Genomic DNA, 103,675 nt, shown 5'->3' with positions numbered 1-103,675 from the left:
TAGGTATATTATTTTTTATATTAATAACTTATTACATATTAATATATTGTAAAGAAGGGGCAGGACCAGACCTTGGCTTCTTTGTCCCTTCTCAAACAAAACCATTTGTCTTGAGCTATGTTGACAATTGCTTCCATGTCTAGGAAGATATATTTGATTTATTTTTAGTTATTTGTTATTTAAAGTTTGTGTGTTTATGGTTGTTCGAGATAAATAAAGATCAAATCAAATCAAATATTAGAATAACGGTCCAAGTCTAGCAGTAGATCACTTGTTGCCTCAGCTCCGGCACCAAACAACAATGGAGAATACCGCCACGTGGCAGATCAATAACTTAATGACAGGAGCCGGATGAAACGAGTAGATGATTTATTCTTAATCAATAAAAGGTAAACACTTGTTTTTATTGAAAAATAAATTAAAAGGAAATAGCTTTTAAAAGGCAGACAAGAGAAAGTCTCCAAACCACTCATCACATTCCAGAAAAGTTCTGTCCTAAGATGGAATTTAACGTTTAGACTTGTGCGTCTTAACTTCCAACTTGAAAGTAGAGAACTAAATGAAAATCATAGCACGACATGTTCTAAACAAAAAGACAATTCAGGTCAATCAAAAGAAAAACAGCTCTGTCAACTATAAAATGTATACAAAGTTTATTTAAATATCTGATGTAATATACATGCTCTATTTGTAATATATACATATAAAATGAGACTTTACAAGACTGCTTTTGAGGCGAGACAGTTGTGGATGGAATTGGTACAATAGAGCTTAGATACAACTGATAATGCCATCTTGAATGAACACCCCGAGTTTTGCTACTCTGGAAGAAAATCCTACGCAAGTCACAAAAATGGAGTAGGTTTCTCTTCAACTCACGACTGAGCAAAGATGACCTTATTGCCTAAAAAGGTTTTCTTGGGGGAAACCCAGCATTGTACAGCATCAAAGACTTTCTGAATCTCAACAGTCCTCTTCCAGTGATTCCTCAAGATCCCTTTCCTGACTTCCTTGGAAGTATGATGCGTTAGATGAGAAGGAGCTGCTCCTCCGGTCGAGCCTTCCCCTCTGATGTGAGGGAGGAGGGAGCATGTGCAAGATGTTCCACTAAAGTCTACGTATGGGTGTTTACAGCCTTCGGGACAGGTTCAAACCTACTCTTAAGGGGGGGGGGGGGGGGGAACTAATCTCAGCCCACAACTACCCTTTTCTCATCTGCTAAACTGGCCCTTTCCAGAAAAGCAAAGTACCAGTTATATCAAATAACATGACCCCTATGGAAACACAACCACCATTTGGAATACCTCCAAGCTGGGTGTCCTTAAGGTAACCTAATCTTTTTTTGCGTACATTGTCAGAGTGCTAAAGATGCTTTGTTTTCTGGGAAAGCAGTGGAATAGAAGACAATAGAAAGGCCTGGGCCCTGAAGGTCCTAGCTAGCTTAATGCTACTGTCCCTCTGGCTACATGACTAGAAAGGCCTGGGCCCTGAAGGTCCGAGCTAGCTTAATGCTACCGTCCCTCTGGCTACATGACTAGAAAGGCCTGGGCCCTGAAGGTCCTGCTAGTTTAACACTATAGTACAGTACAGCAGCTCTTAACACCATGCAGAGGGCCAACACTGGTAGGTCCATCACTAGACACCCAAGGCTAGATGAAAGCATATTGGTTCTAAAAGAAAACAAGACAACTAATGAGCTGAGAGGCTCCAGGCTTCCTACAGTCCTCAGGTTTACAGTCGCATTAAAAAGAGGTCCTTTCTGGAGAGAATCCCCGTGGCCCAGACTTAAAGATGACACAGGTGGCAGAACGGTGCATATTCCTCCTAGTCGTTCAGAAGACAAAGCTAATGATCTACCTGCGATCCATCCTTCCCCCGTCCATGTCAGTTTACAGCTCGCCTGGTGAACGAACCCAGCATCCCCACAACACTCGGGCCCCTGGCAGCAAGTAGCCGAGCTAAGCTCGTGTGTGAGGTTGTGAAATGGCATCACACTTTAAAAAGTCAGGAAACTTGTTTTTCATTAAAAAAAGGACAATGCTGTATGTTTTACATTCAATTAATTTACATATAAAGCACCCAAGATTAGAAATACTTGATTCAATGGCGCCCCCTGTAGTTTATGAGTGGAATGCCACCTATTTTTAATAATTAATGTACTTCCTGCGCCCCTAGGACAGTGCAGTACGTGTGAACATGTGCCACTCTCTCTCCTGAAGCTAGACATCAGAGACAGAGCAGACTTTACGAGGCCATAAAATGTCTGAGTTCTTTGACTCCAAGTTTATTATTCTGGCATTGCTACACGGTCTTAACCATAGTTCAAAACATCATTTGCTCAAGAGCTTCACACAAACATGTCATGGCCTCGTAAAGTCAGAGCGTCGCTCATCGTCCAGGGAGCAGCCCCGGGTTTGACATCACTGATTGAAGGGTTCCCTCTTCAGGAGAGAGTGGCGAGTGTTCACAAATACTGACTGAATTGTCCCGATTTACAGGAGGAACATTTGTAAAATACTTCAAATTGGTGGCATTCCCCTTTAAAAAAACAAAACAAAAAACACCAGACATTATTGATTATCAGCTGAAGTGAAAAGTAAATTGAGACCAACTCTGGTGCATCTGGCCAATACGGTGAGGGGGAGGTTCAGACAAGAGACGACAAGTAAAACCAAGGAGAGAGACGAGTTTCAGTTTGCATCATTATTATTATTATTATTATTATTATTATTATTATACAGCTATTCAAGAGCTGCGTCAGATTATATCCCTGAATTACTGATGAAGCCTAAAGTGAGTGCAGTCAGCTCACCACTGGATGTCAAGACACTTCTGTAGAAACCGCCCTTCACACTTTACAACAACATGAAGGTCTACGCGTCTCCGTCAGTGATTTAATGGCTGCCTCTGCAGACGCATCGATCACAAAATGGCACATCAGAGGAGCAGACACTCCCTCGGGTCCTATTTTGGTAAAACACTGGCAACTCTGATCTCGACGCCGCAGAGCAACCTGCAGTTTGCCCTCCTGACCACCGGGGGGCAACATTGAGCAGAGCAGCCAGCGGGGGGGTCCCACTACAGCAGTCGAGAGTGAGGGCGGGGGAGAAACGGAGCACCATTCATCGGGCATTCCGGGGGGAAAGGGGTCAACTTTGGTTTTGAAACGGTTCCACAGTTGTATGATTTAGCGAGCAGATGAGTGGAGACGAGCGGGGGGGGGGGGGGGGGGGGGGGGGGGTCATTGTCTTTTTAACTTGGAGCGTTTCTGCGACGCCTGTTCCATCAGGCTGGCTCTGATCGAGTTAACTACCGTCTGTCTGACGCTGTCTTCCATATACTGCTCAGTTAGAGGCTTCAACACCTGCAGGAGAGGAGAGGGGGAGGACAGAGAGGAGGAGAGGGGGAGGACAGAGAGGAGGAAGGGTGGAGAGAGGAGAGGAGAGGGGGAGGACAGAGAGGAGGAGAGGGGGAGGACAGAGAGGAGGAGGAAGGGTGGAGAGAGGAGAGGAGAGGGGGAGGACAGAGAGGAGGAGGAAGGGTGGAGAGAGGAGAGGGGGAGGACGGAGAGGAGGAGGAAGGGTGGAGAGAGGAGAGGGGGAGGACAGAGAGGAGGAGGAAGGGTGGAGAGAGGAGAGGATTGTGGCGTGAGAACCAGTGAAACATACCCATCTTCACCTCCGTGAGTGTGAGTGAACTTAAAGGACAAGAGAACTGAAAGAAAGAAGGTTGTGATAAATAAATAAAGATTAAAGTGTAAAAGATAGAAAAAGGAGAATCTCCAACATGCCGACCAAAGACATTCATTCCTACAGTTTAGAACAAAAAGGAAAAACACAAAATGATTACCACATCACAGAAACAACTCAAACAACTTGCGCACCAATAACAAACGACTCACATCCTAGTAACCCAACGGACCCAGAGAGCACATCCATCATCGACAAAATCAAGTGTACATATATATACATATATATGTATATAAAGATGCTTTAACGACCGTTCGGGGGAGCTCCGGTGGTCCAGAGTCGAGCTCGGCGTGCCTGCTTTACATTCAGAGGAGTGTGGAGGGTGTCTGCCCACCTCTGAGCCGAGGGAACCGTACGCACTATCCCCCGGGGCGGGACCCGGCTCCGCTGGGCTGAGAACGCAACACTGAAAAAGAAGCCAGCAGCCCGGAAACCACGCAGCAGTGGAGACACAGACCTCTACAGCCAGAGTCTAGCGGTTTGGCTGTAGCCCGTCAGCTGGCCGGTCAGCCAGCCGACCGACCGACCGGCTGGGGAGGGAGGAGCTAGTTAGTCTTCTTGCGGTTGTTGTCGGGAGGGGGCGGGGCCGGGAGTCTGGGAGCTCCTCCTGGTTTAAGTGAAGGAGGGAGAAAGGCAGGCCAGGCCCCGTGCCTCCTGGCGAACTCCCACAGTCGGGTTAAGACCTGGAGAGACAGCGGGGAGGAGGAAGCAACAGCTTTAGACAGGAGGCCGCGAGGCAGGCAGCGGAGAGAGAGAGGGGAGGAGAGAAAGAGAGAAGGATGGGAGGAGATAGAGAAGGGAGGAGAGAAAGAGGGAAGGATGGGAGGAGATAGAAAAGGGAGGAGAGAAAGAGGGAAGGATGGGAGGAGATAGAAAAGGGAGGAGAGAAAGAGGGAAGGATGGGAGGAGATAGAGAAGGGAGGAGAGAGAGGGAAGGATGGGAGGAGATAGAAAAGGGAGGAGAAAGAGGGAAGGATGGGAGGAGATAAAGGGAGGAGAGAAAGGACGAAGGACGGGAGGAGATAGAGAAGGGAGGAGAGAAAGAGGGAAGGACGGGAGGAGATAGAGACGGGAGGAGAGAAAGAGGGAAGGACGGGAGGAGATAGAGACGGGAGGAGAGAAATGACGAAGGACGGGAGGAGATAGAGAAGGGAGGAGAGAAAGAGGGGAGGACGGGAGGAGATAGAGACGGGAGGAGAGAAAGGACGGAATATAGAGGAGACATGGGGGGAAAAAGACACCTCACCTTTCTGGGAGTCCTCTGTTAGGCAGGGGAGGAAGAGAGAGAGGAAGGAAGAGGGCGAGAGAGGTTACGTGAAGCAGGGAGGAAGGAGGGGTTAGGATACATGAGGGTCATGTTCACACCAACTACTTAACCCCATGTGCACCAGGAGTCACTCCATCCACACGTTTTTGAGACGGTGGAAGCGAGCGTTTGTTAGCAATGCTAGTAAGAGGAAGTCAATGGGAATTTCACAATTTCTCTGGAGAAAGAAATTAAACGAAACATTGAACTCTTTGTTTTTCAGTACTTGGTAGAAAACGTGAATAATTTTCTACTTTCCAACATCTCAAAAAGACAAGTGCTTTTCAGATTGACTGAGATGACAACCAAATCAGACGGGCTTCTTAAAACACTTTATATACTTCATCTAAATGTTGAGGATTGTTTCACCCTCTGGACATAATGAACAGCTTCACAAAGGTCGTCGGCTGATTGGTTGAATGGACAGGAAGAAAGGACAGGAAGAAAGAAAAAAGCAAGAGCGGATTGCAGAGCGGAGGGAAACTGGACGCTGGAAAATGATTGATGTTATGGTTTGAGTTGGAGAGAGAACATATAAAATCATAAAGACTATCAACTATCTATTAAATAGAATGGCCAAACGTGTGCATCATCGACAGTCTGAAAGAGAAACACCCAAGTTCCAAGACATCACATTTGACCATGAAAAGACGACAATTAAAACCACCTGTCCTTAGAAAAAAAGATCGACAGGACGAGTTCAATAAACACAGGTAGTCATTTTCTCGCACTCTCACACCAGCCGATCTCGCTTAAAATATGTAAAGAAAGTATCGACCACAGGAAAAAGGTACATATTGTACGTTATGTTATAGCCAAGTAATATATCAACGAATTTAAAAAAAAGAAAATATTACAATGTACATATGACAAATAAGTACATATATTACATATTAAAAAATATTTTAAAACGTTTTGAGAGGCGCCCCAGTGGCGAACCACATCGCGCGCTCAGCCGCGGCACGGCCGACCCGGGTTCGACTCCCGAACCCGTCGTTATTTGCCGAATGTCTTCCCCCCACTCTGTCTCCCATTCCTCCTCTGTCTCTCTACTGGACTGCCCGGTAGAAATAAAGCGATAAACGCTAAAAAATTTATCTTAAAAAATTAAACGCTTTGAGAAAACAAATGCGGGGCGCTCGCAGGTGCCTTTATCTCAAGACGACCTAAACATACTTTTTCTGATGCCTCCAACCCTAACCTCTTAAGCCCTAGCCATATTTTCAGAAAATTTGCATAAAAGTACATACCCAAGTAAATGGAAGATTGAAAAAAATAATATATATAAGCAAATGAATAAAGGGCATATGATTTACAGGGGTTTTGTAGATACAGTACTGAATTTTGCCGTCCGGACACATGCAATTTGAAATATGAATATAAGGCCTATAAATTACCTTATTATGGCCAAGTCATACATCATTCACAAGACCGTGAATGAAATCTACTGTAAGTACAGTTACTTTTGTATAATGTCCATAGCTCCGCCATTTATTTTTATTTATTATCTTTTCCCCCCTCCTTTTTCCGTTTTTCTCCCCTCCCAATGTTAGTCGTTATGCCAATTCCCAATCCCCTTCCTGGTCGTTGCGCACTCTACCCCCTACCGTCGGTCTGGGAGGGCGGAGACTATCACGTGCTTCCTCCGACACATGTGTACCCAGCCCACCACTTCTTTTCACCTGGCAGCGCGGACTCTCACTGGGGGAGTGTAACGTGTGGAAGGTCACACTACCTCCTCCAGATCCTTTCCTCGCTGTGCAGGCGCCCCGACCGAACTGTAGGAGTCGCTGTTTACAACGACCAGGACCCACCCCAGCGGCTTTCCCACTGCCACTGCCTATTGTGTCAGTATGGACGGCCGACCAAGCCGGAGGTACCGCAGCTGGATTCGATCCCACTGTCTCTGCGGTGGTAGACAAACGCTTAGTCCGCTGCGCTACCCGGCCACCCTACTCCGCCATTTTTCAACAGATTGTGACACTTTTTTTTGTAGACGTTCACAGAAAGGTAAAGAAACAATATACGTTATATTTTATGGCAATAACGTTCAGGTTTGTTCGACCTGTGAGATATAAATCATGAAAATAACATCAATATATTTTTTCCCACGTCAGCCAATTTAAACGTCCATCGAAAGCCCTGGGTCTCCTCTTTCTTAGGACTACAACGATTTCATGACGTCGTCATTTCCTCACGTCTAAATCATATGGTTTCCGATGCAATGAGCGGAGATCATATTTAGCTAATAACACTTAAAATCATTGGTAAACAAACGTAGTGCTAAAAATATACACTTTGACTGCCGTTTTGATAGGGTTAGGGTCTTTACTAGAGCCATATGAAATCCACGTTCACGGAATCGCGGACGGAATCGCGGAATTGACCAATAAAAATGGAATAAACTGTAAAACGTGGAATATTGCAGAATTTGGCCTAATCTGGACTGAAATTCCGTTTTCGGGAGATGGAACGTTTGGTGCAAAGCAAACATGACCGGGGACGCTACAGCGTGTTACACACAACACGCAGCAGTGTCCAGGCGTCTGGCTGCTTCGATGTTAACGTCGTCAAGAAGCTAAGAAATTGCGCACCAAGTCCTAAATTCAGAGCAGAGCAGTATCCTAATGACTTTTATGCCTCTGGCGATAAGGTGTTTTGCTAAATCTGTCAACGTACCGTGGACTGGACCCGCAAAAACGCGTGCGGAAGATCACTCTCCAAAAGCCATGTCAGGAACACGAAAAAAATTATTTGCTTCCCAAAACACACCAGCTCTCTAACGATGATCCCTGGTGATCGATACAGCTAGAGGGCGAGGCTAATCACTGACACTATTGTGATTAAATAGCTATGTAACGTTAGAGTACATAGGACTATAGATGGAAATGATAGCTTCTTGCTAAATCTGGTGCAGCAATCTATTTGTTTAATGCAAATGATTGTCAGTACACACTGTCCTTTATAAACGAAATAAACTAAAAGGTGCCTAAATTATGCATTACTATATTTCATCACAATATAATAGATATAGGGGGCGGTTAGGTGGTCGAGCGGAGATTGCGTTCGTCACCAGCCCCGGAGCTGTGAGCTTGGTTCGCCTGTTCGAATCCAGCTCACAGCTCCGGGGTTGTCACCAGCTTGGCTGGCCGTCTGCACTGATACAATTGGCTGTATCAGAGGGTGGGAGAAGCTGGCGGGGTGGGTCCGGGTCGTTGTAAACAGCGACTCCTACAGTTCGGTCGGGGCGCCTGCTAAGCGCGGATTGGACGTGAGGGGGATAGTGTGGTCCTCCCACACGCTACGCCCTCTCAATGAGAATCCGCGCTGCCAGGTGAAAAGAAGCGGTGATTGGCTGGACGTGTGTCGGAGGAAGCATGTGGTAGCCTCCACTCTCCCAAATGATCTGACTGTGGGGGGTAAAGCGCAGCGACCAGGAAGGGACTGGGAATTGGCATACGACTAACATTGGGATGGGAGAAAATCGGAGGAAAATGGAGGGGGAAAAAGACCAATAAAAAAAAAAAATATATAATAGATATAGCTAGTAGGGCTGCAACGATTAGTCGACATAATCGACGACGTCGATTATAAAAAATCGTTGACGAGAAATTGTTGCGTCGATTAGTCATTTAAAAAAAAAAAAAAAAAAAAAAAAAAACTTTATTTAATTTTTTTATTTTTTTTGTGTGCGCTACCTATCTTTGTGAGAGTGGCTTCTCAGGGTTCCAGACAACATCATAACATGATGATCCCATAGCAAATTTTGGACATTGAAAACATTGTTCCCCTGCAGGAGATGATGATCAGACTAGACACACAATACATTACACACGCACTCCTCTCACTCACACACAGCGATCAGAGTAAGACACACACATACACACTCCTCTCACTCACACACAGCGATCAGAGTAAGACACACACACATACACACTCCTCTCACTCACACACAGCGATCAGAGTAAGACACACACACATTCACACTCCTCTCTCTCACACAGCGATCAGAGTAAGACACACACACATTCACACTCCTCTCACTCACACACAGCGATCAGAGTAAGACACACACACATACACAAATTACACAGTACACACCTCTCACTCACACAGCGATCAGAGTAAGACACACACAAATTACACAGTACACACACTCCTCTCACTCACACAGCGATCAGAGTAAGACACACACACATACACACACACAAGGACTCCTCTCACACACAGCAAACAAAAGTTATTTAAAGTACACTTCCACTTTAATTTGTATTATTTAATTTATTTATCTTGTTATGAGTGATTGCTGTATTGTTCTTTAAATACATTTTCATTTAAAGTGGCTTAAAGATCCAAATTCAAATGTTTCATGAGTCATTATTTAAATTTGCTATGGGATCATCATGTTATGATGTTGTTGTTTGGTCCTGACAAGAGTCTCAAAGTCTGGGGTGATGGTAGACAAGCAACTCTGAAGTCGTGCTCAATGTCCAATCTGTTCCTCTGCTCCGTCTTCAGCTGGACCAGAGCTGAGAAGCCACTTTCACAAAGATAGGTAATAAAAAAAAAAAAAAAAAATTGTTTACATTGGTTTTCGATTAGCCGACTAATCGAAAAGATAATCGGCAGATTAGTCGACTACCAAATTAGTCATTAGTTGCAGCCCTAATAGCTAGGGCTAGGCTACTGACATTGTGATGTCAGTAGTAGCTAGCTGCATCTATTGTTTACACTTGAAATGTGTACTTTTATTTTGTGTGCATTTTTATTTTGTCACAATATTATTTGAAAGATAGTGTCAAATTGAACTGTATTTCTGAGTTGCAGCTTTTAAAAATATTAAATTGACTGTTATATCTTATTAAATTGTGGACATTATTCATTCCCACTTATTAGACACTATTTCTGAAGTTAAAATGAGCGTAAAAAGCTAAATACAGAATTCTGAAATATTAAAAACAGAAAAAACTAAATTTGGGAAAAAATCTAATGGAATTTGGAAAATAATAAAAGGGATTTCATATGGCTCTAGTCTTTACTCTTGGCTACATTTGAAAAATAAACGCAACATGAATTAAACAGACTGTATTGATCCATTTATGACTTGAAATAAATCTCAACCACGGTACCATTGGGCTTAACCACACTGTTACTTTAAAGGGGAGATGAAGCATTGAACAATATGAGCCTAGTTTGTTTGTTGTGTACCTTGGGTAAGACAGGGTCATATAATCAAATGTGAAATCCTGCTCATTTGTCTGAAAACTCAAATGTAATTTCCCTGTTTTCTCCATGGGCGCCGCCATTTTAGATGGTGACGTCACAGTGTTGGTTTGGTCTGGCTCCTGGTTTACACTGCTGGTTGGCTGCCTAGTAAACATGGAGTGTCTTGAAGGTCAGTCAGTAAATGCAACGTTGACTACCAAACAACGGGACCGCGGTGGTTCTTTTTGTATTGCTCCCGGCTGTTCAAACAAATTTTACCGCGTGAAAGAGAGGAAAGTTGGTTCATTTCCACAAACTACCAGTGAAAAAAACAATGTTGTTGCCATGTTGGCTGGCTGCACTCAAGCGGCGCGATCAGCCTGTTGGACAGGGAATGAAGATCTGCAGCGAACACTTCATTGCCTCGGATTATGTTGTTGATGGTGGGAGGTTTGTCCAGAAGACCACTAATCAGCTGAAGCCTGATACGGTTCCCTCGGTCTTCGACAGACAGACCGGCCCAGGCAGTTCAACCAGCGTCGCGGAGCATTTAGCCTGCTGGCTACCTAGCTCCACTTCAACCAGCGTCGCGGAGCATTTAGCCTGCTGGCTACCTAGCTCCACTTCAACCAGCGTCGCGGAGCATTTAGCCTGCTGGCTACCTAGCTACGGTTCAACCAGCGTCGCGGAGCATTTAGCCTGCTGGCTACCTAGCTACGGTTCAACCAGCGTCGCGGAGCATTACCTAAACTAACCATAACCGTTGAAACTAGGCTTAGCCTAGTGGTGAGAGCACTCACCTGCAACCACAATCATTGTTGGTTCGACTTCCGGTCACAAAGTTTTTTTCGGACCTTTGCCGATGCACAACGTAAATAAATATATTACTTATGGCTATAACATACATGAGATAAGGTACATTATGTACCTTTTTTCCTGTGGTGGATTTTATTTTACATTTTCTGACGAGACCGTGTTGCTCACCCCCCCCCCCCCCCCCCCCCCCACTACCAACCTGTTCCCAGAGAGCCTCTGCCACCAAGTCTATCAGGGTTCCGACCTCGCGGTATTCTCCAGAGTACTTGACGTACGCCCAGGCGCACAGCGAGAGCAGCGACAGGCCCATGGCCAGGTTGGCCAGCAGCGCGATGGTGCTCAGCCCCACGAAGCCCGTCAAGCCCGACACCACGTAGGTGACGAACATGACGGCGAAGAGCGTGGCGGGCGTTCGGGCGGCGTAGAAGATGTTCTTGCCCTCGTTGTGTTTGGAGAAGTTGCCGTAGGCCTCGTCCAGCTCCGCCTCCAGCTGGTTCTGGTAGCGCTGGCAGTACTCCTCGCCGCCCATCTTCTTCACGGAACGGAACTGGCTCACAGAGCATTCCCGGAACTCCTCGTGGCAGCGCTCCAGGTCGGACGGGGCGATGTAGGGCTTGTCTCCCCCGCACATCTACCAAGGGCAAAGGCACAGGGTTATAGATATATATATATTATTATGCTTTCTAATTTAAAATGCAGTTTGAAACCGTCTGTACACAGTAGGCTATGTGTGCTAGCAGAGCTAGACTCCAGTCATGAGTCACGGTGCACATGTGCGGTGGTTTGTCCACCAAAAAAGCGCCAAAAGATAGAAAATAAACTAGCAGAGCCAGAACTGTTCAACTCCCCTGGAGCCACAGCCAGCAGAGAAGCCGGTTTACTTTAGCTTTCAAACAAGCTGCAGCCTGAGAACTGGAGTGTGAGGGGATGCAACACTAAAGATGGCGGCAACGACAAAGAATTGCTGCAAAATAAATAAACATAGATCTGTTGTTTAAAAAAATATATATAATAATAATAATATTTTATACTTCGATAATATCGAATATCGAGTGATATATTGTTATCGATATCGTTATCGCGATATCATTTTTGGCCATATCGCCCAGCCCTAGCCGAACATCTCACTGAAACTAACTGTAGTCATAGCTGCTGCCTAACATCTCACTGAATGCATGCATGTGTTCTGTCACACATAATATAGGAGGCAATAGCAGATTATAAGACGGTGTGTGCGTGTGTGAAAACAGAGCGTGCGTGTCTATGTTCACGTGTGCGTGTGTGAAAACAGAGCGTGCGTGTCTATGTCCACGTGTGCGTGTGTGAAAACAGAGCGTGCGTGTCTATGTTCACGTGTGTGTGTGAGAACAGAGCGTGTGTGTCTATGTTCACGTGTGCGTGTGTGAGAACAGAGCGTGTGTGTCCATGTTCATGTGTGCGTGTGTGAAAACAGAGCGTGCGTGTCTATGTTCACGTGTGCGTGTGAAAACAGAGCGTGTGCGTGTCTATGTTCACGTGTGCGTGTGTGAAAACAGAGCGTGTGTGTCTATGTTCATGTGTGCGTGTGTGAAAACAGAGCGTGCGTGTCTATGTTCACGTGTGCGTGTGTGAAAACAGAGCGTGCGTGTCTATGTTCACGTGTGCGTGTGTGAAAACAGAGCGTGCGTGTCTATGTTCACGTGTGCGTGTGTGAAAACAGAGCGTGCGTGTCTATGTTCACGTGTGCGTGTGTGAAAACAGAGCGTGTGTGTCTATGTTCACGTGTGCGTGTGTGAAAACAGAGCGTGTGTGTCTATGTTCACGTGTGCGTGTGTGAAAACAGAGCGTGCGTGTCTATGTTCACGTGTGCGTGTGTGAAAACGTGCGTCTCCTCACCGTCTCCATGTTCTTGCCGTACAGGTCTTTGGCTCCGGCCACAGCAGTCAGGTTGTTGGCTTCTGCCGTTGCCTGAGAGTCGAGAGTGAGAGTGAGAGAGAGAGAGAGTGAGAGAGAGTGAGAGTCGAGAGTGAGAGAGTGAGAGAGTGAGAGTCGAGAGTGAGAGTGAGAGAGTCGAGAGTGAGAGTCGAGAGTGAGAGTGTGAGAGAGTGAGAGTCGAGAGTCGAGAGTGAGAGAGAGAGTCGAGAGTGAGAGAGAGTGAGAGTCGAGAGTGAGAGTGTGAGAGAGTGAGAGTCGAGAGTGAGAGTCGAGAGTGAGAGAGAGAGAGAGTCGAGAGTGAGTGTGAGAGTGAGTGAGAGAGTGAGAGTCGAGAAGGTTGTTTTTAACGACCAGCAGAGAAAGAAATGAGGGGATGACGGGTTAAGACTAGGGATGCTCGATATTGGCTTTTTTACCGATACCGATATTGTCCAACTCTTAATTTCCGATACCAATATCAACCGATACCGATATATGCAGGGTCGCCCCCCCCCACAAAAAACTGAATAATTCCAGGTAATTAACATTACATATCTCTTGTCATGGAATTAACACATTATGCATACTTTTGACAATAAATAAAATCAGAATCTGTTCTTACTTGCCTGGGTAAATAAAAGGTACAAATATTATTATAATTATTTTTTTTGAAAACAGATACCGATATTTTCCGATATCACATTATAATGCCAATATCGGCCGATAATATGAGACATCCCTAGTTAAGACCTAGAAAGTATCATTAAGACGCCGTATAGAGCACAGACCTGCAGCATGGACTTGGGGTGGGGCAGCTCCTCTCCTTGGTAGATCTTGATGTAGGCCTGGAAGGAGGCAAAACAGAGGACATTGGAAACCAACAACCAAACGTATATCAAGCCCCGCCCTCTTTTCTTGATCCTCCAATCACAACTGTCGCTTTCAGTCTTTATTTATCATCTTCCAAAACACTTTCAAGCCTGGAAAACACTACTGGATGTTTCATGAATGAACATTAGAAGGTAAATGGTGCATTTATACGACAGCTTTGATCCAAAGCGCTTTACAATTTGTTCCTCACATTCACCCATTCACTCACACACCCGACGGCAGAGGCGATAACACCACGCAAGGTGCCAACCTGCTCATCGGGAGCAATTAGGGGTTAAGTGTCTTGCTCAAGGACACATCGACACGCTACCGGGAATCGAACCGGGAACCTTTCCGATTATAGCTCATTTCAGTGAACCTTGGACCGCGCTCTACCTCCTGGGCCACTGTCGCCCCATTTAGCTCATTAATAATCACACAAATAGTTGCATCTATAGCCTTAACTCATTAACCATTCCACTGCCGCACTAACCAAAACGGGTTAACCCTTTCACTGCGACAACACACAGAAGGTTAACCCTTTCACTGCCACACGACAGCCGGTTAACCCTTTCACTGCGACAACACACAGAAGGTTAACCCTTTCACTGCCACACGACAGCCGGTTAACCCTTTCACTGCCACACGACAGAAGGTTAACCCTTTACTATCACACGACCGTCGGTCGTGTGATAGTAAAGGGTTAACCTTCTGTCGCGTGGCAGTGAAAGGGTCAATAACATGCGTGGTGTTCTCTACGGTAGAGTCGGACCTTGAAGTACTCCAGCAGGTCTCTGCAGGTCACTTTGTTGCCCCCGATCTCCTTCTCCACCAGCTTGTCGGGCGCCAGGAGGAGGGGCACGAGCGCAGCCAGCTCCCGCTTGAAGTCCACGTCGATGTCTGCAAACACACGCGTGTGGCAGAGTCAACCACACGTGTGCATGTAGTAGTAGTTATGCGTTTGTGTGTCAGTGTGCGTGTGTCGCTATTTGTCCCTGCATCTGTACCCCTCAACCCCGTCTCTCTCTCTCTCTCCTTGTCCTGCATCTGTACCCCTCAACCCCGTCTCTCTCTCTCTCTCTCTCTCTCCTTGTCCTGCATCTGTACCCCTCAACCCTGTCTCTCTCTCTCTCTCCTTGTCCTGCATCTGTACCCCTCAACCCCGTCTCTCTCTCTCTCTCTCTCTCTCCTTGTCCTGCATCTGTACCCCTCAACCCCGTCTCTCTCTCTCTCTCTCTCTCCTTGTCCTGCATCTGTACCCCTCAACCCCGTCTCTCTCTCTCTCTCTCTCTCCTTGTCCTGCATCTGTACCCCTCAACCCTGTGTGTGCGTCTATCTCTTTGTCCCAGCATCTGTACACACTCACTTTAAATAAACAACTTACTGTAGCACCCACTTCACCCACTTCACCAATAAATATAAAGTGTTTAAGAGATTTGCACTACAACTCAAATACCTCATTGCACCTTACCCTAAGTTGTACCTCATCCCATTTCTGCATTGTACTGTATATTGTAACTCAGTTACTTTTTCTCTACTCTGCATTGTATATTGAACACTTTTGTTAACACTCGTTTATGTACTTGACTTTCTATTTTTATACTTATCTATTTTTATCTAGCAGCACACTCTGGAGCAAAACAGAAAGAAGCATTTCATATAAAAGTATTGTGTATTTTTGTATAACTAAAAAAAAACCTTGAAAACTTGAAACTTACCTCTCAACCCTGTGTGTGTGCCTGTGTGTGTGTGTGTGTGTGTGCGCCTGTGTGCCTGTGTGTGTGAGTGTGTGTGTGTGTGTGCGTGTGTGTGTGTGTGTGTGTGTGTGTGTACCTCGGAGTCTGCCATCAAAGTAGGGGTTGGTAGCCACCTTGAGGCCGGGGTGGGGCAGCAGGAAGCAGCCGATGTTGGAGAAGCAGGAGTGGATGTGTTTCCTGACGTTCTGCAGCTCCTCGTGCTGATTCTGCTTCACCTGGAGCGAGAACACAAGAGCCACTTAGGAGCTTAGAACACAAGAGCCACTTAGAGGAGCTTAGAACACAAGAGCCACTTAGAGGAGCTTAGAACACAAGAGCCACTTAGGAGCTTAGAACACAAGAGCCACTTAGAGGAGCTTAGAACACAAGAGCCACTTAGATGAGCTTAGAACACAAGAGCCACTTAGAGGAGCTTAGAACACAAGAGCCACTTAGAGGAGCTTAGAACACAAGAGCCACTTAGAGGAGCTTAGAACACAAGAGCCACTTAGGAGCTTAGAACACAAGAGCCACTTAGATGAGCTTAGAACACAAGAGCCACTTAGAGGAGCTTAGAACACAAGAGCCACTTAGAGGAGCTTAGAACACAAGAGCCACTTAGATGAGCTTAGAACACAAGAGCCACTTAGATGAGCTTAGAACACAAGAGCCACTTAGATGAGTTTAGAACACAAGAGCCACTTAGAGGAGCTTAGAACACAAGAGCCACTTAGATGAGCTTAGAACACAAGAGCCACTTAGAGAAGCTTAGAACACAAGAGCCAAGTAGCAAGAGCCAGGCGGCGAGCCTAAAACAAACCCATATTAGAGAAAGATCAGAAAGCAGGATTGGTCAATGTTGGGAATCTGTTGCAAGCAACACCAAATATCACTCATAGATTGTTTAAGTCAACAGTACAGGGTTTCCAAAATCAAGCACTTCCAAGGACCTTGTGCGAACCCTGACAGTATCTGCAAGCACTGTGCTGTTTTTTTTTTATCCAAAGCGATTTACAAGTATGTAGAACAGGTCAGCAGGAAGGGTACAACTATTTCAGCTAAGTAACAATGTTCGTCAAACAGTGTTGAACTTGGGTGCTACAGATGTGAGTGCATAGTAGTGAAGACATATTAGCACAGTAGGTAGTAATATAGGCAAGGAAGATTATTTAGTAGTAGTATGAAGGTTACGTTTATTTTATTTTCTTATAACGAATCTCGTCTGTTGCTGTGGTAACCCCATTAGTCCAGTGGATGTCGACTGGCCAGAGACCTTGTTTCCAGGCAGAGAACCCACTAAAGCCCCCTGTATGTATGCAGTATATGAAGCTGCTGGGTCCACACACACCTGCAGCCGCCGGTCCAGGAAGCTGTTGCCTCCGGTCAGGCCGTAGTTGTGCTCGTAGGGATAGCTCCAGTCTCGGATCAGAAACATCAGGGACTGGAACAGACGACAACAAGCAGAGACATGATGACACACTCCTTTACATTCCCTCCAGGGTGTCACCTGCACCCAACGTGATTTATGCACCCAACATGATTTATGCACCCAACATGATTTATGCATGCTGAGCAGAGAGAACCTCGTTCATCCAAACCCCTCAGGAATGGAGGTCGTTCATTAAACTGAAACGTTCAGATCATCGGATATTCTTCAAATATTTAAGTACATTGGAAAGTTGTTTCCAAATGCAATGAGTCTGGTGTTAACCTCCATGATCCCCCCGACATGCAAACCAGGAGAAGGATGAGTGACTAGTAGGGCTGTAACGATGCATCGATTATAATGTGACGATTCAACTGCATCGATTTTTTAAATCTTAGAATCGATTATAATCGGGGGGAAAAAAAAGAAAAAAAATATACATATACCGTATATTTCTTTTTTTGTGTGTGTATTGTTTTTATTGACCTATAGTCCATTCATGCTGAGTGAATCACTTCCCCCAGCCACATTTGTGTATTCAAATTTTTTTGGGGAATTAACTGATAGAAAATTAATCGAATCGTGGTCAAATGAAGAGATTTCATGATGCATTGAATCGTTGCCGGAATAATCGTAATCAAAATTAATCGTTGCGAGGTCGCATCGTTACACCTCTAGTGACTAGACCCTGAAGGATGAGTGACTAGACCCTGGAGGATGAGTGACTAGACCCTGAAGGATGAGTGACTAGACCCTGAAGGATGAGTGACTAGACCCTGGAGGACTAGACCCTGAAGGATGAGTGACTAGACCCTGGAGGATGAGTGACTAGACCCTGGAGGATGAGTGACTAGACCCTGAAGGATGAGTGACTAGACCCTGAAGGATGAGTGACTAGACCCTGAAGGATGAGTGACTAGACCCTGAAGGATGAGTGACTAGACCCTGGAGGATGAGTGACTAGACCCTGGAGGATGAGTGACTAGACCCTGAAGGATGAGTGACTAGACCCTGAAGGATGAGTGACTAGACCCTGAAGGATGAGTGACTAGACCCTGAAGGATGAGTGACTAGACCCTGAAGGATGAGTGACTAGACCCTGGAGGACTAGACCCTGAAGGATGAGTGACTAGACCCTGGAGGATGAGTGACTAGACCCTGAAGGATGAGTGACTAGACCCTGAAGGATGAGTGACTAGACCCTGAAGGATGAGTGACTAGACCCTGAAGGATGAGTGACTAGACCCTGGAGGATGAGTGACTAGACCCTGAAGGATGAGTGACTAGACCCTGAAGGATGAGTGAGTAGACCCTGAAGGATGAGTGACTAGACCCTGAAGGATGAGTGACTAGACCCTGAAGGATGAGTGACTAGACCCTGAAGGATGAGTGACTAGACCCTGAAGGATGAGTGACTAGACCCTGGAGGACTAGACCCTGAAGGATGAGTGACTAGACCCTGGAGGATGAGTGACTAGACCCTGAAGGATGAGTGACTAGACCCTGGAGGATGAGTGACTAGACCCTGAAGGATGAGTGACTAGACCCTGGAGGATGAGTGACTAGACCCTGGAGGATGAGTGACTAGACCCTGACCTGTAGAAGGATGAGTGGTGATGCATGAATCTGAGATTTACTGAAGCCCCCCCTCCCCCCACACACACACGACGGAACCAGTCTCTACCTGGAAGGGCTTCAGGTAAATCTCCTCCATAGCCAGCCGACCATATTCTGTAAAGAGCTGGAGAAAGAAGACAGTGAGGTAAACAACAACAAGGTATTAATGATCTGTTACTTCAACATTAGGAGGAGGGGGGGGGGGGGGTGCTGCTGACCTGCAGATGCTGAAGGTCATCCTCCTGGATATTCTGAGTCAGGTTGTAGATCTGATGATAACGCACAGCAAACACGTTTTTATAAAACACATACAGGCACACAGATGGGTACATTTACACACGTACAGTGCGCTGCGTGTAGCATGTAGCGTGTTACCTGCATGGAGCTGGTCATGGTGCTCAGGGCAAACACAGTGGCACAGTCCTTTATGGTGGACTGGCTGTCAAACGCCCCCTGGGTGTCAACCAGCAGAACTGCAACCTGGTGGAAGACAACAGTGAGGCTCAAAGTGCAAAATACACACATACTGTATATGAAATACTAATCTATACTGTATATGAAATACTAATCTATACTGTATATGAAATACAAATCTATACTGTATATGAAATACTAATCTATACTGTATATGAAATACTAATCTATACTGTATATGAAATACAAATCTATACTGTATATGAAATACTAATCTATACTGTATATGAAATACTAATCTATACTGTATATGAAATACTAATCTATACTGTATATGAAATACTAATCTATACTGTATATGAAATACAAATCTATACTGTATATGGAATACTAATCTATACTGTATATGAAATACTAATCTATACTGTATATGAAATACAAATCTATACTGTATATGAAATCTAATCTATACTGTATATGAAATACTAATCTATACTGTATATGAAATACTAATCTATACTGTATATGGAATACAAATCTATACTGTATATGAAATACAAATCTATACTGTATATGAAATACTAATCTATACTGTATATGAAATACTAATCTATACTGTATATGAAATACAAATCTATACTGTATATGAAATACTAATCTATACTGTATATGAAATACAAATCTATACTGTACATGAAATACTAATCTATACTGTATATGGAATACAAATCTATACTGTATATGAAATACTAATCTATACTGTATATGAAATACAAATCTATATACTGTATATGAAATACAAATCTAATCTATACTGTATATGAAATACAAATCTAATATATACTGTATATGAAATACAAATCTATACTGTATATGAAATACAAATCTATACTGTATATGAAATACAAATCTATACTGTATATGGAATCTAATCTATACTGTATATGAAATACAAATCTAATCTATACTGTATATGAAATACAAATCTATACTGTATATGAAATACAAATCTATACTGTATATGAAATACTAATCTATACTGTATATGAAATACTAATCTATACTGTATATGAAATACAAATCTATACTGTATATGAAATACTAATCTATAGTGTATATGAAATACAAATCTATACTGTATATGAAATACAAATCTAATCTATACTGTATATGAAATACAAATCTAATCTATACTGTACATGAAATACTAATCTATACTGTATATGAAATACAAATCTATACTGTATATGAAATACTAATCTATACTGTATATGAAATACTAATCTATACTGTATATGAAATACAAATCTATACTGTATATGAAATACTAATCTATACTGTATATGAAATATAAATCTATACTGTATATGAAATACTAATCTATACTGTATATGAAATACAAATCTATACTGTATATGAAGGGACTAATGACCTCTGATGTCACGTCTGATAATGACCTCTGATGTCTGATAATGACCTCTAATGTCTGATAATGACCTCTGATGTCACGTCTGATAATGACCTCTGATGTCTGATAATGACCTCTAATGTCTGATAATGACCTCTAATGTCTGATAATGACCTCTAATGTCTGATAATGACCTCTGATGTCACGTCTGATAATGACCTCTGATGTCTGATAATGACCTCTAATGTCTGATAATGACCTCTAATGTCTGATAATGACCTCTGATGTCTGATAATGACCTCTAATGTCTGATAATGACCTCTAATGTCACGTCTGATAATGACCTCTGATGTCTGATAATGACCTCCGATGTCACGTCTGATAATGACCTCTGATGTCTGATAATGACCTCTGATGTCTGATAATGACCTCTGATGTCTGATAATGACCTCTGATGTCTGATAATGACCTCTGATGTCACGTCTGATAATGACCTCTGATGTCAGGTCTGATAATGACCTCTGACCTCTGATAATGACCTCCGACCTCTGACCCAGCAGCAACACCCACCTTGGTGCCGTCAGGCTTGTCCACCACGAACACTTCACTCCAGGCCTGGATGCCGGTGGTCTCCCGCTCACAGCCTCCCCTCCAGCTGAAGCCCGTCAGGGGCTCGTCGTCGCCGCCCATCCACGCCTCGCTGTCCTGCAGGGGGGGACGGGGGAGATGTGGGGGGTGAAGGTGTGAACATGACTGACAGAGAGGGTGAGAGAGAGGAAGAGTGAGAGAGAGGAAGAGTGAGAGGAGCACAACGCACAACAAACACTCTGCCCCACTGATAATCACTGATAATCACTCAAATTACATCAGTGACCGACGGGCCTGGAAGTTTAGTCGCCTGCTCTGGCCCGTGTCTGCCTCAACGGTGTCGGGACAGGGGTTTCAGTGCACGACAGCCCACCTGTAGGTCTCCACCTCAAGAGGTTATGATAGGAAGACCCAAAGGCTATACTATAAGATGTTACTATAGGAACACCCAAAGGCTCCACTCCACGGCTCCACTGCAGCACTACAAACATGGGAACTCTCTAACCCACTCGGTGCATCGAGGAAATCCCTCCGGCAGTAATATCTTGTTACGGGACTACAGACAAACACTCGAGTGCATTTGGATTGCTTTCAAAACGTAATAATCGATATGATTTCAGCGTTTATTGCGCCATACAAACCGGAAATGGATCTAGTCGATCGACATCAAATAATTGGGATCTTTTTCCTCCAGTCTCATCGGCGAACGGTAAGAGGACACTAACATTATTTTCAGCCCAATTGTCCATTTCTTTGTTTGCAATCAGTCTGATCAATATATCAACCCATACTAAATAAAGCCGTTACTGACGATCAAGGAATTATAAACGACCCCCCCCCCCCTTTCCTTCACACATGATGAAGCATAATGTATACCGATCATATACATTTGAATTTTTTTTATATAGCGTGTATAGGAAAGAAACGCCAATCGATAATCTATCATATGCGTCAGGGCCTATAACTACCGTTTTTGGAATTACAGCAGAAAAGCTTAAAAACATACTTATATTCTAGACGGAATGAAAAAATATAACGTTCCCACATCCGGAACGATAGATAATCGATGTTGAATGGGCCATAGTAATGCAAATATAGCAATAATATTAAAAAAATTATAGCCCTGCAAAGAAGGTAAACATCTCCATAGGCTTACAGCGCTGGCAGACTGGGTATAATGATGGGCAGAATGCCTGGCGCCCAATGTGTTAATAATAAACACTGTTGGGACTATCCAACTCTTAATAAACACTGTAACGACTATCAGACTCTTAATAATAAACACCGTTAGGACTATCTGACTCTTATGAAAAATGAAATATTGATCTCAATATAAGCATGGCAATATAAGCATGGCGGGCAATAACGTTTTAAAGCGTTTCCGGCGGTGGATGTGTTAATAATAAACACTGTTAGGACTCTGGCAGTGTGTTACTACAGTTTGGACCATGTATACCATCATCACTATTACTACTGTCTGATTGAATCCTGACACTCACTACTGTTCACTACTGTTATCACCATTATCATTATTAGCACTTTGTCCTATGTTCTATTATTATTACTACCTATCCTGTGTGTAGCCCCCCCCCCCCCCCCCCATGCTGCTATGACACTTGAATTAATAAAAGAAACTAGGAACACTCGACTTCAGCTTCTAGTATGCTGCATTTTGGAATGCATTTACAGATCTAGTCCACTGTGGGGCGATGCAGCACCACATTCAGATCCAGTAGGAAAAGCATCTTATTCTGATCACCACAATGAGATGTGTACCTCTTCATTCCAACATGTGCAGACGGATCAATCTGGCTACCAGTAACAGTAGCCATGGGCTTTATGACTTAAGGGCAGGTAATTACCAAAATGGATCTTAAAACAGCAGCTAAGGTACAGTAGCAGCTTGCTCCACTGAGACCAGACAAGACACTTTCAGCGACCGCGTCCCAAAGAGCTCGGCTCTTCATTTGAAAGGCAAAACAGTGGTAGTGCGATTCCTGCCCATTGGAACAGGCAGCGCTTTGCATCCCAACCCGACTCCGACCTACTGCACCTAATGCACACACACAACTAAAGCACGTGTGACTGGTGGAAATAATACATCACTTCTCGAGAAGAACATGCTTCTGCAGAACCTGGACGTTTGAATACACACAGAGAAGGCTCCACTGGAGACAGTCATCCGTAACTGGCGCATTTGCACGACGCACATAAATACAAGGAGGGACACAGTGTGAGCATTTGTGTTGTTCAAAGTAGATCTAAAGAGCTGAGGCTGCAGCTACATTGATCAGTCAATAAACAGAAGGTGATACTATCCGTTGGTTTATTTAAAAAATTAGAACCCAACGTCAACTCCGTCCAACAAATGGCTACTCATTGAAAATGTATGAAAAACAGACGTAGACGGACAGAGTGGATCGATGTAGACGCATTATGTTAAAGATCAAAGTAAAGGCGGCTGGGTGGCACAGCAAACAAGGCGCTCGTCACCGACGCAATAGACACTGGTATCGAATCCAGCTGTCAGCGCTGCTTCCGGCTTGGCCGGCCGTCATACTGGCTCGATTGGCAGAGTCAGCGGGAGGGAAGCCGGTGGGTGGGTCTGGGTCTTGTGGACAGCGACTCCTACAGTTCGGGGGAAGGATCTAAGAGAGGTAGTGTGACCTTCCACACGTTACACCCTCCCAGTGAGAGTCCGCGCTGCCAGGTGAAAAGAAGCGGTGGGCTGGGTACACATGTGTCGGAGGAAGCATGCGATAGTCTCCGCCCTCCCAGACCGACGGTAGGGGGTAGAGTGTGCAGCGACCAGGAAGGGGATTGGGAATTGGCATAACGACTAACATTGGGAGGGAGAAAAACGGAAAAAGAAGGGGGGGGGGGGGGGTAAAAGATAATAATAAAAAAAAAAAATCAAAGTAAACGCTCTACAGATATATTGAGCGTCATCTTGTAAAATGTCCAGTCATCGGTGTTGTCCATGGCAAACCGAGGAACTGCAAACACAGGTCTCCTCAACCTAGTGTTGTCAAAAATATCGATTTTTCTATACATATCGATTCTGAATATTTCAAACGGTTTCAATACTCATTTCCCGCAATATCGATATTTAATTATTCCTAAAAAAAATTTAATGTTGTATAAGGAAGTTGCATTGTTCATTTCAATACCTGTAATAGTACAGTAGTCCACACACACGTGCATTCAGTTAAGTTGGAATATGACTGTAATACAAACAGTTCAGTTTGTCAGGTACATGCAACACAGATTACAGTGTTGACATCTGTCTGCTTGAGAAAATACCATGTTCTGCAATAAAAATGATTGAAGTGAGATGAACAGACTGAACTTTATTTTATTAGATAAAACATGTTGACAAAGTTTTACTTGCAGTTGAAAAAAGGTAATACATTTAATTTGATAACTAATTTTTTTTTATGATGAATTGAATGATGTAAGACATGTAAGACAAGACAAAAGTCTTTCTCTGGTCTGCATCCCCTTAACAATTGTATGTATTGAGCTGTACTGTACCCATTCTGCAATCTGTTAATACAATTAGCAATCAATCAATCCGTTATGCTTAACACGCAGTACTATTAACTTTACTTAATTTATAAGATTATACCATTTAGTTATTTTTAAATGTGTGATCTAAAGATAAACAAAGGGTTTTAAAGGTGTTATATTTATCTTCTCTTATAGTACCAGAGAGAAGCTGAGGAGAATCAACCGGCAACAAAAGTAAAGTTTATAAAAAAATATATATATATTTATCTTTTTTTCTTTTTTACATTTTAACCTTTTTCCCTGTGGTATCGAATATCTAGTAGAAATTCTAGTATCGTGACGACACTACCTCAACCAGCACACATTCAAACACAGGTCTCCCTTTAACCCTTTACTAGCGCACTGCGGTAACCGTCGGTAGTGTGATAGTAAAGGGTTAACCTTCTGTAGTGTGGCAGTGAAAGGGTTAACCAGCACACATTCACACAAACAGCTGTGCGAGTCAACGGAATCAAGATTCCTCAGCCGTTTCACACTGTCCGTCTTGTTCTGTGCATGTCTGTGTGCGTGTGTGTGTCTCTCTCTCCGTCTGTGTGTGTATATATACATGCGTGTGTGTCTCCCTCTCTCTCTGTGTGTGTATATATACATGCGTGTGTGTGTGTGTGTGTGTGTGTGTGTCTCTCTCTCCGTCTTGTGTGTGTATATACATGCGTGTGTCTCCCTCTCTCTCTGTGTGTGTGTGTGTGTGTGTGTGTGTGTGTGTGTGTGTGTGTGTGTGTGTGTGTGTGTAATAATCCTTGTTGCTTCCATGTCCAGCTGCTGCTAGAAGGTCTGAGCAGCACGATGGCGGTGGATAAGTAGTTCAGTGTGTCCTGGTGAGTGAGAGGCCCAGGTCACAGCTGCATTACAGCCGGTTCAAATCTGCCAGCAGATGACATTCTTGCTCATGGTCAAAACTGAAGTGTGGATAAGTGACCATTTTTAACAAAGAAAGCATTCATTGATTTACTTGAGCGAGTAAAAGCAAAAACGCCTGGTCCTGTATTTGCAGAGCCCTTCAGAGTAGTGGTGGGGTCACTGACCAGTAGCAGAGTGTGTGTGGTGGGGTCACTGCTGACCAGTAGCAGTGTGTGTGTGGTGGGGTCACTGACCAGTAGCAGTGTGTGTGTGGTGGGGTCACTGACCAGTAGCAGTGTGTGTGGTGGTGGGGTCACTGACCAGTAGCAGTGTGTGTGTGGTGGGGTCACTGACCAGTAGCAGTGTGTGTGGTGGTGGGGTCACTGACCAGTAGCAGTGTGTGTGTGGTGGGGTCACTGACCAGTAGCAGTGTGTGTGTGGTGGGGTCACTGACCAGTAGCAGTGTGTGTGTGGTGGGGTCACTGCTGACCAGTAGCAGTGTGTGTGTGGTGGGGTCACTGACCAGTAGCAGTGTGTGTGGTGGGGTCACTGACCAGTAGCAGTGTGTGTAGTGGTGGGGTCACTGACCAGTAGCAGTGTGTGTAGTGGTGGGGTCACTGACCAGTAGCAGTGTGTGTGTGGTGGGGTCACTGACCAGTAGCAGTGTGTGTGTGGTGGGGTCACTGACCAGTAGCAGTGTGTGTGTGGTGGGGTCACTGACCAGTAGCAGTGTGTCGCTCTCATAATAACAACATGCCGTGTTGTAGCACTCGAGTCCAGGACTTAAATGACAGCGGTCACAGAGTTTATTTACTTTGTGACACAATAGCCAAACAAATGTGCTAGCCATCAATATCTTATGCCAAATGATTAGGGCCTATTACACACACGCACACACAAAAACGAGTTAACAAACCTGAGTCCTCGTCTGCACCTTCTGAGACTGAGGGCTAGATCCACAGAGAATGGATTGCACGGTGCTAATTGCACCCTTACTTACAATTCATTATGAATTGAAAATGGGGGACCCTGATGTAAACAAGACGAAAGTCTTTCTCTGGTCTGCATCCCCTTAACAATTGTGTGTATTGAACCGTACACATTTTCCTTCAATAAATCACTGCGCAGGTGATTGATTCATTGAATCAAAATTTTATTAACAGACTGGGGGTGAAGGTTCACCTTCCAACAGGACAACGACCCTACGCACACAGCCAGGATAACAAAGCAGTGGCTTCGGGACAAGTCTGTGAATGTCCTTGAGTGGCCCAGCCAGAGCCCAGACTTGAACCCGATTGCCCAAAGAGAGGTGTGCCAAGCTTGTAGCATCATACTCAAGAAGACTTGAGACTGTAATTGCTGCCAAAGGTGCTTCAACAAAGTATTGAATAAAGGGTGTGAATATTTATGTACTTATCCGTTTATTCTTTAATTTTTTTATTATAAATTTGCAAACAATTCTAAAAAACCCTTTTCACTTTGTCATTATTAAGTATTGTGTGTAGAATTTTGAGGGGGAAAAAAGATTTAATCAATTTTGGAATAAGGCTGTAACATAACAAAATGTGGAAAAAGTGAAGGGGTATGAATACTTTCCGGATGCACTGTACCCTTCTTATTTTCTCTTTTGTGTATTTAGTATTGCTCTTTAATAAAGCAAAAGTATTTATTAGCCAGTTACTTGATTAATCAACAGAATAATCGGTAATAATCGATAGCTGCAGCCCTAAAGCATTTGTCCTGGACTGCCAGACACTGTGCATGTAACACAGAATTACGTCCAGGATGAAATGTCTTTTTTGGTATCCAGGATGAAAGGCTTTCCTTTAGTTTATCTAGCACTACAGGATGTTTACCTCAACGACTTGTTTTATTGGGTTTAGCAGACGTTTAAAACCTTCCTATCTAGTTGTGAAAGTAGTGCAGCATTAACACATTCAGGGCCATTTAATTTCCCCATCTAGCTATAGCTGGGCCAGCTTTCCATCACATAGTTTCACTGTGCGTCACGTTGTTTGCATATTTTATATTATAGCCATGGATACAATACCATGGTCATTTTTGACAGTACTCATCTTCCGTTCAAGATGCAAAAAAGAAATGTTTCATGAATACGTTCACGCGTTATCCCGTGTTGAATATAAGTATAATTTCAGAATGATCCGGGCTAATTCCTGGGAGGCCGGCTACAGGGCGCAACGGCAACGTGAATTCTACTAAAACCATCAGCGTTTCGTAAATGCGGAGCTAATGATGCTAATGATGGAGCATCGCCGTCGGTTGTGTGATAGTAAAGGGCTAACCTTCTGTATTGTCACAGTGAACGGGTTAACCGGCTGTCGTGTGGCAGTGAAGGGGTTAAAGTGCTACCTCTAAGCACTGGGTTTATGATTGTGCTTTTTGAGGGAAAGTTGAGCTAGAGATTTCATTAGCTAGTTTACCATGTTAACTTGCTGTGGCGTGTGGCGCCCCCCTGTGGTCTCACCTGGCTGTGCATGTAGCGCAGCATGAAGTCCAGCAGGAAGGACTTGCCCTTGCGGAAGGCCCCGGCCACGGACACCACCACCACCGTCAGGTCCTTTACGTGGTCCTGCAGCAGGATCTTCTCCAGCGCCGCCTCGTCCAGCTCAAAGCAGTGCTCCTCCTCGTGGGCCAGGACGATCTGGATGGGCCGGGCCCCCTCCGGCCGGACCTCCTGCTCCTCTTCCACAGGCTGAGGAGGACGGGACAGGGAGCAGGCAGGGGTTAAGAAGACCTGTTTATTAGTTACCCCCCATAAAAGCTATGTCTGCTCAAATTAAGGCTGAGACCACTTATTGATTTATCGATAATGCATGTTTTTTTTTGCATGTGTATACAAAAATATATATATATTTTTTTTAAATACTTCATACTATACTAAAATACTAGGTCTTGTGGCATGTTTTAGTTAAAACATCCCCATTTCCTGTAAATTCAGTTGAATTGCAACTCTGCACTGTGCGTTCAACATGCAGTGCACTCCTCCATCACATCCAGAGACCAGACTGTAACATGAGAAGGATCACTGTGGTCGTTTTGAAGGGGAAATCTGTAACAACAAAGATGGCGGCAACAACAAAGAATTGCTGCAAAATAAACCTAAATTTGTTGTTTAAATTAAATAAAATAAGTTTTTTTATAAAATATCTATATTTATCGATAATTTTGTCCCGATTTATCGATTCTTCCAAATGGCATATAGTCTCAGCCTTAGCTAAAATGAATATTAAATTAATAAAAAAATAAATGATTTCAACTCCAACTTGGAGAGATCGTGTTTGAAGAACATTGCCAAAACCTTTAGACCATCACAAAGGGGAGTAGGCAATCCTAATATAATTTATACATCAACGTATGTAATTTATACACCGATTCATATCATTTATACACAGACTTATGTCATTTATATAGGCCTACCGACACTCTGGATTGTAAATACAGACGCCACTTTTTCACACCTGATACCAACTCAGTCATAAAGTAGCAGTTATGAATACTGATCCATTACGTTCACTGAACTATAAAAGACACATTAGTCTGCAGTCATTGGTTACAAATGGTTACAATACGTCAATATAGTCACTTTGCATTGCAGTCAAAATCAAGTTTTGCTTTGAATTCTGACATGGTGGTATTAGCAGTATTAGAAAATGCACCCATTTTACATTTAGTCATTTAGCTGACGCTTTTATCCAAAGCGACTTACAAGTTCTGTATGACAGGTCATCAGGAAGGGTACAACTCTTATCAGCTGAGTAACAATGTTCATAAAGTGTTGAGTGCTACAGTGTAGGTTAGTTTATTAGGACAAGACAGTAAGGTTAGTTAGGGTTAGACCATCCCCCCCCCCCCCCCCCCCCCCCCCAATACTCTCTCTCTCTACCAGCAGCCTGTTTTAGTCTCGGCCTGATATCCGATACCTGTACCGGTAGATTCCTAAAAGTAAAAAAGGCACAGAATAGATCCTAGGCCAGACGTGTCGAGGCCCAGCCTCCCTCTCCTGCCCTGCTGACGCTCGGACAGCATCTTTAGAAACAAGGCTGTGCTCCCTGCTGGACTCTGTCCACCTGGCTGTATCCCAAACCAACCACGGAGAATGTGCTTCGGACCACGGTCTCCATTTAGACCGGTGAGCACAGAGTGGGTAAAGTGCAGCGGGACCGAGAGACGGTCATGTACAGTACGTGTCCAAATTTAGGCCATATCACTCCTCGGCCTCCAGCAGGGCTCCCTCCTACATATAGCGACTGGGTACGAGTGAAAACTGAACAGGAAGTGCCCACCACCACACCTCTTCCTCATCGGAGTCTTCCTTCGGTGCCGGGGTCACGGCGGAGTCTGTGCCCGGGTGGTCTGTGGCAGGGCCCAGGGTCTTGGGTGGCGGGGTCGGCTTGTACACCACCGCTTCATCTTCCAGGTCCTCGGGCATGGCCAGGGGAGGCTTCTGCTGACGTCGGGAGATGGGCACATCCTCCACCCCGCTGACGCCTGAGGAGAGACCAGAGAAGAGGTCAGTATACATCAGAAGAACGCCAATACGTCAACCGCACTGAGGCCTGAGGAGAGACCAGAGAAGAGGTCAGTATACATCAGAGGAACGCCAATACGTCAACCGCACTGAGGCCTGAGGAGAGACCAGAGAAGAGGTCAGTATACATCAGAGGAACGCCAATACGTCAACCACACTGAGGCCTGAGGAGAGACCAGAGAAGAGGTCAGTATACATCAGAGGAACGCCAATACGTCAACCGCACTGACGCCTGAAGAGAGACCAGAGAAGAGGTCAGTATACATCAGAAGAACGCCAATACGTCAACCGCACTGAATGTTGATCGCCGCACCTCTATTCTGGGACATGCCACCCACCCCCCTCCCTTTTGAGGCAAACCAACTCACAGGATATAAACTGGGATTTAATTAAATGTATTACCTTTATTTAAACCTTAATTTACAGTCACGTCAAGTGTACAGAAATAAGCATTAAAATCACACAGCATATAAAATCATAACGATAAGACAACAAGGTGTCCGAGCAAAGGTAAGGATGACAAATCAATTAGAACACGTACAACTTGATCGACACAGGCTGGAGATCAAGGTTTTAAACTCTGCAACAGAGGTGAGCATCTCAAGCTTTAAGGACCGTTGGGAGTGGCATCATAGCTAAATGCAGATGTACCCTGTTCTGAGCAAACTCAGGGCCAGCCAGTCACTAGAACGGGTTCCATAGGTTCCAAAATTCCATTCCAATAATGATGTAGTATAAGGAGGTAGCTTAACAATAAGGGCCTTAACACTTTGGCTGCCAGGAGCCGTGTTAAAGCGTCATTCTCGGCCATGCTCAAGTTGCCGAGGACGCTTTACAGCGTCTTTAATATCAATATTTCAAAAATCTGGAATCGGATTAATATTTCCCCTCCGCTGGCCTGAGATCCACCAGGAGGACCCACTGAGCTCTCTGGCGGTTCAGGAGCGCCATCTGGTGGCCGATCGGCACAATCGCTTAACAGGAAGCGCAGTAGAGGTTTTGCTGGACGGCCGTATTACTTCCGGGCACTCGGTACATGTCCCGGGACTCTGGCTCGTCACACTACATGGCGATCGATTGCCAATTGCCAATAACTCGATAAACAACATGATTTGGACGTATATACCATTATACAAGCTGGAGATGGACCGGGTAAATCGCCATCCCATAATGATAAGATTTCTACTCTACGATGATCGCCCAACGGCGCGCGGAGACTGGGGTGAGTTTTAGCGTGTAACGTTACCGTCTTCGATACTAACTGCTATTATCAACATTTGACCCACATTAGATGATTGGTATAACGCTGCCCACGGAATTATAAACGCCCCCTCGCCCATCCGGTCAACATCAGATGACGTGTAGTAACTTCTAGAAGTACGTCTAGTTGGAATTTTTTATATCGCGCTGATTGCCATCAAACTGTATTTCATCATCAATATAATGCATTTGGGGCTATATATCACGTTCTGGAGAAAGCTGCAGAAAGAGATGAAAACATACTTATACATTAGACCTTACTTTACTATGAATATTAGGGGTGGGAATCACCAGTTTCATCATGATACGATACGATATCGATTCTTTGGACAACGATACGATATTTGCCGATATCACAAAGTCTCTCACGATACAATACGATACGATTAGATTCAGGTGCCTGCGATCGATATGAGATGATATCATATGCCCATTTAACACAATCCAGGGTTCGAAATTAACGGGGGCTTGGGGCATAATGCCCTTGAAAATGGACAAAATGCCCTTGAAAATCAGTTAAGGAGGGCACTTAATGCCCCCGACAGTTTACTAATTATATATATATATTTATCCGGTAATGGAGCGTCTGTGGGAGTACGGTTCAGATGACGCGCAAATAAAAAAAATTCATTTGGCGGAGCCGGTGTTCTGCACTGGCTGCAGGCAGCAGCAGCCAGCTGCCAGGTGCTAGTCAGTTTGTGTAAAAATGGCACGCACAATATAAATCAATCTTCATTACGACTTTAAAAACATAGCCATTAACATTACATATGCCTACACACATCTTGCCATAGCGTTAGGAGTTTGTAAACACAACGCACGTTTTAACTATGGTAGCCCGACGCAGCCCGCAAGCTAATACTGTAGTCAATGAAATGTCACCGTAGCTACTAGCTACTGTAGCAGAGGAGGAAATGGGAGTCTGAGAGGCGGGGTGTTTAAAGACAATGATAGGCGTTTATTCAACATCCAAGAAGGCTAACATACAACTGTGTTTTACTAACTCCAACCGGGACTATTGCCGCTTTTCCACTGCATGTTGATGTTAGAACGTCTCCTCCTAACGTTACCGGAGCTGATAACATTGTCTGGGCTGGTGTTCCGTGACGCTAAAATGTCCGTGGGGACCCGGCGCCAACCCATAGATAGTTCCAACTCACCGAATTACGTAATCCACCACAGTTGCACTCAATATTTAAATAATGTTAGTCTAAATAAATGTAGACGGAAACATAATAATTTCAAGCAGAAAACGAATCTTTCCATTAAGAACTGACGATCAGGGAATTTAAACATGGTTGACATTGTTTTTGTGTGTTTATATTAAAGAAAGAAAAGTCTAGTGCTGGCTGAGCATATTGTTTGTTTGCACTAAGTTAATACTTTGACAAATGTAGCCTATATTTTTCAGTCAGTTCGGTCTTTGTGTGCCAAACATTATTTAAGGCTGTAAACACTGTAAACCTTTTATTTTATTTTTAATAAATGAGAAGCATGTTTAGATTTGAGTGTTAAATTTTTTTTTAATAAAAATTAACATATATCGAACTGAAAACCGTGACACCAAAATCGTGATACGAACCAAACCGTCCCATTTTGTGAACCGTCCCACCCCTACCGTTTATCATAAAAATGCAGTGCCCCCGAAATACAAAAAAAAGCCCCCGAAAATCAATTAAGGGGGGCAAAAAAAGCCCTTGAAAAAAAATGTTAATTTCTAACCCTGACACAATCAGTAACATTTAGATCAACAAAAAAAAGGTAATGAAAATATCATTTGACATTTGTATTTTTGAGCTCTTCCAGACATTTAAAGGAAAATCAATCTATTGTTTTTAATACAAATAGACCTCCTGTTCACTGTAAAGTGCCACGTTTTTATATATTGAGCTTTAAACTTTAAGCTACATTTTTTGGAACTCAAAACTCACAACCTCCCTCTCCCAAACCGTTCCTACAACAATTTGTTGATGTTGCATGATCATGTATAGGCCTACATTTATTATGTATTATATTGTTTATGTTTAAATAACATTTAAACATCAAACTCCTCTGACCTCATCTGGTCTTTCCAAAGACGCGCGCACACACACACACACAGAAAGGGAGAATGCTATGCTGTAACATCTACACACACGGAGCTACTGCTGTTGTTCTTGGGCGGATATGAGACTCGCCACAGGATTTTCAAAATAAGAGTATCGATATGAATCGATCTTATTACATCGCATCGATCCGATTCGATTGTTGATAATTACATCGATGTATCGATCTGGATCGATGTATCGTCCCACCCCTAATGAATATGTGAATGAAAAAGTTTAACGTTGCTACACAATGAACAATACATATAGGACTTTGAATGGGCCCTAATAATGGCAATGTAGCAATAGAATTTAAAAAGTTATAGCCCTGCAAAGAAGGGGACTTTCTCCATAGACAAATAGAGCTGGCAATCTATGGTATATCATGAATTTAACCCATGGCAGCCAAAGTGTTAAAAATAAACAAATGCCAGTGTTGATGGCGTTTGTTGATAAATTACAACTTTAGGACAAAACGCAGGGATATAAATCACACACCAGAAATAGTCATCATCTCTTAGTTTTAAGTCACTTGGAGACGAGTTAATAATATTAAATGTCCAGGTAGGGAAATGAGGAAATGGGCCTGAAAACAGATAAACCTAACTTTTCACAGTGAACGCTCAACGGTGGCCAGTGTTGGAAAGTAAAATGCTCGACTTACCATGATGCACTAACAAAACAAACCTTTCAAACAATGTAAGCGTTCTGCCCACAGTTTTTACACAGGTCAAATACAATGCACGGTCAATAGGAGCTGCGTCAGTGTTAAAAAAAGCCAAAGTACCCGGCTGTGCCAGTCTGATGCGTGTCAGATGTCAACTATGCAGTATTTTTGTGGCAATGGACAAAAAGGCCTGGATATCGACTATGGAGTAACCAAAAGGTCACCAGTTAGATCCCCAGGACTGATATTTCATCTACGGTGCTGCTCACCACCACTGTATCAAAGTGCCATTGAGCAAAGCACTTAACCCCCGATACTGATCCAAGGGCGGTAAACTGCAGGCGACCTTGTGCTCCAACCTCTCTCTCGCTCTTTCCCCCTCTCCATCTGTGTGCGTGTGTAAACTGGAAGCAAAAGTAATCTTCTTATCTTATAACAGTGTGAAAAAGGAGAAAACAATAGACGGGAAGGAAGCAAACGGAGCGTGAAGAGAAAGATAGCGTAGGTTCCTAGAGGTGAGTTTACTCAGTGAAAGTGAGCTTGCTTGCTTAAGTAAACATGCGTCTTGTTCACACCAGGAGGAGTTTATCATGTAGTAACAAGCGTGGAAAGAAACGGGTCATTCTGTAGAGTGGGACTGTTTCAAAATGTTTCACATAGAAACACAATGACAGGGTTTTCCCTGCAGCACAAATATTTAAGACATCAGAACGAGAGTCCCAGTCATCTCTTCCTCGCTTCTAAACATGTTCCATTAGCCTCACCGATTGTTCTTCAAGTCGTCGTAGGCTCTTTACAATCCATCCCCTGCAACATTAACCCTCAAATCTCTTAATAGGTCAGGAAAAACCATGGAATTAAAATATATTAAAAAAAAAAAAAAAAAAAAAAATATGGAACCATCTCAAACCCCTTGTCTGTTTGTCCAAGGAAAGCAACTTTTATGATTGGAGGATCAAGAAAAGAGGGCAGGGTTTGAGATAGGTCAATTGAATCCCTATGGTGCTGCAATGCCGTTATCCTAACCACAGTGAGGTGTACCCATCTAGGTCAAGCTCTCAAATAGCTCCGCTTGGAAGTCACAAAAGGGGGAGAGGAGAGAGGGGATAGGATCTTATTTCTTGTGCCTTTTCAATCCTGCTGTGAAAAGGTGCTATGAAGAATGATGTCCCCTCCCTACATTCCCAGTTGGGCTACGTGGGAATTGTTCCCACAACCTCCTTTTTTTGTATTTGTATTTATTGGTTTAAAATACAGAGACAGTGCATATTAAGGAACATTTGACTGTAAATATGCCAGTTTAGCCAAGTTGGCTAATTTTCAACTGTAGTCTCTGGGGCAGGTGACATGAGCACAACAATAATTAAAACATAAACACAGTAGGAATCAGTATAGGTTACAATACACTAAAATACATACAAATAAATACATTAAAATACAACCCCTCAGTTAAAATGGTCGCACACTTGACCATCTCTCAACCATGATTTTAAGTTAGTTTTAAATTAAATGTAACTTTGATACTCCCTGAGCCATGTTGGCAGACTGTTCCAGGTGTGTGCTGCTCTCACGGAAAAGGCTGCCTGACTAAAAGCAGACCTCCTGTTTGGGACTACACAGTCCCCTCTGACTACAGACCTGGTATAACTGTCAGCAGATGCTTTCTGTTTTATGAAAGTACAGAGGGGGGGAGGAGCCAAGCCATGTAGGATTTTATAGGTAAGGCAGGCATCTTTGAATTTGACAAGATTGTCCCAGCTCAGTAGGTTCTGGTTTGTTATGCTATAACAATGGTTGTGGCTGTTTGTTTTCCTGTCCAGAACTTTCACAGCCTGATGGTAAACTACCTGTACAGATCGTAGTGTTGTACAGGAGGCTTGTGTCCAGCTAGTCACACAGTATGTTAAGTGCGACATAATAATGGCATTAAAATACAGTGCTGCTGCTTTTGTTGACAGAGAGTTTCTGATGTGACGGAAGTTTGATAAGTGAAACTTTGCATTGTTTACTACCGATTTATTGTTTTTTAGATTGGAGTCCATTTTTATCCCAAGGTATCTATATTCGGATACAACTGTCAACCTTTCTCCTCTGACATAGACATCAGGTGAGACAGTATTCATCAGCCTCTTTGTAAAAAACATGCAAACAGTCTTTTTGGTGTTTAGATGCAGACATGAGTTAGTCAACCATTCAGTGACCGATGTCATCACCGCTGTTAACTTGTTTGCAGCTTGCTGCTTGGTTTCGGCATGGACATAAATTACCGTATCATCTGCATACATCTGGATGTCAGACTTATTGCATACAGCTGGAAGATCATTAATGTATCACTAAACAACAGCGGTCCCAATATAGATCCTTGGGGCCGGGGGACACCAAAACCACAGCTAAGGGCAGAGGATAGCTCACCATTTCTCCGAGTTCTACCTTCAAGATAAGACTTCATGTATGTGATGGTATTAGGGGAGAAGTTGTACCGAGAAAGCTTGGTGAGCAGGACACCATGATCCACAGGTGTGGTGATAATGGACGCAGGTACTACAATGACACTCCCCAACATATAGGCCTAATCCTTGTGGTAAAAAAAGAAAGACACAATCCTTTAACCCTTTGAGTGCCACAGACGTGTTATGTCGTTATTTCATGCCCCCTGTTGAGTGCCACCGATGCTAATTGCCGTTTCTTTTTTATTAGCGATCTGAATTCATATTTCATCAACCGAGTCTCCCGTTGGTACAGCAGCCCCTCTAGTAGTTCCGATGGGAAAATACCGCCCCCTATCGTCTATCCCTGTGTAGCTGCAGGCCATTCGATTACACTGGTGGATGTGTGGTGGGGCTACTGGCTCCACTATGCTGGCGAGCCGTCTGATGAAGAGGGAAGTGATCGCGAGATGCAAAGCAGCCTGGAATATATATTTACAGCAGCCAATAATCAATCAATAAACGCGATCGATATTTGGAATGGCAATCAGGAATTGGAATAATCTTTTTGGAGAACATCTGATCTAAGGTAAGGAATCTGTTACCAGTCTTGGGGTAATCTGAGCCGTTTTGACCTATATCTCAGCGTGTCCCGTATGTGTATATATGCGTGCGTGTGTGTGTGTCAGGGTTTCCGTTAGAATTTTTTTTTGCAGGTCTGAGTGTCCGGTAGATTTCAATCTACCGGACAAATGGGATAAATTCCGGTCAGAGTTTATTGAGCTTAAAAACAATTGATATGCCTATATAAAGAATGACATCATCAAGGCATTTATAATATTTTAACTTAAAACTAGGCTACTTTTGCGTATATACAGTCATTAATATATTCCAAATAAAATAAGTCCCTCGAGACTTCGTGCTGCTGCCGACTTGAGGTGTCGGTGGGCAGTCTGCCCGACCTTAATAAACAGCAGTCTGTTATAATCACATTTTTATGAGCTAACGAATTCCGTTATATTGGACATTTATATTAATTATATCAAGCGAAGAACTGAACATTATCGTGGGTTTGCGTGATTTATATCTCCACCTCCCAACGACTTGGTGCTGGTCATAATGTCCGGTGAAAATAATTCCCTCTAAACACAATTTGATTATTTGAATTGTATTAAAATAGGCTAAAATTAAATAGCCTATGCGATGAACGAAACAATCATTTGTTTCATCGTTGCTTCACCAAGCAGCCGGTCTAATAATGACATTCTGTTGTCAGCGCGAGCTGGCTGCTGATATATTTACGTGAAGCATGGAGCAGCAGTGTTTTTAGGTCCGGTCTGGAAACCGCTCAGCAGCGCCCCCACCCAACAGCTGAATTGCCAATGGCTGAATTGGAGTACTGCACCCTGCCGGCCGGCAGATGGATGCTTCTCGCAAATATATCAGCAGCCAGCTCGCGCTGACAAGACAATGTCATTATTAGACCGGCTGCTTAATGATTGTTTGTTTCGTTCATCGCATAGGCTATTTAATTTTAGCCTATTTTAATACAATTCAAATAATCTAATTGTGTTTAGAGGGAATTATTTTCACCGGACATTATGACCGGAGAGATTAAATATGTCGGACTTCAACAGATTTTGCCGGTCAAAAACCGGTAATTACCGGCTAACGGAAACGCTGGTGTGTGTGTGTGTGTGCTGTTGAGGAAATGAGAATCGATTTCTCAGCTCGCTTCTATAGCGTGCATAAATACACATATACTATAGATAATCTAGCGTTTATTTGAAAACGATTCATAAATAGGCCGACAAATGACGTGTCTAGTGTATTCGAGAATATTCCAATAAATGCCGTTTATCACGTAATCTTTCTATTTTCCTGACATTTGAGAAAACGATAGCTTTTCGAAATGCCATAAAAAGGATATGAACCGATTAAAAAACAATCCGTTTCAAATCCCGACAAGTAGGCATAGAGCAACCATGTTGGAGACAGTGCGGCCAGAGGGAGGCAAACCACTCATATCTTTTGGAATTGTCCAGGTATTCAACGTTATTGGCAAGATGTTCACTCCACCATGCAGGTTATATTGAATTTTAAGATACCGGAGACCTTCTCCTATTTGTACCTGGGTAACTTACCTGAGGAATTGGTAGGAGACAGAAATTTGATAAAAATATTTTTAGCAGCAAGTAAGAAAGCGATCGCGTCTCTGGTATCAACAAGAACCTCCAATGGGAGGTAATGGGAAATATTAAAAGACAAAACGATGAGCCATTTATAAATCATTCTGAGTCATTATTAATAATAGAAAAGTTTATTTCACCGTGGCCACAATGAAAGGACAGTTTACAGACATGTTCACACATAATCGTCTGGCCGTAAAGTGAAGTAATGTTTGTCAAAATGAGCCACACAGTGTCTCTACAGCTGTAATACAGAACACACACACAGCTTCGCAAACATAGTGCAACGACCACGGAAACGACTAGAAGACTGCCATTCTAAGGGGTAACTTTAACCAAACAGCGTGGCACTGAAAGTGTTAATAACTCATTTCTGAACAGATTTGTATGAAATTCAGGGTATGGACCCAGGGTGTTTTCCAGCTCATACCAGGAAATACTATATTTGGATATTGCAAGTTTTGCAACTACTACAGAAAAACACGAGTAACAAGTTTTTCTACAACTCAAGTTCAAACCTATGATACTCTATTTCATTAGCACTAAAAGTGATCTCTCTTTATTGTATCAGAAACTTCAGAATGTTATCTTTCAAGAGACCAGGGTTATTATGCATGTGCTATAAGCAGTGTTGGGAATAATGAGTTACAAAGTAACACCCTTACTTTTGGCAGTAAAGAGTACTCAACGCATGGCGTTATTTTTATGTAGATTGGTAGCGAGCTTGAGCGCAGACTCCTGTGTCATGCAGAGACACGTTGTGGGCGTGTGCGTTTACTCTACTACTCCTAGTAATACACTCGCTTAGCCAATAAACAGAATAGTTTAAAGACATTGCATCGATCCGAGAGAAGAATCAAGCATCGGAAATACATTTTGGACTGCAGTATTCTGTTGTGGATGGTTAAACCCTTTGTTTACATATTGTGGTGTGGATTAAAACGTTCGTTTCTGGACCCGTTTTGTGCCCGAAATCAAGCTGGCGTGCTCGTTCAGAACACAGCTAGAACCTCCACCACAAGTCTCTGTAAGTAAGCTAGCTAATGGCTATGCATCCTTACACTACTGGCAAGTATTTCATACCATGCTATGTCCAAAAATCCAAACCATCACTATTTTGAAGGCCTTAGCGGGCTCAGTTTTTAAGCTAGCATGAAGCCAGTGGTACCATTATGAAATGTTAAGTGACGCTACAGATCCTTATAACTTAGCGGAAAAGGGGATAAATATCAATACCTCTGGTATCTAGACTGTGAATATAAGACAACCTGACTTTTGTCAGGTGTCATTCACTAGTGGAAACTGTCAAGTTGATCAACAGGTTTTGACTGTACGAATCTGTAAGGGCATTAATGGGAGCAATTAAAAATGTAGTTTGTTTTTTAAGTAACTAAATAGTTACTTTTCACAGTAACACATTACTTTTGGGTCTAAGTAACTAATAAAGTAAGTTACTTTTGAAATGAAGTAACTAGTAAATTAACCAAGTTACTATTTTTCAGTAACAAGCACAACACTGGCTATAATAAGTATAAAAGATACGCTTTTCAAAAAAAGTATGCGGTCCTCAAGTTCAAGTTAAAAAATTGCCACTTTTCTGGGTGCCAACTTCTAACTCTGACCCTTTCCCTCAAACCCTATCATACACCCCCACATTTCTCAAAAACCCCATCACCACCTTCGCCTTATCTCCCCCTTCCCCACTCAGTATTTCCGATATCCGCAACTACCTAGCCCCCATCTCCCTCAATCTTCCCTCCATCTCCCTCCTCCGCACCGTATAAGCCCTACACTCCAACAGTACATGACCCACTGATTCCTCCTCACACCCCTCACAGAGCCCACTCTGATGCTTCCCCACCAGCTTCAGGTTTTTATTAAACCCACAGTGCCCCAGCCTCAACCTCATCCACACTATTTCCTCCCTCCCATCTCTCAAACTACACCCCTCCCGACCCCTAACACTACGTTGGACCTGAGGGAGGTGACGCCCTTTCACCCCCTCCTCCCATCTCTCCTGCCACATCTGAACTGCCCTCTCCCAAATCATCCCCTTCGCCTCAGCCTTGCTGATCCTGACCTGCATTTCCACCGCCCCCTTCGCCAAATCATCCGCATCCTCATTTCCCCTCACTCCTACATGCGCCGGGACCCACAAAAATCTCACCTCTTTCCCTCGGCTCACACACCTAGTCACACTCATCAAAACCTCATACAGCAAATCCTGCCGGCTACTGGATCGAAAAGACCTCAGGCTAGCCAACAACGACGATGAATCGCTACATAAGACCCCCCACTCCAAACTCCACCACCACTTCCTGCCCCACCCGGCCAAAATGTTTCTTCTTACCCTTCCCATTCTCCCAGCGATCCCTCAGAACCCCCTTAGTCGGGTGGGAGTCCCCATGTCCCTGCAGACTCGCCCAATAATTTGCCATTAAATGCCGTCTCCTAATCTCAAAGGGCACGATCTCCCCCATCGCCACCTGAAGTGCCTGAGCATTACCGGCAATGTGGGGTTGTTCCCGGAGAGCTCACTCTCGGCCGTGGTTTCTCAGTGTATAATGTATGGTGCTCTCCCTCAACATGCGAGTAGGGCATAAAAAAAAATATTGTTTGTTGCCTGTTGGTTGTCAGTTAAGGCCATGGGTAGGTAGGGAATTTATTTTATTTAATTTTTTCCCACGGCGACTATGGATAGGGAATTTCTTTATTTAATTAAAATGTTTACAACAACATGGATGCATGTACTCTGCGAGCATGTTTAATATCCATAATATTAAAGGGTTGACTAAGATTTCTATGAAACTTTATATATATATATAAAAAAAAAAAAAAGAGACAACACCATTCTTTAGTCCAAATAATACCCTACTTTATACTATATTATTGTCGTTCGTTTAATGTAAAGTCAGTCTTACATTGGCACTGCTTTAACGTTGCATTTACCCATAATCCATTGCTGTATTAGACCCATGTGCCAGTATATAATTAAATTACGTGCCCCCCTTCTCACGGTGTATATAGAAAGAGACATAAACACAAAAGTAACATAGGACACAATATACAACACACAGGACTATGTACAATATAAACAGTGCATACGCGGGCGAAATATCCCGTTTTTTCAAATCCCAATGTTGACAGCTATGGTCATCATGCAGGCTGCATTTTTGTAGTGAGCCAACGTTATGAACTTCTAAGCATTGTTGTGGGACGATGAGCATAACTCATTGCCGTGTGTAGCCTACCGTATGTTGTACGAATGTTGTCTGGTAACATTGGATACACGTGTATTGTCGAGTTGAGACAGAGATAATTAGCATGCGAAACAGGCAGACCACTTGGAACCATGTTAAGGCCTAACAAAATTAATAGTTGGTTTCAGGTTGCCGACCGACCCTGCCGATTTAGGTGCGACCCAATATATTTTATGAGTTTTTAGAAAAAATTATAATATATTTTTTTTTTTTATAAAGTTTCATAGAAATCTTAGTCAAACATTTAGTATTATGGATATTAAACATGCTGGCAGAGTACATGCATCCATGTTGTTGTGAACATTTTAATTAAATAAAGAAATTCCCTATCCATAGTCGTGGGAAAGAATAAAATAAAAAAATAAAATAAATTCCCTACCTACCCATGGCCAAACTGACAACCAACCTGAAACCAACTATTCATTTTGTTAGGCCTAAGTAAAAAGAGAAAAAAACATGGCTATCTGGTTTTCATTCCATTAACCCTTTCTCTGCCACGCTTATGTACATCCTTATACCATCCTCTGCCAGCTCTATTTGTCTATGGAGAAGTTCCCCTTCTTTGCAGGACTATAACTTTTTTAATTGTATTGCTAAATTGACATTACTATGGCCCATTCAACATCAAGTATCTATTGTTTAGGATGTAGCAACGTTCTACTTTTTCATTCACATATTCATAAAGAAATACAGTCTAAAGTATAAATATGTTTTTATCCTTTTCGGCAGCATTCTGCAGAATGTGATTTATAGCTCCAAATGCATTATATTGATGATCAAATACAGTTTGATAGCGATCGGCGCCAGATATTTCAAATGGACGTGCTTCTAGAAGTTACTACTTATCATCTGATGTTGACCGGATGGGCGGGGGGTCGTTTATAATTCCGTGGGCAACGTTAGATGATTCATGTAGTGTGGGTGATATGATCATCAGAGCAGTTTGTATCGAACACGGTAAAAATAAACGCTGAAACTTACCCCAGTCTCCTCGGGCCGTTGGGCGATGAGCAAAAAGATTGCTATTATGGGATGTTGAAATATGCGATCCATCTCCAGGTTGTATAATAGTATATACGTCCAAATCATGTTGTTTATTGAGTTAGGGTGAGCGATCGATTATCCAGTGTGTCAAGATGGAGTCCCGGGAGCTATAGCGAGTGGTCGGACCGAATTTGGATGAGCACCAGTTTCCGTTTGCCGTTTGGGCGATCCGCCACCAGATGGCGCTCTTGAACCGTTGGAGAGTTGAGAGGAGATCAACAGTAGATCAAGTCTTCGCGGGAGAAATATGATTGCAATCACAGATTTTTGAAATATTGATCTCAATGACGTGTTACGGCATCATTGGCAGATTAAGCATGGCGAGCAATGACGTGTTACGGCGTCCTTGGCGATTAAAGGGTTAATGAGAGCCGACTATCAAAATAACCGTTATGCACATCCCTACTTGTGGCCGAACCACTGCGGTTCAGACAAATCGGGGTCATATGAGAACTTACTGGCAGCAAAGGTGTGGTTTAGGTGAGACGTTCGCCACCTTATTTGAATCCTATTTTTTTGGTTTTCGTGTTCCTTACAAAAAACACAAGAATAGTCCACAGACATGCCAACTACATAGCTAGCTTCCTCTGCAGTGCTCTCTTACAACGTCATATGGTTTGTTGATCCGATTGGTTGAAGTTGGCCTGTGGTAGATCAGATATGATAAACAGATGGTTCATCCAATAACGTGCCAAGTATTTCTTTTTAACCCCATTTCCAAGGACGACTTCTCCGATGGTTCCGTGTAACAAACCCACCAGATGCATCAGGTTACTGACCTACAGGCTATATGTCGGCCACGGCGTCACTGAATGAGGTCATGGCACTGACCTGTAAGCCCAGGGCTTTCCCCAGGATTTTCCGACGAGATGGTGCCGAGTCTCAAATAGGGGCTATATGGGCCCCCGTCTGGAAGGCAAAGATCATTTGCAATCAAGAAAGCAATTTGCTGTAAGTTCCTGCAACTTAGAAATATGAAGTACGGTGTACAAGGTTGCACAATAGTTTAAGGTTGAACACAAAAACACACGCAAACCTGGGGTGACTAGGCATTTTCAGCTGCCGCACCCCCCCTCTGGAACACCCTCCCCATCCATCCATCCACCACCCTGCCCTCCATCAAACAGCCCCTCCAGACCCACCTCTTCAGTCTCGCTTTCACCTGATCCATCATCCTCCCGCCATCAAGACTGACTCAAGCTTTACATTTTAAATAATTAACGTTTTATTGTTGAAATGTCTTTGTTATGTTTTACTCTAATCGACATGTATTAAATTATTGTATCGTGTGTGTAAAGCGACGTATTGTACTGTACTCAGAAAAGCACTATATAAATTGAATGTATTATTATTAGGGCTGTCAGTTTATCGCGTTAGATTAATTAATTACACAGCTAATTATCGCGTTATGAAAATTTACTCAAAATTAATAACAAATAAATAAATATTAAAATATTTTTTTAATCTGATTCATTCCAAGTACGTAGAATACACATTTACAGACGTTTTTTTTTTAATATGGTCCATTTGCATGTTCTTGGTATCTCATTCTAGGGACATCTATGGATCTCAGGGAATGTATTCCCAGTGTCAGGAATACTGTATCTGTTACTAGGCTTGAGTAAATTGTAATGAACCAAATGAGAATATCAATTGAATTTTTATATATATTTTTTTTTTTATCTTTGACTGAATAACACCATGCTAAAATTGACCAGACCTGAAAATTCTAAGCAAATTAATAAAGGGAAGATGATTAAACAGGTTTTGTTGATACAGTACTGAATTCATGCAATTTGAAATATGATATAGAATATAGAATATCAGGGCGGCTGGGTGGCGCAGCGGACATTGGGCTCGTCACCAACTCAAGAGACACCGGGTTCGAATCCGGGTCGGCGTTGCCTCCGGCTTGGCAGAGTTAGCGGGTGGGAAGTCGAAGGGCGGTAGTCTGGTCGTTGTGAACAGCGACTCCTACAGGTCGGTTGGGGGACGCCTGCACAGCAAAGTCAGGAAAATGGCGGGGGCAGTGTGAGCCTCCCACACGTTACACCTCGCCAAATGAGTCTGTGCTGGCAGGTGAAAAGATGTGACAGGCTGCCTCCACATGTATCGGAGGGGACACGTGATGCAAGGCTTCTATCCTCCCTACAACCGGCCAGTGGGGAGCATATGCGAGCAACGATCAGGACAGGACAGGGAGAATTGGCACGAGAGGTAAATTGGGATGGGGAGAAAATCACAGAAAAAAAGAGAAAAAAGTAGATAAAAAAAAAATATATATATATATATATAGAATATCAGGCCTAAAATAGTTATGCGATTAATTAGATACATTTATTACAAATCCTGTAATTAATTAGATACATTTTTTTTAATCGCCTGACAGCACTAATTATTATAATAAAAATATGCACACAGTGGAACAAAGGACCAAGCAATCACATAAGACAATGATGCATCCGTTTTTAAGCTGCCCCAAGCTTTTTTATTATTATTATTATTATTATTATTATTATTATTATTATTATTATTATTATTATTATTATTATTATTATTATTATTATTATTATTATTATTATTATTATTATTATTATTATTATTATTAATTATTTAAACCACATGGTGGCGCTGGCACTTTGTCGTTGTGGTGCTGCGCCCCTATACCATTGTTAGCCCTGTAGGCTATATGTTGGCTAAAGCTCTATAATGAGTTCATAGCACTGACCTATAGGATCTAGGCTATATGTTGGCTAAAGCTCTACTAAATGAGTTCATAGCACTGGACCTATAGGATCTAGGCTATATGTTGGCTAAAGCTCTATAAATGAGTTCATAGCACTGACCTATAGGATCTAGGCTATATGTTGGCTAAAGCTCTATAATGAGTTCATAGCACTGACCTATAGGATCTAGGCTATATGTTGGCTAAAGCTCTACTAAATGAGTTCATAGCACTGACCTATAGGATCTAGGCTATATGTTGGCTAAAGCTCTATAAATGAGTTCATAGCACTGACCTATAGGATCTAGGCTATATGTTGGCTAAAGCTCTATAATGAGTTCATAGCACTGACCTATATGATCTAGGCTATATGTTGGCTAAAGCTCTATAATGAGTTCATAGCACTGACCTATAGGATCTAGGCTATATGTTGGCTAAAGCTCTATAATGAGTTCATAGCACTGACCTATATGATCTAGGCTATATGTTGGCTAAAGCTCTATAATGAGTTCATAGCACTGACCTATAGGATCTAGGCTATATGTTGGCTAAAGCTCTACTAAATGAGTTCATAGCACTGACCTATAGGATCTAGGCTATATGTTGGCTAAAGCTCTATAAATGAGTTCATAGCACTGACCTATAGGATCTAGGCTATATGTTGGCTAAAGCTCTATAAATGAGTTCATAGCACTGACCTATAGGATCTAGGCTATATGTTGGCTAAAGCTCTATAAATGAGTTCATAGCACTGACCTATAGGATCTAGGCTATATGTTGGCCAAGGCTCTACTAAATGAGTTCATAGCACTGACCTATAGGATCAAGGCTATATGTTGGCTAAAGCTCTACTAAATGAGTTCATAGCACTGACCTATAGGATCTAGGCTATATGTTGGCTAAAGCTCTATAAATGAGTTCATAGCACTAACCTATAGGATCTAGGCTATATGTTGGCTAAAGCTCTATAAATGAGTTCATAGCACTGACCTATAGGATCTAGGCTATATGTTGGCTAAAGCTATATAATGAGTTCATAGCACTGACCTATAGGATCTAGGCTATATGTTGGCTAAAGCTCTATAAATGAGTTCATAGCACTGACCTATAGGATCTAGGCTATATGTTGGCTAAAGCTCTACTAAATGAGTTCATAGCACTGACATATAGGATCTAGGCTATATGTTGGCTAAAGCTCTATAAATGAGTTCATAGCACTGACCTATAGGATCTAGGCTATATGTTGGCTAAAGCTCTATAATGAGTTCATAGCACTGACCTATAGGATCTAGGCTATATGTTGGCTAAAGCTCTATAATGAGTTCATAGCACTGACCTATATGATCTAGGCTATATGTTGGCTAAAGCTCTACTAAATGAGTTCATAGCACTGACCTATAGGATCTAGGCTATATGTTGGCTAAAGCTCTATAATGAGTTCATAGCACTGACCTATAGGATCTAGGCTATATGTTGGCCAAGGCTCTACTAAATGAGTTCAAAGCACTGACCTATAGGATCTAGGCTATATGTTGGCTAAAGCTCTATAAATGAGTTCATAGCACTGACCTATAGGATCTAGGCTATATGTTGGCTAAAGCTCTATAAATGAGTTCATAGCACTGACCTATAGGATCTAGGCTATATGTTGGCTAAAGCTCTATAAATGAGTTCATAGCACTGACCTATATGATCTAGGCTATATGTTGGCCAAGGCTCTATAAATGAGTTCATAGCACTGACCTATAGGATCTAGGCTATATGTTGGCCAAGGCTCTATAATGAGTTCATAGCACTGACCTATAGGATCTAGGCTATATGTTGGCTAAAGCTCTATAATGAGTTCATAGCACTGACCTATAGGATCTAGGCTATATGTTGGCTAAAGCTCTATAAATGAGTTCATAGCACTGACCTATAGGATCTAGGCTATATGTTGGCTAAAGCTCTATAAATGAGTTCATAGCACTGACCTATAGGATCTAGGCTATATGTTGGCTAAAGCTCTACTAAATGAGTTCATAGCACTGACCTATAGGATCTAGGCTATATGTTGGCTAAAGCTCTATAATGAGTTCATAGCACTGACCTATAGGATCTAGGCTATATGTTGGCTAAAGCTCTACTAAATGAGTTCATAGCACTGACCTATAGGATCTAGGCTATATGTTGGCTAAAGCTCTATAATGAGTTCATAGCACTGACCTATAGGATCTAGGCTATATGTTGGCCAAGGCTCTACTAAATGAGTTCATAGCACTGACCTATAGGATCTAGGCTATATGTTGGCTAAAGCTCTATAAATGAGTTCATAGCACTGACCTATAGGATCTAGGCTATATGTTGGCTAAAGCTCTATAAATGAGTTCATAGCACTGACCTATAGGATCTAGGCTATATGTTGGCCAAGGCTCTATAATGAGTTCATAGCACTGACCTATAGGATCTAGGCTATATGTTGGCTAAAGCTCTATAATGAGTTCATAGCACTGACCTATAGGATCTAGGCTATATGTTGGCCAATGCTCTATAAATGAGTTCATAGCACTGACCTATAGGATCTAGGCTATATGTTGGCCAAGGCTCTATAATGAGTTCATAGCACTGACCTATAGGATCTAGGCTATATGTTGGCTAAAGCTCTATAATGAGTTCATAGCACTGACCTATAGGATCTAGGCTATATGTTGGCTAAAGCTCTATAAATGAGTTCATAGCACTGACCTATAGGATCTAGGCTATATGTTGGCTAAAGCTCTATAAATGAGTTCATAGCACTGACCTATAGGATCTAGGCTATATGTTGGCTAAAGCTCTACTAAATGAGTTCATAGCACTGACCTATAGGATCTAGGCTATATGTTGGCTAAAGCTCTATAATGAGTTCATAGCACTGACCTATAGGATCTAGGCTATATGTTGGCCAAGGCTCTACTAAATGAGTTCATAGCACTGACCTATAGGATCTAGGCTATATGTTGGCTAAAGCTCTATAAATGAGTTCATAGCACTGACCTATAGGATCTAGGCTATATGTTGGCTAAAGCTCTATAAATGAGTTCATAGCACTGACCTATAGGATCTAGGCTATATGTTGGCTAAAGCTCTATAAATGAGTTCATAGCACTGACCTATATGATCTAGGCTATATGTTGGCTAAAGCTCTATAAATGAGTTCATAGCACTGACCTATAGGATCTAGGCTATATGTTGGCTAAAGCTCTATAATGAGTTCATAGCACTGACCTATAGGATCTAGGCTATATGTTGGCTAAAGCTCTATAATGAGTTCATAGCACTGACCTATAGGATCTAGGCTATATGTTGGCTAAAGCTCTACTAAATGAGTTCATAGCACTGACCTATAGGATCTAGGCTATATGTTGGCTAAAGCTCTATAAATGAGTTCATAGCACTGACCTATAGGATCTAGGCTATATGTTGGCCAAGGCTCTACTAAATGAGTTCAAAGCACTGACCTATAGGATCTAGGCTATATGTTGGCTAAAGCTCTATAAATGAGTTCATAGCACTGACCTATAGGATCTAGGCTATATGTTGGCTAAAGCTCTATAAATGAGTTCATAGCACTGACCTATAGGATCTAGGCTATATGTTGGCTAAAGCTCTATAAATGAGTTCATAGCACTGACCTATATGATCTAGGCTATATGTTGGCCAAGGCTCTATAAATGAGTTCATAGCACTGACCTATAGGATCTAGGCTATATGTTGGCCAAGGCTCTATAATGAGTTCATAGCACTGACCTATAGGATCTAGGCTATATGTTGGCTAAAGCTCTATAATGAGTTCATAGCACTGACCTATAGGATCTAGGCTATATGTTGGCTAAAGCTCTATAAATGAGTTCATAGCACTGACCTATAGGATCTAGGCTATATGTTGGCTAAAGCTCTATAAATGAGTTCATAGCACTGACCTATAGGATCTAGGCTATATGTTGGCTAAAGCTCTACTAAATGAGTTCATAGCACTGACCTATAGGATCTAGGCTATATGTTGGCTAAAGCTCTATAATGAGTTCATAGCACTGACCTATAGGATCTAGGCTATATGTTGGCTAAAGCTCTACTAAATGAGTTCATAGCACTGACCTATAGGATCTAGGCTATATGTTGGCTAAAGCTCTATAATGAGTTCATAGCACTGACCTATAGGATCTAGGCTATATGTTGGCCAAGGCTCTACTAAATGAGTTCATAGCACTGACCTATAGGATCTAGGCTATATGTTGGCTAAAGCTCTATAAATGAGTTCATAGCACTGACCTATAGGATCTAGGCTATATGTTGGCTAAAGCTCTATAAATGAGTTCATAGCACTGACCTATAGGATCTAGGCTATATGTTGGCCAAGGCTCTATAATGAGTTCATAGCACTGACCTATAGGATCTAGGCTATATGTTGGCTAAAGCTCTATAATGAGTTCATAGCACTGACCTATAGGATCTAGGCTATATGTTGGCCAATGCTCTATAAATGAGTTCATAGCACTGACCTATAGGATCTAGGCTATATGTTGGCCAAGGCTCTATAATGAGTTCATAGCACTGACCTATAGGATCTAGGCTATATGTTGGCTAAAGCTCTATAATGAGTTCATAGCACTGACCTATAGGATCTAGGCTATATGTTGGCTAAAGCTCTATAAATGAGTTCATAGCACTGACCTATAGGATCTAGGCTATATGTTGGCTAAAGCTCTATAAATGAGTTCATAGCACTGACCTATAGGATCTAGGCTATATGTTGGCTAAAGCTCTACTAAATGAGTTCATAGCACTGACCTATAGGATCTAGGCTATATGTTGGCTAAAGCTCTATAATGAGTTCATAGCACTGACCTATAGGATCTAGGCTATATGTTGGCCAAGGCTCTACTAAATGAGTTCATAGCACTGACCTATAGGATCTAGGCTATATGTTGGCTAAAGCTCTATAAATGAGTTCATAGCACTGACCTATAGGATCTAGGCTATATGTTGGCTAAAGCTCTATAAATGAGTTCATAGCACTGACCTATAGGATCTAGGCTATATGTTGGCTAAAGCTCTATAAATGAGTTCATAGCACTGACCTATATGATCTAGGCTATATGTTGGCTAAAGCTCTATAAATGAGTTCATAGCACTGACCTATAGGATCTAGGCTATATGTTGGCTAAAGCTCTATAATGAGTTCATAGCACTGACCTATAGGATCTAGGCTATATGTTGGCTAAAGCTCTATAATGAGTTCATAGCACTGACCTATAGGATCTAGGCTATATGTTGGCTAAAGCTCTACTAAATGAGTTCATAGCACTGACCTATAGGATCTAGGCTATATGTTGGCTAAAGCTCTATAAATGAGTTCATAGCACTGACCTATAGGATCTAGGCTATATGTTGGCTAAAGCTCTATAAATGAGTTCATAGCACTGACCTATAGGATCTAGGCTATATGTTGGCTAAAGCTCTACTAAATGAGTTCATAGCACTGACCTATAGGATCTAGGCTATATGTTGGCTAAAGCTCTATAAATGAGTTCATAGCACTGACCTATAGGATCTAGGCTATATGTTGGCTAAAGCTCTATAATGAGTTCATAGCACTGACCTATAGGATCTAGGCTATATGTTGGCTAAAGCTCTATAATGAGTTCATAGCACTGACCTATAGGATCTAGGCTATATGTTGGCTAAAGCTCTACTAAATGAGTTCATAGCACTGACCTATAGGATCTAGGCTATATGTTGGCTAAAGCTCTATAATGAGTTCATAGCACTGACCTATAGGATCTAGGCTATATGTTGGCCAAGGCTCTACTAAATGAGTTCATAGCACTGACCTATAGGATCTAGGCTATATGTTGGCTAAAGCTCTATAAATGAGTTCATAGCACTGACCTATAGGATCTAGGCTATATGTTGGCTAAAGCTCTATAAATGAGTTCATAGCACTGACCTATAGGATCTAGGCTATATGTTGGCTAAAGCTCTATAAATGAGTTCATAGCACTGACCTATATGATCTAGGCTATATGTTGGCCAAGGCTCTATAAATGAGTTCATAGCACTGACCTATAGGATCTAGGCTATATGTTGGCCAAGGCTCTATAATGAGTTCATAGCACTGACCTATAGGATCTAGGCTATATGTTGGCTAAAGCTCTATAATGAGTTCATAGCACTGACCTATAGGATCTAGGCTATATGTTGGCTAAAGCTCTATAAATGAGTTCATAGCACTGACCTATAGGATCTAGGCTATATGTTGGCTAAAGCTCTATAAATGAGTTCATAGCACTGACCTATAGGATCTAGGCTATATGTTGGCTAAAGCTCTACTAAATGAGTTCATAGCACTGACCTATAGGATCTAGGCTATATGTTGGCTAAAGCTCTATAATGAGTTCATAGCACTGACCTATAGGATCTAGGCTATATGTTGGCTAAAGCTCTACTAAATGAGTTCATAGCACTGACCTATAGGATCTAGGCTATATGTTGGCTAAAGCTCTATAATGAGTTCATAGCACTGACCTATAGGATCTAGGCTATATGTTGGCCAAGGCTCTACTAAATGAGTTCATAGCACTGACCTATAGGATCTAGGCTATATGTTGGCTAAAGCTCTATAAATGAGTTCATAGCACTGACCTATAGGATCTAGGCTATATGTTGGCTAAAGCTCTATAAATGAGTTCATAGCACTGACCTATAGGATCTAGGCTATATGTTGGCCAAGGCTCTATAATGAGTTCATAGCACTGACCTATAGGATCTAGGCTATATGTTGGCTAAAGCTCTATAATGAGTTCATAGCACTGACCTATAGGATCTAGGCTATATGTTGGCCAAGGCTCTATAAATGAGTTCATAGCACTGACCTATAGGATCTAGGCTATATGTTGGCCAAGGCTCTATAATGAGTTCATAGCACTGACCTATAGGATCTAGGCTATATGTTGGCTAAAGCTCTATAATGAGTTCATAGCACTGACCTATAGGATCTAGGCTATATGTTGGCTAAAGCTCTATAAATGAGTTCATAGCACTGACCTATAGGATCTAGGCTATATGTTGGCTAAAGCTCTATAAATGAGTTCATAGCACTGACCTATAGGATCTAGGCTATATGTTGGCTAAAGCTCTACTAAATGAGTTCATAGCACTGACCTATAGGATCTAGGCTATATGTTGGCTAAAGCTCTATAATGAGTTCATAGCACTGACCTATAGGATCTAGGCTATATGTTGGCCAAGGCTCTACTAAATGAGTTCATAGCACTGACCTATAGGATCTAGGCTATATGTTGGCTAAAGCTCTATAAATGAGTTCATAGCACTGACCTATAGGATCTAGGCTATATGTTGGCTAAAGCTCTATAAATGAGTTCATAGCACTGACCTATAGGATCTAGGCTATATGTTGGCTAAAGCTCTATAAATGAGTTCATAGCACTGACCTATATGATCTAGGCTATATGTTGGCTAAAGCTCTATAATGAGTTCATAGCACTGACCTATAGGATCTAGGCTATATGTTGGCTAAAGCTCTACTAAATGAGTTCATAGCACTGACCTATAGGATCTAGGCTATATGTTGGCTAAAGCTCTATAAATGAGTTCATAGCACTGACCTATAGGATCTAGGCTATATGTTGGCTAAAGCTCTATAAATGAGTTCATAGCACTGACCTATAGATCTAGGCTATATGTTGGCTAAAGCTCTATAAATGAGTTCATAGCACTGACCTATAGGATCTAGGCTATATGTTGGCTAAAGCTCTATAAATGAGTTCATAGCACTGACCTATAGATCTAGGCTATATGTTGGCTAAAGCTCTATAATGAGTTCATAGCACTGACCTATAGGATCTAGGCTATATGTTGGCTAAAGCTCTATAAATGAGTTCATAGCACTGACCTATAGGATCTAGGCTATATGTTGGCTAAAGCTCTATAATGAGTTCATAGCACTGACCTATAGGATCTAGGCTATATGTTGGCTAAAGCTCTATAAATGAGTTCATAGCACTGACCTATAGGATCTAGGCTATATGTTGGCTAAAGCTCTATAAATGAGTTCATAGCACTGACCTATAGATCTAGGCTATATGTTGGCTAAAGCTCTATAAATGAGTTCATAGCACTGACCTATAGATCTAGGCTATATGTTGGCTAAAGCTCTATAAATGAGTTCATAGCACTGACCTATAGGATCTAGGCTATATGTTGGCTAAAGCTCTATAAATGAGTTCATAGCACTGACCTATAGATCTAGGCTATATGTTGGCTAAAGCTCTATAATGAGTTCATAGCACTGACCTATAGGATCTAGGCTATATGTTGGCTAAAGCTCTATAAATGAGTTCATAGCACTGACCTATAGGATCTAGACTATATGTTGGCTAAAGCTCTATAATGAGTTCATAGCACTGACCTATAGGATCTAGGCTATATGTTGGCCAAGGCTCTACTAAATGAGTTCATAGCACTGACCTATAGGATCTAGGCTATATGTTGGCTAAAGCTCTATAAATGAGTTCATAGCACTGACCTATAGGATCTAGGCTATATGTTGGCTAAAGCTCTATAAATGAGTTCATAGCACTGACCTATAGATCTAGGCTATATGTTGGCTAAAGCTCTATAAATGAGTTCATAGCACTGACCTATAGGATCTAGGCTATATGTTGGCTAAAGCTCTATAATGAGTTCATAGCACTGACCTATAGGATCTAGGCTATATGTTGGCTAAAGCTCTATAAATGAGTTCATAGCACTGACCTATAGATCTAGGCTATATGTTGGCTAAAGCTCTATAATGAGTTCATAGCACTGACCTATAGGATCTAGGCTATATGTTGGCTAAAGCTCTATAATGAGTTCATAGCACTGACCTATAGGATCTAGGCTATATGTTGGCTAAAGCCCTATAATGAGTTCATAGCACTGACCTATAGGATCTAGGCTATATGTTGGCTAAAGCTCTATAAATGAGTTCATAGCACTGACCTATAGGATCTAGGCTATATGTTGGCTAAAGCTCTATAAATGAGTTCATAGCACTGACCTATAGGATCTAGGCTATATGTTGGCTAAAGCTCTATAATGAGTTCATAGCACTGACCTATAGATCTAGGCTATATGTTGGCTAAAGCTCTATAAATGAGTTCATAGCACTGACCTATAGGATCTAGGCCAGGGGTGTCAAACTCATTTTCACAGAGGGCCACATCAGCATTATGGTTGCCCTCAAAGGGCCAAAGACCGTATAAATGTTAATGTAATGTAAAATAAATGTAGCTACACATTTACATATTGTTAAACATGGTGTTTCTGTATTTATTACTTATTCAAGTTATACATATTGCATATTCATTTGCATAAATATAAAAATATATGTTAGCTTATGTTATTTTAACAAATAATTTTAGTTTATCAGAACCCCATATTACTCCACCAATCAATGATCAAACCATTCAAGTAAATAACAAAGAAGAATATCATCAAATACAAGCTATGACATTAGGTTTGTTCAAAACCTTTTTGTCACAGTCAAGAGGGGCAGAACTAACAACTGTGAGCTGCAAAGAACACGTGGGACAGATGTAGCAGATGTTACAAAAACAAATGGCTGCACACAACCTTGAAGAGGCCATACATCCAACTAATGGAAGATAGTTTAATTAACTTTAATTAACAGATTGCAGAATGGGTACAGTACAGCTCAATACACACAATTGTTAAGGGGATGCAGACCAGAGAAAGACTTTCGACTTGTTTACATCAGGGTCCCCCATTTTCAATTCGTAATGAAATTGCTATTATGTGTCTGCATGAACACACAACTGTAACTGTACTCAAAAATAACAAAATAAGGGTTGTCTCAGTTAACAACTATATTGGTCAAGTTTTGGGTGGGACTTGTTTGCATCCCTACAGCTTCTTATTCAATTGAGCGAGATGCTCGGTTATGTCACACAGCCAGCTTGCATCTGACAGTTCAGACAATATTTCTTCAACCCTTTGTTACCTATTCCGCCTGGATCTTTTTTGTATTTTGGGCTGTAAAATTGTCAAAGAATGTCTGAGGAGTAAGTGCTTTTGGCTTTTTTCCTTTTACCTCAGATGTTCAACATACATGCATGTGTAAGAATGTGTAATAACTAAGGCTGTCAAAGTTAAAGCTTTATTAACGCATTAACCCACAAAAATTTTTTTTTTTTTTTTTTTTTTACCTGAGCTCTTGGGGGGCCACATCAAATGACGTGGCGGGCCGGATTTGGCCCGCGGGCCGTGAGTTTGACACCTATGATCTAGGCTATATGTTGGCTAAAGCTCTATAAATGAGTTCATAGCACTGACCTATAGGATCTAGGCTATATGTTGGCTAAAGCTCTATAAATGAGTTCATAGCACTGACCTATAGGATCTAGGCTATATGTTGGCTAAAGCTCTATAAATGAGTTCATAGCACTGACCTATAGGATCTAGGCTATATGTTGGCTAAAGCTCTATAAATGAGTTCATAGCACTGACCTATAGGATCTAGGCTATATGTTGGCTAAAGCTCTATAATGAGTTCATAGCACTGACCTATAGGATGATTCTAGGCTATATTCTACTAAATGAGATGTATCTTTTTACTGCCTTCCGTTAATGTTTTGGTCAAGACAAGAGACCGGGCATTTTTAAGTGCTTTTTTTTTATCGATAGGACAGATGGACATTTGAGAGAGAGAGAGAGTGAGAGCGAGAGCGAGAACGAGAGCGAGAGATGGGGAGGACCTGGCTGCAACACATGTCCCTGGCAGGGTTTCCGTTAGAATTTTTTTTTGCAGGTCTGAGTGTCCGGTAGATTTCAATCTACCGGACAAATGGGATAAATTCCGGTCAGAGTTTATTGAGCTTAAAAACAATTGATATGCCTATATAAAGAATGACATCATCAAGGCATTTATAATATTTTAACTTAAAACTAGGCTACTTTTGCGTATATACAGTCATTAATATATTCCAAATAAAATAAGTCCCTCGAGACTTCGTGCTGCTGCCGACTTGAGGTGTCGGTGGGCAGTCTGCCCGACCTTAATAAACAGCAGTCTGTTATAATCACATTTTTATGAGCTAACGAATTCCGTTATATTGGACATTTATATTAATTATATCAAGCGAAGAACTGAACATTATCGTGGGTTTGCGTGATTTATATCTCCACCTCCCAACGACTTGGTGCTGGTCATAATGTCCGGTGAAAATAATTCCCTCTAAACACAATTTGATTATTTGAATTGTATTAAAATAGGCTAAAATTAAATAGCCTATGCATGAACGAAACAATCATTTGTTTCATCGTTGCTTCACCAAGCAGCCGGTCTAATAATGACATTCTGTTGTCAGCGCGAGCTGGCTGCTGATATATTTACGTGAAGCATGGAGCAGCAGTGTTTTTAGGTCCGGTCTGGAAACCGCTCAGCAGCGCCCCCACCCAACAGCTGAATTGCCAATGGCTGAATTGGAGTACTGCACCCTGCCGGCCGGCAGATGGATGCTTCTCGCAAATATATCAGCAGCCAGCTCGCGCTGACAAGACAATGTCATTATTAGACCGGCTGCTTAATGATTGTTTGTTTCGTTCATCGCATAGGCTATTTAATTTTAGCCTATTTTAATACAATTCAAATAATCTAATTGTGTTTAGAGGGAATTATTTTCACCGGACATTATGACCGGAGAGATTAAATATGTCGGACTTCAACAGATTTTGCCGGTCAAAAACCGGTAATTACCGGCTAACGGAAACGCTGGTCCCTGGACCGGATTCGAACCCAGGACGTTGCGATTACAATGCAAGCGCATTTACATGGTGCGCCACTGGGGCGCCCGCGAGACCGACCTTTCCTAAGATAGACACGACTTTACGAAGTCCACTTCAACCCATCTCTGCTCAACGGGCACTCAGAAAGCCAACCCTGTGACCGGCGTCCACTCTAACGTCATCCCTCATTGTGCCAGCTTAAGACAGCCCTGGGCGACAGAGAGCAGCGATGCACCACCTGTCATAAACACATTCCCTGCCAGAGCTCAACGAGAGATGCTGCCGGCCTGCAGACCCAGGCTCCGCTCGCCACAGTGACGTAGGTCACCGTCAACAACATTAACACAAAGTGATGTCAGCTTGGCGTCTGGATCTCCCAAGTAAGACTATACCTTAGCTGCATGGTGAACTTGTTTGGAAGCAAGAAAACTCCCTCACTCTCTCTCCCTCTCCTCCAGGGTGTACGTGTGTGCATTTAAATGAGAGAACGCTAACAGAAGGGGAAGGAACACGGCAGTGCTGGCTCATATAATACACCAATGGTGGAGATATGGCCTCACATCTCGATCTGTGGCAAGTTGTAAAGAGCAAGTTATCATCCTGCAGCCAGCGAGACCGGCGTGGCAAACAGCCCCATTCCTAAAGAAAGGGGCTATACCAGTTCTCCCAGCCTGCAGCCGACGATTTGTCCCATTTCACGATTTACATACCATGTGAACAGAGTACATGATACTATGATCACATGAGGGGCTTAAACAACCCACTCCTGTTGAAAACAGAAGCCGTATTGAAACTGCCTTTGTAAATCATCAAATTATGTCAATTTCTCTTCATTTCAGATTAAGTTATTATATTATAAAGTATCACATCTAGACGGCCGTGTCTTTTAAATTTACCAAAACCACCAACGCAATAGCTAAGAAAGTAGCAAAACAGCATTGTTTTTGACTCGACCGGCTCCAGAAGAAGAAGGCATTCTGTCGAATAGTGAAATAGGCCAATCAGGAAAAGCACGTCTGCTGCATCTGTAGCGGAGCAGGTTGCCATCATCACGGCCACAGCGCTCTCTCAGCGTGATGAAGTATCACTGCCGCCATAGAGGAGAGCCACACAAAGACTCCATTCAGAGGGGACTGCACGGACACCATGTTTCAGCAGCTGTGCACAGAGTTCCAAATGAACTATTTTTTTCTTCTCCATAGCGCTTTTCTTTTTTGCCCGCCTTAATGTAACCGATTCTCTGCCAACAACGATACGCGTTTGTCTGCCAATCGTTGAACGCCAACCACGTATATATACATTTGACAATTTTTCCCTTTTTTCCCGATGTGTGCCTTGTTTTCATAGCCATCAGCGTATGTTGTTGTACTAACGAATGCCGTTATTGACAATCAATTAATCAGAAACGACTTTTTCACATCTTGAACGATAGATACTCGATGTTAATTGGGCCATAGTATTGCATCCATAGCTATAATATAGAATAAAGTTATAGCCCTGCAAACAAGGGGACCGACTCCATTGGTTTAATGCTTGGCAGCACAGCCATATCCCAGTTAATTTTTTTTTTTTTTTAAACAACAGATGTATTGTTACGAAGGATCAGATTAAACCGAATATATATATTTATTAATTGATATATATTGCATAATATTTGTATATCGTTTGATATCCCTTGTGTATTCCTTGTACATATACACGGAATATCCCTTTAACCTAGTACAGACCATAATATTTCGTTCTCCTATTGGACAGCGGTCCCTTAGGCACCATTGCCATACCCCCAAGGTCTGGTTCAAAGTCACCGCCAAAGACTTGCCTGGACATGAACTGCGCAAGGATATGAGACAGGAATAAAGCTGGTACTAGTTTGTTCACCTAACGTATAAATACGGCGCAGGTGAATACAGAAGTAGAGTTACCCAATAAGTTGAAGCCTCACCCACGATACAACGTGCGGTGAAGTATGGCCTGTTTGGCCCCAAATAGAGCATTGAGACTAGGGGTGGGACGATACATCGATCCAGATCGATACATCGATGTAATTATCAACAATCGAATCGGATCGATGCGATGTAATAAGATCGATTCATATCGATACTCTTATTTTGAAAATCCTGTGGCGAGTCTCATATCCGCCCAAGAACAACAGCAGTAGCTCCGTGTGTGTAGATGTTACAGCATAGCATTCTCCCTTTCTGTGTGTGTGTGTGCGCGCGTCTTTGGAAAGACCAGATGAGGTCAGAGGAGTTTGATGTTTAAATGTTATTTAAACATAAACAATATAATACATAATAAATGTAGGCCTATACATGATCATGCAACATCAACAAATTGTTGTAGGAACAGTTTGGGAGAGGGAGGTTGTGAGTTTTGAGTTCCAAAAAATGTAGCTTAAAGTTTAAAGCTCAATATATAAAAACGTGGCACTTTACAGTGAACAGGAGGTCTATTTGTATTAAAAACAATAGATTGATTTTCCTTTAAATGTCTGGAAGAGCTCAAAAATACAAATGTCAAATGATATTTTCATTACCTTTTTTTTGTTGATCTAAATGTTACTGATTGTGTTAAATGGGCATATGATATCATCTCATATCGATTGCAGGCACCTGAATCTAATCGTATCGTATTGTATCGTGAGAGACTTTGTGATATCGGCAAATATCGTATCGTTGTCCAAAGAATCGATATCGTATCGTATCATGATGAAACTGGTGATTCCCACCCCTAATTGAGACCGCGTGCAAATTAATAACTGAAGTATCAGAGTTTAACGCTGTACCGTCGAGTTCGACCTACTCTATTAAGTCAGTAATAGTCTATTTATGTATAGTGTATCGTGCGGCTACCGTTCTACAGTGACCAGCATCACCAACGTTTCCTCGTACCAGCTAGTGTGCTTATCCAGGCTGGGCTGCTTACCCTGGCGCTTTCACCCGAGGAGCCCTAGACGAGGACCGTGTGGATCATGTACACTGGATAACCTACCGACAACTGCATAGCCCTTTTCGGCTGGATTATATTTTGCTTTGGTCCTGTAATTGATGGAGCGGAGAATCGCCTACACCCACAATTGTGTGGGATTTACCCTGTGAGGAGCAACGTCGAGCCCGCCTCTCAGAAGCCTGAGGCCGGCTAGCTTTCTTCCATGCGGAGCTGCATGCCACGGAGAACAGCTGTATTAGTCTGCGGATCAAGAGATTATTGCACCGTCTCCTGTATTTGGAGTCTCTCTATTCATCGTTGACCCAGACTCTACTACCGACAAATCCTCTCCCCTTGCTGGCTTACAACCGGAGGGACCCTACCAGTATCTCCCGCTACCTTACTAGAGTACCATAGATATAATTCCTAAGATTCAGGTTGTATTATTATCTCTTGCGTAATATGAGAATGGACATACGTTATTGATTTGCCTACGCACATTCCTTTGCCTTATAAGCGCACCTTAAGTAAAGTATATTATGTACTATCATTGCTGCTAATAAATACTTAAACCCAGTTTTGTGTGGAACCGAGTCATTGTGGGAAGTGTTCATCATAAGATACCTGTGTACTGTATGGCCAGTAGTAATGTACATAAGACAGTAGTGGTTTAATGATACCATACTTATTAATACAGTCAGGGAATTGTACCCCTCAGTTACATGTATGTTTATTTATTTTGCAGCAATTCTTTGTCGTTGCCGCCATCTTTAGTGTTACAGCCCCTCACACTCCAGTTCTCAGGCTGCAGCTGGTTTAAAAGCGAAAGTAAACAGGCTTCTCTGCTGGCTGTGGCTCCAGGGGAGTTGAACAGTTCTGGCTCTGCAAGTTTATTTTAGATCTTTTGGCGCTTTTTTGGTGGACAAACCACCGCACATGTGCACTGTGACTCGTGACTGGAGTCTAGTTCTGCTAGCACACATAGCCTACTGTGTACAGACGGTTTCAAACTGTATTTTAAATTAGAAAGCAAACAAAATAAATAGACAAGAGAAAAATAAATCTCAATTTGGTCAGTATTGTCATTTGGACAAGCAAAGCCATTACTTTAAGTTGCAGGCAAGAAAGACAAGTCTGTCCACTGTCCAAAAAAAATTATAAAAATAGTATAAATAAAAAATAAATAAAAAAACAATTTTTCGATATTAGATATCGACTATTAAAATATATCGCGATATTTATCGTTATAGTTATATCGCCCAGCCCTACACACATATACTATCGATAATCTAGCGTTTATTTGAAAACGATTCATAAATAGGCCGAAAAATCACAACGTTTTTGTGTATTCTAGAATATTCCAGTAAATGTCTTTTATCATGGAATCTTTATATTTTCCTTGAAAACAAGGGCTTTTCAAAATGCTATAAAACAAAAATGAACCGATAAACAATCCGCTTCGACAATGTTGACTGCAAACGAGTCATTGATAAAGCAACGGGCAGATTAGACACAGCCATAATTTAAAACATAGATTAGGCGTTTTTAATGCTAACATTGAAGTGGGTGGTGGCATTCAACGGGTAAATCAAGGTTAAGCAACCTTGGGCTCTGAAAGTGTTAAAGAAAGTTGATTTAATGGCGGCTACGTGGCGTAGTGGGCAAGGTGCTCGCCACGAAATGTGGAGCGCTGGGCTTGCCTGTTCGAGCCCAGCGCTCCACATTTGCTTTCAGTTTAGCTGGTCGTCCGTACTAATACACATTGGCCGTATTAGGGGGTGGGAAACTGATGGGTGGGGATCGGGCGTTGTGGACAGCGACTCCTACAGGTCGGTTGGTGCGCCTGCGCAGTAGAATCAGGAAGTGTCGGGGGCAGCGTGAGCCTCCCACGCGTTACTCCTCGCCACTGAGAGATCGAGCTGCGCAGGTGAAAAGATGCGACTGCTGTTACCTCAAGTACCGGAGGGGACTTGTGCTATGTATTAGGGGTGGACGGTATAAACGGTATACGGTATAAACGGTATGAATTTGCTCTACGGTATGGATTTTGAGTATACCGTGTAACCGGTAGTGCAGCTCTAAAATAGCAATGACGTCATGTAACCACAGCGCGACTATTTCACTCGCATTTGCCCCTAAAAATAGATATAATTAGTCATAGATAATAGATATGTGCGAACTGGAAAAAGTTATTTAGGAGGCTTCGCGCAGTGGGCGTGCCAGCCCCTACCGCACGCATGTAAACACGGGTCTAGTAGTCTAGTGGGACGGGACACGGGAGCTGTCGGCGTCTCCCTGAGCTAACGTTAGCTTAGCTACCGTTACAAAATGACCCAGTCAACTATTCACTTTTAGTTTAATACATGATGGGGCATTGTCTAACCGAACGGTATCTAGTCGGCCAGCTACCGATAGCTCCTGACATCAACAAACGCTCCACAAAGTCTAGTACTAGAGACGTGTATGCTACCTGTTAGCTCACGTTGTTAACGTTAACGCTCGTTAGTTCACCGTTCAAAACGAAATGTCCCATTGAACTAAATAATTCACTGAGGCGTTGTATTAACGTTATATATGCAGTAGCTACAGATAGCTCATGATATCAATGTCTTATAACACTGATTCGATGCGTATTCGAGCTGAGGGCTTGCTAACGTTATAATACCAATACAATAGGGTCCAGGTGCAGCACCGGAGAATCCTGGCCGTAGCTCTGCTCGAGGCTACTAGAGTATAGGTCCAGGTGCAGCTCCGGAGAAACCTGGCCGTAGCTGGAGGCTACTAGAGTACACACAGACAGTGGAGCTTGTTGCGTGGTGGCGATGTCTCGCAGATAATACCAGTACAAGTCTAATTATATAATATATATATTTTATAAAAAAAAAAAAAAAATATATAAATTTTTTTTTTAATCAAAAACGATGATACCGTGATATATACCGTTACCGTCTATGCTTCAAATTATACCGTGATATAAATTTTAGACCATACCGTCCACCCCTACTATGTATGACTTAGTCCACATTGCAGCCGGCTTGTGGGAGGCAAGAAACAGCGTTCGTGACAGGGGAGGGTTGAATTGGATGATACGAAATTGGGATGGGAGAAAATATAGAAAATGGGAGAAAAAGTGGATAAAAAAAAAGAAAGTTGATTTAATAAAAATGTTTAAAAGACTCATTTAATCAGATTAATCACTTTATTCAAATTGAGGATTTTGTTTGAGGATTTTTTTATTTATTCTTTTAGATTTTTTTAATAATTTTTTTTTAATTAAAAACGAAGGTTCGAACATCCGTTCGAAAAACCCTGACGAAGTTCGAATCCCAAAAACAGGCTTTGGGGAAACAGCCTTACTGTCCCGTCTCTTGGGTCTTTGAAAAGACCAGACGAGGTCAGAGGAGTTTGATCATATTTGGAGGATGGAAGATAACGTTGACAATTAACTCAATGGACGCCAGACCCGAATAAAGTCGGCTTAACTCGCGCCAAACCCGAAAAAAGTCGGGTTTTCATCGTCATTTCTTTTATTCGATATATCCATTCATCCATCCAGAGAGTCTGGTGTTATCATAGGGAATGGGTCTGAGAGCGCAAAAGTCCAATACCGCCGCCTGGTAGGTTGCGGCCGGTATTGCGTCAATTATATAGGTCCGGGCGGACTTTTCCTTGTCGGACATGCCGAGCGGTTATAACGCATGGATTTATAAGAATCAAACACTCCAGATTCATGTTCTTTGGTGGATTATGTTGGCGACACGATCGACATCAATACTTGGAATGGCGATCAGATAATTGGAATATTCTTTTTGGGGTACATCCTAGTCAAGGTAAGGGCTATTATGGTATCAATCTTGCGTTGATCCAAGAATTCCTTCATTGCGATCCACATTGTATGTGTGTAATGTACTGTGTAACGTATTCCGTTGGTGACGATCAAAGCATACACACATATGGGCGGCCGGGTAGCGCAGCGGACTAAGCGTCTGTCTACCACCGCAGAGACAGTGGGATCGAATCCAGCTGTGGTGCCTCCGGCTTGGCCGACCGTCCATACTAACAATTGGCCGTGTCAGCGGGTGGGAAAGCCGGTGGGGTGGGTCCTGGTCGTTGTAAACAGCGACTCCTACAGTTCGGTCGGGGCGCCTGCACAGCGAGGGAAGGTAGTGTGACCTTCCACACGTTACACTCTCCCAGTGAGAGTCCACGCTGCCAGGTGAAAAGAAGCGGTGGGCTGGGTACACATGTGTCGGAGGAAGCATGTGATAGTCTCCGCCCTCCCAGACCGACGGTAGGGGGTAGAGTGCGCAACGACCGGGTAGGGGGATTGGGAATTGGCATAACGACTAACATTGGGATGGGAGAAAAACAGAAAAAGGAGGGGGGAAAAGATAATAAAAAAAAAATAATACACACATATGGCTATTATGCAATACGCAGCCTTTTGGGAATTACCCTAGACCGCTCTAAAACTATACTTATATTCACCACGGTATAAAACGGGAATGTATGGATGAATTTTTTTTTCTTTTTCACATATTGAACGATACTCGATGTCAAATGGGCAATAGTATTATATCCATAGCTATAATATATAATAGTTTTATTTTAGCCCTGCAAACACAGCCACGTATTCCTATACTTTAAAGCGTTGGCCTTTTAACCAACACAGTACACAGCTGCCTCTGGTGCTAATTGAGTTAAGGTATGTTACAATAAATAACAAAATAATAATAACTTTATTATTATATTTTTTTTGTATAGCACTTTAACAAATGTTGAAATTGAGAAAGTTTGGAGATTTTGACATTCTTGTACAATCGAAATATTTTTGTTATTACAGAAAGTTAAGGACCGAAAAAAGGTACAGTTGGGTACCGATGCAGAATTCCAGGAACTGGTACAGATACTAAAATGTGAACATGACCAAACCCTAATAAGGCCTAACAAAAATAATGGTTTGGTTCCGGTTGCCGACCGACCCTGCCGATTTAGGTGCGACCCAATTTATTTTATGAGTTTAAAAAAAAATTGTAAAAAAAAAAAAATAATAATAATAAAGTTTCATAAAAATCTTAGTCAAACCTTTAGTATTATGGATATTAAACATGCTGGCAGAGTACATGCATCCATGTTGTCGTGAACATTTTAATTAAATAAAGAAATTCCCTATCCATGGTCGCCGTGGGAAGAGATACAAAAAAATTAAATTAAAATAAATTCCCTACCTACTCATGGCCTTAACTGACAACCAACAGGAACCAAACAATTTATTTTTATGCCTAAGGATATTTTGTTTTCCAGTACAAATTACAATGTGATAAGATATTTTGTATGTCTTCATCTTGGAATACAATTGTCATGGTGCAGTTTCATTCAAAACTTCCTATTTTCTTTTACTTTTTAAATAGAGATAAATGGACTGCATTTAGGCTATACAAGTCTTTTATCCAAAGCACTTTACAACTTATGACACACACACACACACAGTGCAAGGTGCACTGCCAACCTTCTCATCGGGAGCAGGTTTGGGTTAAGTGTAGAGCCATATGAAATCCGTTTTATTTTTTTCCAAATTCCATTTTATTTTTTTCCAAATTCATTTTTTTCCGTTTTAATATTTCAGAATTCTGTATTTTGCTTTGTACGCTCATTTTACCATCAGAAATAGTGTCTAATAAGTGGGAATGAATAAATGTCCACAATTTAATAAGATATAACAGTCCATTTAATAGGGCCGTCTTAAATACTTTGAAGCTTCGTTCGATGGGCATGGGATTCGAATATGGAAAAGAAATTTGATTATTTAAAAAAAAAAAATATTATATATATTTTAGCAAAATCAACTCTGCCTCTCTTTGTTAACTACAACAAGCAATGCTGTTTGTTATTTAAGATGAGGTCGGACTCGGCACTGACAGATTTGTGTTCATTGTGCTGCTTTTATAAAGCCTCAAATGACGGCTTACAATATTTCATGAAAGCAAAGTGTTTTGTTTGTCTAAGATTTTAAAAGGTTTAAACTTTACAGCACTGACAAAGTTGAACAAAGTGCTGTACAAGTCCCACAACATAAAAAAAAAGAAAAAGTAAAAAAAAAAAAAAAAAAAAAAAAATTTATAGTGGATTCCATTTTTATTGCTCAATTCCGCGATTCCGTCCGCGATTCCGTGATCGCGGATTCCATATGGCTCTAGTTAAGTGTCTTGCTCAAGGACACTTGGACACGCTGCCCGGGACGACTGCTTTACCTCCTGAGCCCCCGTCGCCCCTGTATGGTCACCCCAGTATACTGCTGCAAGGGATTTATTCAATATTTCAACTTAAGAATATACAGCACGTATATCTACCTTTTACAATATGTAGATATCATGGATGGCGATATTGCCTGGCTCCGTGACAGTATACCTGCATACTCTGCATACCTCCCTCCCAGCCAGGAGGCAATGAAACTGTCATCAGGGGCCTTTCTGCCCCAAGCCCCTGTTCATCTCCAACCCTGGCCGTGTGCATGTAGTGAGACACAACACGCCTGCAGGGCAGCATGCTCGCCACGTACCCCACCTATTGCACACACCACCAGCCAAGGCCTAACAAAAATAATAGTTGGTTTCAGGTTGGTTGTCAGTTTGGCCATGGGTAGGTAGGGATTTTTTTTTTATTTTATTCTTTCCCACGGCGACTATGGATAGGGAATTTCTTTATTTAATTAACCCTTTCACTGCCACACGACAGAAGGTTAGCCCTTTACTATCACACAACCGACGGCGATGCTCCATCATTAGCATCATTAGCTCCGCGGATGCGGAGCTAATGATGCTAATGATGGAGCATCGCCGTCGGTTGTGTGATAGTAAAGGGCTAACCTTCTGTATTGTCACAGTGAAAGGGTTAACCGGCTGTCGTGTGGCAGTGAAAGGGTTAAAATGTTCACAACAACATGGATGCATGTACTCTGCCAGCATGTTTAATATCCATAATACTAAATGTTTGACTAAGATTTCTATGAAACTTTATTCTAAAAAAAAAAAAAAAAAAAAAAAATTTTTTTTTTTTTTTAATATATAATTTTTTTTTAAAACTCATAAAATATATTGGGTCGCACCTAAAATCGGCAGGGTCGGTCGGCAACCTGAAACCAACCATTATTTTTGTTAGGCCCCACCTATTCCACACACCACCAGCCAATGACCTCCCCGGGAATGAAACGCAGCATGTGAAAATTAATACACTATACACACACCCCTCCTATCCAGTCTTGCACCATTCCAGTTGTAATTATAGTCTATATTTAACTATGCATGTACTGTAAACATGTCTATATTGAAATTGATACTAGTATGCATGTACTGTAAACAGGCCTATGTTGATGGTATTCAATCACACAGACACAAACAGGTGGTTGTAACGGAATAGCAGGCGATTGTTATGAAATGACAATATTGTGTCCAATGAGCTGTGGCATATTGTGTGGCAAGACACGTCATGAGAACTCTATGAATAGTCAGTGTCTAGGCTAGCTAGCCTACATCTCAATCTGGGTCCCAACACGCCCCCCCCCCCCCCCCCACCCCCTCTCCCCAGACTCCTGCACTATATCTGAGGCAGGCCTTGATAAGGCCCTGGGCCCCGTTCCATGTACCGGGATAACCGAGTTAGCCGGATAACTTTAGCTGGATAACTGGGTTAGCCTGACTTTCCGATTTCATGTACCTGGATTTTCCAAATCACCATGACAACATATCCAAAAGTTTGAGCCTGGTCGAAAGCAGAGTTCAAGTTCAAGTTAGCCTGAACTATCGCCACGCCCCCGCAAAGAAGTGACAGCCCGTTTCCTGAAACTATTCCCACAGTCTACGATCTGCATTATACCATTCTGAATTACGTTTTTGTGCTCCATTCTTCCAGAGGGGGCTTTTGAAATGTAAAATAGACCCAAAATGCTGATATTAAATTCACTTTGTCCTAAATAATGCACGTTATATATACCGTGGCGACGGTGGCGCTCGCTCGTGCGACGTACACATGATGTGGTTATTTTAATTGTAACTGGGATTAAGATGTCTGATGAGATGCGCTGTTTGACGGATTTGAGAAATTGAATGAGCCGTTGACGTCACATGAATGAATGAGGATAAAGAAATAAAACTTCATTCAAAATAAGGGATATTCTAAACACGGGTCTCTCGTTCATTAATGTATAAACAATGAATCTATCCCATCTGGCACAGTGGCCCAGCGGTAGCGCTCAAGTCTCCCAACCTAGCGATCCGGGTTCAAATCCCCGTGTTTCCAATATGATTTTTTTGAATATAATATTAATGATTATACGCCAAAGTAGCCTGGTTTTAAGTTAAAATATTATAAATCTACATGCATTGAGGATGTCATTCTTTATATAGCTCTCAACGTGCACCAAATTGAATTATTCCTATATTGCAAAAAGAAGGACCCCGGTCTTGAACCCCGGTCGTCCGTGTGGAAGTCAAAAGAACAACCCGTTGGACCACAGTAGAGATAAGTTAAACATTGACTATACATCAATCAATGGGCAAGAAAGCCGTCTCGTAATTCTGTATAACAGTTAACTAGTTATTTTCGCTAGCAAGATCTCATTTGATTATTCAATCCAGCAGGCAAGTTTAAAGAAATATAATCTGATTGATTGAGGTAATGAGGGACTTAGAATTAGCCTATAGATAACGCATTTAACTTGTCGGCGAGGCGATTGAGCCTATTGCAATCTGTCAATAAAGTCTTAAATCAATTAATCAATCAATGCCGTTGAGAATCAGGGTCTCTGCCATCGATACGTGCTGGCTTTCCACCTAAAACGGGAGCGCGCATCTAGCCTGACTTGAGCCTGACTCTCAAGTCTGGCTTGAGTTAACGAGACTGAATCCTCCTTTGTGAAACAGGAAAATCCCGGCTTTGAACATCGGGTTAACTGAAGCTGGATAATGGACATGTTGATCGACTTAGTTGAACCACGTACATGAAACAGGGCCCTGGTCCACTTACTTGTCCAGCTGTCTAAATATGGGAAGGTTCTCTGTCTCTTTTCAACAAGCTTTGGTGATAATAACAACCTCACTATTAGGGTTGGTTGCATTTGAAAAGGAGGCGTTGGAAGACTTTTCTAAAACTCTTCTTTTAGGAGCAAACATCAAGCTTAAGCCAGGAAGTCTTTCATGAGTCTCGTCCAACATATGAAAAACGGGTATCATAATATTTTCCTATCTTGTTGTGGGTTTAGACAGCAGAGAATGCCCTGGCGTTTCATGGTACGACACCCTCCTCTTCTCTTCCTGCCTCTACTCCGCTGTTGCAATGACCTCGATCAACGCCAACGCTCAAGGAAGGTCTCAACACCGTCAGGGCTGCTTGGTCCTCGTGTCATTTGGAGGTCAGAACTCAGAACACACCAATTCGACATCAAAGAACTATCCCATCGTCTCCCGTCACCTGTACTCGGGGCTGACAAGTGTCACACTGCTCACATCCGACTACCTCCAACAGCCACGAGTGTACTGTACGTCTCTGCAACATCCGCGTGACATTAAATAACTCCACACCAGCAGGCGGCGGTAGTCTGCATCATCAAGGGGCAACGGAAGACCACATGATGTAAACAAGCCATCGTTATCACTAGGGATGCGCACCGATCCGATATTGATATCGGCCCCGATATGACTACTAAAGTAGCTGGAGCGTGTATCGGGGGGAAAATATATATATTATATATAATAATAAATAACAATTCGGTACAATTATATCTGTGTGTTAATTTGTTACATTTTGTTTCTCCAAGTTAGGAAAGTAATGTTTTAAGTCAAGCCTGATGTTGCCTTGTTGCACAAAAGAATGATCCCAGTCTCTTCCACACAGTGAGGCATACAGTTTATTAATTGAACAATGGGTATCGGATCGGTACTCGGTATCGGCCGATACCCAAAGCCCAGGTATCGGTATCGGGACTGAAAAAGTCGGATCCCTAATTATCACCCCATGTCACATAGTATAAATAGTTTTCTTTTCTTATTTCAATATAATTATTTGTTACTCTATTTTGTTTGATCAATAAACCCTCATAAACGCATTTGGACTTCACCATGGTTTTCTTTTGAACAAGTCACAATAAGGAGCCTACTTAGCCTCTACTTTTCTTACACAATCGCTCAGCACAGACGGTAGCCTCTCTGAGAATGCCTAACGCATTGCATTTGCAGCGGTCTGAAAAAGTGAAATTAACACAGTGCTGTTGCAAGCCCTGGCTATTGTTGTGACTTCAGCCAATCAGCGTGATCTCTCTTTTCCCAACTTTGCCCGTTCGCTCCACGTCGTTTCGGCATGCCAAAATGTCCCGACTCACCCCGACAATAATCTGATCATAATCTGAGTTATGAGTGTCATGAGTTATGGCCACATGATGCCCATTAGTTCTGATCCCTTCTCATCCTTTAACCCCTTGCAAGGAGATAGGAAGTAGCCATGCTCAATGTTTTTCAGCACAATGGACCCAAGGTTAATAGTACGTGATTATAAAAGAAATGCCAACCACGGCCAATAAGCTGTGGCATTATGCCATATTGGCAGGCATAACACATCACGAGAATAGGGCTTGTGAAGTGGGTGGGAAGTTAAACATTTGTTAAGGATGCATCGCATGAATCTATTTGCATTGAGAAATCGCTGAAACTGCAAAGTGCACAGAAACAGAAGATGGGATAGAGAAAATGAAAGCTCAATGTTTCTGTGATTGCCATTTCTCGTGGCAGCTTTTCAACAAATTAATAGTTCCAAACCATCTTTTAAACCAAAGTAAACAGAATTCAAAGAATGTTCTAAAATTGCGACTTGCCCCAGAAATGTGACGTCGACGTCACACTCCCTATACTATTAATTAAAACCAAACCCTTATTCCAATGACTTGGGTCAACACACATATCGTCAGTGTAAATATATCTCCACAATAATATAGCCGAGTCCATGCCAAGAGCACCAGAGCGCATCGAGGGAACAACAAACCCTGCTCCGTTATTGTGCGATTTATATATTCTTATTATTTATCATTATTAAAAGTCAAAGTCAACCAGCGGGTAAATTGGCTTCAAGTGGATAATAAGCACGTCGGCAAGCGATGAGGGGTACTAATGGTAGTCTATTTAAAAACACCCCAGTCATTAGTGGGATGATGAGAGGGGCTTTACTCTGTCTCTGTAGTCGAGACTAAAATTACAGGCGAGTCATTTAGAGAAAATCGTTTCAGGAAACGAAGTTGGCAACGACTGTAAACCAAATGTCAAAATCCCCAGACAGCTTGTGCAACGAACCCTGCGAGGCGGGACGGGCAGACCGGGGCACAGCACGCGGTCCTGCCTCACGCTGTCCTGCCCCACGCTGTGCCCCGTCTGCCTGTCCTGCCTCACGCTGTGCCCCGGTCTGCCTCACACTGTGCCCCGGTCTGCCTGTCCTGCCTCACACTGTGCCCCGGTCTGCCTGTCCTGCCCCACACTGTGCCCCGGTCTGCCTGTCCTGCCTCACACTGTGCCCCGGTCTGCCTGTCCTGCCCCACGCTGTGCCCCGTCTGTCTGTCCTGCCTCACACTGTGCCCCGGTCTGTCTGTCCTGCCTCACGCTGTGCCCCGGTCTGTCTGTCCTGCCTCACACTGTGCCCCGGTCTGTCTGTCCTGCCTCACGCTGTGCCCCGGTCTGCCTGTCCTGCCTCACACTGTGCCCCGGTCTGTCTGTCCTGCCTCACACTGTGCCCCGGTCTGCCTGTCCTGCCTCACGCTGTGCCCCCGGTCTGCCTGTCCTGCCCCACACTGTGCCCCGGTCTGCCTGTCCTGCCTCACACTGTGCCCCGGTCTGCCTGTCCTGCCTCACACTGTGCCCCCCGTCTGTCTGTCCTGCCCCACGCTGTGCCCCGTCTGCCTGTCCTGCCTCACGCTGTGCCCCGGTCTGCCTCACACTGTGCCCCGGTCTGCCTGTCCTGCCCCACACTGTGCCCCGGTCTGCCTGTCCTGCCTCACGCTGTGCCCCCGGTCTGTCTGTCCTGCCTCACACTGTGCCCCGGTCTGTCTGTCCTGCCTCACACTGTGCCCCGGTCTGCCTGTCCTGCCTCACACTGTGCCCCCCGTCTGTCTGTCCTGCCTCACACTGTGCCCCGGTCTGCCTGTCCTGCCTCACACTGTGCCCCGGTCTGCCTGTCCTGCCTCTCGCTGTGCCCCCGGTCTGCCTGTCCTGCCCCACGCTGTGCCCCGGTCTGCCTGTCCTGCCCCACACTGTGCCCCGGTCTGCCTGTCCTGCCTCACACTGTGCCCCGGTCTGCCTGTCCTGCCCCACGCTGTGCCCCGTCTGTCTGTCCTGCCTCACGCTGTGCCCCGGTCTGTCTGTCCTGCCTCACGCTGTGCCCCGGTCTGTCTGTCCTGCCTCTCGCTGTGCCCCGGTCTGCCTGTCCTGCCTCACGCTGTGCCCCGGTCTGTCTGTCCTGCCTCACACTGTGCCCCGGTCTGCCTGTCCTGCCTCACGCTGTGCCCCCGGTCTGCCTGTCCTGCCCCACACTGTGCCCCGGTCTGCCTGTCCTGCCTCACACTGTGCCCCGGTCTGCCTGTCCTGCCCCACACTGTGCCCCGGTCTGCCTGTCCTGCCTCACACTGTGCCCCGGTCTGCCTGTCCTGCCTCACACTGTGCCCCCCGTCTGTCTGTCCTGCCCCACGCTGTGCCCCCCGTCTGTCTGTCCTGCCCCACGCTGTGCCCCCCGTCTGTCTGTCCCCCCTCACACTGTGCCCCGGTCTGCCCGTCCTGCCTCACAGGGTTCGTTGCACAAGCTGTCTGGGGATTTTGAAAGTCGCTATCCGTTGCCAACTGGAACGCGTAGTAGTTCACTCGCTGTGGTTGCCGTTAAACCCAGGTCACAGCCAGGGTTTTACAGTTACAGTTACAGTACACCCCTCACTCAACAAATACACCTTTTCACTCTCCACAAATACACCTTTCACTCTCCACAAATACACCTTTTCACTCTCCACAAATACACCTTTTCACTCTCCACAAATACACCTTTTCACTCTCCACAAATACACCTTTTCACTCTCCACAAATACACCTTTTCACTCTGCACAAATACACCTTTTCACGCTCCACAAATACACCTTTTCACGCTCCACAAATACACCTTTCACTCTCCACAAATACACCTTTTCACTCTCCACAAATACACCTTTTCACTCTCCACAAATACACCTTTTCACTCTCCACAAATACACCTTTTCACGCTCCACAAATACACCTTTTCACTCTCCACAAATACACCTTTTCACTCTCCACAAATACACCTTTTCACTCTCCACAAATACACCTTTTCACTCTCCACAAATACACCTTTTCACTCTCCACAAATACACCTTTTCACTCTCCACAAATACACCTTTTCACTCAACAAATACACCTTTTCACGCTCCACAAATACACCTTTCACTCTCCACAAATACACCTTTTCACTCTCAACAAATACACCTTTTCACTCTCCACAAATACACCTTTCACTCTCCACAAATACACCTTTCACTCTCAACAACAAATACACCTTTTCACTCTCAACAAATACACCTTTTCACTCTCAACAAATACACCTTTCACTCTCAACAAATACACCTTTTCACTCTCAACAAATACACCTTTTCACTCTCCACAAATACACCTTTTCACTCTCCACAAATACACCTTTTCACTCTCCACAAATACACCTTTTCACTCTCCACAAATACACCTTTCACTCTCAACAACAAATACACCTTTTCACTCTCAACAAATACACCTTTTCACTCTCAACAAATACACCTTTTCACTCTCAACAAATACACCTTTTGACTCTCAACAAATACACCTTTTCACTCTCCACAAATACACCTTTCACTCTCAACAAATACACCTTTTCACTCGCAACAAATACACCTTTTCACACTCAACAAATACACCTTTTCACTCTCAACAAATACACCTTTTCACTCTCAACAAATACACCTTTTCACTCCCAACAAATACACCTTTTCACTCTCAACAAATACACCTTTAAACAAATACACCTTTAAACAAATACACCTATAAACAAATACACCTTTAAACAAATACACCTATAAACAGATCCACCTCTCCACTAACAGCCCCCTCCTTTGGAACAAAACATAGCCGGCTGGCTAACGGACTAGCGTTAGAGTTCGGCACTCATTAATGAGAGAACCGCTGCCAAACGTGGTGAATTCAAATTCTAAAGTTGTATTCGGGTCGCTCTAATTCGCGTCTTCTGATTAAAATGTTCACGGTCACCGTTACCTTCGTCAAAGGCGCGTCTGTTGCAGTTCGGCTCGAAGTGATTTCGATTCCTCAACCCGCTCACCTCCGCCATCTTGGTCTACTGAAAATAAATCGAACGTGGCTGACGTCACAGAGGCTGTTTTTCTAGCCGCGGCTCCTCGTCAAGTTCAAACCGTCCTGCGAGGCTGCTGCTGCCCGTAGGGTCCATCTGCAGAGCCGCAGAGCACACCGTCCTGCGGGGCTGCTGCTGCCAGTAGGGTCCATCTGCAGAGCCGCAGAGCAGTTCAAACCGTCCTGCGAGGCTGCTGCTGCCCGTAGGGTCCATCTGCAGAGCCGCAGAGCACACCGTCCTGCGGGGCTGCTGCTGCCAGTAGGGTCCATCTGCAGAGCCGCAGAGCAGTTCAAACCGTCCTGCGAGGCTGCTGCTGCCCGTAGGGTCCATCTGCAGAGCCGCAGAGCAGAGGCTGCTGCTGCCCACAGGGTCCATCTGCAGAGCGGCAGAGCAGTTCAAACCATCCTGCGAGGCTGCTGCTGCCCGTAGGGTCCATCTGCAGAGCGGCAGAGCAGTTCAAACCGTCCTGCGAGGCTGCTGCTGCCCACAGGGTCCAGCTGCAGAGCCGCAGAGCAGCGAGTAGGGTCCATCTGCAGAGCCGCAGAGCAGAGGCTGCTGCTGCCCATAGGGTCCATCTGCAGAGCCGCAGAGCAGCGAGTAGGGTCCATCTGCAGAGCCGCAGAGCAGAGGCTGCTGCTGCCCATAGGGTCCATCTGCAGAGCCGCAGAGTAGCGAGGCTGCTGCTGCCCATAGGGTCCATCTGCAGAGCCGCAGAGCCGCAGAGCAGCGAGGCTGCTGCTGCCCATAGGGTCCATCTGCAGAGCCGCAGAGTAGCGAGGCTGCTGCTGCCCATAGGGTCCATCTGCAGAGCCGCAGAGCAGCGAGGCTGCTGCTGCCCAGAGGGTCCATCTGCAGAGCCGCAGAGCAAACCGTCCTGCGAGGCTGCTGCTGCTGCCCATAGGGTCCATCTGCAGAGCCGCAGAGCAGGAGGCTGCTGCTGCACACAGGGTCCATCTGCAGAGCCGCAGAGCAGGAGGCTGCTGCTGCCCATAGGGTCCAGCTGCAGAGCCGCAAAGCAGGAGGCTGCTGCTGCTGCCCATAGGGTCCAGCTGCAGAGCCGCAGAGCAGGAGGCTGTTGCTGCCCATAGGGTCCAGCTGCAGAGCCGCAGAGCAGGAGGCTGCTGCTGCCCATAGGGTCCATCTGCAGAGCGGCAGAGCAAACCGTCCTGCGAGGCTGCTGCTGCCCATAGGGTCCAACTGCAGAGCCGCAGAGCAGCGCTCTCTGTCCCCGCGCTGTCAGGCCCCTCGCTCTCCCAATGGCTGATTTGGGTCACGAGACCGTCACAGGCCCGCTCAGCAGCGCCACCCACCCAATGGCTGAATTGGAGTATTGCACTGTGCGGGCAGATCCGTGATGCGTTTATTTAAACTTTATTAACAGATTGCAGAATGGGTACAATACAGTACGGCTCAATACACACAATTGTTAAGGGGATGCAGACCAGAGAAAGACTTTTGTCTTGTTTACATCAGGGTCCCCCATTTTCAATTCATAATGACATTTATGACATACTCAATGCAGTACTGTTACATTTGTGACATACAGTAAATATATACAAGGGGGAGGGAACTGTACATTTATGATGAATTGAAAATGGGGGACCCTGATCAGTCGACTCCTTCAGACATTAAGCACCCCCCACAGCCCAAATGGAATGATAAAAAAATATATATATATTATATATATATATATTTTTTTAAGTCGACCAATAGTCGAATAACGGCAAATTTTGGCCAATCCTAGTCGACCATCCAAATCCTTAGTCGGGGACAGCCCTAGTGTATAGCATATAGCAAATGGTTTTACTTTTATAAGTGTTACCCCAAATCTCCACACAGTAGTTCAGATATGGTATACTAGTGAGCAATATAGAATGTACAGTGATTTATCCCCACAGATTAATGTACCTTCTGAGTCTTGGCAAATAACACCTCCATGCAGTCTTTGAATGCTTCAATGCTGGAATCTGGAGCTCTGTATACACAACTGACAATCACGTTTCTCAGATCTCTACTGAGATACAATCCATCAAGTTGTCAATGGTAGTTGACATAATAATTGTTAGACTAGAAGTCTTTATTTGTCATGCAGTTTAACACACACACGTAAGATGGGCGACCCACAGGAACACACATGCACTGAGTCGCCGATGAAATGTCTCTCTGCACTTGACCCATCCCGTCGTCCTTCCCCCCATGGGCAGCCGGGAGCAGATAGGGCGTCAACGTGAGCTGCGCCCCGGGGACCAATCCAAGAGCTCCTGTCCGTCTTCGTCAAGGACGCCACAGCGTTAGCGATCTGTTGTGCATGTTTTTCCATTGGGTTTATCTTATCGGGGGGGAACCCTTGCGAGCACGGGGAGAACATGCAAACTCCACACAGAAAGGCCTGGGAGATACCCCACCTGGGTACCTGGCATCATGGAAACCTGGTCCCCAAGCGGGAATCGAACCCTGGACATGCATTCTACAACCTTATATTTGAGGCTATTTTTTATATATAGGGCTACACCCCCACCTCTTTTCCCAATCCTGTTAATATAATTGAGTTCATATCCATTCAACTCAAAGTCAACTATTTTCTCAGAGCTAAACCAAGTTTCGGATATTGCTATGATATTGAAAGGTTTATGGAATTGCTCCAAATATTCTTTAATGTTTTGATGGTTAGCATATAAGCTTCTGCTGTTGAAGTTTTAAACAATATAAAACTCAAAAGTATTATTATAATTCTTCTTATAATATTGAAACATAGCAGCAAATAACTCAGTAGTGCAATAATGACGGCATCCTCTCATGTTATTTAGACGTCATATCAATAGGGTTTAGCTTTGTCAACAACACAGGGAAGTTCTACAAACAGGCCAGAGGATGTACATACTGTATGAGTAAAATATATACTTTATAGATTTCTCTTTGACCCAAATCAGCCATTGGGTGGGTGGCGCTAAGATGGCGGAGGTCTCGTGACCCAAATCAGCCATTGGGAGAGCGCGGGGTCTGAGAGCACGGGGTCTGAGAGTGCGGGGCCTGAGAGCGCGGGGCCTGAGAGCGCGGGGTCTGAGAGCGCGGGGTCTGAGAGCGCGGGGCCTGAGAGCGCGGGGCCTGAGTGCGCGGGGCCTGAGAGCACGGGCCTGGGGCCTGGGGTTTTATCTTGAATTAAAAACAAACATAATTGTAGCCTATCGTTTATATTTTAGGAGGAATTGTGTGTTTGTTCTGAAACTTTGGTGATTGATTGATTGATTGATTGATTGATTGATTGATTGATTGATTGATTGATTGATAAAATGTTATTAACAGATTGCAGAATGGGTACAATACAGTATGGCTCAATACACACAATTGTTAAGGGGATGCAGACCAGAGAAAGACTTTCGTCTTGTTTACATCAGGGTCCCCCATTTTCAATTCATCATAACATATGACCTCGGAGCAGGTCCTAAATTAAATTAATTAATTAATATAATGATATATATCAGATATATATATGACATACATGACAACCAGATAGTCAGTACTGCTACATCTATATACATTTATGACATACCAGATTTACAAATACAGTACTGTTTGTAAATGGTAAAAGTCACCATGGTAAAATATCATCATCATCATCATCATCATCATCATCATCATCATCATATGAACTCTTGCATGTATTATTAATGAGTTCTATGATGATGATGATGATGATGATGATATTTAGCCATGGTGACATTTACCAAAGTAGCTGAACAAACACAAATCCTAAGTCCGTTTTGACATTCTGGACAGCCCATGTATTTGCAGTTGTAAAATCAATCCAAATCACTTGGAGTGTGAATATATCACCAGAAAGTACTCAGCCTCTACTGTCTTTAACTATGAATGAACACAATACTCCAACTTACCATCTTTAGATAGTAAAGTATGAAAACATTGTTCCTCTGAAAACGTCAAATGGAGTTATATGGATCTTGTCTGAGTTACTCATAGCCAAAGGCAGCATTTGTATAGTTTCAACCAGTGGTGGAAAGCTAAGTCACAAGAGTATTTTTATTCAAGTACAAGTATTTTTTGAGGTACTTGTAGTTTACTTGGGAACTTGTACTTGTACTTTTTTATGGTACTTTTATTCCACTACATTTCAAAGAAAATATTGTACTTTTCCCCTACAATTTATCCGAACACATCAGTTACTAAATATTTTGCATGGCAAATTTGAAGCCTGCCAACTCCAAGCGGTTGTAATCAGAGCCAGTATAACTGGACCACACACCACTTTAACAGGGGCGGACTCAGGCTGTTCGAAGGGCAGGGGCGGGAAAATAGAAAGGGCACCTACTGCACGGCCTGGGACCCCATCAGTGCACAAAAAGCTTTGATGCGTCATGTATGGTGAATACATGGCCTTGATTGGAATAAAAAGCATGAGCATTCCTGACCATGTTAGCACCAGATTATCTGTGAGACAAGCTAGTACATAGCTAGCAGTAAGGACTCACAAATACATACCTTTATCCTTATCCTTATAAAAAAAGATATATATTATATATATATATATATATATATATATATATATATATATATATATATATATATATATATATATATATATATATATATATATATATATATATATATATATCCTAAAAGAATTCCCTCAGGGAAGGATTTTTACACTTTTGCTTTATTTCCAAATTGAGAACAGGTTAGCATAGAATAAGCTAAGCAAGGTACCTATTCAGTTAGCTAGCTCCTTAGCTAGGCATCTACAGTAGCCTAGGCTAAAACATGTGATACGTGTGCTATCAATAAAAGCACTTGCTGTAACTGAGGGGTACAATTCCCTGACTGTATTAATAAGTATGGTATCATTAAACCACTACTGTCTTATGTACATTACTACTGGCCATACAGTACACAGGTATATCATGATGAACACTTCCCACAATGACACGGTTCCACACAAAACTGGGTTTAATAGTATTTATTAGCAGCAATGATAGTATATAACAATACTTTACGTAGGGGTTGCTTATAAGGCAAAGAATGTGCGTAAGCAAATCAATAACGTATGTCCATTCTCATATTACGCAGGAGATAATGAATACAACCTGAATCTTAGGAATTATATATATGGTACACTAGTAAGGCAGCGGGAGATACTGGTAGGGTCCCTCCGGTTGTAGGCCAGCAGGGGGAGGAAATGTTCGAATGCAAACTCTGGATAAACGAGGAATCAATAAACTCCAGCTACGGGAGACGGTACATTACTCCCTTGATCAGCAGACGAAAGCAGCAGCTGTAATCCAATTATGCGTGCAGCATAGATGAAAGCCGGCCAGCCTCTCCAAGAGATGGGCTCGAGTGATGTTCCTCACGGGTAAATCCCACACAGTAGTGGGTGTAGACGATTCTCCTCCGCTCCAACATCCACAGGACCAAAGCAATAATCCAGCTGGAAAGGGCTCTGCATTCACCGGTGTAGATTCTCCGGTGCGCGGTACTTCACATTAACTAGGTCGAACTTGACGTTATTCCACTAAACTCTGACACTTTACTATCCTATTCGCACGCGGTTATAAGTGCTCACTTCACTTGGTCGTTGACTCGTGATGAAGGCTTTACTAGTAAGGAACGAACGATACGTTGAACGAACGTATTAGGATAAGACAAGACTACTGCTGTATCCACCTGCGACGTATTTATACGTACAGTGAATAATCTAGTGCCAACCTTATTTCTGTCTCGTATTCCTGGGCAAAGCCGGGCATGTACAGACATGTCTTAGCGGTGACTTTGAACCAGACCTTGGGGGTATGGCAGTGGCGCCTAAGGGACCGCTGTCCAATAGGAGAACGAAATATTATGGTCTGTACTAGGTTAAAGGGATATTCCGTGTATATGTACAAAGAATACACAAGGGATATCAGACGATATACAAATCCCATGCAATATATATCAAGCAATAAATATATATATTCGGTTTAATCTGATCCTTCGTAACAGCCGCCTCCTAATTAGTCCCACCTAATTAGATAAGCAGAGACAGATTAACCGTACTGTCCACTACTCAATGTCCGTTGTGAGGGTAGGGCAGTTCACAAAGTCGGGGGGTCATGGTCGTCATCGAGAGAGTCGGGGAGCCTTGGCAACTCTATCAGCCTCGCCACGGGCCGGGTGTATGTCCGCCCCTGGACGAGCACTTCTGCCGCTCTGACCTTTCCGTCGGCACCAGTGATCACTTTGCTTACGCGGCCGGCCGGCCACGCAGCTCGGGGTAGTGACTGGTCTATGATCATGAAGACTGGACGGGATGAAGGGGGGCTTAGGAGGAAGCGGGCCTGAGACTGCTTTGGTCTGTGCTTGGCTGTGCCTCCTCCTCCTCCGTCTGTTTCTCTTGTTTGCTCTGTACCCCGTCTGAGGAGGGGCCGGTTCCGACCGCCCCGTCAAGGAGTCGCTTGGGGTGCTGGGTTCGAGGTCAGCTACGTCTGGAGCGCAGCTGAGGGGGGTGGAGTTCCGAACTCCCTCTTGTGCCCACGGTTCTCTCACAGGCCTCTCGCTTAATGTCAATAGCCTCTCAACGGGCTGTACGAGGGAGTGGCCGGTGTCGATCGCCTTTGTGTGTAGGCAGCGTGTAGACGTGGGTTGACTGTCAAGTCCGTAGAGGGGGCCCTGGAGCGTCCACCCCAGTCGGGTCTGAACCGCGACTGGGCATCCTTTGGGTCCGATGTGGGCCGCCTCAATTGGGAGAATGAGGTCCGCGTGGTCGGAGCCGATGAGCAGGGTCGGTGTGGCGCCGTCGATAAGCGGTATAGGTAGTTGACGTAGGTGCACATACTTCGCCATCAGCTGTGGGATGGGGTAGGTGTACTGTGATAGGCCTATGTCGTGGCTGGTGAAGACGTTGGTTATACTATACTGCTTCTCGGGCTGGTCCACCGCTGCTATCTTGAAGGAGACCTTCTCACCTTTTATGGTCTTCTGGTCCCTTCTGATGGTGCGTATTGTCATGGTACCTTTGGCACCCCGCAGGCCCAACTGGGCTGCGGCGGAAGCGAGGAGGAGAGTCTTTTCAGACCCATCGTCCAGGACGGCGTAAGTGTCCAGGACCTTGTCCTCGTAGCTCAGGAGCACTCTGACCACTTTGATGAGCACTCGGGGGGTCCCGCTATGCTGGTCAATGTGGAGCACTCCTGTGCTTTGGATCGTCTGGGGTGGTGCCGACTCGCGGTCGTCCGAGTAGCACCGTGACTCCCAGTGTCTGCTGTAGCAGTCGGAACAGTAGGGAGCGGTCTGGTGGATCTTCGGTACTGGTGCCACCGCCTCGGTATGGTACATTACCGCGACGGGCCCACTCTGTTGTCCTGGCTGACGCCTGTTGATGTCATGCAGGACCTCCAAGTGGGCGCCGCCGCACCTGCCGCACTTCTTCTTCAAGCGGCACGCAGCTGCCATGTGGCTGCGCGCGCAGCGGAAGCAGCGGCGGTGGTCCTTGATCCACTGACTCACCTCATCCGTGGTCAGCTTCCCGAAAGTGTCGCATTGATACAGCCGATGTTCTCCTTCACAGTACTGGCATTCAATCTTCCACTCCTCTTTCGTCGAGGGGGTGTTGTGGTTCTTGTGCTGCGGTACTGATTCGGCTTGGTGCATAACGGTCACCGACCGGCGGTTATCATTTGATCCCCGAGGTCCTGGTCTTGGGCTTGGTCCACTCCATACGAACGTGTCCAGTCGTAGGCTGCTGACCTCCCTGGCGAGGAAATCAGACAAGTCTAGGAGGGATGCCTCTGGACCGTTGGGGTCGCGGTGGTCTCTCTGCCGCCGAAAACGCTCTTGTCGGGCGGGAGGGAGCTTCTCTAATATTCTCTCTACATTAGAGTTAGCGTACAGTTCGTATATCCCCTTTTCCTCTTGGGCCCCCAGCATCCCTACCAGGGACTGTACCTTGATAGAGAGGTCATCCAATGCTCTGTTGTCTCTGGCTGGGGGGAGACGGTCAATGTCTCTTATCTCCTGTATCACGTAGTCCCATATGCGTCCATAACGTTGGTCGAGGGCTACTAGAGCCGCGGTGTATGGGGTAGTAGAGTTGGAATATGCCAGCGCTATATTGTGCGCTCTGGGCACCTTCAGGTGCTTGAGTAGGATAGCATACTTGTACGTTTCATCCGGTACATCGGACATCATTGTCTCTAAGCACATTCGTAGCTCTGTGTACTGTGCTCTGTTCTCGTGTGTGAAGTCCGGGAACGTCGGTGTGCCAAGGTACGATGCCATGGATGGCTGGCACATCGGTGAGCGTTGGGGGAGAGGCCTCCTGGGCGAGTCTCCCCGTGCGTGTCGTCTTGGGCTGGTACTTGGTGGGTACCGAAGGTCGGGTACCCAGGTGCTGTTCCTCGGTGCTGACGGTGCGTCAAACTCACCCGTGAGTTGAGTCGGGGGTTTGTAGCGCAGTGCCTCGGGGCTGACGTCTGGGCTGTACTGGACCTCCTGGTCCAGAGTACGTTGCTGCTGGTCGGGGCTGTACTGGGCCTCCTGGTCCAGAGTACGTTGCTGCTGGTCGGCTTGACATTCCTCCTCTTCCTCCTCCTCTTCCTCTGCTAGGTCCTGGAGTCTTCTGTTCAGTCTCTCGGCGTGGTCCGGTTCTTCCCGGTTGCTGGGTCTCGTATGGACCGGCCGGGGAGGGGGTTCGGAGACGTGGACAGGACCCTCCTGTTGGCGGGGTCCCGGGTCGCTTGGTCGGGTAGGGGAATGCGTCCTAGACCCTTGTCGTGATGATCTCCGGGAGCTCCGTGCGGAGTGAGGGGGTGTCGCCATGGCAATCAATTTGTCCATCAGCTGCGCCTGCAGCCGGTCGCGCTCTGCCTCGCGCTGGGCATGGGCGGCTTCGCGCACTGCTTCGCGCTGGGCATTGGCGGCGTCGCGCTGCGCATCGGCGCGGCTTCTTTCGATGTTCTCTTCTGTCTGAAGGCGTCTGGTCTCCAGTCTTATGCGGTCGTCTTCACTCCTTTGTTGCGCCTGGAAGCGTTCTCGCTCGGTTGCAGAATGTTCGCGTTCACTGAGGGCTTGCGCTTGGAGTTGCGCGTGAAGGCGCTCTCGTTCGTCTGCAGCTTGTTCGCGCTCGCTCGTCTGTTGCGCTTGGAGTCGATCGCGTTCACCCTGAAGTCGATCGCGTTCGGTGGAGGCTGCCAGGGTGGCGATGAGTGCCTGTGCCAGCATCTTGTCCGCCTCGCTGGGGGAAGACGCTGGTAGAGGTGATCGGCTTCTGGTAGTACTCGTTGGAGATCCGTTCTCCTGTCGCGTACCGAGGAGATCCATCTCCTGGGTGCGCGTCTCTTCTTGTGGTGGGTCGGGTTCCGTCCCGGGAGGGCTTTCTTTATCCTGGAGCTCTCCGGGGACTACCTCGTTGACGTTGGCGGGGGGTAAAGTCATGTCAGGTCCCTCCTGGTCCCCCCCGTGAGCTTGGTCAGTTACGTTAGAACCCACTAGGGTCTCTACTGGCGGGGTCGCCTTGTCGGTAAGGTTTGACATACTTTTACTATCCGCTTTAGTTATTTTATCCGCATTTAACTTCTTTTTAAAGCTAGGTATTGGACTGACAACCTATGCCTCTAGATAAGGAGGTGGCTGGTGTCTGCACTGCGGGCGATCTAGTTTAGGAGAACCGTTTGTGGAGTGTTCATCATCGGCCATGTTAATATTAATATTATATTAATATTACGCTAATTACCATCCGGGGCTCGAAGGACCAATTGTAACTGAGGGGTACAATTCCCTGACTGTATTAATAAGTATGGTATCATTAAACCACTACTGTCTTATGTACATTACTACTGGCCATACAGTACACAGGTATATCATGATGAACACTTCCCACAATGACACGGTTCCACACAAAACTGGGTTTAATAGTATTTATTAGCAGCAATGATAGTATATAACAATACTTTACGTAGGGGTTGCTTATAAGGCAAAGAATGTGCGTAAGCAAATCAATAACGTATGTCCATTCTCATATTACGCAGGAGATAATGAATACAACCTGAATCTTAGGAATTATATATATGGTACACTAGTAAGGCAGCGGGAGATACTGGTAGGGTCCCTCCGGTTGTAGGCCAGCAGGGGGAGGAAATGTTCGAATGCAAACTCTGGATCAACGGGGAATCAATAAACTCCAGCTACGGGAGACGGTACATTACTCCCTTGATCAGCAGACGAAAGCAGCAGCTGTAATCCAATTATGCGTGCAGCATAGGTGAAAGCCGGCCAGCCTCTCCAAGAGACGGGCTCGAGTGATGTTCCTCACGGGTAAATCCCACACAGTAGTGGGTGTAGACGATTCTCCTCCGCTCCAACATCCACAGGACCAAAGCAATAATCCAGCTGGAATGGGCTCTGCATTCACCGGTGTAGATTCTCCGGTGCGCGGTACTTCACATTAACTAGGTCGAACTTGACGTTATTCCACTAAACTCTGACACTTTACTATCCTATTCGCACGCGGTTATAAGTGCTCTATTTAGATGCACGGTTGCTCACTTCACTTGGTCGTTGACTCGTGATGAAGGCTTTACTAGTAAGGAACGAACGATACGTTGAACGAACGTATTAGGATAAGACAAGACTACTGCTGTATCCACCTGCGACGTATTTATACGTACGGTGAATAATCTAGTGCCAACCTTATTTCTGTCTCGTATTCCTGGGCAAAGCCAGGCATGTACAGACATGTCTTAGCTGTGACTTTGAACCAGACCTTGGGGGTATGGCAGTGGCGCCTAAGGGACCGCTGTCCAATAGGAGAACGAAATATTATGGTCTGTACTAGGTTAAAGGGATATTCCGTGTATATGTACAAAGAATACACAAGGGATATCAGACGATATACAAATCCCATGCAATATATATCAAGCAATAAATATATATATTCGGTTTAATCTAATCCTTCGTAACAACTTGCAGTGTACATACATTCGTATTCGTATGTGTTGTCCATTGGTATGTCCATGTATCCATTGGCAATTACACATCTGAACAAACTAATTAGACATGTGGGGTACCCCAAGGTAACATTTTAGGTCCCGTCTTATTCAACCGTTATATGCTCACACTAGGCCTAATTATGCAAAAAGAAAAAAAAATAATACAAAAGCTTACCATAACTATGCAGATGACACCCAACTATACATAGCCCTCTCATCGGATGACTATGCTCCCATAGACTCACTGTGTCAGTGCATCAACCAAATAAATTATTGGATGTGCCCGAACTTCCTCCAACTAAATAAAGACAAAACAGAGATAATTGTCTTTGGTGCTAAAAAAAAAAGAAAGGCTTAAAGTTACTGTACGTCTTGAGTCCTTATCTCTGAAGCGGAAAAAAAACAGGTAAACAATCTTATTATTATAGTTATTATTGACTTTGATCTGAACTGTAACTTCCACATAAAGTCTATAAGAAAATCTGCCTTTTACCATCTTAAGAATATAGCAAGAATTATAGGCTATTCATGTCCAAACAAGACCTAGAGAAACGAATGCATGCCTTCATCTGTCGCAGGTTAGACTCAGGCCTCCCCAAAAAAGCAATCAAACAACTGCGTGTCATTCCTGCTGCTGGAGGACGAGGACTAGAGAAGCTGAACACATCACACCAGTCCTCACATCTCTGGCTACCAGTGTGTCATATATAGACTCTAAAATACTGTTACTAGTCTATAAATCACTAGTAACAAGGTCTAATACGGGTCAGGTCCCTTTTAAACCTTTATTTAACCAGGTCAAATGCTTGAGATCAAGGATCTCTTTTACGAGCAAGACCTGACCAAAATGGCAGCAATAAAAATAATAAACCAAGTTACAACATACAGGACAAAAACACAGACAGACAAAAGGATAAAAGAAAAAAGGATTGAGCAAGCACCTCCTTAACATTAGTGACGTGTACTGTAGCATCAGCATTATGTATTAATGCATTTGCAAACTCCCAATTCAGACGTTGCAAAGTCAGTGACATGAACTTTAACATTAGGCAAGGTGACGAGGGGCTGTAGCTTGAGTTTTTTAAAGTCCGTTCCAAGTAGGAGCCAAAGCTATATATTTAGGTTATTGTATTATAGGAATGTTTATATGTTTATTTGTATAACCTTACATTGAAACGGCATTAGGAATATTGATTGGAAATTAGATAAAGTCATTGAACCGTCTTATTTGTCATAATAGAACATTCTAGAACATTTGTGATGGCACAGTATGATGTCATGACCGACCCTTCTGGAACATTTGTGACGTCACCGTATGATGTCATAACCGAACATTCTAGAACATTTGTGTCTCTATAGTCCACAATTCTCTCAGAACAGGCAGTATATGCGCCTTTCTGTCGTTGCGAGCTGACATTAAGTCCAAGGAAGAAGAAGAAGATCGAACAGTTAGGCAGCAATACGCCGGAAGGTGTCTAGACTGCCGGAAATCACAAGAAGAAGAAGAAGAAGAAGAAGAAGAAGAAGAAGAAGAAGACAGAACAGGCAGTGTGTAGCTTGAAACAGGACTGAACAGATAGACTAAACAACATAGACTGAAGCCTGCATTTCTCAACCAAGGTGCCAAGCCTACCGTTTTGCTGTGGAAAGAGCCGGCAAGTTGATTTACGGCTTTCAGGTGTGGAGGAATTTTCATGTGTGGAGTCGCCTGTGATTTTGGAGACTGGGAAAAGTACAGTTTTCTTACCTTGTAGTAGTGACGTGAATATTTAGGAAAGTAGCTTTAGGACCACTTCTGTAAAGAAAGACTTCGCTGTGGAAGAGAAATAAACCATTTGGATATCTTTGTTTTACACTGGAGCGGCTGTGGACATTATTTTTCTACTCACGAGTAAGCAACTTTAACCAGTAGAGTGGTTAGTTAGTAAGAAAACTCTGTTCCAAGAGGAAAAAGGAATCAACTACTGGAGCGCTGAAAGAAGGATAACAACAAAATGTCGGAACCTAAGAAGGTTGAGATGACACAAAGGGTCTATGAGGAAGATGTCCGTCAGGCCATCAATAAGAGGAGAGCTAAGTTAGGTCAGCTAACTGGTCACATGAATAAGATGAATCAATTAATGGATGAGGACGACGACGGTAACTTGGAAGGTGTGCAGACAAGATTGGTAGAATTCAACAATCTATTTGGAGAGTTCTGTGAGCTTAATACTTCAGTCCAGGTGTTACTAAGCAAAAACATAAGCAAGACATCAGAAGAGGAGAAGAAGAAAGATCAGGATGAATGGTTCACGCCGAAGGCTGACACATTTGACAACTTCACAGTAAAGGCTAACACATGGATGGAAGAGGTGCATCAGCGTATAGCGGAGTCTAGGAAGCACCAAGATGAGGTCGGACCTGAAGGCGTCGTAAAAAGGAAAGGGTCTAGAGCACCATCCACTACATTTTCCAGAACATCATCTGCAAGCGTGCATCTGAAAGCTGAATTAGAGAGGGCTGAGTTGCTAGCCCAGGCTTCCACTCTAAAGCAAAAACGACAACTCGATGAACAGGAGGCTCTGCTCTTAGCTATACTTGGGATATTTTGGGGTATACTTTGTGGTATTTTGGGGTACTTTGTGGTATTTTGGGGTATTTTAGGGTACTTTGGGGGTATTTTGGGGTATACTTTGTGGTATTTTGGGGTACTTTGGGGTATTTTAGGGTACTTTGGGGTATTTTGGGGTACTTTGGGGTATTTTGGGGTATTTTGGGGTATACTTTGCGGTACTTTGGGGTATTTTGGGGTACTTTAGGGTATTTTAGGGTACTTTGGGGTATTTTGGGGTACTTTGGGGTATTTTGGGGTATACTTTGGGGTACTTTGGGGTATTTTGGGGTACTTTAGGGTATTTTCTGGTACTTTGTGCGATTAGTAGGACCCTCTCTGGGTCGTTGCTTCTACCTCTTCGGTCATCAGGCAATGGTGTGCTAACTGTTCCTAGGACCAAAACAAAACATGGTGAAGCCACCTTCTGATACTATGCCACACATAGCTGGAATAAACTGACGGAAGACCTTAGATCTGCCCCAACTCAGCCTATTGTTTAGAATAGGCTAAAGACCCTTGTTTGTTTCTGCTTTTAACTGCTGCTAAACCACTGCACCTTTTTTTGCACTTTACGGCACTTTTTTTGTTTTGTTTGTTTTAGTGCACTGAAAATATATTCTTGAGAATGTACCGCTTTTATACTGTACCTTTCTGTGTTCCTTTTATATATATATTTTTATTCCAGATAATCATAATTCTTTTAAGCTGTGCCTTCTCCTTTTCATATTTTTTTTTGTGTGTACAGCACTTTGGATTGCCTCTGTGTATGAAATGTGCGTTATAAATACATTTAAATTATATATTATAAATACATTTACTTGACTTTTTACTTACTTTCTTACTTACTTTTTTACTGTATGAAGCACACTCTCAGGGGCTCGTACAGAACCAAGCATTTCACCGTAAAGTAAGTGTATTTTATTGTGATAATAAACAAACTTGAAACTTGAAACATGACTATTTAGTAGTGTGCATCATTGGTAAAACTCAAGCTTTGCAACTTCAAAGAACGCTCTGACATCTCAACATTAGAGTCTAAAACTGAAAAATAAATGGATGGAATAGTATGTTTTTTACAATGGGAATGAGTATTTTAAACTTTATTATTTCATCGTTGGCAACAATTGATTTAGTCTTTTACTTTTAAAATACAGTGCAACTAACTTACTCTAACCCAAAGGATACATTGGAGAAAATAGGGACAGTGCAGATAGAGAGATATTAAAATGTTAGATAGATATTAGCCCATCGGCCCCTTGCAAAAAAAACATTTGCTAATGGCCATACACTGTGTTTTGAACTGAGGGTTGACTATTTGGCGGCACCCCGAGACTGTTGTCATGGCACCCACTTTGGGACACGCGCCCAAGTAAGTCGAGGGAGACTGCGGGCACTGCATCTCATTTTCTTCACTGGAGAAACTGTTCTCTTCATTGCAAGGACACTTCATAATGTTTTCTCTCTTGGAGGGCCATCTAAGCGGGCACTTCATAGTGTTTTCTCTAAGACATCACTTCATAGTGTTTCCTCTCTTGGAGGGCTATCTAAGAGGGCACTTCATAGTGTTTTCTCTAAGACATCACTTCATAGTGTTTCCTCTCTTGGAGGGCTATCTAAGAGGGCACTTCATAGTGTTTTCTCTAAGACATCACTTCATAGTGTTTCCTCTCTTGGAAGGGCATCTAAGAGGTCACTTCATAGTGTTTTCTCTAAGACATCACTTCATAGTGTTTCCTCTCTTGGAGGGCCATCTAAGCGGGCACTTCATAGTGTTTTCTCTAAGACATCACTTCATAGTGTTTCCTCTCTTAGAAGGGCATCTAAGAGGGCACTTCATAGTGTTTTCTCTAAGACATCACTTCATAGTGTTTCCTCTCTTAGAAGGGCATCTAAGAGGTCACTTCATAGTGTTTTCTCTAAGACATCACTTCATAGTGTTTTCTCTAAGACATCACTTCATAGTTTTTCCTCTCTTAGAAGGGCATCTAAGAGGGCACTTCATAACAGCACCCCTTTCTATTGGAAGGGCACCCATAGGTCAAGTTTAGACCGTTATAAATGCATCTGATGGGGTACTGCATCACATTTTCTCCACTAGAAGATCACTCATTAAGACACGCTCTGGAATCTTCTTGCTTCAGAGGGCACATCATCATCATTATTTTATTGCATGAAGGGGCACAGAGGACACTCAATGCTTGTTTCTGCCTCTCACTTTAAACGGCATCTGAGGGGTACTTCATGTGTTTCCATCAGAAAGGCGAATCTCAAGTTCAAGAGAATCTCAAGTTCAAGCTGCGCTCCTCCATTGGACAATGTGCAATTTTATATTGCAATATTTTTTTACTTAACACTGTGCAATAGTGCTCACTATTTATTTATTTATTGGAACTTTTTTACTTCAGCGCTGACTTTCATTGTTTGTTTGTTGTATTGGTTGTCGTTTTTATCACTTTTTCAACTGCACTGAGCTACAGGATATCTGAATTTCCCCAAGGGGATGAATAATGTGTCTGTCTGTCTGTCTGTCTGTCTGTCTGTCTGTCTGTCTGTCTGTCTGTCTGTCTGTCTGTCTGTCTGTCTGTCTGTCTGTCTGTCTGTCTGTCTGTCTGTCTGTCTGTCTGTCTGTCTGTCTGTCTGTCTGTCTGTCTGTCTGTCTGTCTGTCTGTCTGTCTGTCTGTCTGTCTGTCTGTCTGTCTGTCTGTCTGTCTGTCTGTCTGTCTGCCTGCCTGCCTGCCTGCCTGTCTGTCTGTCTGTCTGTCTGTCTGTCTGTCTGTCTGTCTGTCTGTCTGTCTGTCTGTCTGTCTGTCTGTCTGTCTGTCTGTCTGCCTGTCTGTCTGTCTGTCTGTCTGTCTGTCTGTCTGTCTGTCTGTCTGTCTGTCTGTCTGTCTACCCTTTGTGGCACTGCATCCCACTGTGTTTACTGGAGAGGGCACCCTTTGAGACACTATCATGTAGTGGCAGCATAGAGGGCACTTCATCACGGCACCGTTTACCTCTGGAAGGGCACCCATTGGGAAGGTCAAGTTTACTGTAACCCACTGGAAGGGCACCAACAGGACACTGCATCACACTTTATTCACTAACAGAGCACTCATCAAGATATGTGTGTGTGTGTGTGTGTGTGTGTGGGTGTGTGTGTTAGTTATATGGAAAAGGCAGGTTTGGTGCCACTATGCACCTTTATAAAACAACATACCCCATGGCCCAAACATTTGGTGTAGAACTCTAACCAAAGAGAGATATCTTACATTCTACTGGTCTAAATAGGCAGTACCTGTCTCTTGAGGGGGTGGACTACAATGAGATTCCAAACAGGGGTTTAGGTGTATACATTGTTAGAAACCTGCCTTATCCAACCAAGCTAGTTACATAATTATATATGGCCACGTGTCGAGCAATTATTTATTCATTATTTTTTCTTTCTTCCCTTTTTTTCTTTTCTTTTTTGGTTCTTGCCATGTGTAATTAAGAATTACAGTTCTCACGGGGAGCTCGTTTAGAGCACAGGGTGCACACGGTTAGCTGTAATGCTAGGCACAGTCAGTGTTACTATGGCTGTGAGTAGTCACGCCCCACGGGGACGTGAGAGGGCGTTTTATGTTTGTTTGTTTTTCATTGCTAATATTAACAGTGAATATCTATTTTTATTCTATATTCTATTTTTGTTTATTGTTTTTTGTTTCTATTCTTATGACTTTTTTTCATCTTTAATTATAAGCACCCTGGACCACCACTTTGCCATCTCAAATGTCATGAATATTTTTTCACTTTCTCATGCCAGTGTTTGATCCTAATAGGGGGTCAGGGGGCAATACTAACATAATTAGTTGGAATGTGAAGGGTGTAAATAACCCCTTGAAACGTACTAGGATCCTTACTCACTTACAGCAGCTTGGGGTTGGCATCGCTTTTCTGCAAGAAACTCACCTTCGGCGAGTAGATCACCGTCGAATACACAGAGCTTGGGTAGGTCAAGTGTTCCACTCTGGTTTTCAGAGCAAAGCCAGAGGAACAGCCATTCTGATCAACAAAAACACACCATTTACTCCATCTGATGTGATCTCTGACCCTAATGGCAGATTCATTATAGTTTCAGGAACTCTCTATTCCACAAAGGTAGTCCTAGTCAACGTATATGCTCCAAATTTTGGTGACACGCATTTCATCAATAAACTTATCTCTTCACTCCCCGACCTGAACTCTAACCAACTGATTATGGGAGGTGACTTTAATTGTGCTCTTAACCCAGCCTTAGATCGATCATCATCTAATCCAGCTCCACAATCTCAGACTGCTAGAGCCATAGTGTCCTTCCTGAAGCAATACGGTATTTCAGATGTCTGGCGCTTCCTTCATCCCACCGCCAAACAGTACTCTTTCTTTTCACCAGTTCATCATACATATTCTCGAATTGATTATTTGTTTATTGACAACACATTTCTATCTCAAGTGCGTTCCTGCTCTTACGATAGCATTGTTATTTCAGACCATGCAGCAATAATCTTAGAGCTAGCCTTCCCGGACAAATGTCCATCATTCAGGCCGTGGAAACTTAATCCATTATTGCTATCTGAGGACTCATTTTCATCGTTCCTGTCCACTAAAATCAAATTTTTTATTGAGGTAAATTCTACCCCTGGCATGCCTATGTCCATCATTTGGGAAGCTCTTAAAGCTTTTCTCCGTGGAGAAATTATTTCTAATTGTGCTCGACGTAATAAACTGCACAACAGCAGACGCACTGAACTTTCAGACCAAATTATTAAATTGGATTATTCATACGCAGTCTCTCCGACACCTGCACTTTATAATGAAAGAGTGACCCTACAGACGGAATTTAACCTCCTTTCCACCAGTCATGCTGAGCAGCTTCTACTCAAATCACGGCAGTCCTTTTTTGAATTCGGTGATAAACCTAGTAAAGTGCTGTCACTACAGCTAAAACACCGCACCGCTCAGAACTTGATCACGCAAATTAACTCTGCCACTGGAGAGATCTATACGGACCCATTGGAAATAAATGGTCAATTCAAAACATTTTATTCTGCACTATATACCTCTGATTCCCCCAAAGACCCCTCTCTCATGAATAGTTTCTTCGCAAATTTGGATATACCAGTCATAGACAATGATTCAATGACTCTTTTGGAAGAGCCCATTAGCGCTGATGAAATCCAACAGGCTTTAACTATGATGCAGAGTGGGAAAAGCCCAGGCCCAGACGGGTTCCCAGTGGAATTTTAAAAAAAATATTCCACCCAGTTATGTCCCATTATGGCTTCAATGTTTGAGGAATCTTTTCAATCCTGCTCGCTTCCTCCGACTCTCTATCAAGCCTCAATATCCCTGCTTTAAAAAAAAGATAAGGACCCGAAAGACTGTGGCTCATATCGTCCTATTTCTCTCCTTAACAATGAAGCAAAGATCTTGGCAAAGGTACTCGCTCGACGACTGGAATCCGTTATACCAAGTATTATCCATCCAGACCAGTCTGGCTTTGTGAAGGATAGAATGGCTTTTTTCAACCTGCGGCGCCTTATGAATATAATTTACTCATCCACCGAGTCTCCCGTTGCAGAGGTCGTTGTTGCGCTAGACGCAGAGAAGGCCTTTGACCGGGTTGAATGGGACTATTTATTCTATACTCTGCAGAAATTCGGTTTCGGCGAGAAATTTGTGTCCTGGGTCAAACTTTTATACTCCTCTCCAGTGGCATCAGTTCGAACAAATGATGTGACTTCGGAATATTTCCCCCTACAACGCGGTACAAGACAGGGTTGCCCTCTCTCTCCGATAGTATTTGCTCTAGCGATCGAGCCACTAGCTATTTCCTTTCGCAAGGACCGCCATGTCCAAGGCATCATCAGAAATGGACAGGAACAAAGAATCTCGCTATATGCGGACGATGTCCTGTTGTATATCGCGGATCCAGCGGCCACACTTCCACGTGTCCTTCACATACTACACGAGTTTGGTGTTTTTTCTGGCTATAAATTAAACTTAAACAAGAGTGAACTCTTCCCCATAAATTCCTTAGCTAGAAATATCCCCCCCTCTAGGTTCCCCTTCAAGCTTTCCCCAAGTAGCTTCCGTTACCTTGGCATAACGATAACACATAAACATTCTAATCTCATAGCGTCCAACTTCACCCCTCTACTGGAGCGCACCAAGCAGGATTTTATCAGATGGTCATCACTTCCTTTATCACTTGTTGGCAGAGTGAACACTGTGAAAATGAACACATTACCGAAATTTCTGTACTTATTTCAAAATATTCCAACCTTTATTCCAAAGTCATTTTTTAAAGCCCTCGACAAGGCAATATCAGATTTTATTTGGAACAAACGCCCAGTCCGAATAAATAAAATGGCCCTCCAGAAGCCTAAATCACAGGGAGGCTTTGCACTACCCAATTTCTTGGTCTACTATTGGGCTGCAAATATTCACAGCATTCTCTACTGGAGCCACTCCCACTACGGACTCTGTCAGTGGGTACCGGCATGGGTGGACATGGAAAGGGCATCTTGTTCTAGAACATCTTTGCAATCCTTAGTCTGCTCCTCGCTCCCAGTCACAACCGCCCAGTATACCAACAACCTCTTAGTACAACACTCCCTCCGGATCTGGTCCCAGTTTAGAAAACACTTTGGTCTCCACGCCATGTCACAGTCGTCACCTGTCCACAAAAACTTCCTTTTCCCTCCCTCTATGGTGGATGAAACCTTCAGCAACTGGTTTAAGAAGGGCATTCTGAACATTTATGATTTGTACCAAGACAGTTCTTTCATGTCTTTTACACAACTGTCCCTAAAGTTTAACTTACCAAAAACAAATTTTTTCAGATATCTACAGATACGTGATTTTGTTAAGAGCAAATTTGACCAGTTCCCCCATACACCCCCAAAAACTTTGATCGATCGCATCTTGGAGGTGAAGGTTGTAATCAAAGGCTCAATATCTAAACTATATAACATCATATCCCTATCCCTACCCTCCTCAGTATTGGCTATAAGACAAAACTGGGAGTCCGATCTAAATCATCAATTTACAGACAAAGAATGGGAAAACGCTCTTGCCCGAATACACTCTTCTTCAATATGTGCCCGCCATTCACTGATACAGTTCAAGCTCCTCCACCGTCTATATTGGTCAAAGACTAGACTGGCGAAGATAAATCCTGGCATGGATCCCACATGCGACCGGTGTCACCAAGCCCCTGGCTCACTTATCCATATGTTCTGGCATTGTCCAGTACTGGCCCCTTTCTGGACTTCCATTTTTAAATCTTATTCAGACATATTTTTTATGAACATTGACCCATGCCCTCTTATTGCACTATTTGGCTTGACACCGGAAAACGCTACAATATCTATTGGGCAATCCAATGCCATGGCCTTTGCCTCACTCATTGCCAGACGTCTCATCCTATTCAACTGGAAGGCAGCCACTCCCCCTTCACACTTACACTGGATGAGGGATGTCATGTCTCTTATACATATAGAGAAAATCAGATTTACTACACAAGGCCACACGGATATCTTCCACAAAACATGGCAGCCCTTCCTATCCCATTTCAAAACCCATATGACTCCATCCAATCTTGGGACCCCATGACCCCCCTCCACCCCCTATCTACCTTCATGACACTGCTAGCCCACGCATGGCTAGGGAGATGGCATTGTGGTGGTCTGCTAATTAACTCTGCCACTGGAGAGATCTATACGGACCCATTGGAAATAAATGGTCAATTCAAAACATTTTATTCTGCACTATATACCTCTGATTCCCCCAAAGACCCCTCTCTCATGAATAGTTTCTTCGCAAATTTGGATATACCAGTCATAGACAATGATTCAATGACTCTTTTGGAAGAGCCCATTAGCGCTGATGAAATCCAACAGGCTTTAACTATGATGCAGAGTGGGAAAAGCCCAGGCCCAGACGGGTTCCCAGTGGAATTTTTAAAAAAATATTCCACCCAGTTATGTCCCATTATGGCTTCAATGTTTGAGGAATCTTTTCAATCCTGCTCGCTTCCTCCGACTCTCTATCAAGCCTCAATATCCCTGCTTTTAAAAAAAGATAAGGACCCGAAAGACTGTGGCTCATATCGTCCTATTTCTCTCCTTAACAATGAAGCAAAGATCTTGGCAAAGGTACTCGCTCGACGACTGGAATCCGTTATACCAAGTATTATCCATCCAGACCAGTCTGGCTTTGTGAAGGATAGAATGGCTTTTTTCAACCTGCGGCGCCTTATGAATATAATTTACTCATCCACCGAGTCTCCCGTTGCAGAGGTCGTTGTTGCGCTAGACGCAGAGAAGGCCTTTGACCGGGTTGAATGGGACTATTTATTCTATACTCTGCAGAAATTCGGTTTCGGCGAGAAATTTGTGTCCTGGGTCAAACTTTTATACTCCTCTCCAGTGGCATCAGTTCGAACAAATGATGTGACTTCGGAATATTTCCCCCTACAACGCGGTACAAGACAGGGTTGCCCTCTCTCTCCGATACTATTTGCTCTAGCGATCGAGCCACTAGCTATTTCCTTTCGCAAGGACCGCCATGTCCAAGGCATCATCAGAAATGGACAGGAACAAAGAATCTCGCTATATGCGGACGATGTCCTGTTGTATATCGCGGATCCAGCGGCCACACTTCCACGTGTCCTTCACATACTACACGAGTTTGGTGTTTTTTCTGGCTATAAATTAAACTTAAACAAGAGTGAACTCTTCCCCATAAATTCCTTAGCTAGAAATATCCCCCCCTCTAGGTTCCCCTTCAAGCTTTCCCCAAGTAGCTTCCGTTACCTTGGCATAACGATAACACATAAACATTCTAATCTCATAGCGTCCAACTTCACCCCTCTACTGGAGCGCACCAAGCAGGATTTTATCAGATGGTCATCACTTCCTTTATCACTTGTTGGCAGAGTGAACACTGTGAAAATGAACACATTACCGAAATTTCTGTACTTATTTCAAAATATTCCAACCTTTATTCCAAAGTCATTTTTTAAAGCCCTCGACAAGGCAATATCAGATTTTATTTGGAACAAACGCCCAGTCCGAATAAATAAAATGGCCCTCCAGAAGCCTAAATCACAGGGAGGCTTTGCACTACCCAATTTCTTGGTCTACTATTGGGCTGCAAATATTCACAGCATTCTCTACTGGAGCCACTCCCACTACGGACTCTGTCAGTGGGTACCGGCATGGGTGGACATGGAAAGGGCATCTTGTTCTAGAACATCTTTGCAATCCTTAGTCTGCTCCTCGCTCCCAGTCACAACCGCCCAGTATACCAACAACCTCTTAGTACAACACTCCCTCCGGATCTGGTCCCAGTTTAGAAAACACTTTGGTCTCCACGCCATGTCACAGTCGTCACCTGTCCACAAAAACTTCCTTTTCCCTCCCTCTATGGTGGATGAAACCTTCAGCAACTGGTTTAAGAAGGGCATTCTGAACATTTATGATTTGTACCAAGACAGTTCTTTCATGTCTTTTACACAACTGTCCCTAAAGTTTAACTTACCAAAAACAAATTTTTTCAGATATCTACAGATACGTGATTTTGTTAAGAGCAAATTTGACCAGTTCCCCCATACACCCCCAAAAACTTTGATTGATCGCATCTTGGAGGTGAAGGTTGTAATCAAAGGCTCAATATCTAAACTATATAACATCATATCCCTATCCCTACCCTCCTCAGTATTGGCTATAAGACAAAACTGGGAGTCCGATCTAAATCATCAATTTACAGACAAAGAATGGGAAAACGCTCTTGCCCGAATACACTCTTCTTCAATATGTGCCCGCCATTCACTGATACAGTTCAAGCTCCTCCACCGTCTATATTGGTCAAAGACTAGACTGGCGAAGATAAATCCTGGCATGGATCCCACATGCGACCGGTGTCACCAAGCCCCTGGCTCACTTATCCATATGTTCTGGCATTGTCCAGTACTGGCCCCTTTCTGCACTTCCATTTTTAAATCTTATTCAGACATATTTTTTATGAACATTGACCCATGCCCTCTTATTGCACTATTTGGCTTGACACCGGAAAACGCTACAATATCTATTGGGCAATCCAATGCCATGGCCTTTGCCTCACTCATTGCCAGACGTCTCATCCTATTCAACTGGAAGGCAGCCACTCCCCCTTCACACTTACACTGGATGAGGGATGTCATGTCTCTTATACATATAGAGAAAATCAGATTTACTACACAAGGCCACACGGATATCTTCCACAAAACATGGCAGCCCTTCCTATCCCATTTCAAAACCCATATGACTCCATCCAATCTTGGGACCCCATGACCCCCCTCCACCCCCTATCTACCTTCATGACACTGCTAGCCCACGCATGGCTAGGGAGATGGCATTGTGGTGGTCTGCTAAGGGTGTTAAATTTACTCTCCATTTTATTTGTTTTACCATCTGGAAATTACGCTACTAAAATGGAGAGTAACACTTATATTATATATTATTATTACGGTATGTATATATAAAAATATCTCTGTTTTATCTTTGTTTTATTTTAATTTGACTTCATTTTTCTTTTGCGTAGCTTTGTCTGCCACATCTGTACTTTTGTTTAATTATTTAAATGTCTATTTTTTATTTATATCTCTCTTTTTCTTTTTTTCTTTTTCATGTATGTTTGTCGTCGCCCTCACTGGGTGGGATGGGTGGGATTAGGGGATAGGAATGAGGAAGGAAATGGAAGTTGTATAATTTTGATAACTGAAATGTATAAATATGTACTAATTCTTCCAATAAAAAAAGATAAATCTAATAAGATATGTCATTGACTTTTCTTCCCATGTGAAGGCCAGCCAATAGGGCACGTCCTCTCATTTTCACCACTCAAGAGGGCACTTTAGTGCAACACTTTTCAACCATGGGGGCACCAGTGGGGGACGCGTAAAGATTTTCCCTAACGCACTTTCAGTTCCGCGTTCGGGTTCCGCGATCTGATTGGCCAATCGCGTTACGCCTAGTTCTATCACTGGTTAAGCTTGGCGACTCTTTCGAAGTTGGTTATGGTTAGAGTTTGTCTTTAGAGCAGGGCGATAGACCACCAGCCCTGATTCCAAACTCTAACATTAACCAACTTCGAAAGAGTCACCAAGCTTAACCAGTGATAGAACTAGGCGTTAGGTAGCTAGCCGGCTGTTAGGGGCAGAACTAGGCGTAACGCGATTGGCGCTCAGAGAAACGTCAGTGGCCAATCAGATCGCGGAACCCGAAGGCGGAACTGAAAGTGCGTTAGGGAAAATCTTTACGCGTGGGTCCGGCAGTTAACTTTAACATAACCTTTAGAGGTCATTGGTTCGAGGACTGAACACTCCCAAACACTGGAATACACAAACACCATGTAGAACGCATACATTTACTTTTGATACTTGTACATTCAATATCAAATACTTCTCTACTTTTACTTTGAAAGGAGAACTTTTACTTTTAGAATATAATAGAATAGAATAGAATAGAATAGAATAGAATAGAATAGAATAGAATAGAATAGAAATACTTTATTCATCCCGAGGGAAATTTGGCTAAGTAAGATAAGATAAGATAAAATAAATAAGATATTTCTTTATTGATCTCCTCGGGGGAAATTCAGGCATCATAGCAGCATGGGGGAGGAAGGGGGGTACAGGTACAGGCATGGTAATAGTATAAATACATAAATATAGGCAATACACATATAGTAAATATAAGAATAAGCAGTGTAAACAATATAATTAACTATAAGCAAGTAAACAGTGTAATCAAAGGTGCAGATGAGGGTCTGTGTGCCTTATCAGTTATATTATGTTACAATAAATATGGGCAAAAAACACGTAGAATCTGAATATATACTATGAGTAAGTAAAGTAAAGTATACAGTATACACAGGTGCAGTACACATAGGGTACCCTAACTGGACTGCATTCAGTGCTTTTATTCAAAGCACTTTACAACGTATGCCTCACATTCACCCATTCACTCACACGTTCACACACTCTGCCGGGAGGAGCTAGAATTGAGTACTATTTTATCTTGGTATTTCTAGAGGTCACTTTAATTAAAGAAAAGAAAAAATGTCCCGGAGTTGGATGTAGATTTTGATTGGGATGCAGTCTGGGAGAATATCCCGCTATCCTCACGCAACCAACAGATCACCAACAGATTCATCTACATTTTGTTCACAGGACTTATCTGATCCATAGACGACTGAATCTAATCGGGTCTCAGACCTGACTCTCGATGTACCTTATGTCCAAACGGTGCCACAGGAACATTTATGCATATGTACTGGGAATGTCCTCCTGTTGAGCTATTCTGGGAAAATGTTACCTCTCAGCTCTCAGATATTTTCTCTCTGACCATACTATTGAATGACGTTTCTCAATTACCGACCTGTACACATGTGAAAAGGCTGATTCTAGCCGGCCTCACAGCCACAAAAAATGTATTGCCTCACGATGGATACACCCAGACAAACTATGCCCGAAGGTATGGATTCTCACTTCTCTTGATGTGATCTATCTGGAGATATCCACTGCACGTGTTATAGGGGTTAATGAGGCTAATATCGCGATCTGGTTGGCTGCTGTTGCAAAGCTAAAAGAGCGCATATATCTCTCGATTACTGAATAATATATTATGTATGTAACTCACGTTGAGGTCCTGGGGTGAGCGGGGGGTGGGGGGGGAGCGAGCGAGCGAGCGAGTGCCCATGTCCACATGTTTTTTTGTGTTTTTTGTGTATTTGATTATGTATATGTTGTGGGATCACTGCACGGCTCACTGCATGTGAGCCGGACCATCAAGGTTTTTGGGCCCCTTTGGCTGTGGGTCTGGTGGTCGTGGGCTCGGACTGGGGGGGGGGGGGGGGGGGGGGGGGGGGGGGGGGCGGGGTCTCGGCGAGTCGAGGTGTTAAAGAGGCGTGATGCTCTGGTTCGCTGGGGCGCCGGACTCGGGGTCCTCCGGGGTTGGGGTTCATGGCTGCCGTGTCTGGAGATGAAGGGGGCTCAAGAGGCTTACTATAGTAATTGTTTTTATTTTTCCTGTTCCTTTACTTGGTATATTAATTTGTATTATATCTATTCATTTTTTTTTATTTCATTGAATTATTAGGTGGCTTGTCAGTATGGTTTTTTTTCTCATTATTGTATTATTATTATTATTATTATTATTATTATTATTATTATTATTATTATTATTATTATTATTATTATTATTATTATTATTATTATTATTATTATTATTATTATTATTATTATTATTATTATTATTATTATTATTATTATTATTATTATTATTATTATTATTATTATTATTATTATTATTATTATTATTATTATTATTATTATTATTATTATTATTATTATTATTATTATTATTATTATTATTATTATTATTATTATTATTATTATTATTATTGTTGCTGTGTCTGTCTGGTGATGTTTTGTTTGTTATTGTGGTGACTGTAATGTGCTGTGTTTTGTTTCATAAAAAAAAAAATTGGATGTTTTTGTAGGACCCATTACCTTTCGTATTTTATCTTAGTACTTTTATCATGTCTATTTTATTTATATTCTATTTTATTCTATTATTATTTGTATTTTTTGCACAATCGAAGCGGGCATGGCCACCTTCATTTCACTATGAATGTTCATTCAAACCTTTATTTTAACTCGAAGGACATTGAGGTTTACACACACATGAGCAACACAATGAAAATATAAAAAAGAATAGAAGAAACTAAAAACAATTGCAATTTGACAAACAGAAATTTAACACCAGATGTTTAAAAGCAGAAGCAGATGGGAGGACCTCTAACTTTAGGGTTTGTTGAAGAGCGTTCCATGTGTTGGGGGCGTCAATAAGAAATGCTGTCTTGCCCAGATCCGAACACGCTTGTGGAACCCTAAGAGTGAGCCAGCTGTAGGATCTGGTCTGATAAGCACCAAGACTCCAATCCAGCAAGGATGATATAAGGAGGGTGTTTACCACTAATGGCTTTGAAGATGAACAAGTACCAGTGGTAACTGTGCCTCTGAGAAAGAGAGGGCCAGCCCACCTTTTCATAAAGAATGCAGTGGTGAGTATCATAACTGTCACCAGTGATAAATCTAAGAGCGGAATGATATACAGAGTCCAATTGCTTCAACGTAGATGCAGCTGCATGCCTATAGATAACATCACCATAGTCCAATACTGACAAGAATACCGCCTCTACAACTCTCTTCCTACTGAGCAAAGGGAAGCTAGACCGGTTTCGGAATAGAAAGCCAACCTTCTGCCGAAGCTTGGAGGCGAGGCTGTCAATATGAGTTTTGAATGAGAGCTTCTCATCGAGCCATAGCCCAAGATATTTGTAATCGGTAACTCTCTCTATAGAAGAGCCATCAACAGTAGATATGAGAAGTTTAGTAAAGTCCACATTTCTAGCTCTTGAGATGTGATGTATGTGATGAATAAACCTCTTGAATCTTGAATCTAGTTGAAGAGTTAAGTAAAGTAACTGTGTACTTCTTCCACCGCTGGTTTCAGGCTGTTGTTCTTTTCGGCCCTCATGTCACGACCAAACAGTGTTTATGAAAGGAAATGAGATCCATTTCCTCAATATGTCTGGAATGTAAGCACGCTGCTCACTTACATGTTGTCTGTTTGGGACAGTACACCTTTATTCTATTACCTTAAATTGTGTTACTGCAAACATTCCCTGACATAATAACATAACAGGATTGCCAGGTAAAGATACTGAAAATGAACATTTCCCTCACCCAGATAGCTGGATGATATTACGCCGACTCGCCGAGATACTCTTCTAGACCGTATGGACTTTCATGAACCCACCGTAACGATGACGAGTGCCAATCGAAAGATCATGAAGCTTTTCACCAACTGCGAAGGTCAGTTGAGTTCCCACCGTTAACCCAACTGACCGTGTACAGCAGCCATTCAGATGGAAAGGCAGAGATAGACCGCTGTGTCATCTGTAGCTGTTCACTACTTTTTTTCACTACTGTTCACTACTAACAGGTCACTGCTATCCAGTTGTCCAATTACCCATTAAAATGTCACAGTCCAAGAATCAAGAATCAGGAATCAAGAGGTTTATTTGTCACATACACACCAGGGCATACAGTGAAATGCGGGTGGTCATGCCCGCATTGATTGTGCAAAATACAATAATAAAAATAGGCATAGAAAAAAATTAACATAGAAAAAATGTAATAGGTAAGACACAAGATATGCATGGTAAA

The 103,675-nt window shown here is 43.2% G+C and overlaps 1 protein-coding gene across 2 annotated transcripts; it reads right to left on the bottom strand.

The window, feature by feature from the left end:
• Positions 1–355: 355 nt before the first annotated feature.
• LOC311233952 (atlastin-2-like) lies at positions 356–74,805 on the bottom strand (the record flags this gene model as incomplete). Of its 2 annotated transcripts, none has more annotated exons than XM_084321013.1 (14): positions 356–3,364; positions 11,276–11,707; positions 12,952–13,023; positions 13,758–13,814; positions 14,612–14,739; positions 15,673–15,811; positions 16,924–17,016; positions 18,686–18,742; positions 18,837–18,887; positions 18,994–19,098; positions 21,011–21,193; positions 27,924–28,151; positions 29,751–29,947; positions 74,733–74,805. In XM_084321013.1, 14 exons carry the CDS (start codon positions 74,803–74,805, stop codon positions 3,242–3,244), a joined length of 1,938 nt encoding a protein of 645 aa, XP_084177139.1. In that variant the 3' UTR covers positions 356–3,241. The 2 variants fall into 2 exon arrangements, with proteins under 2 accessions (XP_084177139.1, XP_084177140.1); XM_084321014.1 differs by having other exon boundaries at positions 21,011–21,145.
• Between the last annotated feature and the right edge of the window lie 28,870 nt (positions 74,806–103,675).

Source organism: Notolepis coatsorum, assembly GCF_963971535.1.
Source record: "Notolepis coatsorum genome assembly, chromosome: 9".
Classification (NCBI taxonomy): Eukaryota; Metazoa; Chordata; class Actinopteri; order Aulopiformes; family Paralepididae; genus Notolepis; species Notolepis coatsorum.
The sequence above is the reverse complement of the archived record's forward strand: the minus strand, read 5'-3'. Positions and strand labels throughout refer to the sequence as shown.